This window comes from Micromys minutus (assembly GCF_963924665.1).
Source record: "Micromys minutus genome assembly, chromosome: 29".
Taxonomy (NCBI): domain Eukaryota; kingdom Metazoa; phylum Chordata; class Mammalia; order Rodentia; family Muridae; genus Micromys; species Micromys minutus.
The window spans coordinates 15,702,422-15,846,600 of record NC_137964.1 but is presented as its reverse complement, the minus strand read 5'-3'; positions in this window follow the sequence as shown (position 1 = coordinate 15,846,600).

Genomic DNA, 144,179 nt, shown 5'->3' with positions numbered 1-144,179 from the left:
CCTCATCAGATCAGTTCTTTCCATGTGCAGGAGACTGTTGACGTGCTCTCAGAGAAGGAAGGGGTTGAGAAGGTCAACAGACCTCTATCCAAGATTCCAGCTGCTTCTCCTGGCCATTCCTATGCAATTTGCCCAATTAATTGCACGTGGCTTCTGGGTCTGAGAGATGCTAGAGTATATAGGCTTAACCAAAAGGGGGACACATGACCTATGTGACAATGGAATAGCCATCATATTCCTGTCAATTTCCTCTTACCTGTGCACTATAAGTAATCTCAATCTACCCACTGGTTCCCTCGGGTTCAACTTTGATGGAATTATACTTTGATTCATCATTGGAACCTTATAAGGAAAGGGTAAATATTAGAAAATAAATTAAGTCCCTAATCAACCATTTGGCATCAGAAAGTGGGAACTCAGAGATCTATTTTTTTTTAAACACTCTGGATGCTAAGGCTGAATGATCCTAATAGAAAAGCCCAGACCTCCAGCATCTATTCTAGTGTAATATGGAACCCCTTTACCATTCTTAGCATATTTGTTTTTTTAATGATTGATAAATTAATCTAGCAGTAATTCATATCTCCCCAGGCCAGTCACACCTGCCTTGAAGCTAGTATTGATGCTAACACCTGTCCAGATGCTGGAAGCCCTAGAGAGGTCTCAGCCTGAGACCTGTCTGAGCAGCATGACCACAGAAAGCCATTGGGCAATTCACAGGAGATCAAGCCACTGGTAGCCTCAAGGCATTCTGGCTCCTGTTGTTCTCAGGAGGTAATGACTAGAGAGCAACCTGCTCACCAAGGGGCTTCTGCTGCCACTCTAGAATCAGCCCTGTGACTCGGCGGCCACAACCCTGGGGTTGCCTTGGGACCAACATGTCATTCACTCTCAGAAACCATTACAACAGGGTCTGTGGCAGCTTTCTCTGTTTTGCATGCTAAGTCAAGGGTATCTGTTCCATATGGTGGTGAATAATTTACAACACAATTTACTTCCTGCTTATATAGCTGATTCCATACAAAGCTTCTATTTGCATATTTATTAATTTACAAAATTAATGCCATTTTCTTAGTCCCATACAGGATGTGTAGCTGGTCCCTGTCTTTGAATTAATTTTAATCTAAGGTGGAAACATTTGTTAAGGGAGTTGGCTCAGGCCAAAGTAATCAAATTCGAGGTAATCAAATGCTGGTAGGGGGTGGGAGAAGAGAGAGCTAACGTTTATTGAGTGCCTAACCATGCCAGGCTCCAGGAAAATTAATGGTGCAGAATAGAAGTCTCCAAAAACATCCCCTTAATGTGATTATTGTGCCTGTTTTACAAATAAGAATATTGAAACTCAGAGAGAATATGTAGGTGGCCCTCATAAGAGGACAGAGTCAACAGATGCTTAGAAAAGTCAGGAAGCAGCCTTTCCCATCACTCTGACTTCTTATTAGTCAATGAAGGCCATTGCTACTCATAATTAATCTGGAGGAGGAAGTACTTGAAATTCTACATATTTTCTTGTTCATAGATATTCTTGTTGACAGGGAAGAGTAGAAGATATTCATCGAGAATTCTGCTATGCTAGATGTTAGTTAGCATTTGGGTAGATCTGACTAAGGAAAAAAAATAAAAAAAAATAACTCCATCAAAATTTCCCAGTTCTGACTGGGGTGAAGCTCTTGCCATGTAAACGTGAGTACATAAATGTAATTTTCCATCCCTATGTAAAACAGTTAAATGTGGTGTTATATACTTAAAATCTCAGTGTAGAGAGAATATGAGCCCTTGGGGGCTCACTAGCAAACCAGCCTTCTAGCCTACTTGATGAGTCATAGGTCAATGAAAGACCCTAACTCTAAAATAATATGCCTGAGGAATGACACCTGAGGATGTCCTCTGGCCTGCACATTCATGCATGTCTACACCCTCATGGATATGCACATATCTATGGCACTGTGACAATTTGAGTAAGAATGAACTCTCAAAGGTTCATATATTTGAATGCATATCAATTGGGGAATGACACTACATGAGAAGGATTAGAAGGTGTGGCCTTGTAGAAGAAGTATGACACTGGGGGTGGGCCTTGGGGATTCAAAATCGTAAACCAGTCCCAGTGGCTCTCTCTTCCTGCTGCCTACAGATTCAGATGTAGAACTCTCAGTTACTTCTCTAGCTCTATGTCTGCCTGCATGCCACCAGGCTCTCTGCCATGAGCAAACTTTTAAAATTCTGAAACACCTCCAGTTAAATTACTTCTTTTATAAGAGTTGCTGTGGTCACGGTGTCTCTTCACAGAAGTAGAATACTGATTATGACAGTTACAAATTCTACCTTTATCTCTTAATATGATCTTTACCTCCCCACAGACAATAGCATGGTCTGGTTCAGTCACCAATGCCCTTTCTGTCTTTATGTTACATCTCTATAAAACTTGCTCCATATGCCTCTAGAACAAAATATCCAAGACAACTAACTTAGAAAAGAAAAGGTATGTTTTAGTTCCTGACTTCAGAGTTTGCATAGTCTATTGCTTTTGAGTATGAGGCAGAAACACATGGCAAGAGCATGTAATAAAGGTAGTTACTTGCCTCATAGCAGACAGGAAGCAAAGGCAGAGATAGGAAAAATCTAGCACATGCCACCTGCCTTGCTTTGCCTTGATTGTCATATTGACACAACCCAAGGTCATCTCAGAGAAAAAGCCTCAGCTGAGGAATTGTCTAGAACAGACTAGCCTATGCGCATGTCTGCAGAAGACTGTCTTGATTATTAATTGAAGTAAGAGGGTATAAACCAATGTAGGTGGCACTATTCCCTAGGCAGATGGTCCTGGGTTGTCTATGGAAACTTAGGTAAGCAAGTCTGCAAAAGCAGGATTTCTTACAGTTTCGGCTTGAGCTCCTAGTTTGGCTTTCTTCAATGATGAGTTATGAACAGTAAGCCAAAATAAACCCCTTCTATCCCTAAGTTGTTTTTAGAGTTTTATCACAGAGACTGGATGAAACTAGAACATCCCCAGAGACCTGACTTCTCCCCACTATTTTTCAGTGATAGCATAGGCTGGGAGCCAAGCCTTCAACACCCAGGCTTTTGGGAAACAACCCATGTTAACTCATAGCATCATTCCCACCATATGCCCTCTTGTTCCTTGCCTTCTGAGTGCTGTCTCCTATGCTGCCCTTTCTTGTCTCTTCTGCTTTACCCTCATAAATTAAAATCTGTACTTCTAACCACTGCCTGAGAGGGTCTTGAACGTTTGAACCCATCCAACTATTTTCCAGGCATCTGTAAGTAAAACAGGTACAGTAACAGACCAGTGCTCAACTGAGCCATTTCTGCTCCCAACACTAATAACACAGGTCTCACCAACATCTGTAGATCAAGTTTTGACTCCTTCTTCTGACCTCTGAATGAGGTTTCTTCACTCAAGTCTACACACAGAGACATTAACTGGGTAGGTGTGGAAGACGTCAATGCAAACGTGGCATAAGCAAAATTTCCTAGCCCTGTTTCTCCCTCTCCTGAGAATCTAGCTTACATTTTATACTGCTATACATTTGATGGTAGTCATTTATCCATTCCCCTTATACTTTCAGCCTTTTGTTACTTTGATTATTCAACATACTGTCAGATCTTCCAATATGCTTCACTGTTGCTGTTGTTGTTGTTGTTGCTGCTGCTGCAGTGCTGGAAATCAAGTGCAGGGACTTGTGCTTGGTAGACAAGCAATCTACTGCTGAACCATTTCTCCAGCTCCTCATTATAAAATTCTAGGCAGGTGCTCTACCGCTGAGCCCCACCCCCAGCCCCTCACTGGAGGATTCTAGGCAGGGGCTCTACCTCTGAGCCATGCCCCTAGCTCTTCACTGGGGGATTCTAGGCAGGGGCTCTACCACTGAACCCCACCACCAGCCCCTCACTGGGGATTCTAGGCAGGGGCTCTACCACTGAGCCACACCCCCAGCCCCTCACTGGGGGATTCTAGGCAGGGGCTCTACTACTGTCTCAGACCTTTTACTTCTATTTGGAACCTCTATTCTGAAAGGTCAGCCTTGCCACCTGATAAACCATGCCACATACTGTATGTATCAAAAAAATATTGTAGCCCAAAGTGAACAAAGTCTGAGCCTAGGGACCCCCTGATCTGATTTATTTGTTTGGTTTGGTTTTTTTTATATTTCCATTTTTGAATTTCAATGCCTTCTTGATCCTGAGGATAAACCCAGAGAAATACAAAGGTACTTTTAGAGGCAGGGAATGATTCCCTATGGGGTCTGGAGAAACTCATCCAAACACCCAGGTGTAACTTTAATTTCTTCAAATGTCTACTTTTGATGATTGTTTTTAGACACTTTAACCTCCCTTCTAGCCCAGCACCCACCAGAGGTACTGAAAAAAAAAAAAGAATATGGGGGAGAAGCCCTAACACACCACCATGAAATTTTTTGTTATGTTTCTCTCTACAGAGTCCCAACAAATGGAGCTCAACTATGCAACATAAGGCAGACCCGTACATACATGTCATTAATGAAGAATCCTTCATCACATGTCCTTTCACATGCTTTCATTAGCAGAACAACCCTTCACCTGTGTCTATTTCAGGGAAACATTCCTTCATAAGTCTGACTTAGGCATGTCCACTTCAACAAAATGTTCCTTTCACAAGTTTGTGCCAGCAAAACACCATCCCATACAAATGACTTCCCAAATAACCCTTAAGTCTCTACCTTTATCCGGACCAGGCTGCCCATTGTCCAACAGCTATCACCAAAATTACTAAAGGAGAAATGGTGACTGGATGAAGACTTCCACGGCAGTGGAAGTTGGTTTTAGTGCCTCGAACAAAACTTACTGGGAGGAGGGACTGCCATGAAGAGTAAGGTATATGAGACTGTTACTTCGGTTCGGTTTGGTTTTGCTGTTTATTTGGTTTGTGTGTTGATTATGTCGTCTGGATGGGCCCCTAGCTTATAGCAATTCTCCTGCCTCCATTACATCCACCAAAATGGATGCTTTAATTGAGGAAAAAGCCTTCAAACAACCAGGTTTGACCCTCCTCTCTGACATTTATCTCTTGAATTATCTGACCCTTTCACCCAGAACACTGGGTGAGGAGCTCCGGTTTTTCTGTCTGCCTTTGAGCCCAGCTGCTAATATGAGGAAGCCTTGGGCTCCCCCTCGAGGCCAACAGTAAATCTAAGGAAGGAAACTCCAAGAGACTCGGCAGGGTCTTAATTGACTGAGGTCAGGAACAGCAATAGGGAACAAGGCCTAGGATAAAGAAAAGCAAGTGGTTAGTACAGGAAGTTCAGGTCCTTCTCCTACTGCAGACAAGAGGACATTGCAAAGACATCTACACAGAGTGAGGTGACAGCTGTGAATGATGTGTCTCCTCTTTAGAAGAAACTGGAGAGGAAAGGGGGGAGGAGGAAGGTGAGAGAGAGGGAGAGAGCTTTCCTGTGTGTTCACCTTCTGCTGCTGTGTGTATGATGTTTTTAATCCATAAATCATCATTAATAGCCTAGTTGTTTTTAATTCCTGCAACACACTGTAAGGCATATTCTGTACCTGAGAAAAATCAAAGGCTCAAACTCATGTTAAAAATGGGATAGGCAGGGGTTTGGGCAGCGCTGGAGAGATGGCTCAGTTGGTAAAGTGTTTACTATGCAAACATAAGGCTCTGAATTTGATTCCCAGAATCCATGTAAAAAGTCAGGTATGGGGTGGTATTTGATATAATCCCTGAGCTGGGGAGACAGAAACAAGTGGATCCTGGGGCTCACCGGCCAGTCAACACAGTCTGTATGGTAAGTTCCAGACCAGTGAAAAGCCTGGCTCACAAAATAAGGTAGATAATGTTTGGAGAGCTATATCCAAGGTGATCCGCCACACAGATACATGCACATCTGTTTGCACGTGAAAACACATATGCATATACACACATGCCCACACACACTCGTGCACACACACACACACACACACACACACACACAAATTAGTAATATCTGAATCATAATGTTGGATACCTGTGATGCCAGCACTTGGGAGTCTAACATAAGTAAGTCATGAATCTGAAGCCAACCTGGACTATCTAGAAAGTCTGAGCCTGTGTGGGACACATAGTGAGACCCTATCACAAAATAACTAAGGGTTGGGTATATAGCTCGGTGGTACCCTAGATTCTATAAACTTTTGGGATCAGTCCTAGCACTAAAACCAAAGAGGTATGATCATTAATGGGATCTTTCCTGTGACTCCTCTTTGTACATATGATCTCCGGGGAAGAATTCAAATGAGACACACAGATCATCATAAGGATGATTATGTGTTTAGAGATGGGTAGGTGACTCAGAAGCTCAGGCATTCCCTATAGGTTTTTACTGCTACTCCCCACCCCTTAAATGAGACATGGGGACGCTGAGCTCCTATCCAAAGACACAGCTAGCAAGTCAGCCGAAATGAATTTGAGTAGAACAGATGGCCTAAAGCAGGCTCAGCGCCTAGTGTCTTTAAAGAGCTTTGATGCGTAAAGCAAAAGCAACCACAGACAGTATGTAAATACACAGGCATGGCTTCTTCCAACACACTTCATTTATAAAAACCAGCAGTCACTGGGCATGGTGGCGCATAGAAGAGGATCTTGAGTTCCTGTCCAACAGGCTCTAGACTTATTCTTAAGAAAAAGGCTGGGGATGTAACTCAGTGATAGATTGCTTACTTAACACAGGAGCCTACGTTCAATCTCTATTCATCCCACCTTAAAATAAATGGATGAATGAATGAATGAATTTGTGAAAGAATGAATGGGAAAATAAAAAAAATAAAGCAGTCAATGGTAGCACATGCCTGTAATCCCAGCATCTGGGAAATAGAGGCAGGAGGATGAGAAGCTAAAGGTCAGGGCTAGAAAGATGGCTCAGTGTCCAAGAGCACTTGAAGTTCACCCAAAGGATAAGGATCTATATCAGGTGCCTTCTTCAGGTATCCCACAGGAGCCTATTCACACAAGACACGCATACATATACATAATTAAAGATAAAATAAATCTGTTTTTCAAGTCTGAAGTCATTGTCAACTACATAGCAAGTTTGAGGTCAGCCTGGACTACATGAGACCCTGTCCCAAAAACAAAGACAAATAAATAAAAGGTAAAACACAGTCAGTATGTCTGCAAGCTATGGTGTGAGCTCTGAGTGTGAGGAACAGAATGAAAAAAAGCCTTAGACAGGACAGACAGAGAAATGGGGTTCCTGAAACATGCATGACCGCTCTGGCACTTGACCACTCTTCAGAGTTACCCATTGCTGCCACACAGCATCATTAGGCCCCAGTTCTATCTATGAATGGTGGTGACATTAGAGCTGTGGTCAGGGCTGTCAGCTGTGGGTCTGGACTCTGCTCACCCGAGTCCACTCAATGTGGTGTCTCCCGCCATATGTCTGGCCACCCTGCTCATTAATCACACCCCTGAAAAGTCTCTTAATTACATTATGTTCACAATCCATAAAACATAATTAAAATATGTAAATCCATTATACTCTTTAATGAGCACATTGAGAGCTCAAAATTTTAAATTAGATATAAAATTGATGTGAACCCACTAGTATTGACTACGCATGACCATAAATCACTTTCAATTTGGACTGCCACAAGGGCCTTGCTCCCATTGGATGTGGCTCTTTCCCCCTTCCATTTTTTAAAAGCTATTTTAAATGACGTATGATCTTTAAAGGATAGCAATTACTGGCTCACTTAATCGACAACACCAATATCCACAGTGATAATTTCTCCAGAACATATTGTGGCGTTGCAGAGGACTAGCGCAAAGTGAGATCTTACGTCTGTGGCAACGTGAATTTTCTTTTTCCATCTCAGTAAAAACATACCAATGATTCTTTTGTCTTTTTTTAAGAAGAGTCTCACTATGAAGCTTTGGTGTTTAATCCTGATTGCCAAATTGATAGGAGTAAGAGTCACATAAGAGACAACCCTCCAGACAATTGTAAGGACATTTCTAGAAACAGTTCATTTGTGGTGGAAAAGACCTTACTCTGAATGTAGGCTGTTCAGCTTCAAGGGCTGTAGTCCTCTACAGAATAAAAAGCAAAATTGAACTGAGTGTTAGCATCCATCTCTGCTTCCTGGCTATGGATACAACATGATTATCTACCTTACTGTCTTACCACCATATCCCCCTCCCCCCATGAAGGACTGCAAGGCAAAACAAACCCTTTCCCCCCTTATGTTGCTGTGTTGGGTCGCAGCAACGAGACAAGTAGCTGATACACTGATCATGCAGTAGATGTTTTTTTTTAAAAAAAAGCTTTTCAATATACTGTACTAAATGATGTGTATGTGTGATAGAGATGTGTGTGCAGTAGTGTGGATGCCCATAGAGATTAGAGGAGGGAACTGGAATCCCTAGAGCCAGAGCCACAGGTGACAGTGACAGCCTGGGTGCAGGAAATTGGACTCAGGAACTCTGCAAGAGCACTGTGTATTCTTTATTTTTTTTTAATTTTTAAAGAAAGCACTTTAAAAAAGATTATATATATATATATGTGTGTGTGTGTGTGTGTGTGTGTGTGTGTGTGTGTGTGTGTGTGTACACTGTTGCTGTCTTCAGACACACCAGAGGAGATCATCAGATACCATTACAGATGGTTGTGAGTCACCATGTGGTGGCTGGGATTTGAACTCATGACCTCTGGAAGAGCAGCTAGTACTCTTAACCACTGAGCCATCTCTCCAGCCCCTGACTGTGTATTCTTAACTACTCATCCACCTCTCCAATCCTTCAATAAATACTTTATTTCACTGCCTTTAGTTTTCAGCCAAGGTCTGATGTCCTATGTAAGCTTCTTCTCTACCACTCCATGTTTTTTATTGTTGTTGTTTTTAATCCTTCTGTGCTATCCATGCAAAGCTTGCTCCAGCTAGTCCTTTGGGGGGAATTTGTCCAACAACGCAATCCTAATTTCATCCAACTATAGAGCCAGTCAACTAACCCTTCCTGTGTATCCCAGAGCAAAGCCTGATGTAAGCTTGTCTAAGTGACAGGAAAAGACAGCCTTTAATCTGCGGGTGATTTCTCCTCAACAGCTCTCTTTCCATCGAGGCAGATGGTTCATAGACCCATCCTGCGAGTGTTATGATACTTAATGTGTAAGAAGAGACCTGGGTGGGGAGAGAGGAGAGGTGAAGATGAGATGAAAGACAATTATCATTTGTTTATGCTCCTAATCCTACTTAGAGCAGAAGTTGTCACAGCTTGAAAGTGGAGGGCGGGGCTGGGCCAAGGAGGAAGCCTGATAAACACAGATCAAATCCAGAGGATCAGGTGAGCTTAACTAACAGCAGGAATGGTGTTTGTTCTCACAGGTGCTAGCTTGCTTTCCTCCTGTCTGTTTACTTACATTATCAAAGCTTCTTTAACCTCAGTCTCAACCTGGCATAAAAAAAAAAAAAAAAAAACTGCAGCTAAAAATTTATAACAATGACTTGAGGCAAGGCTCAGTGGTAGAGCCCCTGCCTTGAATCCCCTGTGAGGGGCTGGGGGCGTGGCTCAGTGGTAGAGAACCTGCCTAGAATCTCCCAATGAGGGGCTGGGGGCTGGGCTCAGCCGTAGAGACCCTGCCTAGCATGCCCCTTAAGAGGCTAGGGTAGGACTCAGATGTACAGCACCAGCCTAGAATTCCCCAATGAGAATTTGGAGATATGGATCAATGGTAAATGGGATGACTACAATTCTCCAGTGAGAGTCTGGGAATGTGGCGCTGTGATTGAGAAGTTGCTCACCATACACAGAACCTTAGGTCCCATCTCCAACACCACAAAAATATTAAAACAAACAGAATAAGTGATGAATATATCTAATGGTTCGTTGCCTTCTGTAAGGCAAATCAATCACAAAAACAGATTAGTAAACTCCGGAAACAGCATAGAGCCACATGAGCAGTAGAAACAAAATATCGGGGAAGCTATTTATTTTAGCCAATGAAATTAGCTAAATTTCATCGGTACAAGAAGTCTGGTAAAAAATATAAAATAGTGTGCAATGGTGCATCTCTTTCTGTAAGGACAGCGACTCATTCAATCGTTTCAGAAATATCAGTGGTGTTTTAAAAAACACAAGTTATGTGTGATGATGTGCGCCTGTGATCCCGGGACTTCTTTGCCTGAAATCAGAAGATCACTGTGAGTTGGAGGCCAGTCTGAGCTGTGAAACAAAGCACTGTCTCGTGCAAACCATATAATCATAATCATGACAATGAGCATAAACAAATCTGTACATTATAGTTCTGAAAACATAACCTTAAAGCAATAAAGAGGGCAGAAGTAGAGAAGGTTTTACACAAGTGTTCATTATGGTACAGTTATTAGTGGGGCAAAATGTGAAATGAATTGAATGTCTAGTTCTCTCTGGGAATGTGGTCTGATATAATGTATTTTAATCCTACAACAGAATATTTTGTCTTCTACTCACTGATTTGGTTTAAATGGAGAAATGAACAAAGTGTAAATCTTCTACTTTTGTTTGTCTTAAGATAAAAATCTCATGGACCTAATCTAGCTTCTGATTCATTATATAGCTAATGGTGGCTTTGAGCTTCTGATCTTCCTGCAACACCTCCCAACTGCTGAGATTGCAGCTGGACACCATGCCTGGTTTTGTGCCTTGCTTAGGATCTAATTCCTATCCCTGTGCATGCTGGACACAAAGTCTACCAAATAATCCACATTCCAACCCTTCTGCATATTATACATTAACTTATCATGTGTTCACACATGTACATGTGTGTTCATACATTTGGAATACAGAGGAAAATCGGGTCCAAACTCAGTTCTCTCTATCTTCATCTGGGTCCCAGGGATAAACTCAAGTCTTCAGACTTGACAGCAAGCCCCTTAATCTGCTGAGCCATCTTGCTGGCACCCTTTAAATTCTAATATGCTAATTACTTTTCATCCATCCTGCTGTGTTATAAGAAACTGGTTTAAATGTGCCATATGAGGAGATTGATAATGTGGGTCTGAGTCTCACCTGAAATTGTAAGGCAGCCCCAATTCAATGCTTTTCCTTTATAAGAATTGCCATGGTCATGGTGTCTGTTCACAGCACTAAAACTCTAAGACACTTCTAGAGTTTAAGTATATGCTCCCAAAATACACATGTTCAAATCAACCTTTATATTTATATATGTTTGGCAGTTGGAGGCAAGGCTTTTAGATGGTGATTAGGGTTATATGAGGTCATTAGATGGCCTCGTGACATAGTTGATGATGATAGTGACTTTCTTAAGAACAGAACACTTAGCCAGCAGCACACTTCCTCTGTCTTGCCATATTGTGCCACAGAAAGACACACCCTAGATGCCAATCCTACATACTTTGATATCTCAGCTTCTAGAACCATGAACTTCATTTTTTTAAATTACCCAATCTATAGTTGTCGATGAAAGCATAAGAAAATCAACTAAGATATTTGCTTTATGGTTCAATTGTAAATGTGAAGATACCTGTTGCCTATGCCATTAGTGAGAGTGTTTTGGTTGGGTCTGCAGTTCAAGGGTAAAGGTTTGATACATATGACATACCTTGTAGGAGACAGACAGGAGCAAGGTTAGCAGTCAGGCATGGTGGCACAGGCCTGTAGCTCCTGGTCTTTATGTATTCCTCTTGATACCCTCACTTATCAAAACATCAATATCTTGGGAAAGAATAACACTTTTTTCAAGTTTGAAATGGGCTGTTATGGGCTGATGAAATGGTTCTGTGGGTAAAATACTTATTGTGTAAGCAAAAGAACCTGAGTTCAAATTCCAACATCAATCTAAAAAGCCAGATGTGGAAGTGTACGCCAATTCTGGGAGACAGAGATAAGAGGATCCCTGGGACTTGTTGGCCAAACAATTCTAGCCAACTGGGGTTCACTGAGAGACCCTGTCTCAAAAAGTAACATGGGCAAGAGATTGAGGAAGACTTCCTTATGTCAGTCTCTGACTTCCATGGGTATCCTCCTCACAGGCAAGAGCACTCATACACATGCGTGCATGCTTGCAAACATACATACACACACACACATACACCCACACACATACTCATACACACACTCCATCCCCATAAAGGAGATATAATGTATGATATAAACATCCTGCTGTAGAATCAAGACTGCATCTGGCACACCCACATATTGTAGAAATAGTAAAGAACAAAGCTGTTGAGCTGCATTTGAGAGCTGGATCTTCTCCTGGCTTTTTCAGAGACTTGGGGAGAATGAATACGTACCCTAAAGTCTATTTACTTATATACAAAAGGGAAATAATAGTACTTGGCTCAAGAGGCTTATATTGGGGGTTAAACAGGTACTTTAAGTAGCTGCATTTGCTTTGAACTTCACAAGGGCTCACAGCACCATTAACTTAGCACTCACTGATGCCTGCCAGGTACTTTAATGCCTCTGGTCTCTATTAAGTCAAAGGAGAGATGGTTCAGCCAGTAAACTGTCTGACTCCTAAGCATGAAGAACTGATTCAATTTTCAGTAACCCATAGTCATGGCTGACATTGAGTTTCTAATGCTCCTGCCTTGGTCTCCTAAGTGCTGAGAGTAAAAAGTAGTGTGCACAAGATTATTTTGTTTATGTAGTGCTGAGATTGGAACCCCTGGCTTCATGGATACCAGGCAAGTGATCTACTAACTGAGCTGCATCATCTCCCATCTTTATAACTAGAAGGAATCATAAATATCATTGGACTGGCTCAGAAATCATTGCAAAGAGATAGAAAATAGAACTCATGTTATGGAAGCTAATATTCAGAACAAAATGTGCAGCTGTGAGATTAAAACCGGTCCTGCACTTATCTTGTGGTAGAGATGAGATTCTTCACCCAGACTTTCAATGATTGTGATCTTTATTATAAAAATAATGCACATTTTTCTATAGGAAATCTAGTTAGTCATTACTCTTGATATATAAAAATACATTTTTCCTGCATATCTTGGGAGTTGGATGGGGAAGAAAGGGTCTAGAATTAATATTTGACTCAAGTCAGATCTGTTTTGTCCAGTAGAATCTACAGAATGCAAAAGATTAGGCTAATGGTTCTTAATCTGAGGGTTGTGACTTCTTTAAGAGTTGAAGAACCCTTTCACAGGGTTGCATATTAGATATCCTGCATCTAAGATATTTACATTACAATTCATACCAATAGTAAAATTACAGTTATGAAGAAGCAACAAAAATAATTTCATAGTTGGGGAGGGTACCATAACATGAGGAACTGTGTTAACAGGTAGCATTAAGAAGGTTGAGAACCACGGATTAGACACACCTATTCTAGATCAAGTAGAGTGTGGCAACTCTTACTGTTCTATAAAAATCCACGTGTACAAATACAGTCTTCTTTTGTTTACCTTGTGTGTGTGTGTGTGATGGGTGTGTTCAAGTGTGGCTATATGTGTGCTGGCACTGGCAGAGGTGAGAGATAAATTCAGATGTGAGTTATCACTTCCAACTTTACTTGAGTCTTGAGAGAGTCATCTATTGCTATCTGAAATGTAAACTAAACTAGCTGTCCAAGGGAGCTTCTGAGAATTGTCTCTGCTTCCCATATCATTGTATGCGGTGGTTTGAATAAAAATGGCCCTTATAGGTCCACAGGTAGTGATAGTATTCAGAGGTGTGATCTTCTTGGTATAGGTGTGACTTTGTTGGAGGAAGTGCATCACTAGAAGTCAGAGTCTCAGAAGCTCAAACCAGACCTAGTGATTCACAGTTCGTTTCCTGCTGTTTGCGATTCAAGAAGTAGAACTCCCTTGGCAGTGCTGGTACATGCCTTTAATCCTGGAATTTGGGAAATAGAAGTAAGCAGATCTCTATGAGTTTGAAGCCAGCCTGGTCTACAGAGCAAATTCTAGGACAGCCAGGGCTATAACAGAGAAACTGTCTCAAAACAAAACAAAATACCAACAACAAAAACAAAAGATATAGACTTCTCAGCTCCTCTTCTGCACCATGTCTGCCTGCAGGCTACCATGCTTTTTTTTTTTTTTTTTTTTTTTTTTTTTTTTTTTTTTTTTTTTTTTTGCCATGGTGCTAATGCACTAAACCTCTAAACTATAAGTCAGCCCCAGTTAAATGTTTTCCTTTATAAGAGTTGCATTGGTCATGGTGCCTGTTCACTGCAGTGAAACCCTAACTAAGACACTGTAGAAGCTCTGGGATTCTAGATGTGTGCCATCTTATTCAGCTTTATTTAAGGTTTAGAAATTCAAATGTAGGTCCTTAGGCTTGCACAATGTGGCTCCACTCAGAGCACTCTTGATAACACAGAAAGGCAGGTCTATTGGGGAACGTTTTTATGGAAGCCTAGTGATAACAGGTGATTACACTCCATAACAACGTAAATGTGTACTAGAGTTCTTATTTCTTTTCACATTGTTCCACTGTAGCCCCTTGGACATTCTTGTGGGCAAAAGATCCAAGGCTGTTTCTTGCCTGAAGTCACTTATTTTGAGCATGTAAATGGAGCACAGAGACTCTTCTGGATTGTCTGAGTAAAACTGTTCCCATCACTTAAGTCCCTTAACTCAATAATGTTATTTGAGCAACAACAGCCTGTAAGTTCAACACACAACAACAAGAATTCTGTCACAGTGACAGAAAACTAGCCAGCACAGTATTCTAATTCTAAATTTATACAGTCAAGTGCAATGGCTTGTCTATTCCCTACACTCTACATGTGTCCAGAAATCGCCTCCTAAAAGTTTCCAAAGGCTAAGGAAGCAATTTGCAAAGAATCTAGCATTGAAAGAGTTCTCCAAGGAACTGTGCAGATATCATCCAGATACACACAAAATGCAATTCTTTTTAAAAATTAATTTTCAGTCAGTACACAAAATAATGGGTTTATGGTGATTCTTTCTATATACACATCATAAAATGTTCTAATGCAGCCTTCTTTCCAATGCCCCCTGCTCATTCCCATCATTCCTCTGGATATCCTCACTTCTGCTTTCATGTCGCAAGTAATCTACTACAATTCCCAACTCTCTTAACATATTTCTCCTCTCTCATGATATCCTTTCTGATTTCATGACTGAGACATACACATATATATAAATATACACCTATAGACAAACAGAGACATAGATAGATGTAATTTAAGAAAGAAAGAAAGAAAAGGAAGAAAGAAAGAAAGAAAGAAAGAAAGAAAGAAGAAAGAAAGGAGGAATGAAAGAAAGAAAGAGAGATGGATAGGTGAGTGGGTAGGTGGATAGATAGATGATAGATAGATAGATAGATAGATAGATAGATAGATAGATAGACAGACAGACAGACAGACAGATAGATAGGTGTGATTTTAATCTGGGTTCTATAATAGTGCCTATACACAATTAAATTTTACACAACCATGAAGAAAAATAAAATCATATTGTACTAGTTACTTTTTTGTTGTGATGGCTAAAACAACTTATAGAATGAAGGGTTTATTTGGGGCTTACAGTTCTAGAGGAATAGGTGTTTATCACCATGAGCAAGCATCAGGAGGTAGGCAGGCAAGGCATTGGAGTAGCCACTGAAACTCATATCGTGATACATGAACAGAAGGTCGAGAGAGCTCACTAAGGATGCAAAAGGCTTTTGAATTCTCAAGGCCAACCTCAGTCACACATCTCCAATGAGACCATTCTTCCTAATTCTTCCAAAACTGCTCCATCTACTAGGGACAAATTATTCAAGCATATGCGCCTATAGGGACCATTCTCATTCAAACCACCATATCTGTCATTTACAGGAAAACAAATGTGTCTGAACTGAAAATCATTATGTGAAATAAGGCAGACTCAAAAAAATAAACTCAACAGTTTAGTCCTACATCTGCTCTGGTAATTTCCTGTGTTGTAAAAGTAACTTTTATTTGCCTGAAATAATTGTCTTCTTGGAGGCTTACTGCTTCTGTTTGCTAACCTAGGCCTAGTTCTAGAAGCTTCTAGCCTCTGTACAGTCTTATTTAGGCCTGAGATGTTTTCAGACTCTGAGACTTGATACTGGATAGATAAGCTCACCCTTTCTAGATCTTTCTGAACTCTGGCTGGCTGGTTCAACTCAGCAGTTCTGGCTCTCTTTTCTCTCCAAGCTGACTGATTCTGTCTGGCTTCTTTCAGTCTCTGACTAAATTTATCTGCTTGGCCTCTAAAATTCTATTCTAATCTTCTGGCTCTTTCTCATACTCTGGCTCATTCTGTCTTTATCCATATCTAGCTTGCTCTATCTTCAACCTGTCTCTGTAAAACTTTCCTGAAAAAAAAAAAAATCTCTGTACTGCCCTCTTATATCTTCCTATTCTTCTTTCTTCTTGTGAGAGTTGGGCATATACTATTCTATCAAATCTTTTTCTGATTCATCAGCTTGTCAATAAGATTCAATAAGACATCACCTCCTAACATGGCTGCTTCCTTCTACAGACTAACTTTACTTTCCTTGTTTGGGATTGAAGATTTGTTCTAAGGGTGAACCACACTACAACTAGAAACAGTTTTTTTTTTTTTCAGTAAATAACACAATCTTGTGGTTCACAGTGTGATCAAATACCCTGAAATAGTGTGTGAACATTCTACCTGAGCATGAAAAGATTATCCCACACTTTCATTCGTCTGGTACCATAAAAATCAGTCTCTAACCTGCTATTTCACTTACAGATATAGTTATAATTGATTTGAAATGAAAACTTTAATTATTATCCATAGCCACTAACTTTATTGGGACTTCCACACAAATGAAAATCTAATGAATGAACACAGAACAGGATGTTACATTGTTTTTTTGTTTTTTTTTTTTCATCATTTTGACAAAACACCTGATATAAACAAGGTAAGAAGAAAGAGTGTATTTTAGCTCACAGTTCAAGGACACACTCCATCATGGTGGGGAAGGCATGGTGGCAAGAACATGAGGTGGCTGGTCACATTGCATCCACAGTCAGGGAGCAGGTAAATGCTACTGCTTAGCTTGCATTAAAAAGAAAAAAAAAAAACTTTCTAAAATCTAGCCCATGGGTGACACGTTGTCACTTGTGTTCAAGGTGGGTCTTCCCTCCTCAGCTAAACCTCTCCAGAAATGCTCTCATAGATGCAGTCTGTCTCCTAGGTGACTCTAAATCCTAGTAATTTGACATTCAAAATTAACTATCACATATACCATCATCTTGGGTGTATTTTGCATTGTATAAGTACAAAACACACAAATATTAAGGCAGATACTTTCCCATAAGCTTATGTAACATGCAGACTAGACCCAAACTAAGAAAATACCAGGCATTAAAATTTGAGGAATGTTTGTATCATGTATATATCTATATATATATATATATATATATATATATATATATATATGCATGTACATATATGCATATATACACATATATGTAAATATACACACATATCTCTGTGTGGAGGTGTGACTGTTATCCACAACTGGTAGAATTTTAAACCACTTTATAAAACAATTTTAATAGAAAATGAGGGCAGATCCATCCTATGAGTGAGAAATTTCTCTCCTCAGATCGATAGCTCCGTTGTTACCAGCTCTTGAGCTTCTTTCAGAAGATCAGAGGTTGTTTCCCAGAACCATGTTTGCTGACTCACAATCACCTGTAACTCCGGCTTCAGGAGGTCCAAAACCCTCTTCTGGTCTCTAGAGGCACTGCATTGACATATGTAAACATACACGCACACACACACACACACACACACACACACACACACTTTTTTTTTTTAAAGAGTACTTACTATGTAATCATGAGAATTGACAGATTCCAGCACCCATGTAACAAGACAACCATTCCATGTGTGGTATTTAAGTAAGAATGGCTCCATATACTCTAACATATTTACATGCTAAATCACCACTTGATGAAGTGTTTGGGAAGGATTCAGAGGTGCGACTGTTGGAGGAGGTGTCCTTGTCAGAAGAGCTGGTGCCTGAAAATGGACTTTGAGGTTTCAGAAGCCCACACTAGGTCCAGTCTGTCTCTCCTCTCTCCTTTTCCCTCCCCCCCTCACTCTGCCAGCTGCCTGTAGATGAGATAGAAAGCTCTCAGTGACAGTACCATGCCCGTCTGCCTCTGAACACGAGAATAATGGATTCACCCTCTGAAGCGGTAAGCCAGGCCCAATTTTATGAGTGGCCTTGGTTGTGGTGTCTCTTCATAGCAATAGAACAGTAACTATGACATATGTGCTACCCCAGGTCTGAGGAAGGTGAACACACTGACACAGGACATCACAGTGGGGATTGGGGGAGAGATAAATCAATAAAACAAATATCTGTAATTCAACACTCGAAAGGCTGAAGCAGGAGGATTGTGAGTTGGAGGGCTGCCTGAGTTATATAGTGAGTTCCAGCAAGCCAGGAATACAGAGTGAGACTTGACTCTATTCAAGCAAAAATGAAAAAAGGTGACCTAATCAGCTTTAGCTGTCAACTTTGACACAGCCTTGAGTCACCGGGTGTCATAGCTAAAGGGTTTGTATTAGCCTGTGGGGAGTGGGGTTGTCTAGATTGTTCTTTGATGTAGAAGGGACTGTCCCACTGGGTGGCACCATTCCCTGGGCAGGTTTTACTGGGCTAGGTAAAAAAAAAAGTCAGCCAAGCATGAGTCTTGGAGCTGGCAAACAGCATTCCTCCACATTTTCTGCTCCAAGCTTTGACTTAGGTTCCTGCCCTGACTTCCCTCCATAATGGAATGTGACCTGGGAGTGTTAGCCAAAGGAATCCTTTCCTCCCCTAAGTTGCTTTTAGTCAGAGTGTCTCTTGGGACAACAGAAACTGAAGAGGGGGAAAGGGAAGAGGAAGACGGCATGTACAGTACTTTGAAAGAAGATGGTCCTCAGGCTCACTGGGAGTGGTGCTGTCAGGAGGTGTGGCCTTGATGGAGCAAGTGCATCACTGGGAGCAGACTGTGAGGTCTCAGATGCTCAAGGCAGGCCACTGGCTAACAGTCTCCTTCTGCTGCCTGAGGATCAAGATGTAGAGCTCTCAGTTCCTTCTCCAGCACCGTCTTCCTGAATGCCGCCATGCTTCCCGCCGTGACAGTAATGAATTAAAGCTCTGAAACCATAAGCCAAACCCAATGAGACAGCTTTCTTTATAAGAGTTCTTTATAAGACAGCATGCATATACCAATGTTTGGATGCATTTATAAATGGTCTAACCATTGTAAAACCCTGGGTATTTCTCCCACACAGTCACGAAGTTGAAATTTGGAACTCTTTCTTTTACCTTGGGACAAGACCACATTATTTTAAACTTGCTACAGACTGGCCTTGAATTTGATCCTCCTACTTAGGCACCATGAATGCTAGAGTGACAGCCATCTGCCACTATGCTAGCTTCCTTTTAAAAAAACGACAAACAAACCTAGGGTACTAGCATGTAGCCCAGGGTGGCTACAACCCTACTTTGTAGTTCAAGCTGTCAATTTTTTCATGCTTCTTCCCACAGACCCTCAAGTGCTATGATGAGCACAAGAAGCTCTGGGCTCCACTCCCAGCGCTGCAGAAAGCAGATGTGCTAATACATGACAGAAATCCCACCAGTGGGAGGGTAAAATCAGGACGGTCTGAAGTATAAGGTGGTCTTCAGATGCACAGGCCAGCCTGGGATACATGAGACCCAAAAAGAAACAAAGAAAGAGGGAGGTGAGACTGTAGGATAGAGGGAGGGAGAGGGCATAAGGCAGAGGCCAGGGAGCCAGTGTGCTGGGATATCTTTATCTCTACAGTAATTCAACTGCCTCCCAAATCTCTAGCAGTTCAGGGATTTATTGTATTTTCTGCCTTTATACTCTCGGTAGCTACTTAAGTGCCAGACCAGCAAGATACAAAATGTTTTGAACAATAGACGGCTTTACAATGCACCCACGACCATTCCTGTGACAGTCACTGTCGCTTTGTCCTTCGGCTGCTCACTTTCAAGATTTATCCTAGTAAATATCCGGGTCTGAATGAAACATTAAAAAAAAAAAAAAATCTAAACTTGAGTGTGCCCAAACAAAAGACATCGCTGTTTTGAGGCATGCTAAACTGAACTGCCTTTTGCTACGAACCTTGATTTCTCTTGAATTCTTAGTTTCATTTCAAAGCTACCAAAGAGGACTGGAGAGAGAGCTCAGCGGTTGAAAGCACTTGCTGTTTTTCAAGGGGGCCCAAGAAACCACCAGGGCAGGTTGCTCACAATCCCCTGAAACTCCAAGTCCAGGGGCCTCCGATGCCCTCCTCTGGGCACAGTGGGTATTGCATGCACGTATTGGACAGGTCAACATACACACACACATCCCCAAATGCACATAATTAAATAGAGAACTTTTCCTCAAGCTGTGTAAGGTCTGTACCAAGGCCTGGGAGCAAGTTTGTAACTTGGTCTCCCTGTGAACTATCTCCTATTTCCTCCCAAACGCCATTTGTGCCGACAGCAATTGAATATAAAAAAGTTGAGATTACTAATCCACTTAAGAATGTTTGATTTTAAAACATGTTATCACAAACAAGAAGGGGGGGAAAGGGGTGAGAGAGGCAAGGCTCAAGCGCTGACATGTGCCTTTCTGTTTATACATTATTCAAGGGTCAGACCCTCAACCAAGGCCAGAGAGAAATGCCAAAAATAAATACATATCAACGCAACAATCTGTAATTTAGAATAATGGAAAGCGAGATTCCTATTCATTTTTATGGCACTAACGCTGACACCATTTCCCTCCAATTTTCTATAATGGAACCAGCTGGGTTCTGGGAGGGGAGCCGTAATAGGTTTTAATGGACAGAATCTACCACTGAAACTGGCCATTTTTCTCACACAATCTCAGAGCTTGGCTCCCTGCCCGTCAGGAGGCATGATGCTTTCTCTACTACAAAGCTACCCAATCTGGAAGACGAGAGGGACTTGTGAACAGGAGGAGGCTCAAACCTGGGGGAAGGGACACCGTGTTCTCTCTACACTATGCAGTCTCAAGCCATACACAGGACCCCACAGCTCCCAGTGGACAGTCCCTCGAAAGCAACAAAGGGAACGTCAAAGACCTCCACAGGCACAGAGCAAGGCTCAGTGATAGATACCAGCACTCAGAGGCCAAGGCAGGAGGCTCCTGAGTTCAAGTTCAATAGTTAAGCCTACGCTGTGGATCTCTCTTCAATAAATAAATATACAACAGGGGATGGGGGGATGGGCCAGTGTGGACAGAGTCCCTGCTTCATACACATGGGACCTGACTTTGAATCTGCAGCGCCCACATAAAAACTCAGGTATGGTGTGGTCTGTACTTGCAGTCCCAGCACTGAGACAGCAAAGAAAAAAAGGATGGCTGGGACTCATTAGCCAACCAGACTAGCCAATCAGTGAAGTTCCAGGTTCAGTGAGAGGCCCGGTCACCATCACTAAGGCACAGAAGAACACAGCCAACACCAGTCCTGCAAATGGGACACACACACACACACACACACACACAAATAAATAAACATCAAATAGGCTGGCAGAGGCTGTTTAGGAAACATTGAAGATACAATCAGGATTTAGAAAGAAAAAGGGATCATGATAAGGACATATAAAGTATACATGGTGGGTGGGGAGTGGTGTTTGTGTGAGAGACAGAGACAGAGATAGAGGAGAGGTCTATGGGGGTCAGAAGAGGGGGTCAGATCCCCTACAGCTGAAGTTGCAGGCAATGTAGGTGCTGAGAACCAAACTTGGGTCCTCTGCAAGGGCACTAAGCACTCTTAGTGGTTGAGCCTTCTCTCCAGCCCAGGGACATCATCTCAGTGGCAAACTCCTGAGCCACCCTAAGTCTATTTGCTCCCTTGTAGATCCAGTAGACATGACTGTTTTACTGAATCTGGATTAACAGTCAAAGCGTGTTTCTCTACTTCCCTTCTCCTCTCATTTCCTTAAATCATTGCTGGTACCCACCTATTGCACTCCCCAGCTGCTGTTAAGCACAGGAAACTAGCCTGTGAGGATGAAATGGGCCAGCTGCCACGGAACTAGCAAAGGGATGTTCATTCTAATTTAGTTCGTGGCACTGCACCCTCTTGCAACCTCTGTTTTGTCTGCTAGGCAGCCTGGCTGTCTCTGAGTCATACCTGATACCGCCTTCAGCCCGGAGTCAGGCCATCATGGAGGACAAAGGAACAGCTTTTTTTTTTTTTTTTTAAGGTCAGTACAATTTTGTGTTTTCTTTACTTTTATTTCAAATATTATCCTCTTTCCCAGTTTCCCCTCTGGGACCCCCCTATCCCATCTTCTCTTCCCCTGCCTCTATGATAGTGTTTCCCTACCCACTTACAGCCATTATTAAGGGGACACAGACTGATTGTAGTCACCGTGCTAAGTTTTTCCTGAGTGTGGGAGAATTCAACTGCTGCATATGTTGAGGGTGTGTGTGTGTGTGTGTTTGTGTGTGTGTGTGTGTGTGTGTGTGTGTGTATGGTGGTGATGGTGTTTGTTTTGTTTGTGTGTGGGGTAGCCTGGAGGTTAGAACATGGGTCACAGATGATAATGAGCAACTGCCTGATATGGTGCTTGGAACCACACTCAGGACCCCTGCAAGAGGGAATGAGTCTTAACCTCTGAGCCCTCTCTCCAACCCCACAGCGGAATCCTGTTTCCCCTAGAGCCAGGCCCTGATAGAATTTTTCTATTGAATTTGTTCAACAGTTTCTATATATGTGATGCATTCTGATTATCCTCATTTCTTCCTCTCAACCCTGACATCCTCTCACCTCCCAACAAGTCCTCCTGTTTGACCCTTGGATTTCAAGAGCTTAGCAAGGAACAGGTATGAAATGCTGGGTTTGGAACCTGGTGGCTGTGCCCCTCCCAAAGTCTATCAGTAGCCCCATGAGCCACTCCCCAATCCATGATTGACAGCCAAGAAGTCCTATCCTGTGCAGGCCCTTTGCAGGCAGTCATGGCTGCTGTGGTCATGACTGTCCTGGCTGGACCATGCACAGAAGTCAATATCTGTCCTTCTCCCTGCCTTCCAGCTCCTATGATCTTTCTCTCCCATCTCCTGCATTGTTCCATGAGCCTTGAAGGGGGTGCTACAAATGTCCTGTTTAGGGCTGAGCACTCAACAGCCATTTATTCTCCACAATCATTGCCAGTCTTTACAAAAAGAGTATTTTGAGTCTGGAAATAGCCAAAATAATAATAATAATAATAATAATAATAATAATAATAATAATAATAATAATAATACATGTTTCTTCTTTATGGAGAGTGCCTGGCAAAAAGAATGCATTGAGGTAGGTTGTAGTATCCCTGAATCATCAGTGTGAATACCAGATCTCACACTAAGTACAACTTAATAGAGAACAACCTGTGAGAGTCAGTTCACTCCCACCACCACGTGCATTCCAGGGATCAAACTCAGGTCCTCACTCTTGACAAGTTTCCCTGTCCGCTGAACCTTCTTGCCAGCCCACCAGCAAAGTTTTGTTACAGAATTTTTCTAACAACCCTATTACAACGAGCTTTCAACTTTGAGGGTTTGCTAGGAACCTTCACTGGGGAGATGAAGAGCTAAAGGCATTTGTGACAATTCATCTTGGCAGTCAGTTTAACCGGATTTGGGGTTAAGATATATTGCATGGCCCATCTGTGAGAAATCTTTATTTGGTTCATTCAAATGGGAAGGCTCACCCTCCCTGTATGTGAGCAGAACCTTCCAATAGCAACCAGTTTAAGAGAGACATAAGTGAGAAAACCTTTACTTTTTTTTCTTTTCTTCCTGTCTTGCTGATGAGTTCATCTACTCAGCTACTGCTTCCGCTGCCATCCCACACTCACATCAGGACCCAGCTTCTTGCCTTCCAATGTGCACTAGGACCTCCTAAGGGACCTCTAAGGGCCTCCAGGCCTTCAGCAACAATCTGGAACTGCTGGATCATCGGCCTTTTGGATTGAGCAACCTCTTCAATGTGAAGGCAGCTGTTGTTGGGTCCAGCTTCTACATGTAAGACAATCTAATACGCTATCTTTAAACAAACATTCACACTCTGGGTTCTGTTCTACTAGACAACCCTGACTAATACAGCATCAGCAGGAAATGAGTCTTAAACAACATACCCATATACATGTATATGTGTGTATAGATATGTACATGACACATATATGTGTGTTGTAATGAGGTTGATAGAAAAATTTCTCCAACAAAACATTGTTTGTTGGCTGGCAAGAAGGCTCAGTGGGCAGAGGAACTTGCTTGCAAGAGAGATCTGAGATCAATCCCTGGAATGCACATATAAATGTGTGTATACACACATATTTGTACAGTGTTTATGTATATATATACATATATTGTAATTACATATATATGTGCATACCTACAAATAATTACATATATATGTGCATACCTACAAATATATAAGGGGTTGTACAGAGACCTACATTTAAGTTGTATATGCATATATAATACCTACATATATGTGTAGATATCTATAAGTTTATAGTTGATAAGTATACGTATATATCTACATATCATATTTACAGTTATGTGCACATACATATATTTATATATATATATATATATATGCATAGAGACCTAAATTTATATTATGTGTGTACATATACCTATATATATTATAATGCATATGTATCTACATAAATATATAGTATATATGTGTATATACACAGATAGACAGATATCTCACATGCTTGCTAAGCACTAGAAGTATTTTATATTCCTAGGATTTTTAGTTTTTTTAATATTTGCATCTATATAATACGGTATTTTAGGTATGGGACCCAGATCTGGACATGATAATTTTCATTTTCATTTGTGTGGCCCATGCTTACCTGTTACACAAAGCCTGAAAGCAATTTTATACAGTATTTCTAGTGTATAATGAATGTATCCAGATGTTATCTGCAGACCATCCTGTGAGATCAGAAGTAGAACGCTCCATTTTAATATCATATCAAACTTAAAAGTTGCACATTTGGGCACATTTGGGAATTTGAGCTTTGAGGTGACACTCAACCAGTTTGTGTGCATGCACACACAGATACACATATCCCACTGACAAGAAGACATTTACAAATAGTTTTTATTAACTTACAACCCTCTTCTCCCTGTTCACACGTGCACCCCCAAGTCTCAATCCACCTTTAGCACATCCCGACTCTTGACAAAAGTTTATAATTGAGCCCTCGATGTTGAGCTGTGTTTGAGAAATGGTCTGCTGTTTTCTGGGTTTCCATGACGACAGCTTCCCACCTTGTGGCTGAAAGTAACCTCTGTGGACCATGGCTGGGGGTAGTTATCAAGCTGTCACGGGCAATTTTCCTGCTCATTTGATAGAAGCAACATCCCAGAGAGGAAATAACAGGATGCCACAGCAAGAGTCCACTCTCATGTTAAAACCGCAATTTCTGGAAAGATATCTACTGTTCAACACAAGACCCTGGTCTCAAGAGAGTATGGCTGATGGGGCCTGTCATCTCAGTAGCAAAGTGAGTGAGATAATTGTGTTGGACTTGTGGCCAGACTACAGAGGGTGTCTCTACCTCGCCATAAGGACTTGGACATGTCAGATCAGTAGTGGGGCTATCAATTCCATTCTTGCACAATCCTGCTCTTTGCTCAGTTACCTCAAAGACTCGTGTGATGCTCAAATGAGTGAAAACGTGCTTGGTAAAGTGTGAAATCCTATACAGGTAGGTGGCTTTGTTTTCATTTCTCACCTTTGAGTTGCCTCCCCTCAGGGGCTGTTGGGTCATTTGGACTATGGTGCTCAATATTATTTTAGCACAGGAAATATAACCGAGGAGTATGCCAAAAAAGCAAGCTGACTGGTACTGTATGTTAGACTTAAGAGCAGCCAGAGAAAATTGAGAAATTCATGGAGCTTCCCAGGAAGGAATGGGAAGACAGCAAAAATGTTTGTCTATAGGGAGGGTTGCGTGAACATTGTACAAACATCTGTAAAACAAATCAGCCCACCCTTTGCTAGAATTGTTCTTTTACTTGTGTGTGTGTGTGTGCACACACGCATTGATGTAAGTCAGAACACAACTTGGTGAAGCCAGTCATCTCCATTCACCATGCAGGGTCCAGGGACCAATCTTAGATCATCAGGCTTGGTAGAAAGCACCTTTCCCAGTTGAGCCACTTGACCAGCCCATGAACTCCATTTGGGGGGGGGGGGGGGAAGCAACTTTCCTCCACACCTCCACATAGGGGAACATTTTAAACCTTGCAAAAGACAAGTGTAATATATATGTGATTTCTGAAAACACAAGAAATATAGATATAATTTTGAAAATGCAGCTAAAAGGTTGCAGGAGAAACACTCTCAACCAAATGAAAGAGGCTGTGTGCTTCTAGTGGCTTTTGAATCCTAGTCCATCTATTGGAATGAGCAGCTTGAACTGGGCATCACAGACTTGCAGTGAATTCATTCAGTCCTGTCTCTGTTCTTTTTCGGTGGCCAAGGAAATGGAATGTCGGGGTGACACTGAGTACAAAGGATTCTCATAGAATCAGGGGACCATTCAGTTACAGGGGAGCCTGAGAGATGACTCAGCAGGAAAGAGCACTTGCTATTCTCACAGAGGACTCTAGCTCAGTTTCCAGCGCCCACACTGAACAGCTCATGATCATCTAACTCCATCCAGTTCCAGAGGATCCAACACATATACTACACATACTGGATACACATACACACACAAAGCATACAAATAATATAAACCTATTTTTTGAAAGATTGGTTAAATATTAAGTTTTATTTCCTAACTCATGTTTGAATGTGAAATATCCCACAGAAATCAGGTTAGAGATGGGAACTGAGTTACTTTGGAAAGCAGAGGAACCTCTGAAAAAAGGAGCCTGGCTGCTGGGAGTAAGTCACTGGAGCATCCAGCCTACAAACTTGACAGCTGGACTCTTCTTCTCTGCCTCCTGGTCTACTAGCATGTGAACAGTGGTTTTGACTTTGCCATGCTCTGCCAGCTAGGATGGACTTAAAATACCCTGATACCATGAGCAGGAATAAAAATTTTCTTCTCTGTTTCTGTTAGAGATTTTGATCATGGGGAAGCAAAGTTAGATAATATATGATGCCAGTTAAATAATTCAATGCAGCGTGTGATCGACAGTTATATTTGTCACAATGGCACAGCCTAGAGTCACCTAGGGGAAAAGTTTCAATGAGAGATTGTCTACATTGTGTTGGTCTGAGGGTGTATCAGTGGTTGGGTGTCTTTATTAAGATAATGGACATAGGAAGACTTGGCCCACTGTGGGAGGCACCATTCCCTAGGCTGGACCTTGGAGGACATAGGATTGAAGAAAGCCAGATGAGGTGGAGAGCAAGCAGGGATCCATGTATTTGTTCTCTGTGTCTGTTCTTGACTTCAGATGTGATATCATTAGCTGCTTTAAATTCCTGCTTTGACGTCCCTAAAGTGATGGACTATAACCTGGATTTATAAGCCAAATAAACCCTTTCTTCCCTAAATTGCCTTTTGTCAAGGTGTTTTATCACAGCAACAGAAATGAAATTAATGAACAAGCACTTCAGTGACCGTTTTATACCAGGTAATATGGCAGATGCTCAGAAAAATAAGCAAAAATAATTACAAATTCACATTCAAGCTACTAATAGTGCAGTAAGTAATTATGACTTAATACCATTCATCAAATGGTAAGACCATATACAGAAAGGAAAAAAAACTGATAAAAGAACTGACTGGTTTTCTGAGCAAGGCAGAGAAGAATCCCTGGAGGGGTACATTTGCAGTCTATGTGCAGTCTATATTATTATTATTATTATTATTAAAAAGACTTTTTAATTATGTATGTAGCAGGGTACAGGTAGGGGAAAAGGAGGGGCAGTCCACAAGAGTGCAGGTACCCATGTAAGCCTGGAGCCAGAGATACAGACAGGTGTGAGCCACCCAAGTGTGAGTGCTGGGAACTGAAGTTGGATCTCCAGGAGAGCACTATGTACTCTTAATGCTGAGTGACCTCTCCAGCATCTCAACTCTGTTTTAAAGGTTCTAAAAGTATGACATTTTATGAGCTGGGGCATGCCAGTGCTCACCTTTAATGTTAGCAGTCAGGAGAGACAAGTAGACTTCTGTGCATGCAAGGCCAATCAGGGATACTTGGGAAGCAAAACAAAGTACAAACAAGAACAGAATACATGGCAGTTTTACAGGGTCAGAAGGAGACACGGGGGCCCAAGGGAAATAAGGTTTTCAAAGATGTCATAGCATCATGGTCTGACAGAGAGTGATAGGAGAAGTGTGAGGAGTTTGATATTATTGGTGGAGAAGCAAGAGAAAGGAAAGAAACAGAAAGATGTCTGAAAAGGGAATCGGAGAATGGATAGAGGACCTGAATCACTTACTATTTAGCTAGACATACATTTGCCAGACCAGGCAACCCAGACTTCATCCCACAGAACCACAACATCCAATACGCATCTCCTCAGCCGAATATGGCTACTTACACTTAAATTAACCAAATTTTATGCATGTTTATATGTGTACCTGTGCACACACATACACAAGTCCAAGAACAAATCAGATGTCATCCTCAGGAATGACAAGCACTTCTTATGAGACAGGTGTTTCATAGAAACTGGAGCTTATGGATAAAGCTAGGCTTTCTGGCCACTGAGTCCCAGGGTTCCTCCCATCACCACTTCCCAATTCTCTGATAATAGGCGCACATTAAAGTGTGATTTCTAGGAATAAAACTCAGGTCCTCCTGTTTACATGGCAAGAGCTTTACCCACTGAGCCTTATTGATGGAGCCATCCCCAGTGGTTGTGTGTATGTGTGGTTGTGTGTGTGTGTGTATGTGTGTGTACACATGTATACACATATAAAAAATTCCTTGGGCACCTGAAGTTTCACTTTTCATAAGCTTCATCATAAGCTTACAAATACTAAGTAGGAAGCTTCAGGAAGAGGTAATCATACCTTTCTATTGAATGGCATTCTGAACAGTGTAATGACACCATAAAACCCAGCTGTGGATCACTTTTTTAATTATTGACAGATGGGGAGAGGGCCCAGCCCATCGAATGTGGTGCCGTCCCTGAGAGCTGGTGGTTCTGGATTCTGTAGAAAAGCAGGCTGAGCAAACCACATTAAAAGCAAGTCCTTCAGCAGCACCTCTACGTGGCTTCTCCAGTAGCTTCTGGCTCAAGTTTCTTGCCCTGACTGAGTTCCTGTTCTGATCCATTATGCTCATGATATGAAGAATCTCTGCCTGCTGGGCCCATTAATTATGTGCTACTAGCAAGTATCACTCTGCCTTAGGGTTTTACTGCTGTGCACAGACACCATGACCAAGACAACTCTTATAAGGACAACTTTTAATCGGGGCTGGCTTAGAGGTTCAGAGGTTTGGTCCATTATCTTCGAGGAGGGAACACGGCAGTATCCAGGAAGGCATGGTGCATGAGGAGCTGAGGGTTCTACATCTTCATCTGAAGACTACAAGACTCCTATCAGGCAGCTAAGGGTCTTAAAGTCCATACCCACAGTGACACACCTACTCCAACAAGGCTACACTGAGTCAAACATACACAAACCATCACACATTATGTATTATATTGAATATACAGTCAGTGGTTTATAAAGAAATTACATCTATAACATACATATAAAGAGGATACATATATTGCAAAAGAATTAATGGTATAAACAAAATACAGACATATATACACAAATGTGTGTTGTGTGTATTTATATATACAGATATATATCTATACACACACACACACACACACACACACACACACGCTCACACACACACTCACACACATATAAGCTAAACTGTGTATTTCCTTAAACTGTAAATCTGAGAGGCTGCTAAGGAAAGGACATCTGTGGGTCACTCCATCTGTTTTACTCTCCCTTCTTCTGTCCCATTACATTTTCTAATATACAGACATCTTTGCACGGCACTTGGTTAAGACTGCTTATTTAGAATGCTATAAGAGAAAAAGATCAGTACGATATCAAATCCCCACAAATGTCCAATGTGCACTTCACGTGCACATGTCATAATCGTCACAATTACCTCCTACGAGACACAAACTGGCCAATCTGGAGATCCCATGTAGGCTGACAATAATAAGCAGCTGGCGGCCAGGGGGAGGATACTTCTTTTGCAATATTTTCACATTATGTATAATCGATTGATTGGAGACAGAGTCTCCCGTAGCCCAGGCTGGCCCTGAATGTAGCAGAGGATAACTCTGAATTCCTGATCTTCTTGCCTCTACCTCTCAAATACTGGAATGATGGGTGTGAACCCATGCATGGTTTATGAGATGCTGAGGATAAAACCCTCAGTTTCATGCATGTTAGGCAAGTACTCTACTCACCATACCATATCCCCAGTCTCCGTATAAAGGGCTGTTTCAAAGGAGCTGTGTACACGTGTGTGTGTGTGTGTGTGTGTGTGTGTGTGTTGATATATTGAGGAGTTTCCTTAGGTCCCTTTCTCTTCCAGCTCTATACCCTGTGTTTTTCAGATTCATGGGGTTAGGGAAAGCAATTACAACTTTATATTGAGAAATATCTAGCAGAAATGCCCCTCAGAAAGTATTGGCTGTCACCCCAAGTAGCACCTGATTTCCATGATAATAAAATGGCGGTCTCTCAGTGAAGACCTTGTCTCCGTGTCCTGCATGTTCAATTCTTGGTCCCTGGCACCGGTGGTACTCAAGCACCACATTAGATAGAAACTACCGATTTCCAATCTACCGCCTACATGGCTACCACTGGGCCTCCTTAAGGAATTGACTCCAATGTTGGCTTTGGTTTGGAGCCTCGGCTTCCGTTGTCAGACCATTCAACTCAGAGTTGTTTAGCTAATTTCAAAATACTCAAAGGGAGCTGTGAGATAGCTCAAGGAGTGAAGGCATTCGCCACCAAGCAAGCCTGACTAGATCAGCCAGAACCCTGGTAAGAGTTAATTCCTGAGAGCTGTCCTCGGACCCCCACACTAACCAATGGCACATACACCCACACCACACACCCATTCAGTACACACCCTGTAGAGTATGCCAAAAGAACCCAGAGAAGAAATATTCAATTGAACAGGCTTCCCGGGGCTGGGACTGAACAATTTGAGCCAACAAACAGCAATATTCAATTATAACTTAAAATATAAGATACTGATATAGTCACAGATACTCACATATGTAACTAGTATGACCATAAGCTCTGATATATAGATATTCCCTATATATGCCTACATATGACTCTTAATTCCCATCAGTACCTATTAATATAAGTAATTAAATAAACTAATGAAGAAGAAAGTACCTATAAAATGGGTGAGAATCCAACTTGGCAGAGAGGCTGTATAGAGCAAGACCTCAACAATTCTTAGTGGCATCCCAAGCTGCCCCAAAGTCTGCTACCTTGTCACCTGAGGAGAGAAAATTTGCAGGTGCAGAATTTCAACTATTTTGTGCAGGTAGTGTGTCCTCCATGAGGAGCACTCATGGCTCCCTCTCTTTAACTGTAAGGAAGGCCAGACAGAAGGAACTTTATAGAGGAGAAACGCATGAGGCTTCACCTTGGCTGGGTAGTCAAAATTGAGGTGAACAGCCATTTGTCATCAATAGCATGTGCCTCCAATCATGATGCTGGGACATGACACTTGACCTCCCCGGCCTTTCTAAAAACAATGCATCACTCCAGTCTAGAGAAGGACATCAGACATATTACCGTGGAGGAGAGCCCTGTTAGAGACTTGACGGGTTCTCTGCAAGATCGCCAAGGTCGCCGATGACAAAACAAGTCTGAGACGCAGTCTTGCCGGAGAGAAGCCAGAGAAAGTGTAATCATTAATAGCCACTGGGAGCCTTATGTCCAAGAAGGGAATTCTATTTAAAAAAATTCATGACCATATAAACAAAGTGTGCGCTTGAGTTGAGGGAATAGATCAGCACTGGTTCACTAATTATTAAATGTGCATCGCATTAATAAAGGGGAGAGGAAATACAGGTAAGCTGCAGAGATATATACCTATCTGTATCACACCGTGTGTTCTGAAACATGAAACTTCCAAATGTTTTGGAAAGCTTAGCTTTGGGGCTGGAAGAGTGTCTCATCAGTTCAGAACACATACTGCTCTTTCTAAGGACCGAGGCTAGCACCTGTGTTGGGTGGTTCACACACCCTCTCCTGGCCTCCAAAGGTAGGTATCGGACACCTACCTGCTAGTGTGTGTGTCTATAGGTGGTGTGGGGGGTGAGAGGATATGGTGTGTGTGTGTGTGTGTATGGTATGTGTGTGGGGGGAGTGGGGTGTGTGGGTAGTGTGGTGTTTGTGTCGTGTGAGAGAATGTGGTGTGTGTGCGTGTGGTGTGCATGTGTGGTGTGTGGTACCTGTGGTGTTCGGGTGGTGTGTATGTGCAGGGTGGTGGGTATGTTCGGGGTGGGTATGTGGGGTGGTGTGCGGTGTGTGGTGTGGTGTGGGGTGTGTATGTGTATATATGAAGGCAGAGGGCAAGGTCAGATGTATTACTTTGTCACCCTACATTTTAAAATTTAAGACAGTCTTTCTCTGACTATGGGACTCTCCAGTGAGGCTAGAGCCACTGTCCGGTGAGTCCCAAGCACCTTCCATCTAGAGAGCCTCCTCTCTGAGGCACCCCAACACTGAGATGACAGGCATTCATTTCCATACATAGCTTTTAGATGGGTGCCTGAGATTTGAACTCCGATCCTCGAGCTTGCATGGCAAGCACTTTACCTACTGAGCCAGCTCTCCTGGGCCCCATTTTCAGACCCTGACAGTAAACAGACAAAGCAATTTCCTGGAAGAAACATCACCTTCATCTTTTTTTCCCAACAAGTAGTATCTGTTAAAGTGGCCGCTCAGAAACCTCTACAGGGGAGCTCTGGAGTGGACTGAGTGTCTGGCAGAGATGCTGTACTTGTGCCTTTAGAATGAACCCTTTCCTTCTGCCTACAGGCAGCACTAGGGACTCTTATGTCAAGAAATAGGTGCTGGCATGGAGAACTCTTGATGACAGCCCACGCTAAGACATGTGCCCTCAGGTGCCATCTAACTGATAACCCACCTTCCTGTGCCTGCTTCCTTGTCTGGTTGTCTTTGATCCTAACCTTCCGCCGTAGTTAGTTTTCTTATTGCTATGACAACACGCATGGCATACATCATTCAAGGAGGAAGTTTTCTTTTAGATCCGTGTCGGAGAGTCTGGTTCATAGTTCTTGGCTCCTGTGTCTGGAGTCACAGAGTGGGCAGGATGAGATGGAAATGCAGATTGACTTCATTCATTTTTGTAATAGCAATCACTCTTTCTGGAAGGTCTAGTTATGGTTGGGAGGTGTTTTGTTTTGCTTTGCTCTGTATTTTTAATGTTGAAGGGTCAGTGAACGTGAGTGCAGTGCACCAGAGGCCAACAGAGGACATCAGAACCAAGGGAGCCAGAGTTAGGCTTGTGAGCTGTCCATCCTAAGTACTAGAACTCAATCCCAGGCCTCCGCAAGGGCAGCAAGCACTCTTAAACACTGAGTCATTCCTTCAGCCCCAATATCCAACCTTTTGGCCTTGTCATAACATGTCTCGGTCAAGAACCAGACAATCAAATTATAGAGGGAACATTAGCTACCACCACCACAACAACAACAAAATCTCACGTTTCAAGAAGTTCACAGTTTTGCATTTGCTCACCATCAAAGCCATCCGAGGGTGCATGCAGGTAGGACATGCTTGGAAGGTGGAATGAGACACCTCCATATTTTCTCATGGATCCATACAGTTGTCTGTAAAGCTATGGTGAAAGCCTTGGAGTGTGAGTGCACAATGCCTACCCACTCATGTACTTCATTTCTAGCATCCATGACCAACAGCCCAGCAGGGCAGATATCAATTCTGCCACAGATGTATTTGAAAGGTGGTTCGGTGTTTCTCCTGGAAATCTGTGGACACCTATATTTGAGGGCAAAGTCACAGGGTAGAAGATTTGACAAGATTTCTGCAATTTCTTTCCCGTCGCTGTACATCCAGCAGAGAACCCTTCCACTTCATTTGCCTCTCTCATCTTGAATTAAAGTCAGAGTAAATGATGGGGCTTCTGACACTAACTGGTTCCCTAGGTTGGAAAGTGGTCAGTTCTGTGATCAGCAATTCAGTGAGGGATCTGTTTGTCTGTTTGTTTGTTTGCCCTTTAATGTGGTTTGTTGTTCTGGGGAAATGGCTCAGTGAATAAAGCGCTTGCCACATAAACATAAGGACTTAAGTCTGGATCCCCATAACCTGTGTAAAACCCAGTGCAGTAGCCTGGGGCTGTAGCAAATATTCCTACAGTGAAATGGGAAATTGAGACAGGAGAATCCTCGGGGGCTACCTGGGACCACGTGGCAATTTAATTTGGTATATGTCCCATTTAAAATCAAATGTTCAAAATAAAAGCAAATAAATAACCAAAAAAAAAAAAAAACCCTGCAAAGTAAAAACTGATGACCAAGGTTGTGCTCTGATCCCTACATGATCACATGTACTTTTGTGTCATGATAAACACACACACATACATACACATGCATGATATGCATGCATACATATACACCAACTAAGAAAGATTAAAACAATATGGTTTACATCACTTAAGGAAATTTCATTTTTGGTTTCCATGACAACCATTTCAGAAATGACATTTTTAAATTTAGAATATAAAATAATTTCCTTAATTCACTTGCTATAGTTTTCACCTATACTGAGTTTGTAATTTTTTTTGCTTTGTTATTTTTGCTAATATTCTTCTATTTAAAAATATTTAACTCAATTGCCATACTTAAATGTAGTTTTCTATACTTAATGACCACTTCAGTTCAAACTGAAGTTTTTAAAAAGCTGAAATTATGCAATCAAGTAGTAAAATAATTGTTCACATATTTTAAAAATTCTTATCTTGTTAATTCTTTTGATGTGCAATTCCTTTTTAAACTTATTAAATATGTCACAACTTTACATCATAATTGCTTACTTGCTCATTTAATTTTGCATATATTTCATTTACAAGCAAATATTCAAAACATTTATTCACAACTTTAATTTGCTCTGCTAATCAAGAGAGTTCCCCAAGTTTTAGTGTAATTCATCTATTCGTAGAGAAATACCCCAGTATACTGTTAACAAGGAGATGCTTACTATCAAAGGACAGAAATGTCAATATATTTATACCTTTAAAAAATATTTAATTTATTATTTATTAATGTGCCTGTGTATGTATGTGTCTCTTTGAGTTCAGGGCTGTGAAGGACAAAGAAAGACATAAAATCTTCTCTCACCAGAGACAACAGTGGCGGAGGGTGAGGGAGTGGGGATACTGGAACCAAACCCTGGTCCTCTGAAAGAGCAGTATGCATTCTTGACCACTGAGCCATCTCTCATGATTGGATTTGAGACAGATTTCTTCTTATAGGAAAAGAAAAGGCAGTAACTGTCTAAAATATTAATTCTGGTGATATTAAGGAGACCTGCAAAACTATGTAACGCCTATAGAAGCAGCTCAGTCTATAAAGTGCTCTGTTCCCAGAAAGAAAGCTAGCCATGCCATGCTGTCATTTAACAAGATATGAATCTGCGCGGTCCAAGATGGAGTGCTTTCCCTTTGTTAAATAGAAATACATCTAGTCCCAACAGTGACAGAGAGGTCAGACAGCTACTGTTTCCACAGTCTACCCACAGGTATTGTTATGACAAGTTATACCTCTGGTCCAAACCTTCCCTAATGCTGTGATAAAACACTATCATGTTTTGAGTGACAATTGTCTCCCATAGGTTCATGTATTCAGAACTTGGTCCAAAGTTGGTAACTGTTTGGGAAGATTATGAAATCTTGCTGGAAGCAAGTGGCCTGGTTCCACTTCCTATTTCCAGCACCACCCACCCCCCATCTTGCTGCTTCCTATGTGGCTGAACTGTAATAATCCAGCTTCCTGCTCCTGTTACCATAACCTTCCTTGCAATGATGGTTATATCCACCCTGGAACTATAAGTCAAAATAAATCCTTTCTTCCTTAAGCTGCTGTTGTCCATAGATTTCCTCTGAGATTAAAACCTTGCATCCTTGAGGGAAGCTCATTAAGACAATGGGATGTTAAAGGAAGGGCGAAACATTAGAATGTTCAAAGGAAGAAGCTTGTTAAGACACAGGATTTTAAAACAAGGTAGTCTAAGAGAAGGTGAAACATTCCATTCTGCAGGGAATCTCCTGAAACCCAGGAAAGAATGAATCCAAAATAGCCTCAGGAAGTTCCTGAAACTGAGCAGATTCACTAGATCTTTTCCTTCCTGAGAACATCTACACAGTAAGGACTGCTAAGAAATGCTTTCAGGCTAGCTGAGATGCTGAGAAGAAGAGACATACCAAGATACCTGAAAGAGGCTCAGACCAAAGTGAGCTACCAAGAAAGGTCATTTTCTAACATGTTGAGCTGCCTGCAGGCTGTGCAGTGTGCTTCACGTTCCCAGTTTTTGTGAGCTGTCAAACATGCTAAGGTGGACTTTAGTGGTGCAACTGTCTTTGAGGTATTTCTTCTCCTTCAAGTAACCCCTTACCAACATTCCTGTACATAACCCCAATAAAAATCATGGTTCACCAAGTTGGCTTTGATAGTATCTGCACTTTAGTCTGCCATCAGGTTCATAACTGACATGAGTAGACATTTGTTCAAGTTTCCCCAAGAATAGTGTCACACAACAAAGGGTAATTGGGCCATCACCTGTGACTTCAGCCACTCCTCACAAGATGTAATTACATCCTAATTTTAAGTGGCCATGGGGGGGTCTCGGGAGGTGATATAATATGTAGACTGGAGGAAGTTAATTGAATAGAGCTCTATTTATGCAGCTTTGAGGAAACTCTCACCCATGATGGGTGACAACTTTAGAGTGTAGCTGGCTTCAGTGCCCCGTCCCATCCTGTCAGTAACTCCTCCCCATGCTCTGTGAGGTAGCCCGGTAATCTCACTGCCTCTGTACACGGAACTGTTGTGGAATTGTATCTCTGTTTGTCATTGGTACCTTATGAGGAAAGGGTGGGCATTGTTTATGTTTCCCCAGGAAAGAAAGTCCTACAATACAAGCCGGCCTACAGTAGACCCTTAGTGAGCATTTGACATGGGGAGTTTATCAGCTGGGTGTATGTTCTTGAAAACTAAATTCTAGCACTTGCCCTACTTTTTGTAGGAAAAATAGAACTATTTTTCATGTCTGTTGCCCATCTGATCATAGGAGACGGTTACTTTTAATATGCCTTTGCTATTTAAACTCATCAACTCAATCATGTTCCTTGGCCTATTCACGCCAAATTAAACTCCCAGGTCTGTTGCATTTGCTTTCCCAGGAGGCAGAGGAGATGAAATATTTACAAAGTAGGTGTACAGTAAAGCCAATCTTATCTGCTGCTATAATTTCCCCCCAGTTCTTAAAGGCCTCATTAAAGTGATCGAGGACACAATTCCACAGGGATTTATAAACTCATCAGGGAGATGCCAGTGAATGAGATAATGGAGACAACAGCCTATTTGCTGACTTATCGCTGAAGCCACTCGGTATTTAGCTGTAAGCACTGCTCACTGGGGCTTAATTAGAAACACTGGCTAGCCTAGAATCGGGCTGACATGTCATCTCATGGCCATACTTCCAAATGATTCCTCAGTGAAATGTGTGTGAGTAGCCAAGAAATTCAACCCTGACATTATCCAATGAGAACGGATAATGCATATAAAAGATGATCAGACGACAGCATTTGATGGCAGTTATTCATCTAACATGTGCTTGTTCATATAATAAACAGCCATTGTGCTAGGCCATCTGTGGAATAGACTGATAAGAGATGTGGCTCTAGACTTCCAGAAGATTCATTCTAAAATGGAAGAAAAAAAAAGGCGACTTGGTTCCTTAGTCTCTGTATATTTGCTTCCTTGGAAAATTGAAGCAATAAAGGTACATCACTCAGAGGGTTATTGGAAACAATAAAATATAAATAACACAAGACTTACTGAACAGATAAGTGAGAAAGATGGTGGGTGGGTATAAGAATAAATAGATGTTAGATAGAAAATTAGGTAATTACATACATGACAGATAGAGAAATATAGAGAGAAGACAGGGTTTATAGATGTATAGATATTATAGGTAATTAAACGATATTATAGACAATACACAAGGAGTTGATATACAGATAATATATAATAAAAAGATAGATATAATATGCATCATAAATCAATGGCATCTTGATAGATAATAAAGTAAAAGGCAGATGAGAGATGGACGATATGCTATGTGAAAGACAAACAGATGCTGTCTGTTCACAGATGGACATGTACATATGTGGATGCACATGTAAATATATGTTATACATGTTTGTACACATATGCATACATGTGCATCATGATGAACATGTTTTGTCGTCACAGTAGTATTCCTAGACTAGCAGTAACATTTATATATTTTTTACCTCTCAGCCTTACCTTGGAAGTAGGAAGTGACCTCCTATGTCCTGGAATACAAGATAACTAAAGGTTTAGGATAATAAACAAAGGCCTTTAGGAACCTTTGGGGGAAGTCTGAAACAGGACATGGTAAAGGCCTCAGTTTCTCTCATGTTTGATTTCAGTCTTGAGAGAGGATAAAGCAATTAGGGTTCTATAGAGGCACAGAACCGAAAGGAGGCATATAAATTAGAAGAGAGATCTTAGACTGGCTTATACAACACTAGCCAGGTAGTTCATCGTTGACTGCAGGTGCTCTAAAAAGACAGGGACCTACTAGATTCTCAGACCATGGGGCTGCTGAAGGCCTGGAAGATTACTAGAGAGCTATGGCTCTTCAATCTACGGTGGAAAGCCAAAGGTGCTATCACCCTCTGATGCTACCAGCAGCAGAAGCTATACTTGCTACTAAGAGGTGATGGCCAGAGGGCAAAAATCAGCAAAAGCTTTCCCCTTGGACCTCCACAAGAAAGTGCCCACTACATTTAGAGTGGGGCCTTCCCACTTCAATTAACCTGATCAAGAAAACCCCTCACAGGCATGCCCAGCCGCTAACCTAATCGTGATCATCTCTCATGCATGCCTAGAGAAATACCTCTGTTCATCCACACCCATTCAAGCTGAGAAAACAAGATTACCACGAGGCACGAGCTGGGGTTAAATGCCCACAGCTGTGAGACACCCTTGAGCATACCTACTTGCAGAGGCCAGTCGTAAAGTAGCAGAGAGAGAAGCAAGAGGAAGGCACAGGTCATAGCCATCTTGGGGGCCCAAGAGAGGAGTCAGTGCTTGTTATGAGAAGGTAATTCCTAAATATCTGGCAGAGGATTGAAATCAGAGCTGAAGCTGTGACTAGACAAGAAGAGTCAGAAAGCTGTGACATCACAGACTTTGAACATGGAGACGTGAAACATGAGCTGCAGAAGTAGAAACAGATTGTCCCCCAGCCTCCTGTTGATGACCTTGCTACTAGACCAGTGAATATTGGATCCCTAACCTGCAGAGCCATAGCATGCTGAATTTACACTGTTCCTAAGATACTATCATGTGTAGGCAGTTCCTACTACAGAGAGGCAACAAAGTCACCGGTGGGTGTCTACATGGCATGCAAATGGCCCATCAGGTCAAGCCTCCCACTTCCTCTGTCCTCTGTTTCTGGTTTACAGAGTCTGAGTCAATGCTGGCTACTTTGGAAGCTACTGGAGCAATTCCAACATTGTTCAGAAATAGCAGAGAGGTAAACAGCCAGGATGGGATCCAAAAACAAATAAGGTCTGGGCAGGCCAGAGTCTGGTGGAATCAAGAATTTGCAATTCTCATTGGTAGCTCATGGAATGCAGCTTTGCCTGTGCCAAGAAGCCCTTGGAAGCCTCCTTTGCCAATATGCCGGATGGGGCTAGGCAGCTCATACCCAAAGGCTTAACAAAATGTGGGACTGAGCTTTTGCTTAAGCCTTGGATCTATTCATCTCTAAACTTACCTTGTCCTGGTCCCTCGGCCTCCTGCTCAGCCCTTGTGGGATGGACTTGACAGAAACAGCTGAGACACTGCAGCAGCTGTGGTCACTGATGCTTGAAACCAATCTTGAGCTGATTTAGTTGTGGTGCTGGTGGCCTGGTAGTCATCATACATCCTGCACCCCACATGTCCTGCTCCAACAGCCTGTCACTGGAAGAGAAACAAGTTCTGTTGGCATAGGCTGTGTTTCCAATCACAGCTCATCTGAGCAGTGTTGGAGGTGCAAGGCTATTATTTACAGCTCAGTGAAGGGAGCCATGCTTGGGCCCCTAACTGCAAAAGCCACTCATGGGGAGTGACAGTCTTGGATGACTAACAAGGAGCAGAGGTTTCAAATCGCCTCCTCGTGACTCTGAGGTTTCTGTAAGTCATACTGTCACCTCTGCTTCCCCCAAAACAAAACCCATTCTGATAAATGCAACACACAGGAACTGCATCTCTCCCTAATCAGCCCTATCCTGTGCTAGAGTAATCAATTCATTGCATGACTCTCCTTATTCTCGGAGTAAAACCCCAGCATGATCCAGCTGTGGTGGCACACACTAGTAAACCCAAGGAAGTAGAGACAGGTGGATCCTAAGGCTTGCTGGCCAACTGGGCTAGCCTAGTTAACAAGCTCCAGGCAAATGAGAAATACTGTCTCAAAAACAAGGTGAATAACACCTGAGAAATGGCACCTGCAATTGATCTCCAGCCTCTCTCTATACACACGGATATTGCTGTTGCACATGTTGCTCGCACACACACATACACACACGCATACACACACACCAATATCCAAGGGAACTCCTCAGGGCCTAAAACAACTGAGCTGCTGAGTCATTTGCCTATAGTATGAGGATTAACATCTTGTCTCTTGGTCATATAATAACTTTACTGTTAGGCCACATGAGAATCAAATGTTCACTCAGTGTCTAGTAATTACAGTACCCTGAGCTTTGAAGACAAATGATCCAACCTTGATATTTTGTCATTGTTCTTAGTTTTTTATGTACATGTTACACCATGTTTTTTCAAAAGCTATTTAGCCCCAGATCTATCTATATCTATATTATATCTATAACTATAATTATATCAACAAGGAAGCAAATACTTGACTCCAGGAATAGGGGTTGGGGGATGTATGAGCCAGAAATAGTTTCTAAGGAGATGTTAGAAAAATGCAGTATGGGAGCAACATTTTCTGTTACTGTGATGAAATACCTCAGGCTGGGTGCTTATAGAGAAAAGCAATTAATCAAGCCTACACTGCTGAAAGCTAAGTATCCAAGCAGCAGTGGTTGGTATTTGTGAGTGTCTCCCTGGTTGTGAGCCCTCACAAAGGTGCATGACATTGATAACAGTTAACTTTCATTGTTAAGTTGTCTAGATTTAAAACTACTTAGGAGTTGCACCTCTGGGTTTATCTGTGAAGGTACTTCCAGGGAGATTTAATTGCAGATGGAAGACCCACCTTGAATTTAAGTAATGTCATTCCCTGTGCTGGGGTCCCAGTCTAAAAACACAAAGAGAAAAGCTGTGGGCAGATGGGGGAGGCTGTCTTAGGGTTTCTATTTCTGCACAAACATCACGACCAAGAAGCAAGTTGGGGAGGAAAGGGTTTGTTCAACTTACATTTCCACATTGCTGTTCATCACCAAAGAAAGTCAAGACTAGAACCCAAGCAGGTCAGGAAGCAGGAAGTGATGCAGAGACCACAAAGGGAAGTTGCTTACTGGCTTGCTTCCTCTGGCTTGCTCAGCTTGCTTTCTTATAGAACCCAGGTCTACCAGCCCATGGCACCACCCATAATGGGCGGGGCCCTCTCCCCTTGATCACTAGTTGAGAAAATGCCTTACAGCTTGATCTCATTCAGGCATTTTCTCAACTGAGGCTCCTTTCTCTGTGATAACTCCAGCTTGTATCAAGTTGACACAAAGTCAGCCAGTACAGAGGCACTGATGGAAAGACTCATCTCTGTTCTCTGAATTAAGATGCAATGTTAATTCTTCCTTGCTCCCCTGACAACATGACTTCCAGGAAAGACTGGAACTCCTAAAACTGTGAGCCAAAGCAAACCCTTCCTTCCTCGACTTGCTTCTCCTCAGGTAATTTGGTTGCCAGTAAAGTAACTAACATAATTAACTAAACCATTCTTAGGAGAAAGAGCTAGCCAGGCTGTGCTGGGTTGCCTAGGAGACCATTTTAGACTCTGACTTAAAGAATAAGCTAAAGATATTGGATAGAACAAGCCACGAATAACAAACAGCAAATGACTGTTTGCGAAAGGAGAGAGCCAGAATATATTCCCAAGCTCTTAAGACAAAACCTTTTACCCAGAGTTTCAATTCATTCAAATCCTAATTTTTGAACTTTTTTTGTAGTGCTAAGCTCTGTGAAAGTTATTTAGTCACCTTAATGATTGTTACAGACCAATGGGGGTGTTCTTACAAGCAATTTTAACAACCTGGTTACGGTTCTTCATTCCTGTAATCCCAATCCTTGGAAGGCTGAAGTAGGAAGACTGTCACAGAAAGAGTTCCAGACCAGCCTGGGAAACATACTGAGACCCTTTCTGAAAATAAAAATAGGCATATTTAAAATCTTTATTTTAAAGATTTATTTCATTTTTATTTATGAGCATATGTGAGGTAGGTATATGCATGGAGAGCTGTGCTTAGAGAGGCCAGCAGAGGGCATCTGATCCTCCTGAGCAGGATGACAGCAGGTTTAGAATCTACCCTACAAGGGTACTGAGAAACAGCTCCCATCATCGGCAATAGTAGCATATATCCTTAACTTCCGAGCCATCTCTCCAGGCCCCAAAATGGGCAGTCATAAGAAAATGGTCCAAATGAGGAAGGGGAGGTGTTGGCTAGAAGCTGAGGGTCTACTTTAAGAGATGCTAGCACAAACACTTGAACCTAGTGAGCTCTCTCTCTCTCTCTCTCTCTCTCTCTCTCTCTCTCTCTCTCTCTCTCTCTCCCTCCCTCCCTCCCTCCCTCCCTCCCTCCCTCCCTCCCTCCCTCTCTCTCTCTCTCTCTCTCTCTCTCTCTCTCTCTCTCTCTCTCTTTCTCATTTCCCCCTCTCTCTAATACTCTCTCATCCCCCCCTCTCTTTCCCCCATTCCCACTGTTTCATCCTCTATTTTCATATTACTCAATGGACTCCAGGAATTGCTTAATTCATGTCTTGACCACTGATACAGAAGATAAACGCCCTTGTAATCAATCTGCTGCTAACTATTTCAGAAGGGAGAATAGCTGTGCTCTGTTCTGGCAACAACTACAATGGACTCAAATGGCAGGCATATAGTGGAGCAACTTTAATCTCCCTCCCCCCCCCCTCTGTGTGTGTGTGTGTGTGTGTGTGTGTGTGTGTGTGTGTGTGTGTGTGTGTGTGTGTTACAGGATGCACTGAGACTGGAGGACAACCTGTAGGAGTTTATTTTCTTCTTTTATTATGTAGACTCTAGAGCTAGAACTCAGGTCACCTGGCTTGACAGCAGGTACCTTTACCAGCTGAACCATATCACCAGCCCACAGATAGGCTATTAATGAGTTTTTTAGGAATGACTATAATTTAAAGTGTTCTGGGTGTGAGACTCTGTCTTGTTTCTTAATTGAGCAAAAATACCCCTGGATCTGTGTCAAAGTATGAGGTGAAGTGAGTAGCTGTGCAGATTGTGAAATTAGCCCCAAAATCTTTCTTGCATCTTAATTCTCATTCTTGAAACTTTGGATCCTGATCACATCCAGGACCTCTCTTGCACACCTGTCTCTGAGGGCAGGTAGATTAAACCAGCATATTTGTGATTTGTGGTTTTTCATACCCACCCCCAGCATGCCCTAAGGAATCCATGTACAGAGCACTGCTTGCTTTTCACCTCACAAAATTAACAACAAGTTAACAATATACCTTATTTATCAAGTGTAAAAAAAATAACAAGCTTGGGGAAAGGAGCCCCAATCACACAGCTTTGTCTTAGGGTCACCTGAAATTAGCTTTCTACAAACTGACTCCTTAGTATATATCCCTGACTATACTAAGGCAAACAAACAAAAAAGGGGAGGGTTACAGTTTTTGGCTTTGTTTTATTTAATCTCTGTTGTAAATGGATTGACTATGGAAACATCTGTAAAACATAACTCTAGGTAGACCTGTGAGGGACTTTCCAGGAAAGATTAAGATTAAACAAGGGCAGTAGGACAACTATTAGAACAGATGAGCCTTCCAGTGGAGAGCCCAGAAAGAAAGACAACTAAGGAGCTGGCAGGTAAAACTAGTCCCCACCTTCTCCTCTTACCAGTGAGTGTGTCTACATTGTTGTGGTGGTGGAGGCTGTTAACCTTCACTGACATCAGAATGCAACTCCTTGGCTTTATAATGTGGACTGAACATCATCGACTCTCCAAGAATCTTTCTAGGCTTTAGAACAAGATTGGGATTATTGAGGTATCTGTCTTTATAGGTCGAGCAGGGTTTTATGACTTTTTCTAAAAAGATGCAAGCAACTGTCTGTGCATTCCAGACAAGGATCCAAAAATAGACCAAAATAATGATTCTAGCAAAATGTGACTTGTAAACTAATGGGTTTATTGGGGTTAATATCAAGAGTATGGGTGAGAAGCCTTCCTAATAGGAACATAGATTACTCAAAGGCAGCTCCATTACCAAAAAGCCTAACTAGACTGGCTAAAGCCTCAAGAAAGCCCCATCCCCAGAGCTCCCTTCAGGACTTTAAGTCAGCTTGACAGGTAGAGTTATTATTGCTTATACAACATTAGGGAGGGGCCTAGAGACTTGTAAGTTTCAGGAATTTACTGAGACTTCTGAGTTGTTCAGTTCTGGGCTCTGGGATAGTTTCATTTACTTCCTGGGTAGTTAGGAGCCACCCTCTCTAGGATGGAATATTTCAATTTAAGAAAATGATAAACAGAAACCAGGTTTAGAGCCTCTATAGTATTTGGACAACTATTGTTGGGACTACTCAGGACCAATTATGTAAGCCAACTGAATGGATTCCCTCTTTATAAAATAGAGTAATTGCATCATTTTGTTTCTCTAGAGAGCCCTGACCAATTCAATGATTATCTGTTTTCTTTCCTTGTGTTTCTCCTCTCTGAACCTATCATTTATTTAGGGCTTTGGTTTGTTTTCCATCCAACAGATGGCTTCCAGAATCTTTTCAAAACCATAGTCACGCCAATCAGAAGATCTCTCCCCATGGCAGCAAATATAAGGTCTATGGCAGGTGGCTGGAGCTGGACTCTGCCCTACCACCAGATGTAATCAATACAGAATTCCAGGCATATTTTTGGGTGCCAAGCTGAAAGAACAAAGTGATGAGCGATCAGGATCTGTTCTAATATTTGACTCATTCTTGTGAATGAAAATGTAAAATGTCCCCCAAGGGCTCACATGTTTGAGCACCTCTTTTCCATCAGGGGGCACTGTTTAGTGAGATTGTGGAACCTTTGGGGCTCTGGCCTAGCTAGTAATAATGGGTCACTGGGTATTAGATAGCAGTTTCCTCTAATTTGAAATATTCCCTCCAGAAAAGAGAGAAAAAGGTCAGGAGACTCTGGAAGCAAGCAGACTGCCCACATGTTAAAGGCAAAAACTCAAATATATACAGAGGCACTCTTCCCAGATCATAAAAAGCAGTGAACTACTAGAGGTAAGAGGGAGACTCTCTGGCCAGCGCAGCAATAGAGAAGGTATTATCAAGTCTCTTGGGCTGCCTGTAAGTAAGACCAACAGTTCTAAGGATATCGATTTCAATAATCTTTATTCATGCCTGAGTGAGTGTTTTGATGATGCAGCTGCGTTTAGATCATCCCTGATCATGTGAATTACCTCTCACCCACAGTCAATTAAAACTCATATTTGACCAAGGTAGGTCTTGGTTCTGTCCCAAGTCCCCTATCTCAAATGAGTAGATATACATGTGTGAGGGGCGGATATCTTCCCAGGACATAGAAAGCCTGGGAGGTCATGAAATCCACATCTAGTTTGTACCCAAGCACACTGTTTTTTGATCCCTCACGTACCCCCACCACAGTGAACCCCACCATGCCTTCCATACCATGACAGACTAGGACCGTCCACCTGATAAAACGCTCCTTCCTTAAGTTGCCTCTGACGAGCGTTTTGAGTCATGAGAAAAGGCAACTAATAAAGGCACTTTTCCATGTGTGTCTGAACTCTTGTTTTGTGCCAAGGACAGATAATATTGACTAGAATTTAGTGTTTCCTCAGCATGTGCCATGGGGCAATCTAAAAGAAAACAGAGTGTCTCATTGTATAGCTTCTGAGTGGTAGGCATTTGTCATATAATCACTCCAAGAAGGGAACATGAAAGGATAGAAGTTTCCCATTCAAAATATGTTGAGAGTGATAACAGAAGTGTTAGTTGAATTGGAGTTCACGTTCCTGTCTCCTGAAGTACAAATTTGAACGAGAAACACGTACATAGTCACAGGGACAGTTTTATATTTAAAGATATATTTTAGGTATGTGTGTGTGGGTGTATGTATGTCTATATACATGACCCTTCCTCAAGGCCAGAAGATGTCATTGAATCCCCGGGATTAGTTATAGGTGGTTGTGAAATACCCAATATAGATGCTAAGAACTAAACTGAGTCCTCTGGAAGAACAGTAAGCTTTCTCAACTGCTGAGACATCTCTCTAGCCCTTAGAGCAACAGTTTTCATGCCCGTCCTAATGCTGTGATCCTTAATATATGCTATGATCCTTAATAATGATCCTCATGTTGTCCTGACCCCCCAGCCACACGATTATTGCCTTGCTACTTCATAACTGTAATCTCCTCACTCTCACAAGTCATGCAAATATCTGATATGCATGAGAGCTGACAAAGACCCCTGTGAACGGGTCATTTTGATTCCCAAAGGAGTTGTGACCCACAGGTTGAGAACCGCTGCTTTAGAGGGGGTTTTGGAGAAAGAGAAAAGACAAGTGGGGCTGTTTCTCAGAAGCAGGGCACTTACATCAGGGGCATGAAGCTCTGGGACCAATGCCCAGGTTGCCACAGAGGGAGAGATGAAGGGAGGGAGGGTGAGAGAGACACGGAGACACAGAGAAACATGGAGTCCTGAATTTGGTAACCTCCTCAAAACCTCATACCACTGGATCTGTTATGGCCTCCTCCCACATTTGCATAGGACACAGCTTTTCTTGAGTATGTTTTGTCCCTTACACGGAGCCATATTGGGGTGAACTTTCTGGTGGCAGTGGCTGGTTCAGGAAACTGACATGTGATCACCTTTTAGGGGTGAGGTTTATTAGGAGAAAGGACATCAAGACTATGATTGACCCTTAACAGGAAGAATCATTGGAAAAAAATTACAACATATTCAAAATCAGCACAACAGAACCCCTGAGGGAAGTATAGGCATCTTTTTGAATCTGGAGAACTTCACTAAAAGGAATATCTTCAAGAGAAATAGAACCATGAAGAGAGGGAAGAGGGATGGGGGAAGAAGGAGCTTTCAGAGAAATCTCTTGACAAAGGAAAATAATATATAACTATAACCATATATATATATATATGTGTGTGTGTGTGTGTGTGTGTGTGTGTGTGCACATATATTAAGGTTTAGGAGGCTCATAGGAAGTTTTATTTATATTTATTTATAGGAAGTGATTTAGTTTTGGATAGCCTACATGACAAGGAGCATAGAGTATCCAGCTAGTGGACAGGAGTAGATTAGAGGCCATAAAACCGTAGCACAGATCAGCCCATCTCTGTCCCCGGGACAGAGCTGCAGAGGCATGAATTGTGAACTCTAGTGTATTCTCGTGACCACTATATTAAATGATCGAGCCACTGTTGTAACAGTGTGTAGACTTTCTCTGGCACTGTTGTCTTTCACATACTTACCGTGGTCTCATTCTGCACATACAGTAGGTTGGCCTGATGCTACTTGTATTCTAATTCTGATGTTGGTTCCTCAAGACCTGGTTGCTCCAGAGAGTGTCCTCACATAGACCAAAGTGATACTACGTAACCTTGTCCTTAAGTTATTTCTGACTGGTAAATAAAAATGCCAGCAGCCAATAGCTGGGCAGAAGAGACATAGGTGTGGTTTAGGAGTCCTGCTGAAGGGCAGAGGGAACCATGAGGAAAGGAAGAAGAAGGTGTAGTGAGGAAAAAGTTGCCATGGGTTAAGAGTCAAGAAAGCATGGTCTGGCCGGCTAACTGGAATTTAGAACAGCCCTGATGGAAAATAATAAGTAAAAACTTGGGTTGTTGATAGGAAAGTAGACTAACAGCATAGTAGATACATATCTGCTCATCTCTTGTGCTGATTAAGGCTTGTAAATAATGAAAGTTCAGTCTCTTTTATTCAGAAACTAGATAATCAAAAGTGTAGGAGTGCGGGGTTGGGGGGGTGTTAAAACCCTGATTTGGGATTAAAAATCTCTACAATGTTTATATCCTTGGTATGAAGGTAGTGTTCTATGTCATGGAGCTGCACACATCAGGGCACAGGCATGTTAATACTACCCAGCGTGGGGAATTCAGTGTCAGGCAGTTGCTGCAAGTTTTACTGTCTCAGTGAGTGCTGTCCTCCTTAATTAAGCCCACGGCGGGTCTCTCTCATCTTCCAGGGGAGAAGGAATCATCCTCTTCCACCCCACAGAGGGAGGAGAGTAATGCCCTGTGTCCAATTTTCCTCTCATTGCTATTTTTACTATAGAATCACAAGTGCTCAGTGACTCCAAAATGAAAATGGGGAAAGTTCATTTTGCCAACCTTATCTAGTCAAAAAATTCTTAATGGCTTTCTCTCCCATTAACATAAATACTTTTATTGTGTCTAAATTTGCTCCCAATTGTACAGCAGTATATCTTGCTTTCAAAAACAGTTGAAACCTTTTTAAAAGACATATTCACTCAGTGTTTAGATTTCTTTCTAAGATTTCCTTTACTTAGATGTATGAGTCTGTACGAGCATGTATACATGTGTGTATATACTCACAGAAGTTACAGAGGGGCATCAGATGCCTTGGAACTGGAGTTAGAGATGGTTGTAAGCTGTCTAATGTGGGTGCTGGGAATTGAACCCAGACCTTCTGGAAAGAGCAGGTGCTCTTAACCACTAAAGCCATCTCGCCAGTCTGGTCTCTAAAGTCTCATTTCCTATTTTGAATTTGCTTTTGTTTTCTTAGTTTACATCAGCTGTCAATGGAACATGGAAGTGTATGCATCTATAAAGTCAGCACTCAAGAGGCATCGTGAGACCAGACCAATCTGTACTTCACAGAAAGACCTTGATAGAGTGCTCACCTTTCACATATGAAACTTAAAAGCCCATCTCTATTAGCTCATAAAATAGGGTGCTGGGGCCAGCAAGATGGCTTAGTGGGAAAGAGTACTCACTACCAAACCTGAAAACCAGAGCTGTGGAAGCTAGAACCAACACTGGCAAATTGTCCTCTGACCTTCACACATACGCTGTGAGATGTGTGCCCCGCCCCAAGATACACAGTAATAAATAAATACATAAGACAATAAATACATTAAAAATCTTAGCTAATAAAGGCAAGCCAGTGTGATGGCGTATACCAATAATCTCAGAATTCCAGGAGGTAATGGCTACAGATTCAGAAAGTCTAGGTTATTGTCGACTACATAGCAAGTTTAAGGCCAGATGGAGCTGCAGGAGAAACTGTTACAAAAATATCACACCTGGACAGGCAAGTGTGAGAAATACCACTATGAAAACCTTGGGGCTGCACAGATGGTTCAGCGGTTGAGAGCCTTTGCTTCCCTTTTAGGGGACTTGGGTTTGGTTCTCAGTCCTCATGTCAGGTGGCTCAGAACTGCCCATAACTCCAGCTTCAGGAGATCTACTCCGTCTTCTGGCCTCCTTGAGCACATAGATACACATAGGTACATGTTTACACACACACACACACACACACACACACACACACACACACAATCACTAAAAATATTTTAAGTGCATATTTCTGGACTGGTGAGATAGTGGCACAGGAAAAGACACCTATTCCCAAGATGGATAATCAGAGTTCAATCTCAGGAACCTGCTTCACCTTGCTATTAAAGTTGGAGTCTACCATGTCCAGATAGATAGCTTTCCTGGGCTCAGTGCAAAATGAAGAAGTCCATTTTGTTAGCTGGGCTCTCTACTGGAACTGGGGAGCCCAACCTGAATCTCCTACCTAAGTAATGTCAGGTAATCTTTGGTGAGATTATGGGTTCAACTTCCTGGAATCCTTCTCCATGCAAATGTGACAAATCCAGTATCTTAAGCCTCACCCAATGAAACTTCAACCTAAGAAGATCCCCTCCCCACTCTCCAGGTTTCATATCCATTCTCCCCAAATAAACTGTATGCACACAAGCCATTTCCATAATTATTGTCTAAGATAACTGTTCTTTAAAAGAGTCATCACACTGAAGAAAATTTCTGAGGAGACACCAACCCACTCTACACCTCCACCCCATACTTCCATTACATACTCCATCCTGGCATTCACTGCCAGACTGAGATCCCATTGACCCTTCATCCTTTCCTACTCAGTGTACATCAGGGCCTGGACACCCCGAGGGAAGATGTGGACCTTGGAACTAGGCTCTGTTCCATCTTTCTCTACATGGTGTGCAGCCTGGACCCACCAAGGGAAGGAGTAAAAAGACAAAAAAAAAAAAAAAAAAAAAAAAAAAAAGGAACCCACATGTTAGAAATCAAGACAACTATAAGCAAGATGTCATATGATGTCCACATGTGTGCAATGGCATCAGTGTGTCCCTACCCTCATTAGCAAATTACAGTAAAGATAAAGGCTTCTAAAAAGATGGTTCAGTGAATGCAAACTGCTTTGCCAGAGGAAGCAACTTGGGTTCCCAGAACTCACATTAGATGGTTCAATACCACACAATTCCAGCCCTAAGAGATGACAGCTTCTTCTGGCCTCTTCAGGCATCTGCACACACAGTGTACACTCATACAAAGAGAAGGTAAATAAATAAAGATAATATATGTAAATAAATAGATAAAATGGAGAAATAGATTTTTTAAAAAGATAATTTAAATCTCCTCTTAAAAAGGAGAAGGGGCTAGGGTCCTGTGTTTAGGGTTATAAAGGCTGTTCTACGTGTACACAGTCAGTAGTCCACCTTCTGTTCTATAGCTGTAAAATAACCTGCATGCTTTTGCTGTTCTGAGTCCCCAAAGTTCATATGATGGAGTATAGTTCTTTGTTTCTCATAGTTTTAAAACTGGCTCTTACATGTCCACCACCATGGCAACCAGACTGGCATCTGGCACTAAGACCAATGGCTTTCTATTCCAGATATACCTGAGGTTAGAATTCACAGCTCTGAGAATTATATGGGAGAGTTCATACACCTCAAGTTGGCTTCTAATAAATAACTTGTGAATTCCTGGTGGAGATTATCTGTGTTTTCCAGTCCCCAGAAAAACTGTTTACAACTCAAGGGTCTCTAGCCATGTTATCCTGGCCTCTTTCACCACAAGACCCAACCCACATCACCTATCTGATGAATGCTATTGACCACATTGATAGTCAAGACATCTACCAGAATGTAGGATAGTAGATTTCTATCTACGGAAATACTTTTATACTTAATGCAAGACAAATATACATATACGGTTTGGCTATAATACAGACCAACTTCACAATAAGAGTTTTTGCCCACCTGTGGCCAAAAGACAACCTGTAGAGTCTGTATTCATACTCTACCCACACCCACCCCACCACCCACACACGTTCCTCCCCTAGTATAGGCTGCTTAAAATGCTAAAGAATATGCTTAAGATGTAATGTTTTATTAGGCTGAGTGCAAATAAGCCAAAATTAATCTCATTTCAAAGCTTACTTTGTTCTTCAAGGGCAAATGTCAGTCTATCAAGTGTGTTAGTAGAATGCATGCATGAAGCATTTAAAGGGAGTCCCAACATGATGAAAAGATGGATAAGAATCAACATTGTAGAGAGTTGCAGTGTGGCTCAGAAATAGTGTGCATGACCAACATATGTGAAACCCTAAGTTCTATTAAGTATCTCAAGGGAAAACCTGAGGGAGGATAGAAAGAAAGGAAGAAGGAAAGAAGTTGGAATGGTTTCAAGGTTTCTCTCCCTCTCTACACTGGTTTGAATGAGAATGCCTCCATAGGTTTCTACATTTGAATGCTTAGTTCCCAATTTGTGGAACTGTTTAGGAAGTATTAAGGGGGTTGGCTTTGTTGAAAGAAGTGTGTCACTGAGAGTGGTCTCTGACATTCCAAAAGCCCACACTAGGTCTAGTGCTTGTCTGTTTGCTTGCTTTCTCTCCTCTTCTCTTCTCTTCATCCCTCCTTTACTTCCTCCCTCCCCCTTTCCCTCTACAGATGGAGATGTAGCTCTCAGCTACTTCTCCAGCACCATGCTGCCTATTTTTCTCCATGTTCTCCACCAGGGTGAAGATGGACGAAGCCTCAGGAACTGCAAGTAAGTCCCCTATTAAATGCTTTCTTCTATAAGCATTTAATTTATGTGTTGCCTTGATCATGATGGCTCTCACAGCAGTAAAACAGAGACTAAGACACGCCCCCCCATTTGAGTTGTTATGAGAAAAGAAAAAAAAAAAGTCCCCCCCAAGAAACTCCCAAGCCAGAATTCATTTATCATATTTATCCTAGAAATTTTAAACTTATAAAAAAAATAGAAGCAATGTTGACTATGAAGCTACAATTATGAATGGGCAGCACTAACACAGAGATGCAAATAGACTCATGAGATATCCAAGCATCACAGGGTTAAAGTAACAAAAAGCTACAGTTGCCAAGCAGTGAGGAGAAGCCTGCCTCTGTGATTGTCTCTGGCAATGGTATATCCATGTCAGTAACAGTGAGTCTGACCTTATACCATACATACACATGGCTACAGAAGCACCTAAGGGAGGAAAGACTACTTTGATCCTGGCCTTAGAGGCTCCAGTCTATCCTGGCAGACAAAAATTGAAACAGAATAGCAGCAGGAAGAGGCCAGGATGGAATGTACCCCACCCACCCACAAGGACACACCCTTAATTACTGACTTTCCCCCAATTAAGCCTCTTAGGGGGTTTCTCCACCTCTAACAGGATTAAACTGTGTCCCTGCATTTTAACTGTTACATGTATGATGACAAACTTCTATGAAAAATAAAAATATTTTTGAAAAATTTTAGGACACCATCTGGATTGTTTCACAGCAGGGAATCATATTTTTCCAGAGCTCAAATGGATACATCAAACAGGTAAACCTTTCTAATGTTGGAACTGTTGTATTAAGGTTGTGATCTGTAGCTGGGGCTGGAGTTCAGTTGCCCAAAATGTACAAGGTCCTGGGATCATCCCAACCACTGCATAAACTTGGCATGAGAGTACATATACACCTACACCTACAAACCCAGCCCCTGGGTGGAGGTAGGAAAAGGGAAAATGAAGTAGAAGTTTCTGGCTGTACCATGTGATAGAGACTCATGTGTTTTGTCGAGGTAAAACCTGAGGGAAGATATGTGATGTTTGGAGAGATAGCAGATAGGATGCAAGGGACAGCCATGAGGGTTTACATTGCTAGCTATACAACACATAGTTGGTCCCGAATCTTCGGTGATATTCACTTCATTGAGAGAGGTATGGCAGAGAACTCCTGGCATTATAGCTGGCCCTAGTCACTTCTACTGACTAGTGCCAATTCAGCAGAGGCCTAGTGGTTTCTGCTGGAAAGTCCCACCATCACTGATTCATATTTGATGACAACTTCAAACTAGACTGGTGGTATCCTGACAAACAGAAATTGGAATTGACCCAAAGAACTATCTCTAAACAGGTCCAAATCCCCTTGTCCTATTTACCCTTTGGAGGGTGGGGTGGAGTTGAAGCATTTGAGAGCCCTTATTAAAGTAGGTTTTGAAAAATCTAAGCCTGTGGAGAATCATTCTCAGTTACATGGACCATTCAAAGCCAGCTTCAAATGCAATGACACCCTGTCTCAACTTTTTTTAAGTCCTAATATAAAAGAAGACCATAATGAAAGAGGTGCATCTTTTAAAAAACTATTCAGAGCAATACAGAACTTTCAACAATTCAGAGAGGAAAGAGCAGCTTGCCAGCAAATGGCAAAAATTAGAAGCAAATATCTCACAGGAAAACAACACAGCATGAGCAGCCCACGAAGCCACAGAAAGATTCTAAACAATAATCAGAGAGATGTCATACTGTCAAAACATTTGAAGTGAAGCAACACCAAGTATTGGCAGCGATGTGAGGCCTCAGGAAATTCTTAAGCACTGCTTGTGGGCATTTAAATGGTCACAGGGAATCTGGACTGCTCTTGCTTGACCCTGCTTGGCACAAATAGCTAGCTGTCCTTCAATCCCCCTTCTCCCTATTCCCAATACTGTGATGCTCCTGAGAAGTGCCTGCCACTATTATCACAAATAATTAGCGAGTTGATTAATGAATGAATCAATTAACAAGTGTGACTGAAGATTCAGAGAAACGGGAACCCCAGTGCCCTATCAGTGGGGAAGTAAACTGGAGCAGCTGCTGTGGAGAGCAGTAAATTGGTTGCTCAAAATATTAAAAAGAACTACCATAATACTGTTCCACCCAACTTTGGGACTTGGGGATTTTTACCCCCAAATAACTTAAATTAGGATCATCATGTTCTTTAAAATGTAGGTCTAAAGAATTGGGGAGATGTAAGGAATGCATTTTGGCAAGGCAGAAAGTCACTCCTGCAGAAGGGGGAATTGAGCAGTCGGTTGTGGACTGCTGGTTTTTAATTCATAATGGAAAGGGGTCCTGTGCCTCACCCCAAGGCAGCGGTTCTCAACCTGCAGGTCCTGAGTCATTTAAGGGGTCGAAAATCAGATATCGTTCTTATCCGATATTTGCATTACAACTCATGATAGTAGCAAAATTATAGTTATGAGGTAGCAACAAAATAATGTCATGGTTGGGGGTCAGCACAACACGAGAAACTGTATTAAAGGGTTGCAGCATTAGGGAAGTCAGAGGAGGGTCTCACACCCTTAGCTGTGAAGCTCCTGAGAAGACCGCACTTGCAGAGCAGCTTTGAACACATGTTTTTGACATCAAGAGCTGACTTTGAAGGACCTTGAATGTCTGTCAAGTGGCTTTGTTACATTTTTAAATGTCTCCTCTAGATATAAGACAAAACGATACATGTCTCTTACCTTCCCTACATGTCCGAGCAACCTAAATGTCTATGGAAAGGTACACTGATAAAATGTTCACAATGGAATATTATTCAGCCTTTAAAAGAAAGAAAAAAAAACTCCATCAAAAATGTTTGAGCAAAACAAAAATTGAAGACGCCACTGCATTCTTAACTAGCAGTCCGGCAGTAAGATGGAAGGCAGCGCAGCCAAGTCACCCAGAAGCTTGCAGGCCAACTACCCTGAATCTCACAATGCATTTGCAGAACAAGAAAGATTCAGCTTCCCCAGACCAGGCAAACAGACACCCCACCCATGATTTGCAATCATGTGTGGACACACACACACACACACACATTAATAATTTTTTTTTTGAAAAAGCAGCAACACTAGAAAACATCCTACCGATCTGCCATAGAAAACCATGCTTGGAGGTATCAACATTGTAATGTGCACTGAAAGGTTTTGTTGGATACCAACCACCCAGAGTTCCCAAGGACTAAACCACTATTCAAACACTACACATAGATGGACCCATGGCTCCAGATGCACATGTAGCAGAGGATGGTCTTTTTGGGCATCAATGAAAGGAGAAGCCCTTGGTCCTGCCAAAGCTTGTTGCCCCAGTGTAGAGGAATGTTAGGACAGGGAGGCAAGAGGGGGTGGGTGAGCACCCTCATTGAAGCAGGGGGAGGGGGAGAATAGGGGGTTTATGAAGAGGAAGTCAGGAAAGAGGATAACATTTGAAATGTAAATAAAATATATCCAATTTTTAAAATCCCCTCAAAAAGAACAGTTTTGTTTGTTTGCTATCAATTTATTTATTTATCTTAATTCCAAATGTTGCCCCCTCCCAGTCCCCCCTTAAAAGTCTTTCTTCCCTCCCCCCATCCTCACTTCCCTTCTTCTCTGAGAGGGTGCCATCTTCCCTTATATTCCTCCACCCTGGGGCATCAAATATTTTCCCCCAAAAAATTTTATTGAAAATTCTCTGCATTTACATTTTAGATGTTGTCCCTTTCCCACAGTCCCATTCTCCTCCCCCTCTCATTGCCTCCATGAAGGTGCTCCCTCTCCCACCTCAGCACCTTGGTATTCCTCTACACCAGAAAAATGAACCTTCACTGGACCAAAGGCCTCTCCCCGTATTGATGTAAGAAAATGATATCCTTTGTTGCATATGTACCTTGGGCCATGGGTCTCGCCACATGAACTCATTGGTTGGCGTTTTAGTCCCAAGGAGCTGTGGTGGGTTTGGATATTTGATAATTTTGTTCTTCCCATGGTTGCAAACCCTTTCAGCTTCTTCAGTCCTTTCTCTAGCTCCTTCATTGGGGTTCTCATGTTCAATCTAATGTTAGCTGCAAGCCTCCTTCTCTGTATCAGTATGGCTCTGGCAGAGCCTCTGAGGAGGCATCCACATCATGTTCCTTCCAGTAAGCACTACTTGGCATCAGCAATATTTGGGTTTATTGGGTGCATATGGGGGTATATCCCCAGGTGAGGCAGTCTCTGGATAATCTTTTCTCCAATCCATGCTCCCCTACTTGTCCCTTTATTTCCTCCCATGAACCTTTTGTTCTTCCTTCTAAGAAAGACTGATGAATCCACTTTCTGGCCTTCCTTCTCTTTGAGCTTCACAAGTTCTATGGATGGTTCCTTGGGTATTCCAAGCTTTTGGGGCTAGTATCCACTTATAAGTGAGTATATACTATGAATGTTCTTTTGTGACTGGGTTACCTCACTCAGGATGGTAGCTTCAAGTTCCATCCATGTGCCTAGGAAGTTCATGAAGTCATTGGCATCAAATTTTTATAGGATTAGGCTCATCCTCTCCCACTGAAACCAAACAAGTCAGCCCTATGCTATTCATATGGCAGCATCCAGTCTATGCTCTTTGGTTGACTCTGTCTCTGGGAGCTCCCAGGAATGCAGGTAGGTTAGTTGACATTGTTAGTCTCCCGATGGAGTTGTCATCCCCTTCTGTTTCTTCAGCCCTTTCTCTAACTCTTCCATAGAGGTCCCCCCAGCCTCCATCTCACACTTGGCTGTGGGTATCTTCATCTGTCTCAATTAACTGCTGGTAGAGCCTCTCAAGTTGATAAAATTGTTGTTCAGAAATACCACACTATTAATGGGCATAATTATGAAGTTAAAAGGGCGCTTTCTAAACAAGAGCTGCAGTCCGCTGGATCACAGAGAGGTTGTGGAGGTGGATCTGGCAACTTTATGGGTCGTGGAGGAAACTTTGGAGGTGGTGGAGGAAACCTTGGTAGAAGAGGAGGCTGTGGTGGTGGAGGTGAAGGCAGCAGAGGTGGTTATGGAGGTGGCGATGGTGGATATAATGGATTTGGAGGTGATGGTGGCAACTATGGCGGTGGTCCTGGTTACAGCAGTAGAGGAGGTTATGGAGATGGTGGACCAGGATATGGAAACCAAGGAGGTGGATTTGGTGGTGGAGAAAGAAGATATGATGGTTGCAATGAAGAAAGAAAGTTTGGGGGAGGTAACTATCGTGGTGGTAGGAACTATAATGACTTTGAAAATTATGGTGGACAGCAACAATCAAATTATGGACCCATGAAGGGGGCAGTTTTGGTGGCAGAAACTCAGGCAGTGCCTATGGCAGTGGCTATAGATCTGGAGGTGGAAGTGGTGGGTATGGAAGCAGAAGGTTTTAAAATAAAACAGAAACAGCTACAGTTCTTAGCAGGAGAGAGTGTGTGTGAGGGGTTGTCAGGAAAGCTGCAGGTCACTTTGAGACAGTCGCCCTAAATGCATTAGAGGAACTGTAACAATCTGCCACAGGAGGAACGATGATCCACAGTCAGAAAAGTTACTGCAGCTCCAACAGGAACCTCTTCTTGCTCAGGACGGTCATAACCACAGTTTGCAAAAAGTGCAGCTATTAATGCAATGCAGTGTCAGTTAGATGCACATCCCTGAGGTCTTCTATCTGTTGTAGCTTTGTCTTCTTATTTCCATTTTTCTTTTCATTACATCGGGTATATTGCTCTGTAAGTTGTGGTAGTGGTGCCAGGAACAGAAAATTAAAAAATTTTTAACATTAAAAGAAAGAAAGAAAAGACCTCACAGATATCCCCGGAATTTTTAGGTTTCAAAATTTGGGATGTTGATTTGGGATGGAACCAGGGTGATAACTGAGGTTAGCCATTACATTTAGTGGCCTACTTCCTCTCAACAGGTTCCCCTTACACAGTTTCACCAACTTCCAAATCTATTCCAATTGTGAATAAAGTTGAATAAATCAATGAATTGAACTATATTACTGAAGTCAGAGCATTCATTACCTAATGGTCCCTGACAGTGCCACCAGAGACTTACTAAAACGTGTGCTTTGCAAATCTCCCAAGTGTTTCTCAGACCAATAAAGATGCTAATCACAATTATTATGATAATTGTTATGCAAATGATGTGCATAATAATTCATTGACATTGTATTTAGAATACAGTATCTTATACTAAAAGTTCAAGAAATACCATTAGTTGTTCTCTCTTATGTGATATTATATATACATTTTCATAATTATAAATTATGGGTCATTATATACCATGTGTTTATGTGCAAATATGGTTACTATATAGAGAGTATAACATGTATAAGGTGGGTTATGATATGTGGCTTTTCCTATGGAAACAGCAGGCACACATCTAATAATACCAGATATAGAATCAACAACAGACAAAATTATGATTCCACCAAACTGCAAATTTGGCAAACCAATACGTTTATTGAAGCTTATTACTAAAATTCCTCCCCTGTAGGAGATATAAACAAGCCCTCCTACTATGGTTCCCCAAACAAACCAAGGGACAGTTCCACCAAATGAACTGTGGCGAACCAATGAATTATCAGGTTCCTTTACAAAGGAGTGGATGAAGGGATACGGGCAAGTCCATGAGGGACCCTACATTAACCCTTGAAGAAGTAAGAAGGTCTGCACCCAGTGGATGTTGACTCTCCTTTCCCATCTACATACTCCAGCCCTTCTAAGAACACAAAGCCATGTACAATGCAAGGGCAAAACTGCATACAACTGGATGGGAGAGGTAGCTAGATACTCAGGTAAGGGCTTTATGACCCATTCGGTCCTCTCCCTCTATGACAAAATGTCAACTGTAAAGAGGCTTAGCTATCTTTTGAGAACAGGTCCAGTCAGATGCTGGAAGATGCTGGCAGCGACACTTGGAATGCAGTCAGGTACAATAGCATTATCTACAGAGCATGGATGAGGGATCACTTACAGAAATATGGGTGACCTGACCTACCCCTAAAAAAAAAAAAAAACTCACCTCTGCATCAGTGAGGATTCATCAAAGCTGCATCGCTGAAGCTCCCCTCATGACTTGCAGACAGATTGGCAGGCCAGAGAGTCTCCTCTCCCTAGCAACTGCTACCACATATAACATGGGGTGGGAATATGTGTGCTTGTGAATCTTGTAAGTTTCAGAAACTTACTAAGTCCTGTGGGTGGTTTACTTCCAGAATTTTATGTTTTGTTTACTTCCTGGATCTTAAGAAGCCCCTTTAACCACCCCCACAAAGGATTATTTCCATTCAAAGGAAATTTCCACTACTCAGCAAATTTATACCTCATGGAATTTTGTAGCCTGCTTCTTTTCACTCAATGCTCACTGGGGAATAGAAAATGAACCCTATTAAGTAACCTTCAACAAAAGAGTGTCTAATGGGTAGGTAGTATTCAATTCAGTAGATGTACTATGTAATTCACTCAGACTGTTCCCTACTGTTAGATATCTCCTTTACAGAAACATTATGCTGCCCCGAAATTATCTTACAATTTGTGTCACCTGAAATTAACTAAAAGGCTTGAGATGATGCTTATGAATATGTCTGCAAAGAGCACCACACTTGGAGTTAACACAGCACAGAGGAGACACAGTAACCATGGGCAGGCTCCTCTCATGAATAGCTGAGAAGATTCTAATGTGGAAACTTTACCAGTTCTGTGCTGGGCTGCTCTTCCTGACAGTAAGACCATCATGGAAAGAATTCTAAAGTATTCTGGGACCAAAAATAGAAAAAAAATAACTATAATTGCCAGCTCTGGCAGCTTACATGCAGCATCAAAAGATCCAATGTACTGCTTCCTCAGAATGTACCACGTCTGCATTTAGGAAACTGACTCGCATCCAATACCTTTCTGCAGAGGCTGTGATTATAGCTTTCTATTTATCCAAGACTCAGAACTGGTGGGACTCTTTTTCATATCTGCAAATTAATAGAGGGTGATATCATGGGTTTTTGTCTACCTTTTAAAAATAGCTTAAGCTTAAAGTAAATCTCACTTTGGGGAAGAGATTCTGGTCTGCTTCCCAGAGTGTTAAGTAATAAACTCTCACAAGCACACAATTTCCCTCTTAGCGGGTTCTCTAAAGTGTATACTTAAGGCTGCCTGTTGGAGGGCCTGCTGTGGCTTAGTTGATCAGTTATGATAAAGTCATGGAATCTTATAGACGGGAAGACCCCATATTTGACAGATGGAAGGGTTGAAGCCTGGGGCCATGCAGATAACCTCTGGCCTAGGTTACAATTGAAACAGAACTCAGCCTCTTCAGATGTCTGGTAACAGTTTTGACACCAAGAAAATGGCTTTGGTCACTTCCAGGAGCACTTGAATGGTTTCATATATTAAATGAAGTCTACTTGGATCCAATACTGTAAAACACACGTAGTTGACAAGAAAGAACATCGTCACAGCTCTCTGTCAGGGACTGTGCTAGGTAACGACTTGGCATGAGTGGAAGGAAGAGGACAACTCATGAGAGTCCTATCCCTCCATTGGGTTGGTCTCAAGGTTCAAACTCAGCTGTTTGGGGTTGGTGGCAGACACTGTTACCTGCTGAACCATCACACAGGATTTTCGTGTGTTATTTCACATTTCCTCTTAAGTGTGTGTAAAAGGTAACTATGCTGCCTTACTTCTTGGTTTTTAGTTTATTTTCTTCTTGTCACAAAGCCCAAGCTTCCTTGAGCCTTACTATCATCCTCCCTCAGCCCTCCCAGTTCTTAGATGATACTTACTGCATGACAAGCCTATGACCTTAGTGCTGTCTCAGTCATCTGGGATTTAAAACAGATTTATGAGGCCGGAAATGTGGCTCAGTGGTAGAGAACTTTCCCCAGCATGCATGAGGCTATAATTTCACTCTCAGCACTGATTAAAACAATACACACCATGCCTCTGAATAAGAAAGCCTAGGGGTCAAGTAATACCCATGACTCTAGAAAGAAGTCTTGCAGAGACAAAATGTACTAGATGATGATGATGATGATGATAGATAGATAGATAGATAGATAGATAGATAAATAGATAGAGATAGATAGATGATAGAGGGTAGATATAGATAGTAGATGATAGATTTTCAATAATTATAGATGATTATTACATTCATATATACATACATACCTACATACGTACATGCCTTTGGAAGGAAAAGCATGCTTAATGTATAAGGTTAGTGGCATGCAGTCTCACAGTGGAGGACACAGGGTCTCAAAGATGAATTAGCAAGATCTGGTCCTAAAATTAACTACACAGGTATGCCAAAGCAGCTTATTACATAAGTAATTGTAATGATGCATTTGAAGAAGATATGCCTAAGGAAATGGGCAATGTGAAACACGCTCATAAGACAATGGAGAAACTGTGCTGATGAAACCTACTTTTGTTTTGTTTTGTCTTTTTAATCAAGACAGTAGAGTGTGGCAGTGCTCAGTCACTTGGGATCTCAGTACTGCAGAGGTCTGGCAGGAGGCTCATAAGGTGAGCATGGGTCACATAGTAAACAGACCCTATCTGAAAAAGAAAAGGCAAGAAGGAAGAAAACAGGAGGGGTGGAGAAATAGAAAATAGAAAGAGGGTGAAAAATAAACACTGTGACGTACCCACAAAACTGGAAACTGCGCGGTATCAGCTGCAGATTGTAGGAATCCTCAAGCCCCAGCCCCTGTTATTTCGGTTCTGATTTTGTATTTAGCAAGAAGCCTCATGTTCAGCTGTTCAACCTCTTGGGCTCTAGAGAAGCAGATGGCTTAGAAGGCAACCATGAGAATTCTGGGCACTCCTTTACAAGGAATTAGAGTACCATTCAGTCTTCTATCTCAGTCTCTTGCGAGCTTAGTCAGTGTACACCACTCTTCCTACTGGCTCACTGAAACAATGAGACAACGGAAGCAAATCTGCCAAGTGGATATTCCTGGCTCCCTTTGCTTAGTCTCTTTTCTGGTGTCTCTTGGGCTGTGCTACCAAAGCAGAAGAGAGAATACACAATTCTGCATAAGAAAGTAAGGGACATGGACCGGATAGATAAGAACCGATCTGCCTGCTGGGTTATTTCATATGCAGGATTGGACAAGTCATGGAATGAAGTTTGTATTTTAGCAACCTTAGAATGGGAACATTAAAGTATGTCTCACAGAAGCTGGGGAGACAGCCCAATGGATCGAGAACTTCCCATGCAGGAGTGAGAACCTCCCATAAACTCAGACTAGGTATACACATCTGCCATCCTGTGAAAATATGGGAAGCAGAGATGAAAGACTCCCTGGAAGTATGTGTGCCAGCTAGCCTGGCAGGAAGCAAGAGACCCTGTCCTAAACCAGGTGGAAGATGAAGACTGAGGACCCAAGGTTGTTTGACCTCCACATGTGTGCCATTGCACATGTAAACGTGCATGTGCACACATGTGTACACACACAAACACACATACATACAGGTACACTGAAATTATATCTCATAGAATTTGAAGAAAGAAGGCACAGAGTATGTCCCAGAAAGCTCATGTCACACAGCAGGCCATGGCTTTAATACATAGACAGCACTTGTATGTGATGAGCTTAGCACGTGGCACTTGCTCATCTGATTTAGCTCCTCTTCTCAGTCGTGGATGGCTGTTTGGGGAATGGGAATTAATTTTTACTTTAGCCTAAGCATGACAGAATCAGGAGGTTAAATCTGTTGCCTTCGCAGCCCACCACAGTAAGACCAGAAACGAACATCATTGCTAATGGCATGTTTGGAAATCGGGAGCATCCTTGCAAGCCAGCCCCCCAGACAGATGGCTGACTTGATGGAGATTTCATGGCACCAAGCAAAGGATGCCAGGACTTGAATTTAAAAGGCTTCTCTTTAGTCTTGTTCCCTTCTTCCTTTAGGGGACTCTGGATGATAAACCTCACTCAGTGTCTAAGTTCCTCTGTCCCAGCATGGTAGTAGTCTGAGTCTGACAGGGAGACAGGCCTTTTCTGTGTCTGGGGGCACGGCTCAGTGAGCAAAGTGCTTGCTGCACAAACATGAGAACCCAAGTTTAGATCCCCAGAACATAAAATCTAGGTGTGGTGGCATGTGTTTGTAACCCTAATTCTAGAGATAGATCTCTACCCTCAGACAGGTAGATGCTGAGCATACCTAGCCAAAATGGTGATCTCCAGGTTCATTGAAGAGATTCTGTCTTAAAAATTATATTTGAGGGTGATAGAAGAACACCATTGACATTGACCTCTAAGTTTTACATGTGAAGTATAGGTGAACACAGCTTTGTGTGTGTGTGTGTGTGTGTGTGTGTGTGTGTGTGTGTGTGTGTGTGTGTCTGTGTGTGTGTCTGTGTGTGTGTCTGTGTCTGTGTGTCTGTGTGTGTTTTACTTGCCTTGGTGAAGTGGGTAGACAAAAATGGAGTATAGAGGGGCCATGAAATTCCAATACAGTCAACAGTGTTTGCCTTTCTTTCTTTCCAGCCATGTACCTGAAGTTTCCTAAAAATATCAAAACTCCATTTATAGTGAGAGATGTATCCTAAAGCCCTGTTCAACTCAAATGCCTCCTGGCTTCACCTTTTCAGATTACCATAGAACCTAAATCACCTCCAGAGTGAAACTATAGTCTCACCTTGCCAAAAGAGGAAGAATTCATTTATGGTTCTATTCCCAGGCCTTTCTAACTTTCTGTCCTAAAGCAAGTATGATTGGAAAGTAAAGTATGCTTTTGTGACCAGCTGTTATATCCAGCCAAGATCTTGGATCTGACTTCCTTCAGAGATGTTATTGGCTGACGTGAGAGTACCCTTTTATCTATAAAGCAGCCACTGCTAAATTTCTGGTTTGTAAGAAATACCTGATAAGTTGGGGAAACTTTAGATACCCAAGAGAAAGGCAGGAAAGAAACTGTTCCATCCTATTACTGCTCTCAGAGCTAGAAAGGGAAGAAAGATGTGGGTTTCATGGGGAGATATGACACAGAGGAGGGTCAGGATAGAACATGTTACATAGTCACCAAGGTAGAAGTGGGACGCACATTCAGGGTAGGGTGGAGAGCTTGGTTTATCTTGGGAGAGAGGTATATTCACTTACATCATGCACACCGTGGATATCCTCTGTAATGGGGGTTCTTCTGATAGCTGTCAAAGCATCCAAGGGCTACAGGAGAGAAACCAAGAAGAACCCAGGAAGTTCAATTATAGAATGGCAAGGAGACACATTCAGTATACTCATTGTCAGTGTTAATTTTGTGGGACAATTGGAATAATCCATGGGATGGTCAGGTAATTGATGAAACATCATTTTGGAGCAGTTTTGTAAGGGTGTGTTTGGAAAAGATTAGTCTATAAAATGATGGGATATATGAAAATTAATGTGGGAGGGAATCTTCTAACTTACTGAAAGATGAATGAGAGAGAGAGAGAGAGAGAGAGAGAGAGAGAGAGAGAGAGAGTGAGCACAAGGAAAAGTGATGTTATTTATCTGGCTTCACTAAGCAATTTCTCTCATCTTCTCTTATCTCCATTGCAGGATCACAACATATACTCCTGATTCTCATTTCTGTAAACCTGGACTGGATCTTACTACAGACTCCAATGTGAAGATAGAAGCAGATGAGAGGACTTAAACATCATAATTATATAAGTATACAAGCCATTATCTGTGTAAGATATATTGATAAACAGACAGACAGACAGATATGATATGATAGATGGGCAAGCCTTTATATGTGTAGACAGACAGGCAAATAGGCAAAAAATTATCTGTGTAGATAGATAAATTGATTGATTGATTGATTGATTGATTGATTGATAAGATAGAACATTATCTGAGTAGATGGATAGATATCAATATATACATTATATATTACATACATATTATGCATATGTGTGACATATACAGATAGATTAATAGAAAGACTATAGATATGTATATATAAATCAAACTATAGATGATAGACAGACATGTAAATAACCTGCAGACTGCTATTCTGAAGATCCATGCCTTACAAGCTAATAATATCTGCCTTCTTCAGATAGATCTAGGAGGAATGTTTAAATTTGAGCCATATACTTGAGGAGAAATGGCCCACTCTGGTCATTCCTAACTTAAGCATCACTGGGATCATGATAGAATTTGGAAGTAGAGGGTAGGATAGGACTACATTCACAGCTAGATCCAGAAATCTAAGTAAATCAGGAATTATAAAGAAATCAAGCTAGTGAAATTTGGCCCTATGTGTCATATTCAACAAGTGTATAATAAGATGCATATCCTTCAGGTGCACTGTGGGATTTTTTTCATGATGCTATATCAGTCTGTGGTTCCCCACCACAAACGTTATCATGAGTGAACCCAACAGTTTCTTATCTTGCTTTGTTCTTTTAAAAGATGTCCTTAAACTAGATGAGAGGAGAGAAATACCCAGGACACAATGCCATTGCATCCACACTAAAATGCCATTTAGTCAGCATGCTAGCTGCCAGATAAAAGTGATAGGTACCAGAGGGATGAATTAGAAATTGTCATTCCGTCAAACTTAGTGACAACATTATCTGCAGATCTTAAGAAAAATCAGCTCAGAAAAAAAAAATCCCTGGTTGGTAGTGATCCTCTCAGATAGATTGAAATCTTGCCAGGCTATTCCTCAGGGCTCATCAATCAAGGGCAGTTGTCATGGAGAACGGTTGAATAGATGGTTTCTATTTAATTATCTTCTTCCCTCTAGATATTGAAAGTGCTTGGGAACAAGCAGGCTTGGCTGGCTGGCCCTGGCCTCCTCAAATAAAACAATGATTGTTCTTTCTCCTACATCCACCCACCTGCATTCATACATTATTTCCATGATCAAAAAGCTGAGGATCAAGTACCAATTATGTGAACACATGCAATATATGTCTGTATTAAAGATGCCTAGTGCCAAATTAGGTGCCATGTACTTTAGGCTGGCAGAAGACAATTCCATAAGCAATCATGAAGGCTGTGTCTGTTCTGTGTTTACTAGAAGGTGGTGCTTAGTATGGGGAAAGCGCCATCTGTGTTGGTCAAGTTGATGAGTGCCTACAGTTGGGTCCCTCACATAAGGATCTTAATGCAAAGCTGTCTGGCTCCAATGTCTTCCAAACCTCTGAAGAATAAGTCAGTAACACAAGTACAAGTAAAGGTAGTGACGACCCCCTGCCATGAGAGGAAGTCCTGTTGTATCCCACATTCAGGAACAAACTTTCTGCATGAACTTGGAGATTCGACAAATGTCTATACAGCCCCCATACATGACTCACAACAAACCAAAGTAACAATCATACCAAAGTCCAACTTGATAAGACAATGAGTTTATTACAAGAACTTACAGGTAATGCTAATAGGATTGGTGGGGGGGGGGGGACTCCAAACAGCTGTATCACTTCAATATCCTACCCCAGCATGGTGACCTCATGGAGACAGTCTCACGTAGCCCAGCAACAAGTGATCTTGAGAAATAATATACAATATAGGCAGTGGACAGTTGATTGGGAAGAGAACTCCATGATGCAGCTTCCATGAGGTCAATTATAAATTAGACTGTTATAAACATCTATGTGTAGGATGCTATGTGAAGAATAAGAGATCTGAAAATGGTATCTCACTTTGAGATTCCATTTCTCTTATCTCTTTTCTTCCTTTTTTAAAAAAAACTGTATATATTGTGTTGTCCTTGTGTATGTATAGGCACATGCATGCAGCTCCCAAGATAGAAGAGGCATCAGCTCTCCTCACGCAGAAGTTATGAGTAATTGTAAGTTGCCCCACTTGGGAACTGCAATCCAAACTCAGGTACTCTGCTGGAGCTGTAAGCACTCGTTACCAATGAGCTGTCTTTGCAACCCCCTTCTTTTCCATTTTTAAATTAATTTTAGGTTACTAGCAATACTAATGGTATGATCACAGATATTATTATTAATGTTGAAATTAAAGGGTTTCATCATGACATCTCTTCACATATACACCTGGTTCTTTGTCCTTATTTATTTTCTTCCCCCGCAGCCATTTTTTTCTCTCCCATTACCCTCGGCTGATTTCTTTCTCTTCTCCTAGCAAATCTACACCCTCCCTCTTTCCCTCCCCCTTGTGCTTTCCTGTTCCATGTATTCTATCGTCCTTTTGGTCTCTCACCTTCCTTAGGTCCTCTTACTCCCCTGATAACTTGGCTTTTTTTTTTAAATCAAGTTACATTTCTGTTTCTTTCTCTGTGAAATGGGGATAATGCATGCTTTGTAGTAGACTGGGAGTTAGTTATGGGAAAGGATAAATTGGCATCGGGAGACGGCTCAATTGGTAAAATGCCTAGTTAGCATTAGGACTTGTCTGAGCCTCTGAAGCCATGTTTAAAATGTTGGGTCTTGTGCTCTTGTTAGCCCAGCATCAGGGTGATGGAGACAGGTGGATGCCTGGGACTAATGAGCCAGTCCACCTAGCCAAGCTGGCAACCTCCAGGTTAGTGAGAGACCCTTTCTCAAAAACATGCTAGATGGTGCCTAAGAAATGATAGCTGGAGTTGACTTCTGGCCTCCACATGCACCTGCATACACGTGCACTCCTGCATGTGTATATACAACTTCGAGCACGTGCACTCGAGAGCACCCGCAGGCGCACACACACATACATACACACACACACACACACACACACACACACACACATACACACACAATTTAAAACAGTATGTTCTGGTGCCTATATGGTTGAAGTTAGAACGTAAACTCTTCCCCCTCAAACTAGCAACTCTTCTGCCTCAGCTTCCCAGTTATCAGAATTATAGGCCTATGATATCACACCTGGCAAGAATATCTTCTTTCATTAAATTCATTAGAGAATAAATCCTATCTCTGACATTAACTGCAGCAGAACTTCCCAAACTCTTTCATAAGAGGATGAAGAGAACATACCTGGGAATTCAGGAGTAAGCAGCAGATTTAACATCGCAAAAGTCACACAAGGATCTAAAAGCTCCTACCAAAGCTCCGATGCAACTGACAGACATTTCATGTCGTTAAGGGATTTGCAAGTATGTATCCCATTGACATATTTAGAACAAATTAGTCAGTTTGGCCTTGTGCTTCCAAATTGCATCATATCATTGCATCATTAAAAATGCGCCAGTTAAGAGAAGAGGAAAAGTTCCCTAGTATATCCATCTTTACATATTAGTCCGATATGTTCCAATTAGAGACTAAGCCATGGGTCTCTGTTACCATGAGAACCTCAGCACTTCTCTGTTCAAATTATTAACTCAGAGGACAACCATCTTTGTAAGGTCTTCCTGTTATTTTGTTACTGGGCCACAGGCTTGCCTCCACCCAGAGAGAACTCTTTTGATTACCAGGGTAAGGAAGTACAAGAAGGGCTACAGGGCACAGAGCGGCTGTACCCTTCTTCCTGTCAAGACAGTGGAGAAGTGGCAATTCATTTTCCTGCTTGCTTCATCTCTCATGCAGGGGATAGGCAAGGAAGGACTGAGAAGCCAGGAGGCAAGATAATTTAAAGACTTCATGATAATGTATAAAAATGAAGAAGGCACAGACCCAGAAAGACAAATGTTGTACATACCCACTTATAAGTGGATATTAACTGTAAAGTGAAAGACAATCATGCTACAGCCCTCAGACCCAGAGAGGCTAAGCAACAAGGAAGGCTTACAGGGGAGAAGCAAGGATCTTCCTGGGAAGGTGAAATAGAAAAGATTTCATGGATGGTCTGGGAGTGGGTGGGGCTAGAAACAGGAAAAAAAATACTGTGAGAAATGACTGGAATGGAATGGTGGGGCTTTTTAAGAGCAAGATGAAAACCTGGACCAATGAAACACCATGGATTCTACGAAAGTAACCCTAGCAAAAACTTCTAGTAATGGGGGACATGGGGCCTGAACCAGCCATCTTCTGTAACTAGAAAAGAGCTCCACTGGAGGTATTGGGACAGGAACCCAGTCACAAAACCTTCAACCTGCAGTTTGTCCTGTCTATGGAGTGTTCTGGGACTGGAACCTAGCAGGGTTGTCATAAAAGACCAGAGGGACTTCGTGAAGAAATTGATAGGAACAGATGCAGAGTCCCACAGCCAAATATTTGGTGAAGCTTGGGAAGTCGTGTGGAGGAGGCAGAGGACGGATTAGAAGAACCAGAGGGGTCAGGGATATACCAGAAAAACAGTCCACAGAATCAACTGTCTGGGACTCATGGGTATTTACAGACAGAGATCAGGGCACCTATAGGGGTCTGACCTAGGTGATGTGGTAGCCAGAGCAACTAAAAAATTGCTCTGAGCCTTAGAGCCTTTCTGTGTGAATTTGGGGTGGAGCATAGATTGGAGACCAGTCACTTTCTTCCTCTTGGCAGATAATTGGGCCCTGAGCTCCAATAGCTCATATAAAAAACCAAGATTAGTGAAAGCAAGCTAGAAGCTGTATGCCAACTTTTACTGTAAAAACCCCCAAGGCTCTTTACTATGTAGAACTTGTGTGTGTGTGTGTGTGTGTGTGTGTGTGTGTGTGTGTGTGTGTGTGTGTGTGTAGATATGCAGGAGCACATGGACATATTAGTGAAATGACCATGAAGTTCAGAAGAAGACACCAGAAGCTGTAACTTTTGCAGCTGGAGTTACAGATGGTTGTGAGACACTTGACTTGGGTGCTAGGAACCAAACAGGTCCTCTGCAAACTCAGTAAGCACTGGTAACCACTCAGCCATCCCCACCTTCAGGAAAACCTTTTTAAAGATAAAAATATGAGTTGATAATTAAAAGATTGGTTTATGATCCATTATAAAGCTAAGGCAATGAAATTTGGCATTTCCCACCACAATATATTATCGTTAAGTATATTCTTTCTCAGACATCACTGTACTGTAAACTCAAGAGTTAACTAAGATTAAAAGGAAGTGGGTAGGTAAGAGGGAGTAAGGGAGGAACAAAAAAAATAAGGGCTATTTAAGGTGTTATATGAACTCACTGTTACAGGAACTTCCGTGTGTGTGTGTATGTGTGTGTGTGTGTGTGTGTGTGTGCATGGAAGAAGTCTAAATGAAGTCACCAAATTATGGAGCAGGTAATGCCCCAACTAGACATTGTTCACCAGCAAGTGAGACTTTCAGTGGAGGAAATGAATTACACCTAGTTGAGTTGTTGCTCAATGGGGCTCCATGGAAATCCCCAAACAACTCTAGCTATTGGCAAGGTTATTGCTTGCTCTCCATAAACTGGTACTAAATCCTTATTCCTGAAGACAGCACCCATATTTCTCATGGAACATGAAGTCAAGCTGGTCTCAAACTAGGTCCTTCACCCATACTGACTAGTGTTCATGTACCAAAGGAAGAAGGGTAACCAACCAATCTCCAAAGCTTGTGCTCTACAATGGTGACTTGCCTGCCTTACGTGCTGGAGTAATAGTGGTGCAAATGTTGGGGCTAACCAACATTCTCTGATTGGACTTAAAACCCAGTCTACAAGATGGAATCCATCCCTGTTATTGCTCCAGTAGCCAAAACCTGAAACTAGATAAGTTACGGCCTAGATAAAAAACAAATACCCTTGTTCTTTCAAGAGAGCATAGTAATAAAATGACTCCTGAGGACAGTCAGTCAGTGTCTCTCTCAGCAATCATCAGAAAAGCTTCCTCCAACTAAGCAACTAATATGGAGACCCACAACTGGATGCAGAGAGTGAGAACGTCAGGAATACTTAGTTCTAAATGTCTTCATCAATTCCCTTCCCCTCGGGGCTCAAGGAAAACTCTTCCAAAGAGAAAGCGGAAAGCTTGTAACAGCCAGAGGGGATGGATGACACCAAGGAAACAGGGCCTTCCAGACACAGCAGAAATGACACAACTCACAGAGACTGTAACAGCATGCACGGGGCCTGCACAGGTTCAAGTCAGAGAGGGTCCTGGTGCTGAGAGAAGCGGAAACAAATGACTACTAAGAAGCTATCTCCAACTGATAGCCACTTGCAAAGGAAAACTTAGTTTCCTCCAATGGCTATACCCTTCAGAGTAGGCTCCATGCCCAATGGCAGATGGCCAGCACAAAGCAAACTCATTGGTAGGTTTTTAGATTTTTATTTTGGTCTCATATTGATTTGTTTTAGCTTTTTTTTTTAACTTTACTAATCTTTAGCTTGTTTTCTGCTTTTCAGTTTTTATGGGTTACAAAACCCACAAAGGTTTCGTATGTGTATGTAGGCATGTACAGGTATTTCTTATACTTTTTCTTTGTTTCTGTAGTTTGCTCGTTTGTTTCTTATTTCTACTTTGCTTTTATCTTTTTTTATTATTTGTTGCTATTTGTTTGATTCTCTGTTTTGCCTACTTGATATCCTAAAAAAAAAGAGAGAGAGAGAAGAAAGGCATGAAGTTGAATGGATGGGGATGTGGAAAAGGTCTAAGAGGAGATGAGAGGGAGCAAACCATAATCAGAACATATTCTATGAAAAAAAATTATTTTCAATTTAAAAAAATAAAGGAGCTAACTAATCTTAAATAAGAAATTACTTTGTTTCTAATGTAGGCTTATACATTTCTCTTTCAAGTACCGCTCAGTGTTGGAGTGTCATCTTTGGGAATGCCAGTATGTACATTTCTAGCCCTGGTTATGGAAAGTAACATGGTCAATTGTCAGAAGACTTATACAGATCTTCTAACCAGGCACAGAGATCTGGATTTGGGAAGATGGTTTGGTGAGTAAGAGCCCTGGATGAATTCCAAAACTCGTGCAAAAAGTCAGAAGTGACCTGTTGTACCTGTAGCCCCAGCACTGTGGGATTCAGAGATAGGCATTTCTAAGGCTGGCTGAGTTCCAGGTTCAGTGAGAGACTGTGTCTCAAAAAAAACATGAAGGACAAAAAATGGGACACACAACATGTGCTTTTGGCTTCTGTACAGGTATGTGTGTATATACATGTATGGTGTAAATGCATCATATACATATGCAACATACTCCACAGTCTATCTATTACATACATACACACACACAAACACACACAGAATCTCAAGTCTGGCCCTGTTCTCCTAGTTTGTACACCATTTTCCTGTTTTTCTGGTCTGAAAGAACCATCTCTATGTGACTCCCCAGAATATCTTCACATCTAGCTCTTGGGTCCATGTCAAACTTGTTCTTTGGTGGTTCTGTCAAATCTTTTTGCAGATGTAATTGGTTATAGTTTCTGTGTCCTTAGAGCTGCTAAGCTAGCAGTTTAATTTATCCTAATTCAGAACCTAATTGTCTTGCACTGCTGGCTAATTAAATGTTCAAAGAAGTGATAAATTAGGCAGGTTGATCATTACAGCACAAGTAATTAGCCAGTTGGTCTAAAGCCAGCCAGGTTTTTAGGACAGGACTCCAAAGGAGGAGGGAGCCATACACAGTAATGAAGTGCTTCTGTCACATTGATTTGTCATACTGAAAGCTCATTGTAAAGTCTGCAACTTGCCTTATGAACCATGGGTAGGATCCCTGCTTTTCAAGGCCAGAGTTATTCCGAAGTCTTAGATCAAGTTAAAATATTTTGGTCACCTGTTATCTCCTGAAGCTGACCAGGGAGATATGTGCTGGGGCATCTGCACAGCTGAATTGAGTCTGAAAATTACAGACACATTCAAGGCAAACATTAGTTCATAGGAGTGAAAGATGAAAACCTATCAGCACCACCAAAAGGCTGATACACTACACAGTCACATGTGTACACTTATATTTTGTGTTCGTGTGTGACTGAGGTATGCATGTGCCATCTCACGTGTGAAGATCAGAAGACAATCTCAGGTGTCCAACCCTATACCCCATCTTGTTTGAGGCAGGATATATTCTTGTTTTGTTACTGTATACATCAAGCTGGCTGATTCTCAAGCTTCCAAGATTTCTCCTAACTCTGCCCCACATCTCTCCAAAGAAATACTGAGATTACAGATACTCGGACTCAGCAATTGGCTTTTACACACCTTCTGGAGATTTGAGCTCAGGTCCTTGTATTTTCTACTCACCAAGCCATCTCTCCAGCCTATTCTACACAGTTCCTCTACAGTAATAAGTGCCCCTTTCAAGGTCTGACCTTTAATCTGATCTCACATCTCTGTTTCTACTTTCCCTTCCCAGAATACTTTACCCCTCTTTACTACCTGTCATTCAATTCTCTGCACACAAAACTTGCCTATGGAATGCTGTCTCTGAAGAATACTATTCAATGTATAAAGTTCCCTCCATATTCTCCAAGCATATCAAATACAGGGGGAAAAGCTACTGGACACATGTTTAAGACAAATTAACTGCAGGAATAGGGTGATAGCTAAGTTTAACAAAATGTTGGCTGTGCAAACATTAAGACCTGGATTTGATCCCCAGGGAGACACATAAAAACCAAGTTTGTAATGCAAGCTGGGGAGAAAGAGGCAGAAAGAAGAATCCCTGAGACTTGCTGGGTAGTCAATAGCTAAATTAGTAAGCCCAAAGCCATTGCAACACCCTGTCCCAAACAATAAAACATAAAGTAATAGAAGAAATGTCCAATATTGTCCTCTGGCCTGTAAAAGCAAATGAAAACACACACAAACACACACATACCCCACACACTAACTACTGAGCTATGTAAGGTTGCCTACCAATGAATCCCCCCCCCTTTGAAGACTATATGTACTCCCAATGTACTCTGACATAAGCCATGGAATCTACATTGTTAAATAGCTCCCAGATTTTTCCAAATTCTACCAGTGGAATTCTGATAAAAATTCCTCTGAATAAATGAAGTACCCTTTAAACACTCAAGAGATACTATACCTGAGGCCCTCACTCCTACTGTAACTGTTGATCAGGACTTTATCCTTCACTTTATTCCTGGAGGATCCACTGTATGATTGGGGTTACTGGTTCAAAGATTGATCTTGAGGGAATCACAAAACCTCCAAACTATAGAGTTCTCTTTCATTACCTCCTCTTTGAAAATTATTTCTTCAACTGTTCTATGATCATTCAACTTATCTCTAATTGTGAACTTAATACAACCTAGAGTCTTATGGGTAAAAAAAATAATCTCAATGGAAGCATTATCTAGAATCAGATTGGCTTGTGGGCATATCTTTGGAGCATTGGCTTGATTAATATAGGAAAGTCACGCCCAATGTAGACAGTACTATTTCCTGGGTTGGTGGTCCTGGGCTGTACAAAAAAAAAGCTAGCCGAGCAAGTCTTTCACAAGAATAAACCAGCAAGCAGTAGTTTCAAGCTCCTACACTGAGTTTCCTCAGTGAAAACTGTAACTGTAAGCTGAAATAAACTTGTTCCATTCTTTGATGCTTTGGTCAGAGTGCTTCATCACAGCAACAGAAAGGACTCTAGAACAGAGCAACAGTGTATGTCTCCCAGAGAAAGGTATTTGCTGATTCTAAAGCTGAGAGAAAGTGAACCAATCAGCATTCTTCTGAGAGGATGAGTCTGAAACCCAAGAAAGCTAACAATCTGGGTGGTAGACCAGTTATCCCAGGTGACCTTCACAGAACTTAGACCTTTTTACCTTGTTTTCTCTATTAGGCTTCACTAGATGCACAAAACAAAACAAAAAAGATTTTTCCCATGACACCATCCATAATTATATTCTAATACCAGATAAGGCAAAAAAGGAATATCTATAAATCCTTGAAATACACAAACACACACACACACACACACACACACACACACACACACACACACCAGAAAGAAAAAACTCTGAATTAGCTATTACTCTTACCTGCTTCTGGATATCACTAGTTTTCAGGAAAGATACAGTAGGCAGTCTGTGAGCTCATCCCACACTTTGATTTCAGCAGGAGTCTCCTTTTTGTTGGAACTGTTGAGAAAAAGGGGGTTCAAAATCAAGGGCACTAGCAAAGGAGAGAGGGGGAGATGAATAAGACAGCAAATGAATGTCTACCTCTTTCTAAAACCTGATGAAATGAACCCAAGGTATGAAAAACAGAAGCAGGACATCCTTCAACGGGAGGGCTAACAGGTAGCTACAACCTCTGGCCTCATTTTGCAAATAGTATTCACCAAACCTGAAACATGAACCAAGTTCAGGAAGAATGGCAGAAAGCAAAAAAAAAAAAAAAAAAAAAAAAAATAGTGTGTGCTTCAAGGTCTCCCTCAGCAGTTTGACTCTCTCCTATTATCATCAGTCTCAACTCAAGGACCTGGGCTACCAGACTCTACCCGACAGAGAGCAGAGGTACCACATGAAGACTAGATACCCATCGCTGTCTCCAGACTCAGAGAGCAACATCTGCTACAAGGCAAAGGCAAAGTAAAGGAGAGAAGTAGCTACCCTATTGCTGTTCTATGAAAACACAGCAGGTCAGGACTGGGATTAGTATTGATGTGTCACCTAGCTGGCAGAAATGAATATGTACTAAAGAAACACTGTGTCCCTCATTCTATCAAACCACTCAAATGATGAACCCCAAGAAACTGAAATCCCACCCTCAAAGAGGCTTACACTGCTTAGACTTTGAAAAAAAAAGAAGACTGAAGCCTGGCTCCTAGCAAAAGGGGAACTTGCCTCCTACAAATTGTCAAAATGGCCTTATATGAAGAGACTGGAACCAACATCATACTGGGTCAATGGTGGGAGGTATCACACTTTGACTTAAGTGTGTGGTCCTCTATTTAAACTTTAATACCATTTTAACACCCTGAAGATGGACTAGAGGGGATTGCTGGATCTCTTTAGGTCTCTCTTCCCAATGGGGCCATGTTGAATTAATCCCCTTACTCTCCTTTCTGCTATTCACTTAGCTGTTCTAAATGCCTTACGAAGAACAAGTGACCCCAGATTCTTAGAGCACACTCTGCAGCCCTAATGTGGGCGATAGAGTGACTAATAAAAGCCCACAAGTGTGGTGTATTGAATGAAACATGTCCCCCACAGTCTTGGGCATGTGCACACTTTGTGCCCAGTTGGTGGTGCTGTTGGGGGAGGGAGGTTTAGGTGGTGTGCCTTGATGAAGGAAATACGTCATTAGGGACTGGCTTTGGGACTTAAGGCTCTGCCTTCCTGTCAGTTTGCTGTCTCTGCTTCATGCTCATGGTAAAAGATGAGTTCCCTGCATCCTGCTCCTGTTGCTATGCCTACCACTTGCTACCATGCCTCTGCCCTGCCATGATAAGCTCTTATCCCTCTACAACAGTGGCTCTCAACCTCCCTGAGGCTGTGATGCTTTACTACAGTTTCTCGTGTTGTAGGGACCTTCACCATGAAACAAATTTTTGTGGCTACTTCATAACTGCATAATCTTGCCAATGTTATGAATTGTAATGTAAACATCTGATACGCAAGATAACTGATATGCAGCACTGATGGAGTCTTGCCCTGCAGGTTGAGGACCACTGCTCTGGAATCATAGGCCCGAATAAACTCTGTCTTTTATGAATTGCCTTGGTCACGGTGTTTTAGCACAGCAACAGAAAAGGAACTAACACAAGCTCTCATCTTCTCTGTAAGCCTTCTCTTTTCCTAACCTCTGCCCGCAGGTTTAAGAGAGGACACAGAAGACTCGGCAGGGGAGTCTTCCAGAGGAAGCACACTGGCACTCCACAGCAGGCAAAGAGCAGACATTGTCACTGAACTTGGGATAACAATCTGTACCCCAAGAAGGCCAAGTTCAGTAGCCCTCATCCTCCAGACCCCAGTTAAAAACAAACAAATAATAAAAGGCAGAAAGTAGAGATGGATTCAGACTGCTCATGTCATGGTCTCTGTTTTGGCCTCCTAGATAACAGGATGTCAGAATCTCTCACCTAGAAAGTGAGTTTAAATCAAAACCATAAATCCTGTTGCTTAGCTGTTCCACTGCCTAGGAATCTGAGAGCCTGGCTACAGGCCACTTCTCAACTGTAGAAGAGGCATCCTCCTCTGCATCAGCGGCTCTGACTCCTCTCTTCAGAGACCTTAGCATTCTCCTTTTCTCTCTGTCTTTCTCTCTCTGTCTTTCTCTCTCTGTGTCTCTCTCTTTCTCTGTCTCTCTCTGTCTGTCTCTCTCTCTCTCTCTCTCTCTCTCTCTCTCTCTCTCTCTCTCTGTCCCTCTCCCACCTCTCATAATCACTCCATAGTAGACACATAGACACTTTCAGTAGACCAATATCTTCCTTGACAAATAAGGACATGATTATTTCAAAAGAACATCCCAAGTGAATAGTGCAGGATACATTTAACCTATTCACCAGCCAACCTACTTCCCTTCCTCCCTCCCTCTGCTCATTACTTTAATGAAGCCACTTCCCTCTGCAACGTTCTGTTCAGAGATTTGACAGCAGAGGGGTGCCTAGGTTTCAGGGGAAGAGACGGCATAATCCCCTTCCCTTGAGAGAAAGCACATCAGGCTTGTCTTTTGCACCACTATGACAGCTCTCTTGACTACAGCATGCAAGAGTTCTAATTCTTCCAGTAATTATAACCTGAGAACAATTGTGTGTGTGTGTGTGTGTGTGTGTGTGTGTGTGTGTGTGGTGTTTGGGGTTTATGGCTTTTGTTATGATTTTTTGCAGTACTGTATGGAACAGGGTCTTAAGCATGCTACTCAAGGGCTGTAACAGGAGTGGTGAAGGAGGTACCGATGAAAGCCAGGACTAGAGGTGGGAGTGGGGACAGGGAGGAGAGCAAGGAGACTGAGGGAGAAAGGCAAGGAGAGATGGAAAGGGGGGCGGGAAGAGCCGAAAGAGAGAGCATACATAGATAGCAGGAAGGAAAGACAGAGCAAAGGAGAAAGGGCTGCTAGAAGAAAGATTGCTTGTGACACATAAGGCTCCACTTCCTGCTCCATTTTCCCGGCTCCTGTGCTCCCCCCCACCCCCGCCCCACTACCTCAAGGTCAGGAAGACTCAATTTTGCAGCTGAGATGAACCGCTTCACTTCTCTGCTCCGGACTGGCCAACTCTGAGCTTCTTCCCTTTGTTTTTATAAACTGAAGTGACTGGGAGTCAAGGTTGAAATTGATCCCACCTTTACAAATGACTGGCAAAATCAATGCTGCAGGAGCTTCCAAAATCATGCATTCTGTAGACCCAGTGCAAAAGACTTTCTTTATTGCTAGTATTGAAGCGGTCATCGAGCCATCTTTTCTCTTTAACCGAGCTGATAGTTTCCCTCCTGACCAACAGGTTGAGTCATACATATCGACATCGCTTCATGCAGCTGCCAACGAATCCTTGAGCAGAGGATAAGGCTGTGTGAGAAGCCCAAGCACCCCAAGGTGGGCATGGGAGAATCAGAAGCTCCCACCATACCCTCCTACTCAGTCCTCACAGGACTAACGCACGCCTGTTGGATATCCTACAAGAACACTATACCATTGATGAGAGAAGGGACCCCAATATCTGATCATTCCCCCAAAGAAACCCTGTCAAAACACAAACTTAAGCTCAAGGCATGATCGCTGTAGCACCTGGGTGAGGCTAGGTGGGGTGTGAATAAGTTACTTGTCATCTTTTATCCTCTTGGTTTTTTAAACTTTTGTTGTTGTCATTTTTGCTGTTATAGGATTTATTGCGACAGTACTGGACACTGAATCCAAGACCTCAAGCACACTCCAGAAGTAACATAGCATAAGCTAGGTCTTACCCTCAGCCCCTCACTGGGGGATTCTAGGCAGGGGCTCTACCACTAAGCCATGCCCCCAGCCCCTCACTGGGGCATTCTAGGCAGGGGCTCTACCACTAAGCCACGCCCCCAGCCCCTCACTGGGGGATTCTAGGCAGGTGCTTTACCACTGAGCCACATCTTTCATTCCTTACTGAGGATTTCTCAGCAGGGGATTCTCTACTGCTGAACTGTATCTCTAGCTGTGGAACATGCTGTTTTATTGTGAGCATTTTCCTTCTTTATCCTTAATGGGTTAAAAACGTGATTTCAAGTGGCTGTATGATAATCCATTGTATAAGCACGCCTTGACTTAACCAACCATTCGTCTATTGTTGAACGCTCTCTCTCTAATTTTCCCTACTGGCTTATTAATAATAGAGAAATATGAATAGCCTTATTCATACATCTTTGTCCACCTCTCTGATTATTTTTGCAAGACAGATTCCTCGGCATTAAATCACTGTGTCAAAGACATAAACAATTTAAAAGACCATCATGTATATTGCTACAAAGCTTTTCAGAATTGGAATCAATTCATATTCCCATCAGCTACTTGGAGGAGAACTTCAATCTCTTCATTCACGGCTCAGCATTATACTCTAGAATTTATTTCTTTACACACTCAGCAAGATAAAAAGCTAGCTTTTGTGTTGCTTGACTTTTTTCCAGCCATTTATTTACTCAGGAGGTTGAGAGGTTTTAACTTACTTTAATTTTATTATTGTACAAGGGGTGCAAATGCCCATGTGCCACAGTATATATATATATATATATATATATATATATATATATATATATGTGTGTGTGTGTGTGTGTGTGTGTGTGTGTGTGCACGAACATGCATGTATACATGTGTGCATCTGTGTGTATGTGTCTGAGGCTGTTTGTACTTAAACTACCACACATGGGATGGCTGACTTGTTACATGGATTCTGGGATCCAATTGTCCATTCTAAGGAAGGGAAGTACGAGAGAGAGAGAGAGAGAGAGAGAGAGAGAGAGAGAGAGAGAGAGAGAGAGAGAGAGAGAGAGAGAAGAGGATAACATTGTGAACACAATTAGTCTGTTTTCTATCATGTAGAATCTGAGGGTGTAACTCACGTTACCTAGTTTGAGTGGCAATCACTCCATATCCTGAGTTATCTTGCTAGCTGTCATTTCTAAAAATCATTACTAATTTCATTTGCACATCTCTGGACATATCCTACTTTTTGTGTGTTTTATCTTATTTTTTAATTTTGTGTGTGTGTGTGTGTGTTTGTACATGTGAGTTCAGTGTCCCTGGAGATCAATAGAAGGCATTGGATTCCCTGAACTGAAGCTACCAGCAGCTGTGGGCTCCCCAGAATGGGATCTGAGACTCAAACTCTAGTCAAGTCCTCTGCAAGAGCCACAAGCACACTTAACCTCTGAGCTATCCCTCCTGGTCCTCTTGTGATCACTTTCTGCAGTACTGGTGATGGGCACACACCAGGGAAGCACTCTATAATTGGTCTACATCCATAGCCCTTTCTTCTGACTTTTTCTTTTGTAACAGAGTCTCACTGCATTGCCTAGGCTTACCTTGAACTCACTCTGTAGCCCCCGAGCAGGCCTTAAAATTGCAATATTCTTTCCTGAGCTTCCTAAGTGCCTGCTACTTCAGGTGACTCTCACCACATCTGGCTTAAAAGAATCTATATGTTTTAATTTATTGGTTAGTCTTGAGGGGTACCACCATGGCTCCCAAGAGGAGGTCAGAGGACAACCTCAGGAGTCAGTTCTTCCCCACTTAATAGATGGGTCTCTGGCTTGGCAGTAAGCATCCTTACACACCGGTCTATCACACTGGCTCTTAAAATATATCTTTTTTAAAATAAAGGAATACCAAGAGCCTTTTTTCCTCAATACTTTCTGCTGTTATTTTCTCATATCCTTTCCGGATGTTTTGCATGGGGTTTGGGATGTTCTTGAACTGGTGTATTGAACTTTTCATTATGGAAAAGTGCTCTAGCCCTGCTATCAGGGATGTGGGTGGGTGGCTCAGTTGGTGGAATGTTTGCTGTGCAACTATGAGACATGAATCAAGATCCCCCCAGTACCCACAAAAAGAAGCTGTACATGATGGAGTTCACCTGCGAAAACAGATAGGGGATCCCTGGGGTTCACTGGCCAGTGAGCCTAGTCTAATTTGTGAGGTCCAAGCTGAGGGCATTGTTTCAAGAAACATCTGAGTTGGCCTCTAGCCGTCACATGCACATACATGTGCAAACACACCCTGGAGGCACACACAAACACGCTTGCACACACAATCTCACGGATCTTGCCCTCATTGTTATGACTTCCCATGTGCCCACCAAGAATTGACACTTGAGTTCCTCAGTGAGGAGTCCAAGGAGGTAGAAACTATTAGAAAATGTTCAGAAGGGACCTCGTGAACAGATGAACAGCTTCCTTACATGAATGGCTAAACCACTGTAGGAGCCTCCCTGTTCCCTACACATGCACACACACACACACACACTTTTACATTACCCTAGAAGATTACTTCTCCTTATGCCATGAGACCTTCACTATTGCTGAGTAGATTCAGGCCATGTTCAGTTCCTTATGCTTGTGTGGCAAGCATGTCGCCAGCTGAGGCATCTCCCAATCCCAGCATAGGAGGATTTAGCACAAACCACCTAGAGTTTCCTCGTGCCCCTCTTCCAAACCTTTGCAGACATTCAAGGTCAATTATAGAAGACAGGTAAATCCTGGTTCAGACTTTCTTTCTTTCTTTCTAACATCCACTAGTCCCAACCCTGGTGTCTAGATTCTTGACCTGAATATTTGTTTATTTATATACGTTCTTATTTCAAAATTTGAGTATGCACAAGTGCACATTTATCCCTCCCTTCCACTTTTACCACATTCCATAACACTTGGTAAGAACTGTTTCACTACTGGGAGTTTTTTTAAGCCCTATAATTATGAATCTTATTTCCTCGCAGACTCAAAAATCTTATTATTGTTTTTGTTTTAATTTCTAAGCAAGTGGGTATTTTAAATGCTTAGCATCATTATGCCTGTTTTGCTTTGTGATCAGAAAATATGAACCCTGCAATTTCTGCTTTTTGAAATTTATTATGTTTTTTCCACAAAGCCTGGTCCATGGCCAACTCTTTTGATAGACGTTTAATAGACTGAATTCTCTAGATTGAAAAGTTCATAAAGCTAGGTTAGAAGAGATGGGTTAGAGGCCAGTGAGCCCAGTCTTAATTATTTTACTTTTATCTATGTGTCTCTGTGTACATGTATGCATACACATGTGTGCAGGCTCACACAGAGTCCAAAAGGTGGCATCAGATCTCCTGAAGCTTGTGAGTCTCTGGAAACTGAGCTCAGATGATCTGCAAGAGCAATAAGTTCTCCCAACACTATGCCCTCTCTCCAACCCCTTTCATTATTTTAGTCCTTGAACATTCGACCACTAGAACACAAAGATGCTTAGGGAGTTATAGCTTCTCTCATACTAGCTGGTACTTTTTCTCTGTGTGTCTGTGGGATGTGTGCATATAAGTGTTCATACATGTGAACACATATGGAAGCCACAGAAGGAAGTTGACCATCCTGATCTATCACTCTTGTCCTTTAATTTCCTAAGACAGGGTCTCTCATCAGACCTGGCATTAAATTAGCCGTCAGCAAGACCCAGCCACCCCTCTGTCTCTGCTCCTGGTGGTGCCTCTGGGTTACTGTTGCAGCCATACCTTCATGTCAAGTGAGGGGTCTTATGACTCAGAGCCTCCTACTGAGCCACCTCCCCTGCCACTTTCTATCGGTAATAGCTGTGATTTGTATGTTTCGACGCTGTTGACTTGTTGCCAAAACAAAATGCTTCTTTGCATCGTTTGTGCCAAACTCTGCTGCTTACAATGACATCCATGTTGAGTTCTGCAGCCACAAGATGGTGCCCTGGGTGCTACTACTTCTTTTGTCTACATTTGCACCATTCCACCTGCTCTATTTCGTCACAATTGTGAAAAGACAGACACTGAGACTGGCAGTGATAAAAATGTGTCTTGGGGTCAGCAAGGTGGATCAGCTGAGTGTGCTTGCCATGCAAGCATAAGAACCAAGAGCTTGGATTCCCCAGAACTCACATGAACATGGGGTGAGCATGCTGACCCACTGTAATTTCATCCTCAGAAGGCAGAGCCTGGGGGTCCCCAAAGCACATTGATTATGGAGGCTAGACATCTTAGTGAGTTTTGAATCTAAGAGGCTCTACTTCCATGAATAAGGTAGAAGAGTCATTGAAGATGATTCTCAGCATCAACCTCAGGACTCCATGTTCCTCCATGTATACTCACATAGAAAGATAAAAAGACATCATTCTAGTACATTCTTTTGGCACATTTCCCCTCCAACCACAAAGGTTACTAATATATTTTTCAATATCAGTGGGAAACCAAAAAGGGTATTTGAACCTTTCCTTTAGACAGAATTGAGTATAGTAGAGAAAGTCTTTGGTTTGGGGGAGAGCCCAAGAAAGCTACTTTTCATAATAGGGTCTGGGTGGTGGGTAAGTGAACACTAAGAAAAGAAAGAGATGCTAAGGTAATGGTGGGGGGGGGGGGATGTTGCCTCATCTGGTTCTTTTCTAAGTATGGATTAAAGCCAGGGCCCTCACATACTAGCAAACATTGTGCCACTGAGTCATATCCAGCCCTTCATTGGGGCATTCTAGGCAAGAGCTGTACCACTGATCCACACTCCCAAGTCCCTTACTGGAGGATTCTAGGCAGGTGTTCTACTACTGAGCAACACCCCCAGCCCTCACTGGGGGATTCTAGGCAGGTGCTCTACCACTGAACAATGCTGCCAGTCCCCTACTGGGGGATTCTAGGCAGGGGCTCTACCACTGAGCCAGACCCCAGCCCCTCACTGATGGATTCTAAGCAGGTGCTCTACTGCTAAGCCACATTTCTATGTCCTCATTAGAGGATTCTTGACAGGGACTATACTGTTGAACCAAGCCTACAGCTATGAATTATCTTTCAAATTCTGTATATTCTCCCTGATTCAGACCCTTGAGCCGACTGGAGAGTCATTGGATAGAGAAGACTCCAAAGCAAATTTCTCAGTTCTCGAAATGGAGTCATTTCGCTATGGTGCAATTACAGTCTCACCAATCAAACCTAAACACAGAGCAGGGTGGCAGTAATTTATACATAGGAGAGGAACAATTTAGAATTTCTAGAAATGTCACTATGGCAACCAATTAAGAAAGTTAGCTACAATTTGTCATTCCTTAAAGTCATGCATATTACATTATCCTAATAATTTACGTAGTAATTACTTAACAAGCCCAAATGAGAGGCATAAGTAATCATGTGAGCCCCACATGGAATTGATGCCTGACTTAAAGAGTAGATGGCCTTGTCTCTTCTGTGAAACCCCGTTACCTTCTGCTCATTAGACATTCAGCAAAATAGATGACCTATGCTTTCTTCAGGGTCAGATTTGTAAAGGTCAAATTCTCCCTATGGAGACAATCACAAGAACTCAACACTGCGCCCTGCTCTTGCAGGGACCCAGAGTCATTCACCAGTCAGAGGTGGAATATTTTTGCTTAAGCAGTGATATTAATATTTATCTGGTTCCAATCTTTAGTGTAATTACAATCAGTTTTCTATGTCCACAGCTTCCAGAGCCACAGATTCAAGCAATTGGGATCCAGATCTCTGCAAACAGCATCTTTAACAGAGGCAACAGTGCCACACACCTGTCATTCCAGCTCTCCTGACACTGAGGCAGGAGCATCTTCAGCTTGAGGCTGACTTGAGCTACATGGCAAGACTCTCAAAGTTCCGGTTTTTGAAAATCTCCTCTGTTCTAAGCACAAGAGTACATCTACACTTTCTTTTCCTTCTATACTTCCTTGACTTTCTCATATACTTTTCTATTTCTTCCTTCATTTGTTTTCTTCATCTCTCCCTTCTTCCCTTCCTTTCTTCTTTTCCCTTCTTTCTCTTTCTTTCAATTTTTAAAATCATTGTGCTCTCTCTCTCTCTTTCTCTGTCTCTGTCTCTGTCTCTCTCTCTCTCTCTCTCTGTGTGTGTGTGTGTGTGTGTGTGTGTGTGCGTGCGTGTGTGTTTGTGTGTATGTGTCTGTGTGATTTTGTTTACTGTGGGAATCTCTATAAAATCCTGAGCAGAAGGTCGTGTGTGATTAACTTGTATTTAAAGGGTGTTTTCCCCTTCCACTTAACAACGTGAAGAGGGCAAGGACAATGATGAACAGGTTAGCGGCAGACTGTGGGGAAAGACTAAAGAAATTATGGATGTCTGCCTGGAGACAGAAGGCTGAGATGTAGTTAATCACAGTCTTCAGGTTAATGAAGCAATATTTTATAGGCAATAGTAAGTGGCTGTAATTTTTTTTACTCAAAGAACAAGATGACCTTATGTCACCAGACCATCTGTGTTTAAAGGGATTTGAAGTTAGAGACCTAACTCCTAAAAGGGTTATAGTTATAGAATAACTCCGAGGAGATTTGTTTTTTCTTAAGAGTCCCCCCACCCCGTGTGTGTGTGTGTGTGTGTGTGTGTGTGTGTGTGTTTATGTGTGGGTATGTGCACGTGGGTTCAGGTAACTGCGGAATCCAGAAGAGGGCATTGAATACCCAGGAGCTGAACTTACAAGTGGTTGTGAGCTGACGTGGTGCTGGGAACTTAACTTAGGTTCTCTGCAAAAGCAATAAGTACTGATACCCACCGAGCCATCTGTCCAATCCCTGGGTTTTGTTTCTGTCCGCCCTCCCCTTTAATGTAGGTCGGGTAGATCTTATCAAACATTCTTAAGACCAAGAATGACTGCATCCCGAACTTTTGAAGCTTTTAAAATAGTTTCATGAGCTATCTAAGAGAATAAACCTAAATCTGAACACAAAGTTCAGTGTGTGTGTGTGTGTGTGTGTGTGTGTGTGTGTGTGTTCACCTGCATGTGCGAGTGTAAGCAAGAGCCCAGGTATGTGCAAGTACAGGTGCACATTTGTATGTTCATGGCTAACTTTAGGTATCATTTTTAGATATTCTTTCTTTTTCTTCCTTCTTCCCTTTTTTCCCTTTTTCTTTCTTTCTTGAAACAGGATCTCTCTCTGGCAGGAGTTTACCAAGAGGCTAGGTCACCAGCTAGTGAGCACCTGGACCTGCCTGCCCCACCCCCCCTTCACCCCCAGGACTGACATTAAAGGTGTATAACACCGTGCCTGGCTTTTTTTTTTTTTTTTAAATGTGAATTCTGTGAGTCAAACTCAGGTCATGGTACATGTTTGGCAAGTACTTTTCCAGATCAGCCATTCCCCAGTGCCCACATATGAACACACATACGCTCTCAGACACATCCCAAGTAAATTGAGAATAACATCATAAGTCAATAAATGTGAACGAGGTCTCCTCGACACTCCCAAACGGGACAGCCTAGTCATTCCGATACCGTGAGCAAAGATCTTTGCTGTCATTCGCTAGCCCTCACGAGATAGGTAGGCTTATCTTTTATGTCTAAGACCACGCTCTTTTGAAAGAAACATCTTCCAGGAGAAAAGACTTATTCGGATCCATAGCTCCAGAGGCTGCTGTTCCTGGCAGCTGGCTGGATTGCCCGGGGCCAGAAGTGAGGCAGAGCACTGTGGCTGAAGGGCGCGGTGTGCCAGAAGTGTTCACATTCTATCAGCTAAGAAGCAATTGAGGACGTGGGTTAGAGCCGCAGAACAAGGACACACCTCCCAGTTTCCAGCACCTCTCAGTAAGGCCATCAGATTATCATTCCATCAATAGGCCTGACTATTGATTAGGTCAGAGAGTCACGGTCCAATCCCTTCTCTAAAATTCCATTAACTTGCAGTGGGGCCTTAAATACTCAGACCTTGGGTGTGGAGTTTATTTTACATCCTGGATCAGGAAGCTTCCACAGCTGAGTAAGGTAGCATCTAGGTGACTAGAAAGACAGCTCAGCTCTTAAGAGCATAGGCTGTTCTTCCAAAGGACTCAAGTTCAGTCCCAGTGCCTACTCCACATAGCTCATGAGCACCTGTAACCCCAGCTTCAGCAGATCCAATGCCTCTGGCTTCCTTGGGCACACGCACTCATGTTTGAAAATGTGTAGACTCGTAAATTTAAAAGAAATCATTTTCTAAAAAGAATTGTCAGAATCAAAGAGATTGATGCAATTCTAATCCTTTCTAAGGACTTTGGACCACTTACTTGGATGCAGTGTCTCAAAGCCCCCTCTCCCCAAAATAGCAAAAGATAACCATGTGCAGTATGAGCCTGGGAGACAACTCAGCAGCTAAAAGCACTTGCTGTCAAGATAAATAACCTTAGTTTCATCCCTGGGATCTCCATAATGGAAGGAGAAAACTGACTCTCCAAGTTGTCCACAGGAGAACACTGATGGAAACGTGTGCCCTGCCCCACCCCTGGCACACACATAAATATAAAAAAGAAAATTTCTAAAGCATAGTGTTAGATTTTTTTAATCCATGTTTATTAGCAAAGCTCTGATCCTGTCCCTAAACCACACACACACACACACACACACACACACACACACACACACACACTTTAACTCCTTTTGAACACAGCTGTGTTTTGGTGGGGTTTTGTTGTTGTTGTTGTTTTGTTTTGTTTTGTTTTGTTTTGTTTTGTTTAAGTAAAAGCCCTTTAAGAAGTCAACCCAGCAATCATGAGCTACAGTTGGAGAGTAGATTCAGGAAAGCTGATCTCCTCCAGAGGAGCCGGCCAGAGTCCATGTTAAATGGGTACTCCCCTCTAGCCCAAGATAACAACAGGAATGTGGTGTACTGGAGCCAGAAAGGGAGTACACTGGAAATTCATAACTCTGAATCCTGAGGAGGCTGGTTTATTGAATGGGTGAAGTCTCTTGAATTTATTCAAACTTGCAATGACTTACATCCTCTAACAAGGCTAGAGATTCCATAAACTCTCCGAACAGCGCCACCTACTGGAATCTAAGTAAAGGATTCTAATAAGCCCCAGCAAGGAAGCATGGCAAATATGGTGTTCACAGGTCTCACCCTCTCTCCCTTCCCTCTCCCTTGCTAACCCGTACGATTCCCTTATTTAGACATTTCCACATTTCTGAAGCTACCACCAAGGTCTATTCCCTTATTTGGCTACTTCCTTTTGCCTGACTCATTCCTGATGCCGATGACCAAAGTCCAACTATCAAAATACCGAGGTCCAGTAATGGAAACTTCCCATTTGGCTACTTTAATTAACATTCCCAATCAGAACTTACCAACACAGTCTAGCTCATCCTCACTCAGACCTCCCCTCTTTTCCTCTTAAAAGTATTGCACAAAGCTATTTGCCGCTTTTTCTGCGCAATTCCGATTCAGCCACCTTATCTCTTTGCCTTGCTTATAAAAGGATCTCTCTATGTTGGAAATCGGTGTTTGGGTTTGGTCTGTGCCTAATAGAGCCCCAGAGAAGAGAGCCCCAGAGAGTGTGGATCCCAACTTGTGGGGGATGTTTCATAATCAAACAATGACGTTGCCAAAACCTCTGGTAGGACCTACAGTTTAATTTTCATATTTTGAGCCCCTCCACGTTGTTTCCTGTAATGGCTGTACTAAATTTCTATTCCCACCAATAGGGTGTAAGGATTTTTTTTTTTTCTTTGCAAACAGTGGTTATCTTTTGTCTTCTTAAGGGAATCATTCTTTAAATGTCCAGGGATAAGAAATCCTGATGTGGACTGGGGAGATGCCTCAGTCAATAAAATGCTTGTTGAAAATCTGAATCTGATCCCCAGAACCCACATATAAAAGCAGCACATGGTGGTGGGTGCTTTTAAGCCCCAGTTCTGGGGAGGTAAAAAACAAGCAGTCCCTAGAGATTCCCTCTCTCTCTCTCTCTCTCTCTCTCTCTCTCTCTGTGTGTGTGTGTGTGTGTGTGTGAGAGAGAGAGAGGGGGGGGGGATCAAAGTGGACACTATCCTAAGGAATTATACCAAGGTTGTTCAGTGGCCCATACAAGTGTACACATGAACACACACACATACACACACACACACACACACACACACACACACACACACATGCGCCAAAGAGACTCATTTCCACAAGAGTGAAAGTAGAGAAGATGACTTCTGTCGCCAAGGTTAAATGAAGGGTTAAGTCGGCAGGGGTCAGCAGGGCAGAAGTTGGTGGGAAGGCTAGGAAACCTTGACAGTAGACAGTATTGGCATACGTCCCTGGTAGAGAGGGTTGGAGGTGACCTCTGAGATGTTTTAAGTGATAACATGTGGCTGTATGGCTTGGTTTTGAATGTCCTGGAGCTAGTATTTGAACTTGACCTTGACAGAGCAAAGCAGGTGGTGATTAGAGAAGTACCTTAGGAGAATGTAGGTGGGCATGAGTTCTGAACCACCTTGGGGTTGAATCTCTGATGTAGTATACACACTACACACACACATCACTCACATTGCACACACACAAACACACACACACACATCACACAAATACACACAACATACATCACACACACAAACACACAATACATATCACACACACAAACACACCACATACTACACACATATACACACCACACACATACACATGACACACATACAAATACATCACAAACTATGCACACACAACACACATCACAAACACACCACACACACATACAACACACCTCACACACATACACATATGCACACCACAGATACACAACACATACACAAGCACACAACACACATTGCACACACAAACACACCACATACTACACACACAACACAGATCACCCACATACACACATTCACACATACACACATCACAGATACACACAAATGCACAACACACATTGCACACACAAACACACCACACACAACACACATCACACACACATACAACACATACCAATATTTAGTATTTCCTAGAGAACAGTTTGAAGCTGCACTGGAGTCACACTTGGGTGTAGTGTATTTGCATTCCATTTATTAATTCACACAGGCTGTTCTTCCTAATCTCTACATCACAGCACAAATCTTTTCCATGCTCCGTTTCCTGCACAATTCAGCCTTTTAGTTGGTAGATAATGTCCCTCTTCTCTACCATGCTTACAAATGACTTAGGGGTAAAATACACAAGGCTTAACTAGATTCACGCAGTTACCTGCTTAGACTATATCACAGGTTGCTGTAGGCTTTTGTTTATTTATTTTCCTATGTAATATAGTTGGCTACGAAGTCATAAAGATTTAAAAGAAGCTCTTGGAAAGTCACAGATTGGATAAAACGGCAGTTTTAAACCTATGGGTTGCAGCCTCGTTGGAATATCATTTGTATATTTAGTGTGTGTGTGCATGTGTGTGTGTGTGTGTGTGTGTGTGTGTGTGTGTGTGTGTGGTATATGCATGTGTATGTGCACACACCCTCAGATCTCTTGGTGCTGGGTCATAAAGGAAATTGTGAATCACCCAGTGTAGGTGCTAGGACCTGAACTCAGGTTCTCCTTATAGAGAGTGTGGGTCACTTACAGGAGTGTGGGAAGTTCACAGACTGCTGAATCTTCACCAGCTCCCAGCTGCTATGGGTAGAGCACTAATGGAGGCAGCATCCTGGAGTCTCGATTTCAATTAACCATCTACTTCCTGTATCCTCTAGCTTCTCCCAAGATGAGTTGCGGTCCAGGGAGAAAGCAATAGCTTCGGATCCTAGGTGAGGTTTTCTAGACCCTCTCTAGGGAAAAGCATTTGTCCCATTACCATAGACCTGAAGCCCACTAGCTTGCTATATTGTTCTACTCTACTCGCCTTGGCTACAGATGTGTAAGCAAGCCCAAGATGATCTAGTTACGAATGGAGGAGAAAGCGTCATGTGCAAACTACCTACAGAGTATGTCAACTGAGAGCAAAATGAATGTAAAACAGGAGCCTCAGGTTAGAGATGAATTTCAGTGCTAGAGCATCTGCCTAGACTGCCCAAAGGCAAAGCTGGGGTATCAAAGCAGTGGAATGCTTGCCTAGAATGTTCAATGGGGTGCTGGGAACGCGGTTCAACACTAGAGCACTCCCTGGTACATGCAAGCCCTACTACAGAAATAAATGAAATAAAAGGGGGAAGACAATGCTCTCTTCTGTTTACATCAGCTAGCAACATTGTACCTGCCTTCAGCTGGTGCCTTAGGGTTTCTACTGCTGTGAAGGAACACCATGACCAAGGCAGCTCTTAGAAAGGGAGTTTTTTCATTGGGGCTGGCTCAGAGTTCCAGGGGTTCGGTTCATCATCATCATGGCAGGAAGCATGGCAGCGTGCAGACAGGCATGGTGGCTGGAGGAGGAGCTGAGAGCTCTCCGTCTTGATCTGAAGGCAGCAGAAAGGGGCTGTGTCCCACAGGCAGCTAGAAGAAGACTATCATTCACAGTGGGCAGAGCTTGAGCACAGGAGACATCAAATCCCACCCCTACAGTGAAAAACTTCCTCCAACTAGGCCACATCTACTCCAGCATGGGAACACCTCCCAATAATATCACTCCCTACGGCCAAGCTTTCAAACACATGAGTCTGTGGGGGCCAAAACTATTCAAACTACCACCACATTTGGCAAGCAGGGTTGAGAATATCCCCAACATGACAAAATCTAACAACTAACCTTCCAGAATGTGTCTCCATCTGTTAAATGCCAATCAACAGAAGTGTGAAATGAAGCCTTCGAAAATTCAGTAGCTCTAGATGAACGCATGGTATAGAGCCCAGGACTAGTGGGTAGAGTTTAGGAAGAATCCCTGCTCATACAACCTCATGCCTAAGCCCTTTATGGTCATTGATAATAAGGAAATGGGGAGGGGGAAGAGAGGGGGGAGGGAGGGAGGGAGGGAGGGAGAGAGAGAGGTATTCATAACACCCAGGAGAGAGTCTCTGGATAGGCAGCCATGAGCCACCCAGTGTAAGTATTAAGAACTGAACTCAGGATCCCCAAAAGAACAGCTGGATCCCTTAACTACTGAGCCATCTCTCCAGCCCCCAAAGCGTTCTAAACTGCCAGAGGGGACCATTCCCCAAAACTTATACAAACAAGAACCAATCGGCAATGCCACCCTACCTCTTCTCCACCTGCCCTCTGGTCTGTGAATGGCTGCTGGTCCTTGATCCATACTGTTTAGCAGCCTGGAAATGCTTTCAGAGCATACTTCCTAGGCTTGCCTTCTCTTTATTTGCCTATAGGTCTCATTGCCCATCTGATAGAGAATTCCCTGGGGGAAAAAAAAGCAGTGGGCCTCGGCTCAAAACCTTTAGATTTAACTGACTGCCATGGTAAGCTATTCTGAGACAAGAAGAAAGGATTTATCTGGCATGCAGCCCCAGGTTACAGCCCATGTTGAGTGGGAAATCACAATGGTGGAAGTTTGAAGCAGCTGTTCCCGGTATGTCTACTCCTGGAAGCAGAAAAGGCTATGCATGCAGACTATACCTTGGTTCCTTTTCTTGATTGTCTAGAATACTCTGCGTGGGAAATAATCCCTCCAGCACCAGCCAGCATAATCATCACAACCACTCTCAGGCATAGGCAGAGGCCCATATTCAGGTGATGCGAGTTTCTGTCAAGTTGACAGCACTCACCATCAAATCTATTAGCTACAGAAGCATCAAATGATCATGCGAAAGAGACCTGCCTAGTCCTCTCAACTGGTACTAACAGCATCACCTATGGGCAGAGCAGTTAACTTCCCTGGGCTCAGAAGAAACTGAATCAACTGAACCATGCCACCTTTTTCTTTCCCTTCAAGCCTTATGTCTCAGTGGAGTCTATTTATATGCCGGCAAAGCTATGATCAACGTACAGAAGAAAGCCCCCAAGTCCCAGTGGTCGTCATTTCCACGGAGTACCTAAATTAGGCTGTGATCGTCCATCTGTTTATTTTGGAGATCACTCAGATCCTTTGCTCAGAGCCCTGATCCGGCATCGCTCTTCCCCTTCCTCCCGAGGAGGCCACCTGTTGTCCCATCCCGGTCTTGTCTTGTGTAGCAGGCTGGCGTTTGATCTTCAGTTCACCTTTGTTCATGTTCCCTCTCTTCTCACTCTTGGGAGGGCCACTTTAGACTCTTCTGATGCCTTCAAAGGTCTTTAATGCCTACCTTTCGGCATATCGCGTGTCATCTTGTAGACGCTGCTGAGCGTGAGCTTCAAGTTGCCCAGGGACATCCCAAACCGTATGAATGACAAGTGGGCACGGACTGAATTTGCTCTCTGTTAACTGGTCTCAAAATAGAACCTCTAAATCATAAGGTCATTTGCCTTTTGGGTCAAAGGATTTCTGGATGTAACTTTTTCACACCCCCTATTCTACAAGCAAAGACGAGCAGAGACAAGAGAGCAGGGAGAGTCTGGCTTCCATTAAGCATAATAAGTGGGTATTAAAAGATTCAACAAAGCCATGCCTGATGGCTCAGACCTGTAACCCTAGCTACAAAGGGGCCTGATGCCGAAAAACAGTTACAAGTTTGTAGTTATCTGGGCTACAGAGTGAGAAAAAGGCCAAATTAACTACATGAGAAGTCATTGTCTCAAAATTTAAAAAAAAATTAAAGATCAGGGTTATAGCTAAGTGGTAGAGCAACTGCATGGAACCTACTAATGAGGACCTAAGAACATGGCTCAGTGGTAGAGCCCCTGCCTAGAATCCCCCAGAGAGGGGCTGGGGGCGTGGCTCAGTGGTAGAGCACCTGCCTGGAATCTACCAATGAGGGGCTGGGGGCGTGGCTCAGTGGTTGAGCACTTGCCTAGACTACAGTAGGCTCCAGTACTGAAAAGTAAATGATACTTAGCAGCATTTATTCTGAATCACATATGCAGGTGTTTCTTAGGTTGTCTGCACCTAGAATGTGCCGGCATGTGCCTAAATAGGATAAACAAAAACAGCATCATAGTTCAGTTAGATTGCTCACTAGTCAGTCCATCTAATCAAATCAGTGAACCCCAGTTTTAGTGAAAGGCCTTGTCTTGACATATAAGGTGGAGAGTAATTGATGAGAACATCTGACCTCTAACCCCCATATACATGCTGATATAAAACTGTGTGTGTCAGGGAAGGTGTGGGGATAAAATTAACCACTCCTTAATTCTTGAGATAGGGTCTCTCACTAAACCTGGAGCTCAACTATTTGAATGGACTGCCTGGATAGTGAGTTCCCAAGATGCACCTGTCTTCTCCTCCCCAGCACCGGAGCTTCAGATGGGAATACACTGCCATATTCAGCTTTAACATGTACTGACTACATCTGAGATTAACTAAACACCCCCAAAATGGAGTGGCACACCTGTGAAGAATTTCTGCTTAATTCAAAGTGGGAAGATTCACTTCTAATGTAGATCTTTGAGAAAGATCGATATACCTTTAATGCGGATCTTTTGAGGCGGGAGGACCCACCTCTAGCCTGGGTCACACCCTCTGTTCTGTGGACACAAAAGAAGCAAGCTTTAGCTCTTTGCCTGCTTGTTTTTGCCCTGCTAGCTAGTTTATTCCCTCACTAACATTAAACCTGTTTCTTCAGGATTCTGGTGTATACTGAAGACCAGACGACATATCCAGTCTGGCAGACAGAACAAATACTGGATTCTTAGACCTTCCACTCATAAGCAGCCATTGTTAGACTAACTGGACCGTAGCTTTCAAGTTATTCTTATAAATCCCCTGCCTCTATATGTGGAGAGAGATCCAGTCTATAAGTTTCGTGACTCTAGAAAACCCTGACTAATATATAGGTTTTATAGGATAATGGTAAAGGGCAGCAGTTGGTCTGGGAGATTTCTGAGGGCCTCATCATCATCTTCAGGCCTCAAAGTAGAAGGGAGAGCATTACACATGTCTGGGGTATGATGTATGAAGAAGCTGTCCTTTCTAGTTTTATGTCAGCTTGAGTCATCTGGAACCGGGAAACCTCATTGAGGAAATATCTCCATAAGATAGATGGCAAGCATGTAGGGCATTTTCTTAATTGGTGATTGATGATTGATGTGAGAGTGCCCCGCCCACTGTGGGCGGTGCCAGCCTGGGCTGGTGGATCTGGTTCCTCTAAGAAAGTGGGCTGAGCAAGCCCATGGGAGCAAGCCAGTAATACCACCACCACCACCACCACCACCACCACCACCACCACCACCACCACCACCACTACCACCACCACCACAACCACCCACTCCCAGGGCCGCTGCATCAGCTCCTGCCTCCATTTTTCTGCCCTGTTTGAGTTCCTGTTCTGACTTCCTTCCATGATGAGCCATGATATGGAAGCATAAGCCAAATAAACCCCTTCCTCCTCAAGTTTTTTTCATCATGGCATTTCATGATGAAACTCTGACTAAAACAGAGGCCAAACATGACAGAGAGCCTAAAGTGAGGAAGAGGCTGGGTGGGAGTTTCATTAAAAAGCAGAAAAAGAGGGACTGGAGACGGCTCAATGGTCAAGAACATGTGCTGCTCTTCCACAGTCACAACCACCAGGACTGGGAATCTAATGCCTCCTTCTGATCTCCACAGTCATTTGCACTTGTGTGTGCACATGTACACACACGCACACACACACACACACACACACACACACAAGTAAATGTAATTTTTTAAATAGACTAAGGAAGGTAAGAGAGAAGGGAAAGAGGAAGGAGAGAGACCATGGGAAGGATGTTGGGATACGGTCAGAAGACTGTCTTCACAGACCCACCCAGAGAGTCTGGAGAAATCCCCCAAAGACCACCTGATTTTCATGAAGTTGTGTGGGACTAGCAAGAAGTTTCATACCACATGACTTAATTCAAATAGTGTATGTGACAAAGAGCATAGAGGAGCCTGGGACTTGTTGGGACTATGACTTAGCTGTAAAGGCTGAAGCACAGAACTGTTTCTTAACACCCTCCCCTGAGCAGAGACGTTGGGATGGAGAGGGGTGCATGAACTGCCCTTTCGGGTTATGGGATCCAGCATCTTAAGTGACCACTGTCACAGCAAGTCAACGCAGAACCTCATTCCTAACCAAAGTGCGGTGAATAAGGGTCTGTGGCATCCAGGATTCAGCCATAAATAGGACATCAACATCGTGCCACACCAGGCCCCCAAGGCTCAGGGACCATCTCAGGAAAGGGGTCGTGGAGTTTTAAAAGGTCAGAGGTCAAGGAGGTCCAGGAATAAATGTCTTCTGAGCGTGACAAAGCTGTCACACACAAGAGCTCATAGCAGCTGTGGTTGCCTTCCTAAGATCAAGCCATGCAACATCCCAGTGGTAGGGGTAACATATATAATTTCACTCCTAGTCAAGGAGCTGACAACAGTCGGTGGCTGCTAGTAGAGGAACAGCTCCTTTTCCTTAAGGGTATGGTCACTGGTAAGCTGACTGGTGGATGATTCCCATGCCCATGAGTATGTGGGCAGCATGAATTAGATGCTGTGGTTTCTTTTCTAAATAAATTAATTTGGCAGGGGGCTGGTGGGTAGAGGGTCTGGATTTCAGGGAACTTAGGAGAGGCGCATGGATGCAACAATCACGATGTATTGCATTCAATATGATATTCCTGAAGAAGGTGAAGGACCCTAGAGGCTTTCGCCAGCCTTACACCCACCACCTCTGGTCAAGGCTAGGCCAAGTTCCATTCTCCACCCGCAGTTCATGGTCCCAGATAAAGTTTGAGTGCCTGTTGAAGCCAATAGATTCAAAGGCCAATACACTTAGCCAGTAAGTTTAAACTGAAACCTTGCTGGTGTAATCTGTACCCCTAAAAAGTATAAAAACTGTTTGTAATAGCCTTTCAGGGTCGCCCCTCCTCTGGATATAGGCCACCTCAGTGCACTGGACTGATAAACCTCTTGCTTTTGCATCGATCCCCGATCTCTTGTTTCATTTATGGGAGATTCAAATAGATAAGACTCAATTTGAGTCTTACAAAGTAATATGCTTTGGTTTTTTTGTTTGTTTGTTTTAAGTAACCAATGACTCAAAGGAGCATGTCATAATCTAACAGAAGGAAGTGGGGGAGAGAGAGGAAGGGTGGGAAGGCGGGAGGGAAAGAGAAAGGGAGAGAGGAGGCTAGGAGGTACCTGAACCTCAACCCCGGCATAAGGATCTGTGCTGCTGCTCCATGGAAACTGGTTTCCCTTTGCCCCTTGGACCAGAGAGGAAGTCAGCTCCCTCTGAACGAACATTCCCATTCTTAACTGAATTTGGTGTGTCTGCATGAGAGAGTCAGGTTCTCCCCTCTCATAAATCAAAGGCAGGGAATAATCCTACCCATACACAAACAGGAGAATATGAAAATTAATGCTTGCAGGAACCTTATTTAATTTTGCACTAAACTGATTTCCGTGACATTTATGCTGTGTGTTTTGTGCAGTTGTGCACGGATCTCCTCCCTACCCCCCCTCCCGCCACATCTTTCTGTATTGTTTTCTACTCCCCCCTACCCCTGCCCTTTTGACTCCATTTTAGAAAGGCCATGGTTGGTGTCTGCACATTCGCTTCTAAAATGACCTTCCTTTCTTGAAATCCATGTCCTTTCATTTACAATAAAAGGTCATCAACTTGTGGATGAGTGGGGGAGATCAAAACCATTACTACAGCAGTACACTACGAGATCGCCATTATTAACCTCTGGATGAACAGGCAGGAGGGGGGAAGATGGAGAGAGAGGAATGGGGCTTGTGTTGATACACATTTATCTTTGGTAATTAGCCATCTGGGGGGGAAACCGCAAATACAGGCAACAGAAATTGATTTATCTTCAAATAATAAGTTTTGCTTCACAACAAGGTCTAAAAGTGGCTCCTCTCAGGCGCTAATTCTGCATGTCACTTGCAAGCTTTGAGGATGAAAGTAGTAATTACCAGGTCTTTCATATGCAAAAATGAGGTGCTAAGGAGGTGGGCCTAGCTTCATCCAAGAGGAAGGAAATGTATATGTGTTTCCAGGAGATCCTCAGAGGTCCTAAAGGATTGGCTGTTGTGCCCCCTGGAGGCCCAGAAAGAACCCTCTGTAAGGGATATTAAGGGATTGATTTAGACAAATGTGGGTCTCCACTTGGAGAGGTGAACCTGTGTGAGCCAAAATAGACCCTTCCTTATTTAAGTGGTCTTTACCAGTATTTTGTCATGGGATCAAGAAGAAAACCAGTATACAAAGACCTGGATGACAACCTTGTGTCATTATATCGTTTAATCTCCTGCGTAGATCATTGTATTGGCATAACTCAGGCTGCTCAGAATCAGGATGCTACTTGGTTTTCTCGGAGGACACATTAAACAACTCAATGGGGACCAGAGCCCGTGCTGGCACAGACTAAAGCAGCCCGGCAATAATCTATCTGCACTGCTTAACAGGAGTGTCTAACCAATGGACCATGGACCCCATGGACCCCAGGATGTCCCCGAACTCGAAAGCTGTAAGGATGAGATGGAAATGGCTCTGTAGCTAAGGACAATGACTGCTTATGGAGAGGACCCTAGTTCAGTTCCCAGCACCTACATTTGGATATCTCACAACCATCTGAAAGTCCAGGGAGTCAGGTACCCTTTTCTGTCCTTAGCAGGTGTCTGCATCCCCCTGGTCATCCACACAGAGAGACCCACTACATACGTACGTAGATAAGAATTTTGAACATGAAATCTTTAAAACTATTAGATCGATCTGTGGTTCCGTTGCCTGCCATGTGTCCACTAAAAACTGCATGAGCCCAGCTGACACCAAGTTCTTCAGCAAACAGATGGACAGGGGGACTCAGGAGCCACCCCTGGCTCAGTCTCTGAGGGTTTGGCAGCTACGACCAAGAGCTCACTAAAGGTCTTTTTGTTCCAGGAAGAAATTGCACAAACCAAAAAGGGATTTGTCCTGGCAATTCCCCATCTTTATAGTTAACCCTGGGGGTGGGGGGTGGGAAGCGCCGGCCTCTAATGAGCAGTGGTTCAAAACCACCCATCCAGGCTCACACGTGGCGGTCCCTGAATTTATTCGAAGACAAAGGAAAGCAGAGTGAGACACCGCAGAGAGGCCCCCGCCGACACCCATCTGCTGCAGCTGAGCCTTCTCCCATTAAACCCTTCTCATAAATAGCACAAGAGCCCCGCCGCCTGCTGCCAAATGGTTTGCTGAACTGCTTGTATTAATAACAAATTGGGATCCATTGCTGTCTGAAATACACCCTGCACGCTGCCACCTGTGAAACCCTTTTGGCAGGAGGTGGGGGTGCCTGATACAGAACACCTGTCCACACGCTTTAGGTGTGATTCTATGCGCTAAGACAGACCCATGCCTGAGTGTGCCAGACCCTGGGAACCTCCTGTGATGACAGAGGAGCTGATCTAAGCTTTCTTTGGCTAATGAGGAGGGAGGGAGGTACCACACCCACGTGCCAAGTGTAAGTCCTGCTGCCCCTTATGGACATGTGACTGAAAGGTCTGGTTGGCTTCTGTTCATATTCCTCAAGGTACAGTGGGGGCCTCTGAACTCAGACTGCCATAGGAATGGTGTCAGCCAGGGCTGTCCAACAGCTTACAAGAACATATGTATGCTTGGGTTTTTATTGATCTTTTATTACATTTATTTTTCCTACTGTGTGTGCCTGTGTGCCACAGTTTGAGTGTGGAGCTCAGAAGGCAACCTGAGGGAGTCAGTTCTCTTTCTCTACTACTTGGGTCCTGAGGATCAAACCCTAAATCATCAGGTTTGGCAGCAAGTGTTATCCAGGAAACCACCTCACCAGCCTAAGCCCGTTTATCTTTATTTGTGTGGGTACACGTGTGGAGGGGCACATGGGCACGTGTGGACAAGTGCATATGGAAGCCACAAGCATTGTCCCTCAAGATGCCATGCACCTTATTTTTTGAGACAGGATTGGTTGCTCATTGGCCTGAAACTCACCAAATGCAGTGAGTAAGCTGGCTGTTCAGGGAGTCCCAGGGATCTACCTGTCCGCCTTCTTGTGTATAATTAATTGCAAACTTACGCATATAACCCTGGCTATTGAAAAACCAGATTTAATCATCATCATCATTGTGTGTGTGTATGTGTGTGTGTTCATAAATATTTTCAGGAGCCTTTAGAATGCCATCAGACTGCCTGCAGCTGCGGTTACAGGCAACTGGGAGCTGACTTGACTGGATGCTAAGAACTGAAATGTCTTCTGCAAGAGCAGCAAGCACTTTTAACTATTGAGCTGTACCTCCAGCCCAGATGTGTTTTCCATGTTTTCCATGGGTTCTTGGGGACAATCCCAGGTCCTAATGTATTCAGTTTGCTACTTGGTCAGGCTGCATTCTCAGCTCTCCCTGTTTGCAGGCTGTTAACTTGAACATCCCACTAGACTTCGGGTTGGGCTTGTTCAGTCTGTCCTAGCACATGCTCAGTGACCACAGCGATGTATTCTATGGGACGCTGTTCCCAGGAAGCCTAAGTGAAGAGAATACCATGGTCCTTGTGAGAGTTTTGATAAGATGTGTACATAATGCTCTCAGCCCGTGTTTTACATGTGTCATAGTTATGTTCTCATTGCTGGGACAAAATACCTGACCCTCACCCCCCCCTAAAAAAAAATAAACCCACAGCAGAAAAACAAAATAAAGAAGAAAAGGTTTAGATTTGGCTGGCCCCTAGCAAAACTCCTACCAGGTTTCTCCCTCCTGGTCTCATTCACTAAGGTTATTCTTTAAAATGCCTGTCGTTGGTCTCAGAATTGGAAAAATAAAAGAAAGGAGGGGAGGGGAGCAGAAGAGAGGGGAGGCAGGTAGGGAGGGAGGGAGATAAAGAGAGAAGGAACTAGAAGGGAGGGGGCTGAGTGGGGAGAGAAGCACAAGGGAAGGGAAATAAGAAAGGAAAGAGGAAAAGGAAAGAAAAAGAGAAGAAGGATTGTAGGTTAAACTATGATACCAAAAAATAACAAAACAACAGTAACACCAACAAAAAGCCTTCATCAGAGATAATACAGAGCTATGCATAACCCATTTTTAGAATTCTTATCTTCAAACTGCTTTTCAAAAATTATTTTGTTAGTTGTGCAAAGTATGGTGTTTGTTTTATAAGATTTATTTATTTGATGTATGTAAGCACACTGTCACTGTCTACAGACACACCAGAAGAGGGCATCAGATTCTATCACAGATGGTTTTGAGCCACCTGGTGGCCAGGAATTGAACTCAAGACCTCTAGAAGAGCAGTCAGTGCTCTTAACCATTGAGCCATCTCTCCAGCCCCAAAGTAGGGTGTTTTATTTCTGTATGTACTACACCTAGATCATATGACCCTCCACTGTTACTTATTACTCTCCTTCACTGGTTTTCCTTCCCCTTTTTCCAAACTCAGTCTTTAGTTACCTCGTTCATTGTATGGATTTACCTCTCCACCACACCTAAAATAGTGGAGAGTAATCAGTTGTCAACTTGACACAACATAGAATCACCTGAGATGAGATTCTCACTAAAGTATTGTCTGCATTGGATTGGCCTGTGAGCATGTCTGTAGGAAATTGTCTTAGGACAGTTGATATGAGAAGACCCAGACCACTATGGAAGGCACCATTCCCTAGGCTTTGAGTTCTGCACTGTCTATGAATATTAATGCATTCATCCCTTCGTCTTTCATTGTGGATGTGATGCCCTGACTTGAGTTCTCTAGAGTGATAGACTGTAGTGTGGACTTGTAAGGTGAAATAAACTCCTGTCTCCCCTAAGTTGCTTTTTCTCTGTGTATTTCATCATAGCAACAGAAATGAAACTAAGACATGGGATTACTTTGTAGTTATGAACAAAATGGACACAGGCTTGTGAACACATTTTAAAATCATTGGCTTTATCAATATAGAGGGTAGTTATTTTCTTTAGGAATTTCTTCTTAATTTCTCCCAAGTGCAAAAAAGAATGACCTGGGCTGCAGGTGTAGTCACTTGGTAGCATGTTGGCCTAGTGTGGACCAGGCTTTGGGTTCTCCTAATTCTAGCATCATATGAAACATGCATGGAGGTACATATCTGCCATCTCAGCACTTGGGAGGTAGAGGTAGGAGGAAAAGAAACTCGAAGTCACCCTCAGTTACGCAGTTACTCTGAAGCAGGTCTGCCTTTGAATCCATGCTGATCTTTCTAAAAATAAATAACTTGTATAAAATGTGAATTTTTTAGTTATAAAAACATATGACAAAACTAACATCCTACTGAGGATATTAATATGCTCCTTCTGGGGTCCTTCTAAAATATCTAGCATCTACCTTTGGATGTTTTCAAACGTCTATCCTCATTCTTGAATATGACTCTATCCAATTATTTTTAGAGTAATACCTGATGTCCTTCTCAGTTCCTTTATCCCTGAGGAGAGATTAAGAACTGTAGTGGGAAAGGATATTGATTTATCCAAATGGGTTTGTTCAGCAAGATGGAAATCACCCTGAAATACCAGTGTGCAAACACAAATACAAATAAGGGTGAACATCTGGCCATATGATGAACTGCCCATCTTCATGCAGAGCCTCACTGGTTATATAGCACATCACCCAGTAAGTCTTGGAAAGGGCTCAGTGCCTTGCCTTGTAGGAATGAGTTTCAGGATATTTCTTTTATGTCTCTTCTGACGTGAGAAAGTTTTGTGGAGCTATTATACATGGTCAGATAAGACATTGCCATATATAAGAAGCTACAAACCTCTTCATCCTGTTTCCTTCTCCCAGGCCTCTCCTTGTAATTTCAGGGGTGGATATGTGTGTGTTTGTATGTGTAGAGAGAGAGGGGGGCCCAAGATCAACCTCAGATGTCTTTCCTCCGGTTCTATATACCTTGTTTTATGAGGCAGTATGATTATCTAAATTACATTAGTTTAGTATCTGGTCATGTCTGCGATGGATTCTCTGAGATAGGTAGTTTGCATGTAAAAACCTACCCTGAATGTGTGTGGGTGGCACCACTTAGGGTTTGAGGTTCTGAACCACATTAGAAAGATGGGGAGGGAGAGGAGCTGAGTGCCAGCATTCCTCTCTCTCTGCTTCTGGACTGTGTACACAATTTGACCAGCTCACTCACACTGCTGCTGCTATGACTTCCCTGCTATGATGCACTGCGCCCTCAAACTGTGAGCCAACAGGAACCTTCCCTTCCTCAAGTTGCTATTGTTCGGGTACTTTATTCCAGCAATGAGACTTGTAACCAGTGTACAGGTAACAGAATACCTGAGGTGTGAACACGTGGAGGGAAAGGGAACCAGCAAGTGGGTTCAAGGAAGGCAGTGGGGAGGCAGTGAGGGAGAAAGGTGAGTGAGAGTGAAGATAATATGTATGAAAATGCTCATGGTGTGAGGGTGGAGAGATGGCTCAGCCACGCTTGCTGCACTTGCACTAGACCCAAATTTGCTTCATAGTACCCACTTTTGGTGGCTTATAACCACCTATATGACTCAAGTGTCAGTCATCAAGTGCTGCCCCTGCCTCTGCTAGCATGTGTACTCACATGCACATGAGTATATATAGGCACACACACAAACAAATATACACAGATACAGACATGTATATACACATATACACACATACACATATATGCATATAAACACATACATACACATAAACACGTGCATACATGCATATACACATACATACACGCATACTAACACACATAATTTTAAATTTTTAAAAAATCTGTTCAAAAATTCTAGAGACAAATAACAACGCTATGCTCTTTCCTTGTCTTAGGGCTGCAGCTGTAGGGTTTTGTTGTTTCTTTTCTTCTTGCCCTGTCACCTTCTTGGGGGAGGGGGGCAAAGGCAACATTACCCTGTATAAGGCACATCTCCATTGAGATCTTTGGCATTTTCAAAGCCTGTCTCATCCCACACTTGGGTTCTCTCCATGTGTGTTTCTGTGTGTGCATGTGTCTATGTGCCTGCCTATCTATCTATCTATCTATCTATCTATCTATCTATCTATCTATCTGTCTGTCTGTCTGTCTGTCTCTATGCATCTCTATCTTCTATTTATCTTTATCTATTTTCTATCTATCCATAGCTATCTATCCCTATCTATCTATCTATTTATCTGTCATCTCTATCTTTTATCTACCTATGTACTATATCTATTTATCATCTTTATTTTCTATCTACATATCTACCATATCTACCTTCTATCTATCTACCTTATAACTATCTATCTATCTATCTATCTATCTATCTATCTATATCTCTGCACTCTCACTTTCTTTCTTCCAGAAGAATACAGTAGATGAAGAATGAAGGCACCTTGAGAATTTACATGTATATTAATTGTGGCCTGTGGCTTCCTGGTGACAAGGTTTTATTTTGTAGCCTTTACAACTTTTATTAGAGACATGACTTCTTTGTTACTGTTTGTTGCCCCAGGAGTTTTAAAAGAACTGATTTTCTGTCAGAAAAGATTGGGATCAATTGCAGCCTTCCCCTCTAGATAGTGCTAAAACATTTATTTAAGAGTTTAGCTGCTTGCCTGGCCTTATCTGTATTCTGAACAGCCTGTCCGATGAAATAAAACTCATTCACGCCTTTGCTCTGTGTTATTGACAAAGCCCTCACTGTATGTGACTCACAACCAGAGCCCTATCCTCTGGGAAAACTTCCCTTTAAACTTGTCTGAAAGAATTGTTTCATGAGACTCTGCGTGTGTGTGTGTGTGTGTGTGTGTGTTTTGTCTGCACCACACACACACACACACACACACACACACACACACAGGGAGTAAGTATGTGGAAATGGGTATATATGTGTGTGTGTGTGTTTGTCTATATAAGAAATCTCCTTTTCTCTAGTCTGAGTTCCATTAGAGTGATGAACTGAGACAACAGTCCTCCAGAAGAATGAGCTCTGTGGGACAGGGATCCAAACTCGGGTCCTTGTGCTTTGCCACCTCCCCAGGCCCAGGTGTGCACACCAACATTCTAATGGAGTTCTAAAGTCGCAGTCCTCCTCCTATGCTAATGCAAGAAAAACTAAATGCAATGGGAGACAGAGATGACAGACAGACAAAGACAGTGTATGTTCTAGTTCCATTTCTGCAGCACTGATAATCTCCAGACAAAAGCAAAACAGAGGAGGGAAGGGTTTATATGTGTTACAGTCCATTATTGTAGGGAAGTCACAGAGTTGGGATCTTGAAACACCCAGTCACATCGTATCCACAACCAAAGGCCAAGAGAAACAAATGGATCCATGCTGTTGGCTTGTTGGCTTGCTTGCTTGCTTGCTCTCAGTTTGATTTCTTCATTCATATAGTTTGGACGCCCCAGCCTAAGGAATGATGCTGCCCTCTATGGGTGAGGCCTTCCTATATCAACTAACAATAAGGATATCTCTCCCTCTTCCTCTCCCAGTTTCACTCCTCCTCCCCCTCAACTTCTCCCTCCCCACCTCCTGAACCAAACTGATCTAAATAATTCACTTCTCAACTAAGACTCCATTCTCAGATGACTCTAGATTGTGGTAACCTGACACTTAAAACTAACCATTACAGAAGGGGACTTCTTGAAAGGTAGAACGGAGATAAAAAGGGATAATGGGGGTCGAATATAGTCAAAGGCTTGTATATATTTATATATGAAATTTTACATTTTTAATTTACCTAAAAAAAGTACTTGGCAATTTTCTTTAAATCAAATATCTTAGGAAATCATTTCTAACAGATTGAATCTAGGTATGATACATCTAGACATGTATTTCTTACACCGGAAGCCATGACAGAGGATTAGACAGTCAAGGCCCCTGGACGATGGATGGCACGTGCCTGCCATGTATCTGGAAAAAAATTCAGCTGCTGAGGAAACAGCTTTGAAGAACCCTGACTGAGGCAACTGTAAATGAGGCAGGCTGCTAACCACAGCACCGGCCCATCATCTGCTCGTTGAATGATTAGGCCTTGTTTAGAAATTAAATGAAGCACAGAGCTCCTGGCAAACAATGTGGGAGCTAAGGGAAGTTAAAAAAAAAAAAAACATATTTGTTTTATTTTGCTTCATGTGTCTGTGACTGTCTGTCTGTCTGTCTGCACGTGCAAGTGAGTGTGCGAGCGTGTGTGCAGGTGCACTTTCGTACATGCATGTGCACATGCCTGCAGGCTGCCTGTGGAGGTCAGGAGAGGGAATCAGAATTGCTGGAACTAGAAACGAGTTCCATGTTGTGGGGGCCAGGAACTGAGTTCAGGTCTTCTGGAAGAATAGCAGCAACTTAACTTCTGAGACATGCACCCAAGCCCTAGAGAACTTACCTTTCTACGATTTTAAAGAAAGCAGGTATAGGAATCAGTTTCTCTTCCCCCTCTTTTCTCCTTGTCCTCCTCCTTTCTGAGACAGGATCAGTGATGGCTAGTGTTAATTGCCCACGCAACAGATTCTAAACTCGTCCAGGAGATAGGCCTTTGGGCATGCCTGTGGGTCACTCTCTTGGTTACTTCTGTGGATGTGGGAAGACTCATCTGCACTGTAGGTGGGAACAGCCCTTGGTTAGAATCCTGGACTGGTAAATGGAGAAAGGAATGGACATTGACTGGAACTGATTTATAGGCCATCAAAAAATAAAATAAAATAAAAAGTGGTAAATTGAATTCCTAACTCCTAGTACCTATACGGTCCTAGTTAAAGGTAATCAAGAACCCGGGAAATGGCTCAGTGGGTGAAGTGTTTACATTGTAGTCATGAGGATGTGAATTAGATCCCCAGGGCCCATGTGAAAAGGCTGGTTACGCAGCACGCACCATTCCACTCTCAGCAATGGGGAGATGTGCAGATACAAGGTCTTCTGAAGCTTGATGGCCAAGAAGCTTCATAGTCTACTTGGCATGCTTTGGGCCAGTGGGAGACTCTGTCTCAGAAACCAAGGCACATGGCACCAGCGGAACAGCACCAGATGTCCTCTGCTTTCAGCATTATTAGAGTCACAAGTGGCAGAGAGAGAACAAGCTGGATACAGGCAAAGGCAGGATGAGCCCGAGAATGAGGAGCCAGGAGTCAGGACATGTATTGTCAAAGTTAGTATGTGGCCAAGTGAAGCAAAACTTCAGAGGCTAAGAGAGAAGCCAGACTGAAATAGTCAGCTTGGAGAGCAGTTAGAGCCAGAGCAGCTGAGTTGAACCAGCCAACCAGAGCTCAGAGATAACTAGAAAAGGATGAGCTTATATGGCAGCGAGTCTCAGAAGCTGAAAACCCTCTAAGCCTAGGTAAGATTGTACAGAGGATAGAAGCTTCCAGAACTAGGCCTAGTTGGCATATTGAGGCAGTAAACCTCAGAGACAATTACTACAGGCGAGTAAGATACATTTACACATTACTTAACATACACAGACACTCATAGCCACACGTAGAGGCATGCCTACGTACACAAAATTCAAAACAATAAAATCTCAAAAATAGATTAGTGCCTCATGGCTTTGCAGTTCACAAGACATTGTTTTCTTTTTGTGTCCTCGTGGTTCAGAAAGACAAGGACTGGGGAGATGGAAATTTTTACCTGAATATCCACATGGATGTTTTTCTGTAAAAACCCATAGGCATGGGGCCTGCTGGTGCAAGGGCTGACTCCTACCCTGTGTTCAACCTTAATTCATATGGAACTTGAGATCAGAACCACAGGAATTCTTAGGTAAAGGTCTTCAGTAATATTAAGAAGCTGTAGCTATGAGCTGGACATGAAGGCACACACATCTACAGGGCTCAGCTCTCAAAACATAGAAGGAAGAGTATGGTAAGGTCAAGGGGGCCAGCCTGGGATACATAATGAGTTGCTGTCTCAAAAACAAAGAGAAAAAAGATAAAAGGGAAGGCAGGAGGAGAAGGAGGGAGGGGAAGGAAGAAGGGAGGGAAGAAGGAAAGACAAAGGGGGAAGAAGGAAGGAAAGAGGGAGAGGGAGGAATGGAAAGAAGGAAGGAGGAAGGAAAACTGAGAGAGGCAGGAAAGTAAGAAAGAAGAGAAAGGGAGAGAGGGATGGAGAGAGATGGAGGAAGGTAGGAAAAAGAGAGGGAGCAAAGGAGACAGGGAGAGATGGAGGTAGGGGGCAGAAGGAGGGAGGGAGGAGAGAAGAGGGATTGAAGAAACAAAGGTAATAATAAAGGAGAAGAGAAGGAAGGGTGGGAAGGACGGAAAGATAGGAGACAGACTGGAAAGGATTAGAAAGGAGGGAAGGGATGGAAAGGAAGGGATGCAGAGAGCCAGGAGGGAAAGCATCACGTAGGAGCACTTCCAAGGTGTTTGAATGCTGAGTCACTAACTTCTCTAGAGACTCATCAAAGGTTCTGTGACTATTTACTGAATAGTCACCATAGAAATGATCTTCAACCTCTGGTAATTCCCTATAGTGTGAAGGAGACTTTAACGTCTGCTGACTAAAAGAACCAGTGTTTTCCTATTTTATTAAAATCAGTGTTGAACAAACATTTCCAAAGTCGTGTGCCCTGCAACCTTTGCTAGACTCTGCATGTTCATTATAGGAGGCTCCATTTACTGGGGAAAGAGAAAATGTTCTGTTGGAGTTGGGAAATATATTTACCACAAAGGTCGCTTCTCTCACCAACTCTGTGATAATTAATTTGCCAGCCTGACCTTACTGAACTAAGTCTAATTAACTCCACCAGTACAAAGAATGCTACAGAGTCTAAAAGCTGGAGAACACCAAAGGCCATCCTTGTCCATGTAAATAGTGGTTTTACATATTAAAAACAAGTCATTGTGTGGTATTGACTCTCAAAAATGAAATTATTCGGCATTTAAAAGGCCTGATTTTAGGGCTTATAGTTCAGTGGTAAAGCCCTACCTAGAAATCCCAGTGAGGGGCTAGGTGTGCCTCAGTGTTGTAAAGCACCTTCCCAAAACTTCTCAGTGAGGGGTTGGGAGAATGTTTCAACAGTAGAGCCCCTGAAGGACTGAAAGTGTGGCTGAGTGGTAGAGCCCCTACCCAGAATTCCCCAGTGAGGCGCTGGAAGAATATTCAGGAACTGGAGTGTGACTCAGTGGTACAGCTTCTACCCAGCTGGGGCACTGGTTCAGTGGTAGAGCACCTACCTAGAATCCCCCAGTGGGAGGCTTGAGTTGTCACTTCAAGATTGATGTCCTGCTTAGAATTATTTACTTTTCCTTCTTACACTGAGTCTCACTAAGTCTCCCACGCTGGCTGGCCTTGAACTCATCCTGTAACCCACACAGGTCTTAAACTTATGGCATTTCTTATTTGGCTTCCCTAGTAGCTACTGTTATAGGCTTATATCACTAACCTGGCAAATTTTTTGAAATATGAATGCACTTCTGAAACCATGTGGAATAGCAAATAGGTCTGCTTTGATGTCACTCAATGACAGACTATAACTCAGCACTGTAAACCAAGCCAACTGCTTCCTCTCTTACCTGCCCTTCAGTCATGGTGTTTAGCACAGCAACAGGGAAAACACGGCACTACAACAGGGATATCCAGAGAGTTTGGCTCATGGATAACAGAGGGGGAGTAAATTGGGAAATCTTGCTGTACAGTAAAGTGACTAGATTCAGCAATCATAAAATGTGTACTTCAAAGTAGCCAGAGACAAGCCGGGGACATAGTTCAGTTGCTAAATTTGGTGTGTGCAAGCAGAAGGAACTGAGTATAATGTCCAGAACCCACATAAATAAAGGCCAAGTATGGTGATGTGTGCATGCAATCCCAGCCCTGGAGAGAAAGAGACAGAAGGACCCCTGGGACTCACTGTCCAGCCAGCCTAGCTGAATTTCAAGTTCTAGATGAGAGAGGGGGGAAGAATGGAGGGAGGGAGGGAGTGAGGGAGAGAGGGAGGGAGGGAGGGAGGGAAGGAAGGAAGGAAGGAAGAAAGAAAGAAAGAAAGAAAGAAAGAAAGAAAGAAAGAAAGAACAAATAAAGAAAGAAGAGGCTCTATCTCAAAAAGAAAAACCAAAATAAAAGGCACTTCTAAGGAATGACAGCTCAAGCTGTTCTCTGGCCTCTACATGCACACATCTACAAGTACACCTACACACACATATATACATACACAAACACATTCACACACACACAAAATAGAGTATCTCTAAGAGAGAATTTCAAATGTATCTCTGCAAAAAAAAAAAAAAAAAAAAACACTAGGAAGTGTTTGAGTTGATGTATATGTTAATTAGCCTGATTTGATCATTATACAATACATACATATATCAAAACATCACATCATATCCTATAAATATGTACAGTTATTTTGTGTCAATCAAAGATTAAATGAAGCTAAACTAAGTCTTTGCAGAAACATATGCTGCCATTTCTCTTGGGTAAATGCCTAGGAATGGACTGGCTGGATCTGATGCTATGCAGATGTCTACATTTTCAAAGAGAAATGCATAACCATTTTCACATGTGCATGATTTCTTTATCTTATGTATCTTCAGGAGAACTGAAGAATTCTAAGCCTTTAATATTCCTGTTGTTCTAGTTAGCATTACCTGTCAACTTGGCACAGCTGGAAGTCACCTGAGAAGGGAGTGTCAGCTGGAGGATGATCCAAATCAGGCTGCCTGTAGACACATTTTGGGGAGCAATTATTGATTGTTATTTGTCTTAAGAGGGCTCAGCCCACTTTGGGTGACACCATCCCCCAGGCAGGCAATCTTAGAATGCCAGCTAAGAATACACTGGTCTTTGAGCCAGCAAGCTGTGCTCTACCATGGTTTCTGCTTCAAGTGTTTTCCTTGACTTCCATCAGTCATGAATTATAACCTGTAAACTCTAACAAATCTTTTTCTCCTTAAGTTTCTTTGGTCCAAGGGCTTAATAACAGCAGCAGAAGGGAAACTGGAACACTGATAAGCACTAAAAGTGTTCAATAATGAGCAATACTAGATGCAAGACACCAGACCAACATAGTGCTATACACTCTGAAAAATTATCTATAGTAAAAGTAAGACTTTATTTTGCATTTTGAATGAGTAACTTTATAAAGCATATAGTAAGACAATGCAAAATAATGTTAAATAAATAGATGAGTGGTGGTTAGATACATAGATTAAACACATAGATAGATGATAAGTAATAGACATGATAGACAGACAGACAGACAAATGATACATACATACATACATACATACATACATACATACATACATACATGATAGATAATGGACAGATAATAAACAGAAGATCAACAAATAATAGATAGATATAGATGATAGGTAGATACATAGATACACAGATAGACAGATGATAGATACAGATGGTAGATAGAAGATAATTAGATAGATAGATAGATAGATAGATAGATAGATAGATAGATAGATAGATAGATAGATAGACAGACAGACAGACAAACAGACAGATAGATAGATAGACGGACAAACTGATTGGAACATGGGAAAGTTGCCTTGAGGCAGTCATCAGGAATGTTCAAGTCAGAGCAGCATGCCCCCTTGAGTTTCAAGCAAATAGCCACAGCTAGGGGTAATCTCATAAACTAGAGACTGGCTAATTGGAGTTTTTGTTGAAACTTTCTCTCTATGGATGACTTTCTTATGGTGGAACTTCTCAAGTTAGTATCTGCCATTTTAATGTTTTCCCACTACCTGTCTACACTAGTTAGTTTGGTGTGTGTGTGTGTGTGTTGCTTCAGCTTGACACAGGCTGAGGTCATCTAGAAGACAAACTTTAATTGAGAAATTGTTGCCATCAGATAGCCTATAGGCAAGTCTGTGGGCAATTTTCTTAATTAATGATTGATGTGTAAAGGGCCAGCTCACTGGGGACAGTGCCACCTGTGGGCAGGTGGTTCAGGGTGATCTAAGAAAGCATGCTGAGCAAACAAATCATGGCTATCAAGACAGTAGGAAGCCTTTATGGCTTCTGCTTCAGTTCCTGCCTCCAGGTTCCTGCCTTGAGTTTCTCCCTTGGATTACCTTGGGGATGGACTATAGCCACTAAAATAAACCCTTTCTTCCCCAACTTATTGTTTATCTATCTGTCTGTCTGTCTGTCTATCTATCTATCTATCTATCTATCTATCTATCTATCTATCTACATATCTATCTATCCATCCATCCGTCCATCCATCTATTCATCTATCAATCAATCTATCATTATTTGTTCTTTCACTTTGACTTGCTATATATTTAATAAACCCCATCATTCAAAACAAGAACTCTGACTATCACAAATCATTCTCTGGACCATATAAACAAACAACAAAATCCGAGAACATGTAGGTGATTCCCTATCATCTAGCACATCATTAATGTTACAAAAGAAAGGGCAGGGCACAGACTAAGTTGTTTATGCAGAAAGGGAAAGAGATAGCTAAAATTGTTTCTTCTTCCCTTGATTTTATTTTATCATGACCCCCTTTAATATGTGCCTATCTTTTAGAACTTGTATCCTATGAATACTGAACAGAAAAAAAAATCTCCACTTTGGGATGTGTTACTATTTTATTATAGTGATTAGTTTTAACTGTCAGCTTGATACAACCTAGAATCAGCTAGAAGGGAAGTCTAATGAGAAAACATTTATCTAGGTCAAGTTGAGCCTGTAGACATATCTATGGGGAATTGTATTGATTGTTAATTAATTAGGGAAGGCCCAGCCCACTGTGGGCAGCACCATTCCTTAGGAAGAAATCCTAAACACTATACAAGAGGAGAAAGCAAGCAAGCTAAGACATATTCTATCTATCTATCTATCTATCTATCTATCTATCTATCTATCTAAAACATTTATCTAGGTCAAGTTGAGCCTGTAGACATATCTATGGGGAATTGTATTGATTGTTAATTAATTAGGGAAGGCCCAGCCCACTGTGGGCAGCACCATTCCTTAGGAAGAAATCCTAAACACTATACAAGAGGAGAAAGCAAGCAAGCTAAGACATATTCTATCTATCTATCTATCTATCTATCTATCTATCTATCTATCTATCTATCTGCCTAGCTACCTACCTATCAATATATCTCTATCTCACCCCCTCTTTCCTCTTAGCTATAGATATGTCCACCTGCTTGAATGTCTCCATTCACTACCCTGAAAATGATGAACTATGACCTGGAATTATAAACCAAACAAACCTTTTCTTCTCCTGCCTTGGTTTTTGTCTGATTATTTGTCACAGCAACAGAAGTGAAATTAGGACAGTTTTATTTTGAGATACCCAGAACACAAACTTATTTTTCTACACCTATTTGGATGAAAACATGTAGTACATACTAGACTTTTGTTTTACTTATATACATTTAAATTACATAGCATGATATTTTGACACACATGCATAAGCAAATGATAATTATAGTCAGAAGCATTAATACATCCTTTATTCTATTTACATTTTTATTTCTGTGACAAGTTACAATTCTATTTTTGGAGCAAACACTCCTAAAATCTCCCCTTTCAGCAAAAATCCCAAATATGAAACAGTATTATTAACTAGAATCTTCATTTTAGACATTTATTTTCTAGGCTTCTTCATCTGCTATAATTGTTTTTTAAGTGTGTGCTTGTGTTTGTGTGTGTGTGTGGGGGGGGTACATGAGGAAGCCAGAGGTCAGCTTCAGATATCTTTCTCAGTTGGGCTCAGGCAGGGTCATGCAGAAATCATGAATCTCTCTGTTTCTACTAGACTGGCTGGCCAGAGAGTTCTAAGAAACCTCCAATATTTAATCCCAAGAGCTGGGATTACAGATGTATACTACTGAACCCTGCTTTTTACACAGATGCTAAGGATCCAAACTCAGGTCCTTATGCTTACACAGCAAGCACTTCCCTCACTGAGCAATTTCTGATATCCACCATAGCTCTAAGGCACATTGCAAAGTTTTAAAAATTGAAATATGGGTGAGGGGGCTGAAAGATGACTTGGAAGTAAGAAGCATTTGCTACTTTATCAGAGAACCTAATTTGGTTCCCAGAATCTATTTTAGGCAACTCATAATCCCCTGTAGGTCCAGCTTCATGAGATCCATGTACCTGTATGAATTATGCAGACAACCACATGCACATATGCACATATACACAAAAGCACACATGTATGCAAACTCAAACTAAAATCTTTTTTTAATTGACATATGTATTCACATCTTGGAAGCAGTGTATATGGCTATTTCTTCTCCAGTCATATTTAAAACAATTTGATTTCTATCTGGTTTGGAAGACTTGTGCCTCTCAACATACTGGCATTGAAAGTAGCCTAGCTTTTGTTGCCTGGTATCTCAGGAGCATGAGAAAGTTCCGTCTTGTAGAATGTTAACTATCGACAGGATCTCAGAATGTCAAACTTCTTGGGACAGATAAGCCTGTCTCTGTAGTAGGAACCATTCCTACTCCCACACTTTTACTAACTACAGAATACTCCTCAGTGGTGCTTTCAATTTAAATGGGACTTTCTGTGCCTGAAGCCTACACACCGTGGGCCTAGAAGATGCCATTTCTTTTTCTATGAATCCATCAAGAACATTGCAAATCTTGGGAAGTTTTTCTTTGCCCTTAAAAAAAAAATGAAGAGAGTCTTTACTTTTTCCATAGGCTACCCATAAAGTCTTATAGCTCAGTTTGGCTCCAAGCTATGTAGATAGCTTCACTAGTTAGTTGAAGATGGTTTGCATACAGTCAACCCTGTTCTTCATGTGTTTGTGTATTCTTTCTTTCCTAGATGTTTTGCATGTGTGTGTTTTTTTTTAAGATTTATCTTATACCTTAATTGTGGGGGAGGAGGTGTATGTGTCCGAGTGTGTGTGTGTGTGTGTGTGTGTGTGTGTGTGTGTGTGTTGTGTATGTACTCATGTGTGTGGCTGCAGTACCCACAGAAATCAAAAGAGGACATTAGACAATCTGAAGTTAGAGTTACAGACAGTCATGAGGTGTTTGACAACAGGTTTGGGAATCAAACTTGGATCCTCTTATAAGAGCAGAAAGCATTCTTAACTGCTGAGCCATCTCTTACAGTCTTCTTATTTGTGACGTGGTATCCTGAGATTACCACTTAAAGTAGGCTGGCTAGTCAAGAACATGTGGCAATCCTCCTGTCTCTGCCTCCCCAGTGATAAGATTAACAATACAAACCACCCTGCATGGCCTTTTACTTGGGCTCTGGAGATTTAACTCAAATCCTCTTGCACTGCCAGCCACTCATTGAATGAGCCATCATCCCAGCCCCAAAATTTGAAATAATATATTTGTGTGACCAGGACCCAAATCCCACCCACAGTGACCCTAATCCATGATAGTAAATGAAGTAGTCTCTGTTGCTATGGTTCTTAATTTTGCCCAAGTGACACAAGAATGAAATCACAACATCTGTGACATCTGAGACTGGATGCTTTTGCTGAGCATAGTGTTATAGAGTTATTTATATTGTTGCTGTGTTAATAGCTCATTACTTCATTGCTAAGTAGCTGTCTGACATGTGGATATAGCACAGTTTGTTTATTGATAGTTTCTAAAGCTTATGAGCTGTTTCTCATTTGGGTAAGTGTGTGTGTGTGTGTGTGTGTGTGTGTGTGTGTGTGTGTGTGTGTGTGTGTGTCCATGTGCACATGTTCTTCTATGTGCCTGATGTATATTTATATGTTTGTATGCACATATGTCTTTTGAGGTTAGTTACAGGTGCCTTCTCAATTGTTCTCTTTCTTACTTTCAGAGACAAGGTGTCTCACTGAATCTGGAGTGCACCAATTCTGCTGGACTGTTGACAAGCTGGCTCCAGAGACCCAACTGCCCCCACTGGTACAGAAATGGGAAGGGGTTCAACTCCCCAGATACTGTGTTTAAGTCAGAGTTTTCAAATAAAAAAAAAAAAGGACAGCACCAATGGAATGCTTACATATTAAGGGGAGGTGATTAAAGCAGCTAAGAAGAAACAGTCTGAGTGCACCAGTACTCAGAAGAAGCTGGGAACTGGGTGGCTTCTCAGTCTGCTGGCTAAACACTTCAACAGTCCTAAGCTGCTGCTGAAAACCTGGAGATCCTTGGAGAGCACTGGACGCTAGATACTGGGGTGTGATGTTGGCACTGTGTAGATGCATACAGGAGTAAGAGGCAAAGACAAGCAGAACCTCATACATACAGAACATCAACAGAATGTGCTGCCCACTCTAGGGAGGGTTTCTCTCCCGCCACCCCCACCATGTAATATACTCACAGATCTATGCAGAGGCAGGTCTCTTACCTGCTGCCAAGTCCAATCAGACTGACAACAAAGATTAACATAATAAATAGACAGATAGATAAATATTTCATAAATTTTATAGTAACAGAGCATGAAAAGTTGCAAATTTTTCAAAAAAAAATCTGGTGGAAATAGGCACCAGGTAGACTATAGCAAAGCCTCTATTCTAGGCCTCAAATCCCATCTAATGACATTTTTAGCCCTTGGATTAGTGGAAGCTATCTGTCTGTCTGTACCTTCCAAAAAGTACTTTCCCTGATAGTCACAAGGATTTGGGGTCAAGCACAGTGGCGGGCAACAAATGACAATGGAGACTTCTAAAAAAAAAAAAAAAAAAAAAAAAAAAAAAAAAAAAAAACTGTAATGGCTCTTCCTAGCTGTCAACTTGACTATATCCGGAATGAGCTACCATCAAGAGTTGGAGGGCTCACCTGTGACCCAGATCTTGAGGCTGGAAGACAACAGTTTCTGACCTGGATCTTGGTTTGGAGATCTTGCAGCACAGTGGCCATGGAAGGCTTAGGCCCAGGCAAGGTAGTACACTCCTTTAATCCCAGGAGACTGAGGCAAAGATATATCTGAGTTCAAGGTCAGCCTGGGAAGAAAGCAAGTTCCAGATCTAGGTATGGCGGTGCACACTGTTAATCTAGGCCACTGTTAATCTGCTGGAGACCTACATAAGGACATTGGAAGAAAAAAGATTCTCTCGTCTTCATCTACTTGAATTTACTTGCCAGGACATCTGTTGGAACCCACTTCTACAACTAGCCATATGGGACTGAGCGACTACTACATTCTTGGACTTCCCATTCACAGCTGACCATTGTTGGGGTAGTTGGACCACAGACTATAAATTATCACAATAAATTCCCTCAATAGAGAGAGACATTCCATAAGTTTTGTGACTCTAGAACCCTCACTGATACTTAACCTAAGATAACTTGTAGACCTGTAACTCTCTAGACAAGTTCTAATCTGTCAGTCTTGCAGAGCATTAAGCATAGATGTAGCATTTCTTCTGGGAACTTCCATTCTCCACAGAGATCTCTAGTGCTCTTTAAAGCATGTCTTTTTGTGGCCCTTTCCATAAGGTCATCTCTGTATCTATGTATCTCAGTTCTCCTCTGCTAAAGACATCACAAGATGTAGCAGAGAAGCATAAGGACCAAATCTGGTCCCCAGCATCTATAACAACAAAAACAAAAACATCAAGGCAACAAACAAAAAGAAGTGAAAAGAAAATTAAAGAAAAGAAAAGAACCTCAGCATGGTGGCCCATACCTGTAATCCCTGTACTGAGGACAGTGGGACAGAGGGATCCCTGGCCTCACTGTCCATCTAGTCTTACCATGTAGATGAGCTCCAGGTTCAGTAAGAGAGTCTGCCTCAATAATAATAATAATAATAATAATAATAATAATAATAATAATAATAATAATAATAATAATAATAATATAAGGTGAGACACCTAGAAAGATAGTTTCTTAATTACTGTTCTATTGCTGTGAAGAGACACCATGACCAAGGCAACTCCTATAAAGGAAAGCATTTAATTGGCACCTTAGAAAGTTAGTTGATTATCACCACAGTAGAAGCAGACAGGCATGGCAGTAGAGCAGCAGCTGAGAGCTTTCCATCATAATCTCTAGGCAGCAAGCAGCAGGAGAGACACTGGGCCTGTTGTGGGACTTTGAAACCTCAAAGCCCGCCCCCTCCGTGACACTCCTTTTCCAACAAGACAACATCTCCTAATCCTTCTAATTTTTCTAAAACAGTTCACAAACTGGGGATTAAGCATGCAGATATATGAGTTTGTGGGGATCAATCTCATTCAGACCATCCCAGGTAGTCAGTGGTTAATAGTATTCGCTACTCTTCCAGAAGATCAAAGTGTGGTCTGGGGAACTGTTGTTAAGCAGATCACAAGCATCTGTAATCCAGATCCAGGGGACTGGTTGCCTTCTTCTGCCCACTGAAGACACCAGTGCTCGAGATCTCGAATGTGCACACAGGCATGCACAAGCGCTCATGCATGCACACACACACACACACACACACACACACACACACACACACCTATAATTAAGATCTTTTAATCTTCAAAAAAAAAAAAATACAGATAAACTGAACTCCCAAGCTAGAAGGCTATGCACATGTCTAATGAACTATTCTCTTTGGGAGTTCACGGGTTTGGTTTTAGCACTAAGAATTCAGAGCCCAGATGTCTATTTCAAAGCAGGAAATCTAAACATAATAAGCCTCTTTAAGTTGCATTTTTTTAAGTGTGACCCAGGCCTGTAGTTCCATATATTAGGGTGGCAGGGATGGAAGACCATAAGTTCAAGGACTCTCTTGGGCTACACAGTGAACGTAAGGACAGCTTGAGTGACTAGTAAGACCTCATCTCAAAATAGAAAACAAGAAAAGGGTTAGGGCATGGATCAGTGGTAGAGTACTTGTCTGAAATCTGCCAGGGAGGGGATAGGGATGTATCACAGTTTTTGCCTAGAATTTGAATTTGCCTAGAAACCCCCAGTGAGGTGGAGCTGGCTGAGGCTAAATGGTGGAGCCCTTGCCTAGCATGCGTGAGGCCCTGGGTTCAGTCCTCAGTACAACACAACACTCATAATCAAAACAAGTCCCTTTAAACTAGCTTTGAAGCCTAGTTTATTTCTCCCTTTCTATGGAACACAGCATCTGTTTACTGAACACCCAGCATACGGGAAGAAATATGGTATACACGATGAAAAAGGAAGTTTGTCCATAAATCATGTGAGTGGAACTAGTGTTTTAAACAATGCCTAAGGGGCAAATAATGTTTATAGTCATTCTGGAAACACAGATCTGGCCAAAACATTACCTAGTGAAAGCCTTGCAAATTTCCGTTCCTTTATCAGTACATAAGAGAGCCTCTGGATGATTCCTTGTGATACCTGTTAGGCACATTTATTGTCAATATTAACAGAGTCAATCATTTGACATTAGGGGTGTCCATTTGGGGTTCAGTGGCCGATTGCTGCAGCCAACAGCTGCAGAGCTATTGGTTTAAAGCTACCACAGTCTGGTTACTCATCACATTTCAAATAGGTCAGTGGTTCTCAACCCATGGGTCACGATCCCCTTGAGGGTGAAATGACCCTTTTATGGGGTCACCAAAGACCACAGAAAACATGGCTATTTACATTAGGACTCATAACAGTAGCAAAATTACAGTCATGAGGTATTGTACTGGCTGGTTTTGTGTCAACTTGACACAAGCTGGAGTTATCACAGAGAAAGGAGCCTAAGTTTAGGAAATGCCTCCATGAGATCCAGCTGTAAGACGTTTTCTCAACTAGTGATCAAGGGGGAGGGCCCAGCCCATTGTGGGTGGTGCCATCCCTGAGCTGGTAGACCAGGAATCTATAAGAAAGCAAGCTGAGCAAGCCAGGAGAAGGAAGCCAGTAAGAAACATCCCTCCATGACCTCTGTATCAGCTCCTGCTTCCTGACCTGCTTGAGTTCCAGTCCTGACTTCCCTCGGTGATGAACAGCAATGTGGGAGTGTAAGCTGAATAAACCCTTTCCTCCCCAACTTGCTTCTTGGTTGTGATGTTTTGTGCAGAAATAGAAACCCTGACTAAGACAAGTAGCAATGAAAATAGTGTTATAGTTGGGAGTCACCACAACATGAGGAATTGTATTAAAGGGTCACAGCATCAGGAAGGTTGAGAACCACTGAATTAGGTGGATTATCTCAGGGTTTCTTCAAGTGGTCTTGAGACCAGAAAGACAGAGAGCCATTATCTGGAGTCTAGCTGAGGCCTCTCACCAGCTGAGAATCACAAATTCCAACACAATTAACAGCCACTTAGGCCTGTCTCCCTCTGAACTGTAACTCTGTTATTTTGTAGAAATCCCATCATAAATCCCACTCTCAGGGAAGAGTCACGTCATAAACTACTTATGTAACCCTAATCTTTTTGGTTCTATCATATCGGGTTGTCATTCATCCAAGGCACCTCCATACACAGCCTACAATCTGAGTGATCAAAGGTTGGAACAGAGGTAGAGGAAGGGTTCTTTCAAAACCTGCTGTGATAGAAGGGTTTGTCTCCCCCACACCAGCAAAACTGCCATCATCTTCACCAGACTGCCTGTGCCTGCTTGCAACCATATATCACAGTGGGGCCTGAGAGTTGTTGACATTAGAGTCCCCTGGGAAAAAAAATGGCATGGGGAGTATCATTGGACCCTTGTCTGAGTTTCCAGCCAATCTTTCCAGCCATTTGTATACAATTCAGCCTTAGTTACAGATGACCTCAGGTTTCTGGAGAGTACAGTATATTGTCTATAGGAGGTATTGGGGTATACAAAGTATATATTATGTGGTAAATGAGAAATGCTAGAATATGTACAGTATATAGGATAAGAAGATGCTTGAATATAAAGTGTATGTAACACATAGGGATTGTGAGAGTATATAGTATATATACTATATGCTCTATAGGAGGTACTAGAGTATATAATATATCTAATATCTAACATATAACATAATATATAATAATATATAATGTATAGTATATAATATAATATATAATGTATAACATATAACATATAATATATAATATAGCATGTAGTACAGAAGATTAGAGAGTATATTAAGGATTAGTATATGGTCTGTAGGAGGTGCTCGACTATATAGTGTATAAAGAGTATGTGGTAATTTGAATAAGGTTGACCCTTGGAAGTGACACTATTAGGAGGTGTGACCTTGTTGGAATAGGTACTGCCTTGTTGGAAGAAGTATGTCACTGTGTGGGTGGGCTTTGAGGACTCTTAGCACTCAAACGTAGCCCAAGACAGAAAAGATCCTCTTCCCGACTGCCTGTGAAGAACAGTCACTTCTGGATGCTTTTAGATCAACATATAGAATGCTAAGCTCCTTCTCTAGCACCAAATCTGCCTTGGTAATGCCATGCTTCCTGCCCTGATGATCACAGACTAAAACTTTAAGCCAGCCCCAGTTAAATGTTCTTTATAAGACTTGCCTTGGCTGTTGTATCCATTCACAGCAGTAAAACCCTAAGACAGAAGTATACAGTATACAGGGAATATATAGGGTTTATACTATGGTGTGTGTGTGTGTGTGTGTGTGTGTGTGTGGTATATAGTATGTACTATAAAGTATATATGTTCTATAGGAGGTGCTCAAGGATATGAGTATATAGCACATGGTATATGAGAGGTGTGAACATATATAAGGTTATTGCAGAGGGGGAAGCTCTATCTATGCAGCTATAGGGAAGCTGCCATCCAGTATGACTGCCTTGAGGTAGTCCATGTCTCTGCCAATAAACCCAGTAAACCCATTAAGTCCCTAGAAGGAATTGTGATGGTGTCATACTTTGATTTGTCCTGGGGACATTAGGAGGAAATGGTGCTTCTATGAGTTCCCTGAGCACTGATTCTTTCTATCTTCAACCAAACCCTAACTCTGCTTTATTCATACTGACTCATACCAAAATTCTCCTCTGCCTTGAAACCACCAGTCCTGGCTTTGCCTGAACTGAGGTTCCAAGATGATCAAGGGAACCCATCGGGCTCCTGAGAATAAATGTGGAGCTGTGTCTGCTCCCTCTCTGCTAACAGTCATATAACCATAGCTAGATGGTGGCCAAGCATGTGATCATTCAGAAGATGTATAGGAGGGTTTCTCCCCTCCATAGATGTTCTCCACACTGCCCCACTCACAGGGCAATCAAGACTTCATCACGATGAACCAGGGCTCCTAAAACTACAAGAACAGAAGCTTCAGAGGCTCAGACAAGACATTTCCACTCTTGGCCAGCATCACTTCAGTGTGGGAAGGGGTCTTGATTACCTTTCTCACTGCTGTGACGGAGTACATGACAAAAGGCAACTTAAAACACAAGAGCTTTCTTCTGGCTCAGAGTCTGAGGGTATATAGTTCATCATGGTGGAGCAGGCACGGTGACAGCTGGTCACATGGCATCCACAATCAGGAAGCAGAGAGAGATGGACGCAGGTGCTCAGCTCACTGTCTCCTTTGTATTCAGCCCAGGACCCCAGCCCAGGGGCAGCGTTATTAATGTTTTCGGTGAATGGATCTAAAGAGTCTCTCACAGACATACTCCTTTTCAGGTGATTCTTTGTCCATCATAGCTCCTCTGACAAAACAGTCAAGAGCCCTACCTCTCCTCAAGACATGTCTGTGTTTCTGCCCATGGGTCCTTTCATTACATCCTTGAGGACATGAAATCCATGGGAAGTTGGACACTGAACCATTTTCAAAAGACAGGATTTCTAGAAGTGCTCATGTGGGAGCAATTTGGATATTAAATCTATTTTTTCTTACATCTGAGCTTTCCTCCACAAGAACTGGGAGGAAGTCTGCCACCATGTCAGAATATCTCTCTTGTTTTCATTTTTATTGGATATTGTATGTATTTACATTTTAAATGGTAGCCCCTCTTCCTCCTCTCCATCCCACCATCCTCATCCCCCTGCTTCTAGGAAGATGCTTCCACTCCAACTCACCCACTCCCATCTCAATGCCCTGACATTCCCCTACACTGGGGAAATGAGCCTTCACAGGACCAAGGGCTTTAACTCCTATTGATGCCAGACAATGCCATCCTCTGCTACATATGTGGCTGGAGCAAGGGTCCCTTCATGTGTACTCATTGGTTGCTGGTTTAGTCCCTGAGAGCTCTGAGGGGGTTGGGTTGGTTGATATTGTTGTGATTCTTATGGATTGCAAACTCCTCCAGATCCTTTAGTCTTCTCTAACTCCTCCACTGGGTCCTTGTGTTCAGTCTGATGGTTAGCAGCAAGCATCCTTATCTGTATCTGTAAGGCTCTGGCAGAGCCTCTCAGAAGACATCTGTATCAGGCTCCTGTCAGAAAGCACTTCTTGGCATCAGCAATCGTGGCTGGGTTTAGTGGCTGCACACAGGATGGATACCCAGGTGGGGCAGTCTCTGGATGGCCGTTCCTTAGGTCCCTGCTTCACTCTTTGTCCCTGTATTTTCTCCCTTAATTTGTTCCCCCCTCTAAGAAGGACATCCACATTTGAGTCTCCTTTTCTTGATCTTCATATGGTCTGTGAATTATATCTTGGGCTTTCCAAGCTTTTGGGGTAATATCCACTTATCAGTGAGTGCATACCATGTCTGTTATTTTGTGACTGGGTTACCTCACTCAGGATGGTATTTTCTAGTTCCATCCATTTGCCCAAGAATTTTATGAAGTCATTGTTTTTAATAGCTGAGTAGTATTTCATTGTGTAAATGTACCACATTTTCTGTATCCATTCTTCCATTGAAGGGCATCTGGGTTCTTTCCAGCTTCTGGCTATCATAAATAAAGTTACTATGAATATAGTGGATGTGTCCTTGTTATAAGTTGGAACATTTTTTTGTTATATGCCCAGGAGTGGTATACCTGGGTCCTCGGGTAGTACTATGTCCAGTTTTTCTGAGGAACCGCCAGACTAATTTCCAGAGGGGTTATACCAGCTTGCAATCCCAACAACAATGGAGAAGTATTCATCCTCTCCACATCCTCACCAGCATCTGCTGTCATCTGAGTTTTTGTATCTTAGCCATTCTCTCTGGTGTGAGGTGGAATCTCAGGGTTGTTTTGACTTGCATTTCCCTGGTGACAAAGAATGTTAAACATGTCTTTAGTTGCTCCTCAGCCATTACATATTCCTCAGCTGAGAATTCTTTGTTTGAATCTGTCCCCTATTTTTAATAGAGTTATTTGATTCTCTGAAGTCTAACTTCTTGATTTCTTTGCATATTTTGGATATTATCCCTCTATCGGATGTAAGACTGGTAAAGGTCTTTTCCCAATCTGTTGGTTGCTGTTTTGTCCTCTTGACAGTGTTCTTAGCCTTAAAGAAATTTCAAAATTTTCTGAGGTCCCATTTGTCCATTTTTGATCTAAGAGCATAAGCCATTAATGGTCTGTTAAGGATAATTTCCCCTGTGCCTATGCATTCAAGGCTCTTCCCCACTTTCTCTTCTATTAGCTTAGGTGTATCTGGCTTTGTGGGTAAGTCCTTGATCCACTTGGACTTGAGCTTTGTACCAGAGATAAGAAAGGCTCTATTTGCATTCTTCTATATACTGACCTCCAGTTGAATCAGCACCATTTATTGAAAATGCTGTCCTTTTTTCCACTGTTTAGTTTTAGCTACTTTGTCAAAGACCAAGTGACCATAGGTTTGTAGTTTCATTTCTGGGTCATCAATTCTATTCCACTGATCTACCTGCCTGTCTCTGTACCAATACCATGCAGGCTTTTTGTTTGCTTTAGTTTTATCATTATTGCTCTGTAATACAGCTTGAAGTAAGGGATGGTGGTTCCCCCAGAAGTTCTTTTATTATTGAGAATAGTTATTTTATTATTCCCCAGAAGTTCTTTTATTATTGAGAATAGTTTTCAATATCCTGCAATTTTTGTTATTCCAAATGAATTTGCAAATTGCTCTTTTTATCTCTATGAAGAATTGAGTTGGAATTTTGATGGGGACTGCATTGAATCTATAGATTGCTTTTGGCAAGATGGCCATTTTTACCATATTAATCCTTCTAATCCATGAGTAGCAGAGATCTTTCCATCTTCTGAAATCTTCTTTGATTTCTTCCTTCAGAGACTTGAAGTTCTGATCATACAGATATTTCACTTGCTTGCTTAAAGTCACATTAAGGCATTTTATATTATTTGTGACTGTTGTGAAGGGTGTTGTTTCCATAATTTCTTTCTGAACCTGTTTATCCTTTGAGTAGAGGGATTTGTTTGAGTTAATTTTATGTCCAGCCATTGTGCTGAAGTTGTTTGTCAGGTTTAGGATTTCCCTGGTGGAATTTTTGGAGTCACTTAAGTATACTATCTTATCATCTGCAAATAGTGATATTTTGACTTCTTCCTTTCCAATTTATATTGCTCTGGCTAGGACTTCAAGTACTATATTGAATAGGTAGGGAGAAGGTAGGATTGCTTCAAGTTTCTCTCCATTTAGTTTGATGTTGGCTACTGATTTGCTGTATATTGGTTTTACTATGTTTAAGTATAGGCTTTGAATTTCTAATCTTTCCAAGGCTTTTGTCATGAAGGGGTGTTGAATTTTGTCAAATGCATTCTCAGCATCTAATAATAATCATGTGATGTTTTATCTTTAAGTTTGTTTATATATTGGATTATGTTGATAGAGTTTTGTTTATTGAAGCATCCCTGCATCACTGGGATGAAGCCTACTTGATCATAGAGAATGATGGTTTTGATGTGTTTGTAAATTTGGTTTGTGATAATTTTATTGAGTATTTTTGCATTGATATTTATGAGGAAAATTGATCTGAAATTCTTGTTCTTTGTAGGGTCTCTGTTTGGTTTAGGTATAAGCATAATTGTGGCTTCAAAGAATGAATTGGGTAGTGTTCCTTCTGCTTCTATTTTGTGGAATAGTTTAAAAAGTATTGGTATTAGGTCTTCTTTGAAGGTCTGATAGAATTCTGCACTAAACCTACCTACACCTGAGTTTAAATCCCCAAGATCCATGTTAAAAAGAAAAAAGAAAATTAAGACTGAGTTTCAAGAGCATACCGGTAGCCTCGGCATCAGTGGTCAGAGACAGGTCTGACCTGTCTGGGAGCTCATTGGCCAACCAGTCAGCCCAACTGAATGGCAAGCTTCTAGCTCAGTCCCTAGAATCAGTCTCAATGGAAGATTTATAATATCTTTCTATGGCCTCCACATGAATATGCATGGACTTTATTCTAATCTGCTCTCTGTTGCTGTGATGTAATACTCTAATCAAAAGCAACTTAGCAGACAAACAAGTGTAGTTTGTTTATGCTTCCCAGTCACAGTTCATCATTGAGGGCAGTCAAGCAAGAACTTGAAACCAAAACCATGGAAGGACTCTGCCTGTTGGTTTGTTTATAGGCTCATGCTCAGCTGATATTCATACCAAGATTGTCAGCCCAGCCTAGGGTATGGTGCTGCCTACACTTGGCTGGGCCCTCCTATATCAATTAACAATCAAGACAATCTCCACAGACATGCCCACACACTTATCAGCTGAGCTATCCTTCAACTGAGACTTCCTTCAGGTGACTTAAAATTGACATATATATATGCATGCACACACACACACACACACACACACACAAAACACATACAGTATTAAAATAGAAGAACAGATCAGTTCAAGAAAATCTGGAGCTGGGAATACTATTGCTTCTTGTAGCAGACAGTTCACATTTAGCAGTATAAAGACTCTGAGAAACTTTACTGCAAGCATCAAAGGAAAAAAAATCATTTAATTTTGCTCCAGTTCACACGTCCTCAACTTACATCACACAACACTCTTTCACAAGATGCTTATTTCCCTTAAAACCAACATCCTGTGCGATCCCTTTTGGGAAACACCACCATGGACTCATTCTTGGATCTGTGAACAAATCCAATTAACTTTATTTCAAAATTCAAGCATCTGAGGGAAGAGTTAATGGGTGTTGCATTTTCTTACAAAGCTGTTTCTTTCATGGTGACTCCACACCAGAGGACAATGGAAGTGTGAGCCTTTTCATAAACAGCAAAGAGAGAACCCTCTCCAAAGCTTCGAACTTCTTCCAAGCAAAGGAATCTGATGCACTCTACATCAGCATTGCAAATACTTTTCACCCAAGTGCTCAAGTGTTTCCCAGTCCTATAACTTAACATTTAAGGATATGTCTTTCAACATGAATTGTATGACCTTTTTTTAAAAAGAAAATTATTTTGGTCATTGAACTAATTACTTTCTTGCTTTGATTGATTTTAAAGGAGGAAGAAAAAATATCCCAGAATGTAAAAACACTTGTTTTAAAAAAATAAACATAAACCTGAGTTTCCTTGGAAGGGGCGGGGTGATTGGCAGGAATGTTGTGGAATATTTGAAAAATAATAAGAGGAAGAGGGAAAAGCATTGTGGGAAGAGAAACACAGGTGAAAGCAGAGAATTATGAGACAAGATGCCCAACTGTGATGAGGAAGGAACCAGAGGCATTAGGGAAGAAACCTGCATTATCAGCTCCACCTAAAGGATTCTTAAGATACATCCATCCTGAGTGAGATTCTTGGAGTATTCCAGGAGGTCTGCCTGGTAAACTAGGCAGGGTCCCATCAGAGAGAATCTGTGTGACTTATCACAAAGTCACAGAGGTGCATCATACTCCTGAAAACCCAGCCTGCCTATAATGTATCCATGATGGTTAATTCTTAAAACATGAGATCCAGACTTACCACGGTTGTGTCTACGACAAGGTTTCCAGAAAAGTTTTAACTGAGGAAGGAGGACCTGCTCTAAAAGTGCTCACCGGCTGGAGTCCCGGACTGAAAGTGAGCTGAGCACCAGCATCCATCTCTCTCTGCTTCCTGACTGTGGTTGCCATGTGAGCAGCTGCATCCTCCTCCTGCTGCCATGACTTCCCTGCCATGGTAAACTGTACTTTCAAACCATGAGCCAAAATAAACCATTCTCATCCGGTATTTGGGCATAGCAATGAGAATAGGAGCTAACATAGGGTATTACTAAATGATACAGAGAGGGAATCCTGAAATCTCTTAGACGACAAACGGAAGCTAATAAAATAGCATCTTACAGCTGGGTTGATGACTTGGGGAAAAGGAGATTATTGGAGCACTTGCTGAGTTCAATTTCCGGCACTCACACCAGGCAGCTCACAAGCTCCAGCTCTATGAAATTCAATTCCTTTTTCTGGCCTCTGCAGGCACTTTTTGACATAGGCACATACACATACATACATACACATATAAAAATTAAAATAGATTTTTCAAAAATAGCATCTCATATAATTAAATATTCCTAAAAAAACATTGTGTATGCTATTTTGATTTACTGATTGTTATGAATCACATATGAATTGTTCTCCAAAGAAGGGGTGTGTACTGACTGCTCCATTTTAGATGCCAGTAGCATGGCATGCAATGGCAGGGCCTTTGTGATTCACTGGATCACAAAGAATCTGACTTCATAAATGAATTACATTATGACTTTCTACAAAAAGGAACTGGCATAAACTTATTATTCCAAAGAGCTCAATAGGAGAGTTACAGACTCATGGCCATGCGCAGACATGACAAGGCCTTAAAGAAGATCTTCCGAATTCATGTAGCATGTGAGATTTTGTTGGAGGACAGGCAACACACACACACACACACAGACACACACACACACACACACACACACACACAGAGAGAGAGCTATTTATTTCAGACAGAAAACTTACAACAGACCAAAGTAACAATAGCACCAAAGTCCAACTTGGTGAGCCCATGAGGTTGTATTGTAGTTACTAAAAGGAGTTTGGATAAGGGGAAATATACAGGGACAGGGTGACTTTGGGGGGGGGAGCAGCTATGTCATTGAAACTCTCACACCAGCATGAGCAATGATTCTCAAAAGCAAACCTAGAGTCTTCTGTAGAACTTGAAGGTAACTCAACAAGTCCAAGAGTCTCCCTTCTGTAGCTGGAAGGGTCAGAGCCTTCTCCTCAACCCTGGAGAGAAGGAGTCATCATCAACTCTTTCAAATTTTCATTTTCTTATGTGCCTTTTCTTTTTTAACCCCCTGGACTTAAGGGGTATCTATCCCCCATCTGAAATGCCACGCAACACAATCCTGACTCTTTTGGTTTGGTTTGGTTTGGTTTGTTTGTTTGTTTGTTTGTTTGTTTGTTTGTTTGTTTGAGTAGGTGGGTAGGCAGACTTAGACTATATTAGCATACCACATGACCCAGCCTTCATTGCTGGAAGTCAGAAAAGCACCTGTAAAGAAAAACTAACAATCATGAAGCTTGTCTGGGACTGGGCAGTAGGACAGAGAACACTCATAGCTTTAAGAAAAAGGGAGAGACATCAAGGCTCTTTATCAGCCCTCTCACCCAAAGGAAGCTGAGGGAGGGCCTGTGAGCTAAAAGATTAACAGATCAATGGTCTCATAATCTGATAGCATTGCTTGGAACAGGTGGGAACATTGGGAAGGAAACCTCATTGGAGAAAGTAGGTATATGAGGGGCATGACTCTGAAAACTGAAGTTCTCTCTTGATCCCCATCTCATTCTTTGCTTTTTGGCCATTGTGAGAAGCTTTCTTCTGCCATGCCTTTCCACCAATATGTTCCTCCATGACCTGTCTTAGTCAGGGTTTCTATTCCTGCACAAAACATCATGACCATAAAGCAAGTTGAGGAGGAAAGGGTTTATTCAGCTTACACTTCCATATTGCTTTTTATCACCAAAGAAAGTCAGGACTAGAACTCAAGCAGGTCAGGAAGCAGGAGCTGATGCAGAAGCCATGAAGGAATGTCACTTACTGGCTTGCTTCCCCTGTCTTGTTCAGCTTACCTTCTTACAGAACCCAGGACCTCCAGTCCAGGAATGGCACCACCCACAATGAGTTGTGCCCTCCCTCCTTGATCACTAGTTGAGAAAATGGAGATCTCATGGAGACATTTCCTCAACTGAAGCTCTTTTCTCTGTGATAATTCTAGTTTGTGTCAGGTTGACACACAAAACCAACCAGTACAACCTGCAAACCAGAAACAATGAAGCCAAATGATCAAGACTGACACCTCTAAAAATGTGAGCCAAATAAATCATTCTCTATTAAATTGTTCTCCCTGGCATTTAGCACAGTGATGAAATGTCTAGCATATGATATAGTCTTTATCACAGCATCTTTGTAAAGAAGAAAAGTAACTTAAAGACCATCTCAAGCTCACTGAAATATCCTTTTAACTTTACTTTTCGGTGGGTCATATGTGTGGTAGTTTGAATATGCTTGTCACATGGGGAGTGGTACTGTTAGGAGGTGTGGCCTTGTTGGAGGAAGTATGCCACTATAAGAGTGGGATTTGAAAACCTCCTCCTAACTCCTTGGGAAACAGTCTTCTCCTGGTGGCCTTCAGATGAAAACGTGGAACTCTCAACTCCTCCAACACCATGTCTGCCTGGACATTGTTATGATGGATAAATGGGCTGAACCTCTGAACCTGTAAGGCAGGCCCAATTAAATGTTGTCCTTGGTCATGATGTCTCTTTACAGCAATGGAAACCATAACTAAGACAGCCCCCATAGGCTCATATATCTGAATGCTTGGTCATTAGAGAATGGTACTACTTGAGAGGGATTGGGAGGTATGGCCTTGTTAAAGTAGGTGTGGCCTTGGAAGAAATATGTTCCTGGAGGAAGACTTTGGAGTTTCAAAAGCTCAGGACAGGCCCAGTGTTTCCCTGCAAATACAGATATAGAACTCTTAGCTACCATGTTTGCCTGCGTGTCGCCATGCTCCCTGCCATGAGAATACTGGACTAGACCTCTAAAACTCTAAGCAAAACTCAGTTAAATGCATTCTGTCTTGTATAAGAATTGTTATGGTCATGGTGTCTCTCCACAGCAGTAAGGAAGACAATATGCTTATTCAGTAGTAATTTTTCCACAATATTTAAAAGATTCTAACTCTGCCACTGAATAGAATTTATCCCATTAAAATCTTTCAGAGGACTGGGCTAGAGAAAAACTCAGAGGTTAAGAGTTTTCCAGAAGATCCAGCACCCGCATGGCAGTTAATAAACATCTGTAAATCCAGTCCCAGGACATCTGAGACCTTCTTGTGTCCCTTATGGTGTATAGATATACATGTGGGTAAAATACCCATCCACATAAAATAAAAGTAAGCTCTCAAAGTAACATTGCAGAAGACAAACAATGGAAATCAATCTCTGACATATAGTTGTGAATACAGAAAGAAGATTTCAGAGAGGAAATATAAGGGTTAATAATTATCTAGCCAAGTATGTGGTTGTACACAGATATAATCCCAGCACTTGGAAGGCTGAGCAGGAGGATTGTTAATTGAAAAATAGTCTGAGCTACAAAATAAGTTCCAGAGCATCCTGGTATGGATACTGAGAGCCTATCTATAAATAAATAAATAAATAAATAAATAAATAAATAAATAAATAAATAAATAAAACAGAACAAGGGTTGGTAAGATGTCTTAGATGGTAGGGTGGTTGCCACAAAAATATGATGTCCCAAGTGTGAGCCTTAGCATTCACATAACTCCTAATATAGTAGTATACATTTATAATCCTAGTTCAGGGGAAAGGCAGAAACAGGAGGACCTATCAGCATGCTATCAGCCAGTCTAACCATATGGGCATGCCTCATAGTTTGTGAGACATATTGTCTCAAAAAGTGAGGTGGGGAAGGATCAGGTTCAGTAAGGTGACTCAGTGGGTAAAGGTGCTTGCTGCCAAGCCTGATGGCATGAGTTCAATCTACAGCACACACATGATAGGAGAGAACAAACTCCCACAAGTTGTCTTCTGACTTTCACACTCCACACATGGCACAGATGCCTATATACACAATAAAGAAGTCAAGAATAACTATAAAGGAAATTTTTAATAATAATCTGATACAGAGTAAGGGAGGAAGACTGCTGACATTCTATGAGTATGCACCTGTGTGCAATCACACACACACACACACACACACACACACACAATCTCTGAGTTAGCCTAACATAATACAAAAAGTATCGCTACACTTTTCAGTGCATTCTGCGCCCCCCAATTAGAAGCAAACACAACACTTGGCTTTGTAGTAGCAGGGATCTAGAGACAGCCTGCTGTCCTCTGTGTCAATGCGTGTTGGGAACCAAACTTAGGTCTTCTGTAAGAGTGACAAGAGCTCTTAGTTTCTGAGCCATCTTTCAGCCATATACTATTTTTTTTTTTTTTTTTTTTTTTTTTTTTTTTTTTTGCAAATGCTGTATAGCTATTCAAGTTTATTTGAGGATAATCTTGTTTTCTTCCAGTTCAAACCAGAAAGGCTCAGTCATCCACTCAGACTATGCCAGTGCAAGAGATAAATAATGGTGAGAAGCAGAGAAGAAAGATTTATTCAAGATGGTTTTACTGGTAAGGGGAACGAATCAGTCCAGTGAGTTACTAATCTCCTGCACAGTTAAGTCTACATGTGTTCTAGCCCTTCTCCTATGATGGCAACAGGTGCAGGGATTTTGGATTAGGCACTTCTAAATGGGACCAGGCTGTAAATAAATTCATTTTTCTTTACTATCTTTTGTTTCCTAATTTCCCTGGAATATAAGGAATCTACATGCTGGGTGAACACTTCTAGTCATGGGATTGCTCCAAATAACATTTTACAAACAAGTTTATCTTTAAAAAGTCCTTTTTCCTCATCTTCCTGGATATGCCTATGATCTGTCATAGCATATTTCTGATCTTCACTAGTACATGTTAAAATGACATAAAGGTGAATAATATGCTTGATTAGGAAAGTGTATTAAAACATATTATTAGCATCCAAAAAAAGGTAGTTTTTAATGCATATAATGCACACACACACACACACACACACACACACACACACACACACACATCCAATGGAAGACTGAAGCCTTTTTTTATTATAATTTGTTGCACAAAAACTTTGTGGTGTTAAACCATCTACAGTTCTGATCTACACACTAGCATGTTTAAAATCAAGAACAAGAAAAACCAGAAACCAAAGCTTGTGAGTCACCTTTTCAGGTAGCAACCTATGCCTCTGGTCTGGCGTTTTTGATGGAGAGATTGTGGAAACCCCAGGACAACCTCTTACAAAGGCGAGGGGAGAATACGCCATGGGCTTGGAGGTCTCCCAGCTCTCGGATGGCCACGTTATTCCTATGGAATGGCCCTCTTGAGATATGGGTCACCAAGGGCAAAGGAGAGTCTTCAAACAACCTCCACAGCCATAAATAAGACAGCCAGCACCAGATAACAGCTGCCTGGCCAAATACTCAGCCATATACTCTTAAGCATTAATTCTGTACTATTGTTTAGTCTCCTATATCTACAAACCCTTCTATGGCTTGTCTGTATCAAGTCCCTCCATCTGTTCTAGTACCCGTTACTTGTCTTTCTTTATCTTCTCTAGTCTGTTCTACAGAATTTTTCTTCCTTCCTTCCTTCCTTTTTTTTTTTTTTTTTTTTTTTGGTTTTTTGGTTTTTTTTTGGGGGGGTTGGCTTTTTGTTTTGTGTTTGTTTGTTTTTTGTTTGTTTCTGGTACAGTTATATGTATTGTTGAATTTTTAATAGAACAGCATTTATTTATTCTTTAACAATATCATACATGTAAAAAATGTATCTTGACTACATCTACCCCAAATTTCTGCCTTCCCCCTTCTCCTCACTTTACAGCCTGTTTTTTCTCTACATTTTATTTTAATTTTCCTGTAATCCCCTGGAGTCAAATTGGAGATGCCTATTGGAATGTTGACTGTCCTTTTGGCCAGCTCTGGTACAGGTCTCATGCAGGTCTCCACAGCTGTGGAGAATTCACAAAGGCAATGGCCACATCATCTCCAGCAGAAGCACTTGTTTTTCTCATTAGACAGGGATTCTGGTAGCCTACACTGGTCTCATCTTCACCAGAGATGACCTTGAACTCTTTTTTTTTAACAACTTTATTTTACAAAACAAAGATAAATGTACAGATTTTAAGCATTTTTTGCATAAAATTATACAATACATTTTTGTCAGTACTTTTTTTCAGATTTTAAAATAATTTTTACATAAAACTGTATGAATATATTTGTTAGTCAGTACTTGATTTTTTTAAAGGTTTGATAGTATGCATTGAAAACTTAATAGTTACAATGAGCATAAAGTACATGTAAAACAAAATGTAACATGGAAATAGTCAATGTTTTCTTGTTGTATAAAGATGTTTTTGTTTTGTTTTGTTTTCTTTATTTCTTGGACTTCATACAGTCTGTGAGGTGTTTCTGGGGCAGTGTGAGTCTCTGGGGTTAGCATCCCATTATCAGTGACTGCATATTATGTCTGTTCTTTTGTGACTGGGTTATCTCACTCAGAATGATATTCTCTACATGCAGCCATTTTCTTAAGAATTTGGTCAAGTCATTGTTTCTGGTGGCTGAGTAGTATTCCATTGTGTAAATGTACCACAATTTTTGTATCCATTCATCTTCTGAAGGACATCTGGGTTCTTTCCAGCTTCTGGCTATTATGAATAGAGCTGCTATGAACATTGTGGTGCATATATCTTTGTTGTGTACTAAGGTGTCTCTGGGGTATATGCCCAGAAGTGGAATAGCTGGGTCTTCAGTTAGTATTATGTCCAATTTTCTGAGGTATCGCCAGACTGATTTTCAGAGACGTTGAACTCTTAAACCTCCTGCCTCTACCTCTGGACAGCTGGGCTGGAATTTCAGGCATGTAGCACCAAGCCTGGCAATATTTTCTTGACTCTAAATGTATTTGATTAATTTGATTTTCTGGCCCATCAATTCTGCCTTTTATTATTTCAATAATGGTCTGATTCTGGCTGCTGCACTTCTTCAACAAAGACTGGCTTTGTGTGTTAACTTCATCACCTCTGGCATCAGAGTAGAACTTTTATACATCTCTCAAAGGATAAATGCCTGAGCTATTGTAGAGATTAAGACTACTTGACTTTGAATACCTGACCCAATCACTTAAAAGCTTCATGACCTTAGAATCATAAAGAGATAAACCAGCCCTGCGTTCCCTAATAGCAGGACAAAATCTTGAAGGCTGCTGCTTTTAAAGGGCAAAGAGATGGAGGGAGAAAGGGGACTGTCCAGAGATACAACATGATTGGAGTAGAGATCACAGGGCTTATGTGCTAAGACAGAAGGTCAGAAAAGGTTAGGTCATGAAGGCCCTTGTATGAGAGGGGCATTACAGAATTGCATTGGTATAGACACTTGCTTCTCTTTCCAGTGCTGGGGATTGAACCTGGGACCTTCTACAATCTAGATAAGCACTCTCCTTTCAAGTCATGTGCCAGCCCCTCCCCCTAAGATTTTAGACAAGTATTTCATGGCTGGGTTGTAGAACCAGCTCCTCACTACTGAATCCTGGACAAGTGTTCAGATACTAAGCTACTTCCCCCACCCTCTTTTAACTTTATTTTGAGGAAGGGTCTAGCTAAGCTATCCAACTCACCCTGTAGCTTGAGCCCACTTTAAACTTGCCATCTTCTTACTTAAGCTCTTTTCAAATGGCTGAAGTCAGCTGCCTCTGTCATCAGGCCCAGCAGACAGGTGTTTTATAAGCGCCCACAGGGAACATTGACATAGGCTTCCAGACGCACATCTGGATGCACCAAAAAGCAGCAAGGTATTTATTCTCCTCCAGTCCTCTAAGATTAGTTGATGCAAGCTCTTTCCCAAACACCATTTTTAATTTAAACCAAACAATTACACTATGGCAGAGAATGTAAAAATTAAAACAAAATTCTCAAAAAAAAAATTTATTCAAGTACCTATGTTGGCTCACACTGAGTCAGTAGAAGATGCATTTAGTCCTTTGAGGTCCTTGGTATGGTCACCAGGAGATCCTGTATGTTTCCCTGCATCTTCTCAGTGCAGATGTATTCCCTTTGTAAGCCACAAGGTACCATAGCCCTCTCTAAGACAACTACAGTAACCCTATTAAGTGCTTGCTTGGTGTGTGTGTGTGTGTGTGTGTGTGTGTGTGTGTGTGTGTATGTGTGTGTGTGCATACATGCCTGAGTGCATGTGTGTGTACTTTCATGTGATTCTGTAATATATGTACATTCTATATGTATGCAGATGCATTCATACATGTGGATACATATGTGTAGAGGCCAGAAGTAGAAATCCTGTATCTTCTACTATATGTCTCTGGGGTTTGTTGTTGTTGCTGTTGTTTTTGGCAAGGTTTCTCAATAACCCTGGAGCTCATTGATAGGGCTAGACTGTCTAGTCAAGAGCTGTAGAAATCTTCCAGATGCAGAGATTACATAATCACTTCATTATCTTGCATCTTTTACAGGGGATCTGGGGGTCCAAAATCAGATCCTCATGCTCACTTTATTGACTGAATCATCTCCCCAGCCCCTTAAGTGGCTTAATGGTAATTACACCCAGGCCCTTCAGAAGACACTGTCCCCAAACAGAAACCAACAAAAGATGGCATTTCCCACTAATCCTGATGTATTTTCAATTTATGCAATCAAGAGTACATAGGTCTACAGTACCATGATTAATGGCCTGGCCTCGGCTAAGGTCCAAAAAAGAAAGGAACCCAGGGAAGCAAAGGCAGGGGGTTTTATATTATCATGACTACAACAGACTCATTCAGTGGTGTCAGCGCCAACTGTGGGCTCTGATTATGAAATATGATGCATGTTGAATGTAATGACTTTCTCTGCCCTTCTGGGGAGTTCAGTGCTTCCCAATGTCATTTTCTGTTCTCATCTGAATGGTAATAAAAGGAATATCATCGACTGTTGCAGAGCTGTGGCCACTGTGTGTTCTACAATAATTTGCATTTCAAGACCTTTCATCCCAAGAGAAAAGCACAGGGCCAGAGTCGATGATCCTGAGTCTGGTTCTGGGCCCCCAATCTCCACCACAATGGGGACCTTTACTTTTTAAGGAACAATTCCCTAAGAACACTCATTTTTCAAGCAGTTCTATATCAAAGGCCAGGGAGAAAGATGATGAAAAGCATTCTTCTAAGACTATGGTCCTGCCGGAATAATGTGGAAGGGACAAGTCAGTGCCTTTGCCCTGATGCAAGTGATGAGTGACCAGACTCCAGCTAGGCCCAAACCTTAAAGCCTAACCTCTGACAAGTTGAAGAAAGATTAATTGCAAGAACAACAATGCAAATGGAGAAGGCAACCTTGGAAATCCTAAGCATTTGGTACTGTCCAACTGAGGCATCCCCTTCCTCAGTCCATGTGGATAAGGCAGTGTTTTGTTGCCATGGCCAAATGCCTAAAGGGAAAAAAATTATTATACTGTTCAGGATTAAATGTAGGACCTTGTTTATGATATCCAGGTGCTCTAGCATTGAACTACACCTTAGCCTCTTACTGGGGGATTCTAAATTGGCAATCTACCACTGAGCCAGACCCACAGCTCTTCTTGGGGACTCCAGGAAAGTTCCCTGCTGATGACCCTATGTCTAGGCCCCCCGTTTAGTCTTTATTTGGTGGAAGGTTCTTTTTGAGTTGTCCACACGCATCTTGAACTCACTCTGTTGCTCGGGAAGCCATTGAACTTTCTATTCTCCTACAATGGCCTCCTGAAAATGGGTACTGGATCACAAAGCCTGTAGCACAAAGCCTGACTCTGAGAAAACCTAAAAAAGGAGATATTTACTTGAGTCATGGTTTCAAAGGTCATGGATCTTGGTTCCCACACACTTTGGTCTGAACATTGTGGCTAATCTTAGCTAATCTTCACATCTTAAAAGATGGAAGGCCAAGAAGCCACATAAAGTTAAGGGCCAAAGTAAGATATATCCTTCAGAGACTATCCCATCAGTAACCTATTGCTTCCAACTAGGCCTCACTTCTAAGCTTTCATGACCTTCCAATAATGACATTATTTAATGAATCTGCCAAGAGATTGACTCATTCATTATGCCTGGAGCTTGTGGTATGGCTTGTTCACATCTCTGAAGATCATAGAGGAGGGGGGGGGGGGCTTGGGCAGGAAGTGAGTCAGGCTATAACCCTCTGCCTCCAGTGTCTCACCTCTACCAGTCATTAAGTCACTACCATGTGATCATATATTGCAGCCCTTGATTCTGTGGGAGCATTTCATATTCCACTCATAAGAAGAGGGTCTAAGGTCAGGCAGGGAACATTCATTTCTTACTTGCACAGGGTGGTGGTTAAACTTGATTATCAACCTACAGGATCTAGAATCTTCTTAGAGACCATCTCTGGGCATATCTTAGGCACTTCTAGAACTTTCTCTTCATGCCTCAAGACCATGGAAGTATTTTGCTAAGACTTAGAAGCCAGGGCAACACTGACAAAGTCTTAAGTCCCCATGGTTTTATCTAAAATGCAAGTTGGTCTAATGGCCTGTTTGGCCATTACCAGCTCTCACCCTTGAAAGTATTCCATTATCTTTGTAATAACTTTGATGGATATCGAAGGACCAGGGAACCAAGGAACACCAGAGTATTGTGATGGATTAAAAGGCTTTGTCAGTGAAGTGCTCACCTTGTATCTCTGCAAAGGAAATAAGAGGGTTTATTCTGGGGTCAAAGACAAGTGACCATGGCCCAGGAACACTGATTTGGGTTACTCCATGTTCCATGTTCCAACATGGTAACAGTTTGAAGGTTTAATAGGAACAGAACTCTAGTAAAGAAAGCCATAAATCAAGACACTTTCAAGTACAGTGTGGTGAAGGCACCAGGTAGGTAGGTTACAACAAATTGAGGAAATCCCTCATATAAGCCTCAAATAATGTATAATGACATTTTCAGGCTTATTGGTCATAAAAGCCATATCCCATATCTACATCCCAAAGGATTTACCTAATGGTCACAATGATGTTAGGTTATGCATAAAAGAAGGCAAGAAACAACTGTGGGGAGGGGCACTAAACATGGCCTAAGATAATGTCTCTTGAATGTTAAACTCTTCAAGCTTGCCATAATCACTGGAGTCCTAATCAGTCAATCAGCCTTACAGCAGGATCACTGGTGGATGCAGCTTCTTTGTAAGAACTTTTGTTCATGCTTGTAAGAATGAAGACCTAAGTTCGATCCCCCAGAACCTATGTTTACCAGTCAAGCATGGTGGCACATGCTTGGAACCCCAGTGCTGGGAAAGTGGAGACAGGCAGTTTCCTTGGGCTCACTGACCAGCCATCCTAGCCAACCTGGTAAGCACTAAGGTTGTGGGAGACCCTATATCAAAAAAACAAGGTGCATAGCATCTAAAAATTATGCCGGAGGTTGTCTCCTGGTTTCCATAGGTATGCACACATGTGTATGTCTAGTATATGCACTGTGATGGTTTGAATAGGAATGGCCCCTGTAGACTCATGTGTTTGAATGCTTGGCCCACAGAAAGTGGTCTTGTTGGAGGAAGTGTGTCACTGAAGAGGCAGTGTTTGAGGTCTCTTATGCTCAAGCTACACCCAGTGTGGCACACAGTCTCCTTCTGCTTCCTACAGATCTAGATGTTGCACTCTGAGCTCCTTCTTCAGCACCATGTCTGCCTGCAATCTAGGCCTGATCAAACTCATAGGTCTTCCCATTTGCGAGCATGACTAAAAATTCTTGCAAAGAGGCTGCACCCACCAGTGAGTCTTCTGCAAGGCTGATTAGAACTCCATGCTTCTCGCCATAACAATAATGGGCTAAACCTCTAAAACTGTAAGCCAGCCCCAGTTAAATGTTTTCTTTTATAGGAGTTGCTGTCATGGTGTCTCTTCATAGCAGTAGAAACCCTAACTATAACAGAGAAAGGAAGAGAGAAAGAGAGAGAGAGAGAGAGAGAGAGAGAGAGAGAGAGAGAGAGAGAGAGATATGCTAATGACAATTTAAAAGGTAAGCAGATTAGATTAGAACCAGAAGATAACTTCACAGGACAAAGTAGAGCCCACCATAGACCCAAGGCTCGGTCAGACATCTGGCCTGGGCAGCTGTTTCAATCAAGGGTTCCAAGTTTCTTTTCCATACATATTAACTTTCCTTTTACTAAGAATGAATTGTGTTCACAATGTTCTTTCCCTAAACATCTTTTCCCAGAGAAATAATGGACCACAGAGAGAGGTTTGCCTTCATAAAGGGACCATTATTAAAACAATCCTGAACTCTCAGCCCAGAACGAAGCTACCCTTGTCTTACCTGTGCCGTACACCTGGGAAACCTGGTTCAGCATTTCTGTTTCTTTCTTTCTTCTTCTGTTATTGTTATTGTTTTTAATGAATCAAATCCATTTTGAATGGTCTATCTTAAGCTTTTCAGTCTGTACTCATTTGTTTTATCACGGTGATAGGAATTAAAGGCCTTCACTGCAGTTTAGGCAGCCTGCCAATACCTATTTTATAGCAGTAAAATATGTACAAATTAAGGAATCTCATGTGGAAAATCCATTCAACGGCCTCAAAAGCCAAATGAATGGTAATTACTCCAAGCACAATGAGGCAGCAATCAAGTACGATTGGATCATGCTTTTAAATGTACGTCTACGTTTTAAGAACGGCGATAATTATGAATTATGAAAATAACCAACAGAGACAATGGAGCAGCAGAGAGGTTGTTTGTGAAACATGAAAGGGCCATTTTCAGAGGGGTGTGGGGAGTTAGTCCTTTGCACCTGCCAGGGAATGTCGAACAGGAGCTGTTTACAAAGCACAGGGGGCTGGGATGGGTTTCTGAGGGGAGGGGGAGTTCCTGCTGAGCTCCAGTGTTTGTAGCAGTGGTTGGGAGAGGGAATGCAATGACACCCAAGCTCCAGTCCCGCGTCTTTTCCAGGGGTACCACATCTTTGACATGCAAATCAGGATCATGTAAATTAGGGTCACACGAATAAGGGCAGCCTCCATTGATCAAAGCTCCATTCTGGGTAAAGGCTGGGACCACTGGGCTACAGCCCTGTGACATCAGCTTACAACACCAGAGCTAACACCTAGGGAGTTGTAGAATTTGATCCTCTGAACAGAAGAGTCACAATTTAGCTCAGATCAGCAGATTGGGTTTGTTGGCTGTTAACATGGCTTCACAGGTAGAGGTATGAAGGTATTGGGGAGAGTCACGGAACCCTCATCTGAAATTTCATTCAGCCTTCTCAGCCATTAGTACAAACCTGCCCTAAGTGGGTCTTTTGGGTGTGGGAAATGCTAGAATTTAGATGGAAAAGGTTACATGAAGTGGGGGTTCTTTCTGTGCAGCTGTTGGGGAGCCATCTTCTAAGTCTTCCAGTGTTACTGCATGGGGTGGGGTCACTCTTGCAACCCCTCACCCTTACTCTATAAACTAGCTCAATAAACTCTCTTCTTCCCCACATTGAATGATGGTAGAAACAAACTTTGGTTCCTCATTATCTATGAGAAAGAGGTACACATTTTTCCACATTAGCATGAAAGTGGCAAACTTTGACCCTTCACTTAGATGTTTTATTCCTGAGTAGACTTTGTTAGTCATAGTTCCACCTCTACCCTAACCTGACTTTTGTTTACTCTTTGACATAATGCCCAAGCTTTCCAGGGTTCAAGTCTTCTAAACTACAGCTTAGAGAACACTGGATTCTGGAACCCCCTGTGGCAAACACGAGTTACCACTTTCAAATTGGGCAATCAAACGTTCATTTCCATAGCCTTGAATTAATAGTGATCCCCCTACATCAGTCTCAAGGGTGTTGTCTATTACATTCCACTGAGAACCCCACTTTCTTCTTCTTGGCACAATCTTAGGATGTCACCTCCAGAGGTCCTCCCTGGCCTGGGTCAATGTCTTTTACTGTACACATAGCTGTGTGCTGGGGTACACATATTTTTAACATCTCTTCAGAGAAGAAACTCTACCAGCAGAATTCTTGGACCACATTCTTAGTATATACTATAGATTTCTCTATTATACAATCATATCAGAACTCCATTTGTTACCAGTGTCCATAACCCATTGTCAAGACTGTTATGGTGCCCTATTGCTGAGGAACAACATAGATGGTATCTTTCCGGGGCATAGTCACTGAAGTTCTCTTTGGGAGCCTATGTGTGAGCCTATGTCTATGATGCTTCTGCAGAGTCTCCTGTTCTCTCATCAGTGAAGTATCTTGCTTTGTTCTACAAACTTAACAGAGCATCATCACCTCCACCTAGTACCTGACATCAACCTTTGGGATGCTGGTTCTAGATTACCTCATTTAAATTTTGGAGATTATGCCAGAAGATGACTTTTGTCTTGTCTATGGGTCATAGTTTTCTGCCATTCATAGTAAAACTGCTATCCCAGTTTTGAGTGAGTGAGTGAGTGTGTGTGTGTGTGTGTGTGTGTGTGTGTGTGTGTGTGTGTGATGTGTTTATAAAAAGATAAAGAAAAGATATGTCCCAGGTTTTGGCACCAATGTCAGGAAAAAGATAAGACTAGAAGGGACGTGTTCTCTGGAAGTGTGGTGAAGTACTGGAGCAAAAGGGATGCCTCTGGTGGACTCATGTTGAGGCATCCCTTCTCCCTAAGGGACAAGCTACATGATGGTATACTATAGAATAGAGTTTATTCAGGGCATGGGGAGGGGAGTTAAGAGGGCAGTAGGGGCAGAGAGAGAAAGAAGAAGACAAGAGGAGTAGAGAAGTAGAGGCCGGCCATGAGCATATGGAGAAGAGAGGTGGGAAGGAGAAAGGGAGAGGAGGGACAAATGGGGTAAGGGCAAGAGAAGAGAGCAAGAGTAAGAGCAAATGAGAGAGAAGGGGGCAAGCAGCCCCTTTTATACTGCCAGGTAACTGTGGGGTGGAGCATATCTGGCTGTTGCCAGGTAACAGAATCCCAACAGTGTGTGTGTGTGTGTGTGTGTGTGTTCACTTGTGTATGCATTCCTGTATATGTGTATACCTGTGTATGTGCTTGTGCATGTGTGCACATGTTAGAGGTTAACCTTGGGTACTGTTCCTGGGGTGCACTACACCTCTTTTTTCCTACCTTTCTTTCGACCTTCCTTCCTTTCTTCCTGAGACGTGGGTCTCTCACTAAACCCCAAACTTACTTATAGGCTTGGCTGGCTGGCTAATGAGCCCCAGGACTGGAATTGCATGTGTATGCTATCATACCTGCATTTTTTAAATCTGGATTCGGAGGATCCAAACCCAGGTCCTTGTGCTTAGAAGGTAAGCTCTTTACTGCTCTTTACTATCTCTCTCCAGCCCTATCCCAAACTCATTTACTTTAATGTCCCTGCCCTACTCAGTCAGCTCAGTGTCACTACGGGCCTTCAAAGCTCTGAAATCCTCTAACTTCATGGGCACTTCAGAACTCATCAGTGTGGTACCATCACCTGCTACCAACCTCAGCCCGTAAAGACCAGCAGCCATCAAATCCCATAAAGAATGCAGTGATCCAACCACCCACACACCCCCTTACTCTTTTCTTATGCGTGTATGTATATTCATAAAGATGTTCATGGATGCACTTGTGAGTGCAAGTGCACATACATGTGTGTGCAAGTGCAGATACATGTGTGTACACACATATAGAGACAAGATGACAGCCTCTGGATCTTCTTCGTAAACACTATTCCCTTCCTTCACGTCAGAGTCTCTTCCTGGCCTGGCATGTCCAATTAGGCCAGGCTGGCTGGCTGGCCCAGACATCCACATGTCTCTGCCTCCCCAGTGCTGGGACCACAATCCATAACTGGCTTTTTACCTTTAGGATTCAGTGATCAAACTTGATCCCCACACTTTCAAGGAAAGCACTTCTCAAAGGAGACCATATAGTCTAGTCTTGGTGAAGGAAATGAGGTGGGGGAGTGCTTTATTAAGAGACTGGATTTTTTTTTCTAGTTTCACATACTAAATCCTTCTCAAATTTCTCCTCTCTGGAGCCTTCTGATGGCTAACACACTCCTCCTTCAAAGTGATGTTGACAACTCGTTTATTTACTGTGAGCCTTCTTGAGATGTGAGCTTTGCGAGGGCCCCCTAGCAATGACCTTCCCAGGTCATTACCCATAAGTTGTGGGAGATTTGTCTCTGACCAATAAATTCTTCCCTCTTCAGCTGTCTATTCTACAGTGTGCTAACACACACACACACACACACACACACACATCACCTAAACCATTACCACCACAACTATTGATCTAACAGTATAAAATTCTCTCCTCTTACTATGTTTTTAATAAGTTTGGGTATCCTCATGATCATGTGTTACATATGTAGTGAGAGGAGCAGAGATGAAATGAATTTGTGTTGTATGCAGGTATGCATGTGCATATATACACATG